Below are 144,179 nucleotides of genomic sequence, written 5' to 3'. Positions count from 1 at the left end.
CTCATACCTGCTGAGTGTCACAGTCATCCCATCCCAAACACTTCTATTATTTCCTGTATCACAGTTTAGTCTGCTTCGTGATTACAGAAGTTATTCAGACTACTATCAGAGGATGAAGAAGTTCAAGCTCAACATTTTAATCGTGTTCAAACCACGCTGTAACCAGGCTAAACTTAACAGAGCTGGTAGAGGATCAGACCGGTTATTAGCCTGAAGTCCAGTAATATTGTTTGTGTCTCTCGGAGGTTGAACATGATTCGAGGAAGGCTGAAGGGCTCTGAGAATGAATAAGAGGACAGAGCGTCCAACTATCTCTCTGCCGCAGCTGCATGACTTTTAAACCTCATGAATAAATGTTTGCACTTGAAGGACAGTGTGAAATGTTCAGTGTGACTCTGAGCTCAACCTCTGACCTCTGGGGTGACGAAAAGCTTAGCGAGGCTCTTCAAACATTTCATGACCTCCTCACTCCTCTAACACTGGACAGAACCAGGAAGACTAACCCTTTCAGTGCCCTGACCCACCTGGACATCAGGAGTGGAAGTAATGTTCAAATGCTGTTTGTGGACTACAGCTCAGTGTTTAACTCATCTTCTCCAGACTTGTCTCAAAGCTCAAGACTCAACTCCACCCAGAGCAACGGGATCTTCCTAACAGGGAAGCTAGACTCCCTGTATAAACTATAGTTGTGTTTTCACCAACGTACTGTGTTTGTTTACGCCAAGGTCAAAGGACCCATGAAGATTAGGAATATTAGTCTGTGTGAAAAAGCCACACCTGTGCTCTACCAATCAGAAGTGTTAATCCCTGTAAGACCCTCCCCAAAGTCCCTGTAGGACCCCCAAAGGCAGGGACCTTTTGTGGGGTAAATAAAGACTTCATTCTCACCCTGGTCCTCACAGTGGAAACGCAGCTCATGTGGCCACACCACCGGTCCACTACCATCAGGAAGTTTGAAGATGACACAGTCATGGAGGAACCTTACCTGGACTATGGATCTGATCCTGGACTTTGGGTAGACTCAAAAGAGAAACTACCTGCCCTCAGGATCAGGACTCTGGGGGATGTTTTTAGATATGTCTGAATCACAGAGGACTTATTATGGTCCTCTCACGTCGACAACTGAGTGAAGACCTCTGCCACCTCAGACACCTTAAGGACTTCAGGCTGCCCACACAGTGCTGAAGACTCTCTGCACCTGAAGCAAAGAGAAGGTCTTGACAGGCATCATCACCGGCTGGTTTGAGCTCCAGAAGGGACCAGCAGGCCCTGCAGACGGTCGTGAGGCCGGCTGAGGCATGATTCAGCTGACCTAATGTCAAGTTGACGTTAATGTTCAGGTCATTCTGCAGCTGAGAAACTACAGTGAGAATCTCACTGCACTGTAAGCATGTACTGCACTTAGGATGACCCTAAGAAGTGTGTTTCAGATGACATGTAGTGTTATACTGTATCAGAGGTGAATTCTCTGTGGTTTGTGTTGCTCAAACACATTAGACCTGTTCCGTTGTTCCAGCTCACCTCCATCTGCAGCAGAGCAACACAAAAGTCTTCTGTAATCAGCTCAGGATGCAGGGATGACACATGATGAGTCCACACGTTATGCTGCTCTTTATCAGTGGATTTCTCGTCTGAGTCTGAGTCACATCACTGACACTGCAGGTTTATTTTTATCATAGCAAGGACTGAGAACAGTTTCACTTACAGTTAGAAGCAAACATCTGTTAAAGTTCAGGGGGCTGGTGTTAGTGATGAAGACTGAGCTCTGAAATTCACTCAGCCGTTCATCTGATGCAGCCATCCTGGATACTTTGCCTCAACATCACTGATGAATCAAAGAAAGCACTTATTGGTCAGAGCTGTGCAGAACAACATAGAGAGATTGGTGGGAATTATTGGAATTAATGAAGGATTCTTTGTCAGTCAGCGGGAGGAGGTTCAGTCAGCAGGAGGAGGTTCAGTCAGCAGGAGGAGGTTCAGTTAGCAGGAGGAGGTACGTACCCGAATCAGTGGTCAAGGCGACGTATCCTCTGGGAGGAGACATCAGAATCAGCTCATGAATCCAGCGTGTCTCCACCCTCACATACAAACCTACATCCTGCATTCATTTTACTTCACTGTATTTTCATACACTCTTTCTATTCCTGTATTTGACACTGTTTCATGTCTTCCTTCATTTACACGCGTGATTTATTTTCACACTCCATATTTAAACACTGTTAGAAGCCTGAGAATTCAGAATTTCTTAGCCAATTCGTGTCTGTTGTGTGTGTGACATATGAAGGACACCTGATGTATTTCACCCAAAAACAGCCTCTTTGACCTCCATGAATCTAAACTAAGTCTTATTTCCCTGCTTCACTTTCTATCAAACATGATATACAAAGACAGAGTTTTAACAGGCTCATGCTGTATGGGTTAGGGTTAGATTGTTATATTTGTTGCTGAACATGTATTAGCATAATGCTATGGAGGAGCAGCTCCTACACTGAAGCACAAACCATTTGAAACTGGGAGTGAAGTAGAGATGATTCTGCTCCATCAGCATTCACAGAGAGCAGAGCTCTCCTGCTTACTGAGCTGACTGTGATATTTCCTGCAGTAATTATCAGACCTGAATGCATCATATTCCAGCTGCTGGTCTTTAAACAGGTTCCTGTTCTGCAGTTACTATCATTGATAATGAAACCTGCGGTTTAAACAAAGTCACATGACTTGGTGAGTTTGAGGACTTGATTCTGTTACTGCAGAGACTATGTTAGAAACGGGGCGTCTGTGTTATAAACTCTGATAAAGAGAGATTATTATTAGTATCAGGGTGTGAAGTGACTGTGTCGGGGTCAAGGTAACCTGTGACTGAGGAGTCCTTTACTTTTCAGTTTCTTATCTGATAATCGCACAGCAGTCCACCTTTGAACCTGTGTCACTAAACTACCTGGAAAACCCTCTGCAGGCTGTCCTTCATCACTCTGTGGGCTCTTTGTCTCAAACAGATTCCACAGCAGCCACAGACTCACGTCAGGTATTCTGTACATGTGTACACAGCAGGACGGCACTGTGCAGACATCATGTGGCTCCCAAACATACTACTTCACAGTGTGTCTGATGTTTGTTCATTAAATCCCCGTCAGCTTCAGACCATCAGAGACTATTCTACCTGAGATCCACACAGTTCACATGGAGACTTTAAAAGAATATAACGCATCGCACATCGAAGCTACAGTAAAAACAAAACAAAACAATTTAATTAGTTACCGGAGGTTTACTTTCTTCTACCCGTAGAGACCCCTGTATTTATAGTGAGGAGAAGCTTTGAGTGTGAACACAAAGAATAACCAGCTCCAATAACAACACTGTGTCTGACACATTAATATAAGTTTATTACTGTTGATCCAGTCTAACATTTACTCCTTATCTACATTCAATTTAAGGTTAAACTGATTTATTCTGCTAAATATGTCACTGTGTCATCAGCATTCAGTGAAGGTCAGTTCAGATGGAATGCAAATTACGTTTGTTGCACGATGAAATTACACAGAGTTTGTTTGTTTGTTTGTTTATTTAGATCCCCATTAGCTTCAGCATAGCAGAAGCTATTCTTCCTGGGGTCTGCAAATTTTATAGTGTGACAATACCAAATACACTTCTACACAATTCATCACAATACAAACACGTTACACTTTATACATCACATCTAACAAAATAAAGTTGATGGAAAGACACAAAGTCACAGTGGCTGACATTAATACACGGACAATGCCAAATGCACATCATTTGTATATTAGAGGATCAGAAACGAAGGACCCGCCCTCCGTTCAACAAACGTCTTTTTTTTTTTTTTTTATGTGTTTTTATTTGAAAAAAAGGAGCATTGTATATACATTTTGACAACAAGTATTTCTTTTTTTTTCCTTACCCCCCTCCCACTTCCCCCTTACAAACGGCTCGTTTTAAAGTAGTTTTCTTCTCCTCTTGAGGACAGACAGCAAACTATAAACCTGTTTATCGTGATTAAATCACATGAAAATGTGTTTATTTTGGGTTTCTAGGGCTGTAGTGGGCTAGAGTGAAGCCTTGTGTGACTCACTATTAACTGATTCTGAACTGAAACAGATGAACGGGCGCTCCTCAGCTGAAACAGAACAGTTGATTTCCATCAGAATAATCTCGTCCGGGAGAAATAATGAACCAAAATGATTGTTTGTATTTTGTTTGCTTTGCTTTTCATCGGCACACCTGAACAATCACTTGATGAAACTTGCAACGTGAATATTTTCTCCATGTTTGGTCTGAACACACCTTGACAGTTAACGGTATTTAATGTCAGTGTGTTTAATGGCAGTGCAGCAGGTTTTATTTTGTGTGCTTTGGTGGGTAATATAACTCTGGATTATTGATCTCTTACAACTCAGACACAAGAGCATTACCACAGCTTCAGTAAAGTACAAGCACTCTTTACCCAGGAGCTAGCTTTACTGCTTACAGACCCATCATACTTAATGCAGCCAGCTGTCAATAATGGCGATTATTGACTAGTATTAACCCTTTAAACATATCTTACAGCTGGATTTTAAAACGTCAGATGTTACACACGTGGTGCACAAAAAACACATTCATCAAAATAATCAGGCAGATACAATTCTACCTGCAGCTCCCAATATATTTAGAGTAATGCATATGTTTCCATTAATGCTGTAACTTCTGCCTTCAGTGTAATCACACTATACGTCCATCAGCCTCCCCCCCCCACCACCACCACTTCTGTGTGTGGAGGATGGAGGGACAGCTTTAATTAAACTACAGTCTGAGTGACCTCTGTCCAGCTTATATCAGTTTATACTACAGTAACCTGCAGCTGCTGCAGCGCCTCAGGTCACTACTGGCTAAATCACGTCTATTACGCACACACACACACAAACACACACACACACACACACACACACACACACACACACATAGACACATACATTAATCTGTCGTAACTAGCAGAGGAATGTTTTTATGATCAATCTGCTGCAGGCGTTCAGTGTGACAGGTTTCTTAAGAAGAGTTGCTGAATGAACACATCATATTAATACTCCAATGAAACATGTAAGAGCACCCTGTGATGTGATGTTTTTAATTTGACATGCCATGGGTTGAACAATAATATAACATTTACTGTTGGTCAGGTCTTTAGTTGTTTTGGCCCGTCAGTTGCCCTCGACCACCAGCCCAAACAGACTCTGTGGGTTTGTGGGTCTCTCTGGGTGTGTAACAAAGCTACAGATGGTTCGCAGTCTGAAGATGTGTGTGTCTCATGCAGACGATGAAGGTAACCTGTGTGTCTGTATGTGATGAAGAGGGCTGTCACACAGCAGCTTCAGAATAAGAACAAGCTGGAGATTTCAACCCCTGCATGAGTTTCAGTCTGGACCTCTGTGTTGGAGCCATGAGGCCTGAAACAAGACGACAGCAGCTTTAACGATGTTTGGGAGATTTAATGTGTTGGTGAAGGTTTTTGACAGACAGATCCTGAGCACAGTCCTCCAGCCTCCCTCTCCACTCTGACCTCCAATTACACTTTATTTATCCTGGTTATAAAACCTGATATGAAGTCTGGCCTGGTGACAGGTGTGACGGTGGATCTTCTGTAGGCAGGTAATCTGGATTTAACTGTGCAGGTGTAGATGAAGGCGGTGCAGACAGAGAGATAAAGAGGTCAAATAATCAGTGAAACAAACACTTCTCTGTAATCGATCTGCTCGGCCTTGAATCTGCTGATAAACTGCAGTGACTCTGGTGAAGCAGAGATCCACCCGCAGACGGCAGAAAGATGATAACATCATCATTTTATTATCACACAGGCACTTTATATCTCTTAATAGTTCCTTTATCTGTAAGGAGGAGACAAATATTACAGGAGTATCAAAAGTGCAGTGTGACATCAGAGGACACATGAACTGTGTAAGAGTTCAGCCTCAGATTCAGGATGGATAATCAAAGTTTGTGGTTTCTTTCACCAGAGAGGCATGCTGTCCTCCTGCACCGTCACGTGTTAAAATGAATGAGGAAAAATAGCTCATACGGTGCTTTACACACAGGCAGAAGAACAAGAAACAGATAAGACAATGAAACAAACACTGTAAGACTCAGAATAAAACACATTGACTAACAAATATATAGATTTAAAAATGAATTGATATTGATAGTTATCAGGAAGGTCTGTGATAAAGTTGTAATAGTTATATAATAATAATAGATAATTATATAATAATAAAAGAAATTATTTGATGAGCGTTTTCTAGTGTTACAAAGTGTGTCATAAAAGCAGCAGAAAATAAAGTTTTAAAATCTGGTTTAATAAAAAACACAAGATCAAGAAGATAAAATAAAAACTGTGTGAAAAGTTTGATAATTTAAAAGAAAGAATCACAAAATGTTGAATTAAAATCAGTGAACACTGAGAAGATAAAAGCAAGTTAAAGAAGGGTTAGAAGAAACAGCAGCTATTCTTTATTTCATATACACTGTGATATAACCATTTCATATACACTGTCATTAACCATTTCATGTACATTGTTATATTAACCATTTCATATACATTGTGATTTTAACCATTTCATATACACTGTGACATTAACCATTTCATATACACTGTGACATTAACCATTTCACATACACTGTGATATTAACCATTTCACATACACTGTGATATTAACCATTTCATATACACTGCCATTAACCATTTCATGTACACTGTGATATTAACCATTTCATTTCCACTGTAACATTAACCATTTCATATACACTGTGATATAACCATTTCATATACACTGTGATATTAACCATTTCATATAAACTGTGATATTAACCATTTCATATACACTGTGACATTAATCATTTCATATACACTGTGATATAACCATTTCATATACACTGTGACATTAACCATTTCATATACACTGTGACATTAACCATTTCATATACACTGTCATTAACCATTTCATTAACACTGTGACATTAATCATTTCATATACACCGTGATATTAACCATTTCATATATACTGTCATCAACCATTTCATATACACTGTGACATTAATCATTTCATATACACCGTGATATTAACCATTTCATATATACTGTCATCAACCATTTCATATACACTGTGACATTAACCATTTCATATACACTGTGATATTAACCATTTCATATATACTGTGATATTAACCATTTCATATACACTGTGACATTAACCATTTCATATACACTGTGATATTAACCATTTCATATATACTGTGATATTAACCATTTCATATACACTGTGACATTAACCATTTCATATACACTGTCATTAACCATTTCATATACATTGTGATTTTAACCATTTCATATACACTGTTATATTAACCATTTCATATACATTGTGATTTTAACCATTTCATATACACTGTGACATTAACCATTTCATATACACTGTGACATTAACCATTTCACATACACTGTGATATTAACCATTTCACATACAATGTGATATTAACCATTTCATGTACACTGTGACATTAACTATTTCATATACACTGTGATATTCATCATTTCATATACTGTGATATTAACCATTTCACATACAGAGTGATATTAACCATTTCATATACACTGTGACATTTACCATTTCATATACACTGTGACATTAACCATTTCACATACACTGTGACATTAACCATTTCACATACACTGTGATATTAATCATTTCACATACACTGCCATTAACCATTTCATATACACTGTGATATTAAACATTTCATATACACTGTGATATTAACCATTTCATATACACTGTGACATTAATCATTTCATACATACTGTGATATTAAACATTTCATATACACTGTCATTACCCATTTCACATACACTGTGATATTAACCATTTCATATACATTGTGATATTAACCATTTCATATACACTGTGACATTAACCATTTCATATACACTGTAACATTAACCATTTCATATACACTGCCATTAACCATTTCATTTCCACTGTAACATTAACCATTTCACATACACTGTGATATTAACCATTTCATATACACTGTGATATTAACCATTTCATATACACTGTGACATTAACCATTTCATACATACTGTGATATTAAACATTTCATATACACTGCCATTAACCATTTCATATACATTGTGATATTAACCATTTCATATACACTGTGATTTTAACTATTTCATATACACTGCCATTAACCATTTCACATACACTGTGATATTAACCATTTCATATACACTGTGACATTAACCATTTCATATACACTGTGATTTTAACCATTTCATATACACTGCCATTAACCATTTCATATACATTGTGATATTAACCATTTCATATACACTGCCATTAACCATTTCACATACACTGTGATATTAACCATTTCATATACACTGTGACATTAACCATTTCATATACACTGCCATTAACCATTTCATATACATTGTGATATTAACCATTTCATATACACTGCCATTAACCATTTCATATACACTGTGATATTAACCATTTCTGTTCCACTGTAACATTAACCATTTCACATACACTGTGATATTAACCATTTCATATACACCGTGATATTAACCATTTTATATATACTGTGATATTAAACATTTCATATACATTGTGATATTAACCATTTCACATACACAGTGATATGAACCATTTCATATATACTGTGATATTAACCATTTCATATACACTGTGACATTAACCATTTCATATACACTGCCATTAACCATTTCATGTACACTGCGACATTAACCATTTCATATACACTGTGATATTAACCATTTCATATACATTGTGATATTAACCATTTCATATACACTGTGATAATAACCATTTCATATACACTGTGATATTAACCATTTCATATACACTGTGACATTAACCATTTCATGTACACTGCGACATTAACCATTTCATATACACTGTGATAATAACCATTTCATATACACTGTGATATTAACCATTTCATATACACTGTGATATAACCATTTCATATACACTGTCATTAACCATTTCATATATACTGTGATATTAACCATTTCATGTACACTGCGACATTAACCATTTCATATACACTGTGACATTAACCATTTCATGTACACTGCGACATTAACCATTTCATATACACTGTGATAATAACCATTTCATATACACTGTGATATTAATCATTTCATATACACTGTGATATAACCATTTCATATACACTGTCATTAACCATTTCATATACACTGTGATAATAACCATTTCATATACACTGTGATATTAACCATTTCATATACACTGTGACATTAACCATTTCATGTACACTGCGACATTAACCATTTCATTTACACTGTGATATTAACCATTTCATATATACTGTGATATTAACCATTTCATATACATTGTGATATTAACCATTTCACATACACTGTGACATTAACCATTTCATATATACTGTGATATTAACCATTTCATATACATTGTGATATTAACCATTTCACATACACAGTGATATTAATCATTTCATATATACTGTGATATTAACCATTTCATATACACCATGTCATTAACCATTTCATATACACTGTGATAATAACCATTTCATATACACCGTGACATTAGCCATTTCATATGCACTGTGACTTTAACCATTTCATATACAACGTGACATTAAACCAATGCATCCAATGGGTTGCTAGCTTCGGTGTGCTAGTCGCTAGCCTTGGAAGCTAATGATCAGCCTAGCCAGTAGCCGATCAAATGGGTTGCTAGCTTTGGCATGCTAGTCGCTAGCCTTGGAAGCTAATGACCAGCCTAACCAGTAGCCGATCCAGTGGGTTGAGCACTATGTTAGACGCATGATTTGCCACCCTGGTCAAATGAATAGGCAGCTTCTCAGTTACCAGCGCTGGCTTATCATTGGCCAGATCAGTAGCTGGCTTCAGCAAGGATATAGCCTCCTTCGGCCTCTCAATAGTCTTAATTTTGTCCTTTATCCTGCGCCATATGCTGTTACTGTCAGAGATCACATTAAATCATGATTTACCATTCAGCCATTGTTTTTTGGGGGTCGGTGAAGAATAATACGCTCACTATATTGATGAATGAGACCTGTCTCTGTGTGTGTGTGTGTGTGTGTGTGTGTGCAGGTTATCAGCTGCTCCATTGACCTTGAACATTAACAGTGTTAGACTCACAATTATCTGCCTTATCTACACTGCTGTCTATACTGATTGTGCACTCTGTGTGTGTGTGTGTGTGTGTGTGTGTGTGTGTGTGTGTGTGTGTGTACCGTGAACAGTAAATGTTTTCATTCATAAAAGCACGGTCTTCTTCTTCTTCTTCTTCTTCTGGTTTATGTATTTTTAATTTAAAGTATCTTTGGGACAACTACTCTACCTTTTTTGATTCAGTACCTTTACCTACAATAATGTCATTTAAAAAATGTATTTAAAATGTTTAAGTGAGTACATTTGAATTCACTGAAAACAAAGACTGAATAAACAACACACATGTAGTAAAGACCCTGAGTGGATGTAAAGTGTGACTGTTTCAATATACAGTATATATATGTAATTTAAAGCTGCGTTAGCTTCTTTACTGAAGGCTCCAAATACAGCAGGAATCTTTCAGCACATGGTTTGAGCAGCAGCATGTCTCTTCCTGTGTGTCTGCTGCCCTCTCGTGGCTGCTTAGTGTTACTGCACACAACACAAAATAATATAGCACTCGCAGCACTTTATAACTGAAATGCTACAACACATAAGAGAACTAAACACATGTAATTGTACACTTGTACATGACAATGATGATGTAATATACTGTGACAACACCTTCAGGCTACAGCACAGACTTATTATCAACATAAATCTCAATAACAACCTATAATTACTCATTTTTGAGGTCAATTAATCATCAGTTATTTTTTTTATAAAAAGGACTCAGACAATTATCTTCAAACAAACATGGCTGACCAGGTCCAGGTCCATCTGACCTCTGTGATGAAGTCATGTGAGGGACTTTCACACTTCAGAACCATCTCACACCCTCTGACTCTGTTCACCTACGGAGACCACAGATCTGCAGACAGCACCCCCCACAGGCCAACGTTCCTGCAGCACCTGAACTCTTAAGGAAACAACACCAGGATCCTTTTTGTACATTTGTTCCCTGCTCTTCAAGATGTTTCTGATATTTCATCTTTTCTGGTCATGTATGTAGTTTGGCTTCCTGCACCACGTGTGATCTGTCACTGGGAGGCTCTCTGCACTTTCCTCCCCCATCACACATGACCTTGTTAGAGGTCTTGATCTGAAGCCAAGTCCTCCCAGCTGTAGTCTCCTCACATTCATCCTCTCTGTGTCCATCAGCTCTGCTCATTTCATCCACAGACATGTCTCCTGTATTAACAAGGATTATAAACTTTCTACTTACTATTCTTCATTTAATATTAATAATCATGAGACTGGTCTGTCACATCTCTTCATACAGTTGTGTTTGACAGACATCTAATCTGACCTGCAGCCTGTTCATACACCACAGAAAGGCTAAAGAGCTCTGTTACTCTCTGACAGACTCTGACTTGACCTTCAGAGACCAGCAGACAGGATGTTTCCTCTGTCAGCAGGTTTCTCTACAGGAAGCTGCAGGTGATGGAAGAAGACCTTCAGCTGACAGGAACACACGGACAGATCCCAGATCAGCACCTCCTCCTGCTTTAACCATCCAGCTTCTCTCTTTCTCTGACACCTTCTCCTCCTCTAACCCCCCATATCATCACCTCCTCCTCCTTCTCTAATGGTCTGGCTGCTCTCCTCCTCCACTCCTCCTCTGTGTGTGGCTCTGGTCCTCCATCCATCTCTCTCTCTGCAGGTCCATCAGAATTTCTCTTCAGACAGACACAATACTGTATAACAACATTTATGGTTGATTCCAGGTGCAGTATGTAATCAGTCAGGTTCATATAAAGGTTTAACTTGCTAGTTGTGGCTCAAGTAGAGGCCTGTATACATTAATGTTTATCATGTTGAGTGTAAGTAAAAGTAAAAAACAGATCTTCAGTGTTCAAACAAATGCCGGGCCTGAATGATCTCAGCAACAATAAGGAGAAGCAGCAGTGAGACACTTCTCTTTAGACTGAGAGAGGAGGAGAAATAAAGCTGAACTTCAGATTCTATCCACAGCATTACACACAGCAATCCAATATCATCAACGCCATCACCATCATCACCATCATCATCTTCAATCACCATCACCATCTCCACATCATCATAATCATCATCATCACCATCATCACCATCATCATCTTCAATCACCATCATCATCTCCACATCATCATAATCATCATCATCATCATCACCACCATTATCTTCATTATCATCACCATCACCACCACAATCATTATCACCATTATCATCACCATCACAATCATCACATCACCACCATCACCATCATCATCATCACCATCACCATCACCACCACAATCATTATCACCATTATCATCACCATCACCATGGTGAACAGAAATGCTTTCTGACCTTGAGCACAAACATCAGCAGAATAAGATGAGACAGTAAAAGTCAGATCTTTAACTCTCACATAAAGGTTTAACTACAATAGACTCATTTTTAAACTAATTACACCAGGACAGTCTGTGTAAACACCAGGTTTAAACACCAGGTTTACACAGATCAATACTTCATATCTAACATGTTTTGTATGAATGCATGTGTCATGTTACTGTACTAAGTAGACAACATGTTGTTCTTTTATTCTATTAAAGTGTTTATGTCTGATGCAGACACTAGAGGGCAGCACAGCTCTGATAGGATGATCAACATGAGCTGCACTGACAGACAGTTACTGTCATTTCACATCCTTCTGTTCAGACTTTTTTTAAGTGATTTAATTACATCATATTCTTTATCAAAAGCACTCCATCATATGAAACACCTTCTGATACATTATGATCAGTCTCAGTTTTACTTTCCAATCATCATAGACATTCAAACATTACACACAGATGATCAGATTCACAGAGGAGTGTTTGGACGTTACTTTATTAGATTACATTATTATAACACAACAACTTCTGTCCCTATAAGTAGGCTCAACTACACAGTAAAAGATCGAATGCATGGAAGGACAACAGTACATATTACACACAGCAAGTTTAATCTGATCCAGACTACATAGATTAATAACATACACAAACACAAGTCAAAGAAACAAATTAATGAAAGAGAAGGAGGAGACAAAGTGTGCAGCTGTGAGGAGCAAAGCTTCTCTCAGGACTCCGGCCTGACGTGCTCCTCCACAGAAACGTCAGGGTGACGCAGACCACAAGATCTTCACACAAACTCTACAAAAGACTGATGATGAAGCCTGTTTGCTTCAACATGAAGCTCATACCAGAATATTTTTACCTCAATATTGTATTATCTGTTGTGTGTGGATGTCTTTAAATGTTCTAAATGAACATGAGCTCATACAGAGGCACAGAGACTAGCAGCCTTCATTGAGGCACTGGTTGTAGGTAGGTTTCTGAATTTACAGACACCAGAGCACAACTGTATGTGTGATTCTTCAACTACTTTTTAGTGTCCTCACAGAAATAAGATAAACAAAAACACTTTCAACATTTTACATTTTTGATGTGCTTAGTTCACACTGAAGGAACATTAAAGAAAATAATGAAAGATGACTCATTATTTTCAGTATATAAAAAGTGTCCATTCACGTGTGTTTTTTTTTAATTTGAGTTATACTAAATATAAACTTAAAATACTAATGGCACATCAATCCCCATGCTAATGAAATATATATTCAGTTTTAAGATAAAATAGTATTGTATGTATTTGTCCCGTAGGGTCACTGTCATTTCCATCACACTTGACAAAATAAGGAAGGTGTTTTTTTAGGGTGCCTGTACTGAGTGACCACAGAAGTCATGTGACAGGGGGCACATGTTATATTTTGTATTTTGTGTACATTTAATGTTAGTTCTAACACTGACATAAGCAGGTGAATATGTCATGACATGACAAAATGTCATTTCCACAACAGTGATTTCCATCCCTATTTAAGTGTGATGGAAAAGACAGTGGATAACTGGACAGTAAAATCTCACTCAAGTTGAAGTCTTGCAGTAAAATCTCACTGTGAGTGGACCTGAAGAGGACAGTGGAAACTTCAGTCAGAGAAACAAAAATGTAAATGAGGCATATTTGATCAGAATATAATATGTCTCAACAAACATTTTAACTGTTCTCTCTGTAACACGTCTACACTCCTCTTCGGCCAAATACTGAAGGGATGCTTTAGGTAATGTTTTCAGATGCTCAGAATACAAATCTGAGTCTGGAAGTGGAAAAAGCAAAAACAAACAAACAAGGACTTTAAGTGGACTTAACTTAATTGCCCCAAAGGATTACATTGTAGCCATTACATCCTGTCTCTACAGCTGGCTGAAGTAAATCTACGAGTCATTGACACACCCTAACACTGGAACATTAAAATACTGAATTTCCCCTTCAGTTTATTCAAATTGTATGGCCTTTATTGGTAAAAACCTAATATTGTAAAAAGTAGTTTAAGTTAGATTAAATTAGATGTTAAACTCTCTCATTTCAAACTGATTCGTTATAGTTTCATTTTGTGATCTTCTGCTCTACGGTGGAATCAATGCGTCTTTGTTTACTTTCACTTGTGAACCTTTTGCTCGTCAGTTTCTGCACATAAAGAGCAGCAAAGGAGTATTTTTTATAACATCTTTTTTAATGAACATGGATTGTTTAGTTATAGATAACAAAGTACTATTTCAGAAGTGATGTTACTTTGTGTCAGGGATAATGAAAGACAAAACTGCTCAACACTGCTGTTTGCAAAATGTCATTTCCATCATCATCATGGGTAAAATGCATAAAAATCATAGTCACACTTATAGTATTGTGCTGTCGTTTGAAAGACTTTACACTATAAAAAGCAACATGCAGAATCTACTCAATAAAACTGAGGTAACAATTTGCACTTCATTTGATTGAGTACATTTAACCCTAACCCTGTGTTTTTAGTGAAGAGTACATCAGTTTAATACACTAAAATAAATTTGGTAAACTCAACATTTCTCATGAGATGACACAACTAATTGTTAAATAAAAATGATTAACTTGACACACAGAGACAAACATTTCACGCTCACATTCACACCTACGGTCAGAGTCACCAATGAACCTAACGAGCATGTCTTTGGACTGCGGGAGGAAGCCGGAGGACCCGGAGGGAACCCACACATGCACGGGAATTTTTGGGAATTGAAGATGCTCAAGCTCGTGTTCATTTACTTATTAATATTTAGGAGAGTCAGGCAGTGTAACCGCCAAGAGAGGGCAACTAATGTACATTTCCTCTCATATAGAGACACGGCGGCTACAGATCGTCTGGTATATCTAACTAATAAAAAAAATAAGTATAATTTACACAATTTGCATAGATTTTATTTACTACCCTACTGCCCTTTGCCTTTTATACAGTGTAGAAACAGACGTCTAAGCTGCTTTTCATCTAAAAAATGGAAAAATAAAATCGTGAAAATAAATATATTTATCGGCTAGGCACATCTGTGTGTGATACTTTGTTAAATGTTTTGTAAACACAAGATATGTTGATCATTTTGTTTTAAAACATTGTTTGTGGTGTGATGAAAATGATCATTTCCTCTGGTTGTTAAAATAAAATCTCTAAAATGACAAATTATTAAAAACAAAATCAGTGCAGCCACTATCAGGAAGTTTCAAACAGTAGTTGAAGAATCGCCCACAGAAACTTGTAGACTCTGCATATTCAGAGCATCAGTATAGCTCAGGATTCAGACCTGCTGGCAGCTGAGTGGTCGGCTTCCAGGGTGACATCATATCTGAATCATAGGGTAGCTCCTCCGGGCTTGAGCTCAGAGAAGACAATATTCTGGCCTTAGCCGAGACTCTGGCAGATGCTGAAGGATCCACCAGGAGACTGTCTTACCTGAGCTCTTCTCCTGAAGCTCCTCAGCAGCACTCTTTAGAAGAGTCAGGTCCCGTCTCACTCGGTAAGATCTCTGCTGGTGTCTCATAGAACTCCAGCAGAGTGTTGGTTTGTAGCAGACCACATGGAGCCCAAACACCGCTGAGTGAGAAGTCATGTGTGTACCATCATGAACAGACTGCACTTAACACTCTCAGGATCAAAGGTCAGTCCAAACAATTACGCTGAACCTTCCCTCGGGTCGAGCAATATGACGCACTTTGTCGTTTCCATAATATTGTATTTTCTTTAGTTTGTTGTCTCTTCTATAAACCGCTGACACAAACAGCTGATCCGACACTGTATGCTGCAGGCGTAGTAACACGGATGTGTTGCGGTCCACACAAAGTAGTACCAAATAAAGAGGCATTCTTACTTAAAAGTGAAACACAGTGAATTATTCAAATATAGCGTACAATCGATACCACTATTGATTTTTAGGATAGACATCCTTATAAGTGGATAAATTACATGTGAAAGTGACCCTATCTGCAGCGGTATATAGCCTAGCTTACATGCTGACACTGGTTTCTAAACACCCGGGCCGTGCTTACCGGCATCCACTGTATGTAGTACACTTACTATTGATAAGTATCTCACACAACCCTACTCTAAACAAACCCAACTATCCCTTTAAATGCAGCAGGTCAGGGGTCTCTGTGGGCACCCAACAGGCTGCATCAAGACAGAGGTCAATGTATTCAGCACTGTTTGGTCCTGAAGACACTGCTGAGACATCGTGAGAATTTAAGATCGTCATTCAAGGTTCCTCTGACGAGAGGAGCGGACCTGTTTTGTCAGGTAGCTTTAAACGCTATACAAAAGAGCTATGATCACCAGAGCTATGAGAACGTTCCTCTGGTCTGAAAGTGGCTCGTCTGAGACCTTTAGCCTGCACACGTTTAGCCTCTGGGGACCATGAATACCCAAAGTTAATGTCCCCATAGAAAAACACCACACAATGAGGCAGAAGTAATGTTCTAATGTTCATGTCGTTGGATTCAATTTAACCTCCCATCTGTGATCCCAGAGCCACACACACACAACAGATCACACACTTCACAACACCCTGAGTGGTGCTGCTCCGAGCAGTAAAAGAGGAAACGTCCAACAAACACTCCTGTACATTCATCTGGGTGTGTGTGTGTGTGTGTGTGTGTGTGTGTGTGTGTGTGCGTTTCTTTGTCTGCTGGTTCTGTTGGTCGTCTCATTGAAGTGTCCTTCACAAGCCTCTCAAAGCAAACACACATACACACAAACACACACACACACACACACACACACACAACAAACAGACAGAGACCTGCTGTGGCCCTCAGAGACGCCCAGAGAGGAGCAGCTGCTGTGTCCACACACACACACACACACACACAGTGTCTGTAATGGTTGGTAAACACTGACACAACCACACACACACTGGAGCTGTGTGATAGGAGCCTCCAGCTTTAAACAGGGCTGCTGTGAGTGACGGAGGAGGTGGAGGGTGATGGTGGAGGAGGTTGTTGATATGAATGAGCACATGAAAGTGCAGAGGGATGAATGAGTGATAACATTCATTCAGGGACACGTCAGTCATTCTCCTCTAACAGTACACACACATTTATATTAACATAATTTATAAACACAAACATATAAAGAGTTAAAAAGACTACACGTTTAAATGTATTTACATGTAGATTAGACTTTGTTTCCCATCATGCTTTGCTTTGCTATTTTTGCTCTAGTAACTTTCTTGCTGCACGGCTGCAAGCACACCACTGGAACATACGGAGGACTACACACGTTTCGATGGACTACATTATCATAGTTTGAGTTAGAATAAGGTGTCATCATTGTTTGTTGTTGTCCGGGGACACACAGGTCTGCTGCTGAAAGACAACACATTCACTGACGTTCACTGACAGGTGCACTGATCCTTTAAAAACCGCAGACTGTATAAAAAGATGGCTGACATGAAGCTCAAACCTCTCTATCGCCCCTTGCTGACTGGCTGCAGTATTGGTCATAAAGCCCGCCTCCTCCGTGTTAACAGATGGGACATGAGTCAAACTATAAAATCAAAATACACTTCAAATACATTTTTATCCAACATGGTTTCTGTCATTATAGTTAGTTCTTATCATGCTGATTTATGTCCAAGTGTTCATTTTCCTGACAAGTTTACTTTAATTAGTTATTTGATGCTATAAGGTGTGGCCTCATGATTGACAGCTCTGTTGACAAATGGGGCTCTTGCAGTGTTCTGTTCCCGAGTAGCGGAGTAGAGGAGGAACGGCGAGAGGAGACGTAACTAACACTAACACTACAGTCATTGAACTTTCCATAAGCGTGAATATCTGCTTCAGACCGACACAAGAAGCTGTTCTGCTGCAGACTGAGCCCACCTGAGGGCTCCAACACAGCAAGGACACCTGAGGGCTCCAACACAGCAAGGACACCTGAGGGCTCCAACACGGCAAGGACACCTGAGGGCTCCAACACATCAAGTCTGGTCTGATCTTACAGACAAAATGCTGAAGAGTTAATTTGAAATAAGTCACGTGTGTTCATATGTGGGAGAGATGCTGTTAAATGAAACATGGTGGAGGATGTTACTGTATGTGTGACTGCAGTGTTCCTGCTGCAGCTCAGAGAGGATCATGGGAAAAAAGAGAGAAGGTGATCAGAAAATAATACAGACCCTACAACCAATCAGACTGTCTCTCTGTTTACAGTATCTCACACACACACACACACACACAGACGTACAGTATGGTACAGCAGTTATCATGGGAGGATTAGCAGCAGCGTGGAGCACCTGCAGGTCTGAAAGCAAACTGATGAGCGTGACAGGATACTGTCCTCAGGCCATACACACACACACACACACACACAGAAGGTTCCGGTTGGAGATGAAGCAGTGTGTCGGATCACTCAGACAGGCGGTGAATGAAGATGTTGGGCTGTTCAGCCATGGTACAGCTTCCCCTGCTGACAGCACACACACACGCACACACGCACACACACACACACACACACACACACACACTTTGCAAACTGCAGGATAGTGTGTGTGTGCGTGTATGTGTGTGTGTGTGTTTGTGTGTGTGTTTGCAGCCAGCATGCAGAGAATGTATGGTATGTATCTTCACTGTCTGCAGCAGGGAGATTTCATCTGTTTCTAGTTTGAGTTACACTGGTAGCGAGTCACATGACCTGACCTCACACCTGACAGGAAGTGATGTCACGGATTGACTGACTTAGAGACAACACATCCTCCATTCATAGATACATAGTTAACAGCAGTTCAGGTGATAGAGGTGTGTATTAATGTGTGTGTGTTGGTTGGAGATAGACACACATGGCAGATGATTTTCTGATTTGAGTTTTTAATGTTCTGGAGCTTGGAATCAGAGATAACGCACAGAGTGCTTGACTTTTTTATTCAGGTTGTCTCTCTGAACCTCAGTGTCAGTAACCAACACTTTAGTTCTAGAATGTTATCCTCTATCCATAACTAAAGGTGCAGTTATAAAGGTCATCTATTGGTCCTGAGTCATTAGAAAACACAGCGATATAAAGCTGTCGTCAGCATACATGTGAAAATTCATCCTGATAAAGTTTCTAAGAGGCAGCATGGACAGCTTAAAAAGTGTTGTAGGACCTCAAACTGAACCCTGAGGAACACCACAATGGATTTAAGATGTTTAGAAGAATCATCACACTCACATGATTATCTATCATTCAGAGATGATCTGAGCCAATTAAAAACCAGAGAGTTACTCAAACTAACAGCACCAACAAAACCAACTAAATCCTGCAAAAACAGATGAAATCCATTATTTAAATAAATGAACCAGTAAGTGCTCTGTGCTTCGGTTGGTTTGTCTTAAAGAAAACCATCTTTCAGTTGGGATGTGGTCTTTTATCACAGTGCTGAGTGCTCTGTTAAATAATATGAGTCATTAAACCCAGTTACTGTCACACCTGCACCTGCTTTCATTCCCAACATTCAACACTAGTACGGGGCTGATGTGTAGCCTGACATTAACACCACCCTTAAACAGGAAATCATTCACTGTGTGTGTCTGTGTGCTTGTAGTGTTTGTCTGATGTCAACAGCAGTTAAACATGAAATCTCATCCAGCAGCATGTAAACACGCAGATCAGTGTGAGAAGCAGCATCCTGCATTCAGAGCTGTAATCTGTCACATTCTATTCCAGTCAGGAGAGTCACATCCATCCACACATCACTGAGACTTTAAAGGTGTCTAATGTGGATCAAAGCTGAGTCCTCTACAGAGTAATCTCAAACGCTAACAGGAGGAGGAGGAGGGGGAGAATAGGGTTAATTGGTATTGTGTAGAAAACAAACATTTCATCACTGAGGAGCCACAACAAACAGAACAACAGCTTATTAATCCATGAAACAACATCTAACAATGTGTGAACATCACTGAGATAATGGAATGGTAAATGGACTGTACTTACATAGCACTTCACCCATTCACATACTCATTCATACACTGATGGCCTATGTGCCAATCTCTAATCAGATCTATGCCCACTCATACCTGATGGCTATGGGAGCAATTTCGAACCCCCAACCTTCCGACAGAGAGACGACTGACTCTACCACTGAGCCACAGCTGCTCTTCTGCAGGGTTAGAGCACTTAGTTAACCACAGTTGACCTGGTTGAAGGATTTAACCAGAGGAACATTTATTAACATAACCCACAGGCCTCTGCTCTCCACAGAGACACAGATCTCTGATGGTCGAACTGATGATTTCACAATATATCTACCTCTTTCTAACAGTCTGTCACACAGATGAATGTGTCAGAGAAGAGGCCAGAGATAGATTGATCCCTAACATAAAGCTCTGTCATTACATGAGATAAAGGTTTAAAGAGGCTGTTTCAGATTTCCTGAAAGCAGAGCATGTAGAACACAACACCTCCAGCACTTGAATCTCTTACAGCAGACAGAAACCCTGCAGAGTTAGAAGTTGGCACAGGATCAAACCTGACAGGCAATCTTCTTTAACGCTGTGAATCCTAAATTACAGCCCTTCTCCTGAACGTCAAGGTTAATTCCCTCAGCCGCTCTAATGAAATGATTCCACGTGACGCCCCACAGCGGTGCGTTTGGAGCCCCGCCCACTGGAGGAGCTTCCTGTCACAAAGGATTCAAACACTCACGAAGGGAAATAAACCTGGCAGGAAGACGTTCAGCAGGAAAATTACTTTTGTGTTGCAGAAATCCCTGCAGCTCTGAGAGCTTATTAATTATAAAGACATGGTGGAGGATGGAGCAGAAAGACAGAGAGCTGTTCTATATCAGAATAATGTATAATATGTTATATTTATACAAAACAAGGCACAACAGCACTGTGAGCAGAGCTGGTACATAGCCATCACCAATCTGCACCCCCTCAATGCTATACCAGCCAATGCTTCACCCTGAACCATCCCCCAAAACCACCCAAACAGGCACCTCCTCCTGACCCCCCTCCCATCAGCCCTTCCCCTCAACATGCCTGTTAATGTTCAATGAAATCAGAAACGTCAACAGCTTCAATGGATCTGTACCTGCCCCACAGGGGTCATGTAATCTGACACAGAAACAGATATCTGAATGTGGATGCAGAATCCGTAGGCAGCAAGTTGATGCTGGTGGTGCAGGTTGATGCTGGTGGTGCAGGTTGATGCTGGTAGTGCAAGTTGATGCTGGTGGTGCAAGTTGATGCTGATGGTGCATATTGATGCTGGTTGTGCAAGTTGAGGCTGGAGGTGCAGGTTGATTCAAATGGTGCTGATTGATGCGGTGGGTGCAGGTTGATATTGTGGCTGCAGGTTGATGCTGGTGGTGCAGGCTGATGCTGGTGGTGCAGGTAGATGCGATGGGTGCAGGTTGACGCTGGTGGTGCAAGTTCATGCTAATGGTGCAGGTTGATGCTGGTGGTGCAAGTTGATGCTGATTGTGCAGGTTGATGCTGGTGGTGCAGGTTGATACAGGTTGATGCTGGTCGTGCAGATTGATGCTGGTAGATGGTGGTTGTGCATGATGATGCTGTGGGTGCGGGTTGATGCTGGTGATTCAGGTTGATGCTGTTGGTTCAGATTGATGCTGGTGGTGCAGGATGATGCTGGTGGTGCAGGTTAACGCTGGTTGATACTGGTGGTGCAGGATGATGCTGGTGGTGCTAATTGATGCTGGTGGTGCAGGTTAACGCTGGGGATGCAGGTTGATGCTGGTGGTGCAGGTTAACGCTGGTTGATACTGGTGGTGCAGGATGATGCTGGTGGTGCTAATTGATGCTGGTGGTGCAGGTTAACGCTGGGGATGCAGGTTGATGCAGGTGATGCAGGTTGATGCTGGTTGATGCTGTGGGTGCAGGTTAACGCTGGTGGTGCAGGTTGATGCTGGTGATTCAGGTTGATGCTGGTAGTGCAGGATGATGCTGGTGGTGAAGGTTGACGCTGGTGGTGCTGGTTGATGCAGGTGATGCAGGTTGATGCTGATAGTGCTGGTTGATGCTGGTGGTGCTAGTTGATGCTGGTGGTGCAGGTTAACGCTGGGGATGCAGGTTGATGCAGGATGATGCTGGTGGTGCAGGATGATGCTGGTGGTGCAGGTTAACGCTGGTGGTGCTGGTGATGCAGGTGATGCAGGTTGATGCTAATAGTGCTGGTTGATGCTGTGGGTACAGGTTAACGCTGGTGGTGCAGGTTGATGCAGGTTGATGCTGGTGGTGCAGGATGATGCTGGTGGTGCAGGTTGATGCTGGTGGTGCAGGCTGATGCTGGTGGTGCAGGTTGATGCGATGGGTGCAGGTTGATGCAGGTTGATGCTGGTCGTGCAGATTGATGCTGGTAGATGCTGGTTGTGCATGATGATGCTGTGGGTGCAGGTTGATGCTGGTGATTCAGGTTGATGCTGTTGGTTCAGATTGATGCTGGTGGTGCAGGATGATGCTGGTGGTGCTGGATGATGCTGGTTGATGCTGGTGGTGCGAGATGATGCTGGTGGTGCTAGTTTATGCTGGTTGTGCAGGATGATGCTGGTGGTGCAGGTTGATGCTGGTACATGCTGGTAGTGCATGATGATGCTGGTGGTGCTGGTTGATGCTGGTGGTTCAGATTGATGCTGGTGGTGCAGGATGATGCTGGTTGATGCTGGTGGTGCAGGATGATGCTGGTGGTTCAGATTGATGCTGGTGGTGCAGGATGATGCTGGTGGTGCTGGTTGATGCTGGTTGATACTGGTGGTGCAGGATGATGCTGGTGGTGCTAGTTGATGCTGGTGGTGCAGGTTGATGCTGGTAGTGCAGGATGATGCTGGAGGTGCTGGTTGATGCTGGTGGTGCAGGATGATGCTGGTGGTTCAGATTGATGCTGGTGGTGCAGGATGATGCTGGTGGTGCTGGTTGATGCTGGTTGATGCTGGTGGTGCAGGTTAATGCTGGCAGTGCAGGATGATGCTGGTGGTGCTGGTTGATACTGGTGGTGCAGGTTGATGCTGGTAGTGCAGGATGATGCTGGTGGTGCAGGTTAACGCTGGTTGATACTGGTGGTGCAGGATGATGCTGGTGGTGCTAGTTGATGCTGGTGGTGCAGGTTAACGCTGGGGATGCAGGTTGATGCAGGTGATGCAGGTTGATGCTGGTTGATGCTGTGGGTGCAGGTTAACGCTGGTGGTGCAGGTTGATGCAGGTTGATGCAGGTTGATGCTGGTAGTGCAGGATGATGATGGTGCAGCTTAACGCTGGTGGTGAAGGTTGATGCTGATAGTGCTGGTTGATGCTGTGGATGCAGCTTAACGCTGGTGGTGCAGGTTGATGCTGGTGGTGCAGGATGATGCTGGTGGTGCAGGTTAACGCTGGTGGTGCTGGTGATGCAGGTGATGCAGGTTGATGCTAATAGTGCTGGTTGATGCTGTGGGTACAGGTTAACGCTGGTGGTGCAGGTTGATGCAGGTTGATGCTGGTGTTGCAGGATGATGCTGGTGGTGCAGGTAAATGCTGGTGGTGCAGGTTAATGCTGGTGGTGCAGGTTAATGCTGGTGGTGCATGGTCATGCAGGATGATGCAGGTTGATGCTGGTAGTGCAGGATGATGATGGTGCAGGTTAACGCTGGTGGTGAAGGTTGATGCTGATAGTGCTGGTTGATGCTGTGGGTGAAGGTTAACGCTGGTGGTGCAGGATGATGCTGGTGGTGCAGGTTAACGCTGGTGGTGCTGGTGATACAGGTGATGCAGGTGATGCAGGTTGATGCTGGTAGTGCAGGATGATGATGGTGCAGGTTAATGCTGGTGGTGAAGGTTGATGCAGGTTGATGCTGATAGTGCTGGTTGATGCTGTGGGTGAAGGTTAACGCTGGTGGTGCAGGATGATGCTGGTGGTGCAGGTTAACGCTGGTGGTGCTGGTGGTGCAGGTTGATGCTGTGATTCAGGTTCATGCTGGTAGTGCAGGATGATGCTGGTGGTGCAGGTTAGCGCTGGTGGTGCTGGTTGATGCAGGTGATGCAGGTTGATGCTGGTAGTGCAGGATGATGATGGTGCAGGTTAACGCTGGTGGTGAAGGTTGATGCTGATAGTGCTGGTTGATGCTGTGGGTGCAGGTTAACGCTGGTGGTGCAGGTTGATGCTGGTGGTGCAGGATGATGCTGGTGGTGCAGGTTAATGCTAATAGTGCTGGTTGATGCTGTGGGTGCAGGTTAACGCTGGTGGTGCAGGTTGATGCAGGTTGATGCTGGTGGTGCAGGATGATGCTGGTGGTGCAGGTTAATGCTGGTGGTGCATGTTCATGCAGGTGATGCAGGTTGATGCTGGTAGTGCAGGATGATGATGGTGCAGGTTAACGCTGGTGGTGAAGGTTGATGCAGGTTGATGCTGATAGTGCTGGTTGATGCTGTGGGTGCAGGTTAACGCTGGTGGTGCAGGTTGATGCAGTTTGATGCTGGTGGTGCACGATGATGCTGGTGGTGCAGGTTAATGCTGGTGGTGCATGTTCATGCAGGTTAACGCTGGTGGTGCTGGTGATGCAGGTGATGCTGGTAGTGCAGGATGATGATGGTGCAGGTTAACGCTGGTGGTGAAGGTTGATGCTGATAGTGCTGGTTGATGCTGTGGGTGCAGGTTATCGCTGGTGGTGCAGGTTGATGCTGGTGGTGCAGGTTGATGCAGGTTGATGCTGGTGGTGCAGGATGATGCTGGTGGTGCAGGTTAATGCTGGTGGTGCAGGGTAATGCTGATGGTGCATGTTCACGCAGGTGATGCAGGTTGATGCTGGTAGTGCAGGATGATGCTGTTGATGCAGGTTAATGCTGGTGGTGCAGGTTGATGCTGGTGGTGCAGGTTGATGCAGGTTGATGCTGGTAGTGCAGGATGATGATGGTGCAGGTTAACGCTGGTGGTGAAGGTTGATGCTGATAGTGCTGGTTGATGCTGTGGGTGCAGGTTAACGCTGGTGGTACAGGTTAATGCTGGTGGTGCAGGTTGATGCAGGTTAATGATGGTGGTGCAGGATGATGCTGGTGGTGCAGTTTAATGCTGGTGGTGCAGGTTAATGCTGGTGGTGCATGTTCATGCAGGTGATGCAGGTTGATGCTGGTAGTGCAGGATGATGCTGGTGATGCAGGTTAACGCTGGTGGTGCTGGTTGATGCAGGTGATGTAGGTTGATGCAGCTAATGTAGGTTGATACTGGTAGTGCAGGTTAACGCTGGTTTTGCAGGTTGATGCTGGTGGTGCAGGTTGATGCTGGTGGTGCAAGTTGATGCTATGGGTGCAGGTTGATGCTGGTGTGTTTCATGGGTTAGACACCACATTTCTGTTACGTTTGTAGCCTTAATGATTCTCTCTATAAACTTCCATTTTTCTGTCACTCTCACTCACTCTGTGTTGTCTCAGAGCTATAACAGTGCTCATTGACTGACCTCCTATTTTGATCTGTGAGCACCGTGTAACTCTAACTGACCTGGATATGATGCCTAAGTGTGATGTCGCTGTAATCACAGATCAGGAGTCATGAAACGCCTCACAGTGTCCTTTATTTAACCACATACACCTGAGGTCAGGAACAAAGGTGCTGTCAGTCAGACAGACAGACCATTCACTCCTCTGAGCAGATCAATAATCTCACTTTATCTTTAGACTGCTGTGAATCAGCTGTCACACACTGAGCGCGTTCAGTAGTCAAGGTCACACTGTTAACAGAGCTGCTGGTCACATGATCATGAGGATGGAGACATAAAATAAAGATATCTATGTTTTTATATGTGTGTTTGAACACGCTGCTACACAACAGGAAGCAGAATCACAACATTTATTGAAAAACTTCCTGTTCGAACACAGCTGAGCTGTGAGTGACAGCTGACCTGAATAACAACATTTGTGTCATAGTGACAATAACAAAGTTATGTAAAGATAGTGTTCATGCTACATAAAAACAATGTAGACAGTGTGTATAAGAAAGAAGCCAACATCTGTCTCTGTTTAAAGTCAGTGTTTAAATGAGCCCTGAATCGACCTGACCTGATGCTTAATGAAATCTGTTTAATAGCTGTATTTATTTATAAAATATCTATGTCAGTGTTACTGATGACCGTCTCTGTGTGCTCAGAGTGGGTAACACATCTCTGCAGAACATATGTGTGTGTGTGTGAGATACAGACCCTGCAGCAGGTAATTACCCCCTCCTCCTCAGTGTGTGTGTGTGTGTGTGTGTGTGTGTGTGGGGACCGATCCCTGAGATAGACGCAGACTCACTCTAAATTCATTGACACTCATTGATTTATGTGTCACACATTCAGATACCTCTGCGTCTGAGTCTGTGTGTGTTCACATGTACAGTATCTCTTGTGTCAGTGAGCAGAAGGTGGGTAGCAGCTGATACTTTTAAATGGCTTCTCAAACATGTTTTATTATAAAACTTAAAATATAATATAATATATTCTCAAAAGTGCAAACTCGCACGAAGAATAAACAAAACGTATAGATACAATAAAATAATAACTATTGTAACAAAAACAGAGTGTGGTCCAACATAAGAATCATAAAGATTTCATGGCCTTTCTGTCACGCATTGATCTTAGTTTGTGAACAGCTTTAATTAGGAGGCGTCCCCTTTAAATATATGCATCTATAATAAAGTGTTAACCAGACCGTATGATGACGTCATTAGAAAACAAGGAAAGAGTCTATTCACACCACACAGGTCTGACTTCCTGATTTAACAGAAGCTTCGTCTGATTGGTCAGAGGTTTTTTTTAGCTTATGTCTGATTGGCTGAGCAGGTTGATGACAGACTGAACGTGGCTCTACCACAGGCGTGCAAGTGAAGGTACTCGGCTCCCCACTTCACTGCCAGTACGTCACAAAGCCGGAAATAGAGGGAAGATTGACTGATCCTTCAAAATAAAAGCAGAACTCGTCCTATGTGCATAACAAAATAAAGTAGTGAATAATACAAATTATATTAAGACTATGATAAATGACTGTAGAATCGATCATATATGTAAACTGTGATTATATCCCCGTCTAACACCGCAAACTGTTGGTGAATAAAGGTTTTACTCTGAAGGTGCGGGCCGGAAGTGTAACAGCGGTGCTGTACTTGAGTGTTAATGACAGGAGAGGAAGTTGAGGTAACAGGTAACAGCATGTTAATGACAGCTCACCTCTGAGGTCTCTGTAGTCTCCCACAGTCCAGATCAGACCTCCTCCTCCTGCTCCTTCACCTGCTCCTTTCGCTGCTGCCCGAAGCCACTGCTCCTCCGCAGGTAAGAACACCTGTCAGCCAGCCGGTCAGACCGAGAACCAAACCCCGCTGAGAAAGTCACTAATTCAAACTGTTCTCGCGTTTTGACCAACGACTGTCGCGATAACAACGTGATCTTTTATGTTTACCTGTTGGGCCGGAGTCAGAGTTCAGTTCGGCTCAGCTCAGCCTGCTGTCAGCGGCTTCCTCACCTGTCACTCAAACGAAAGACTTAGGAACTGCCTTTGCTAAGGGTTCATTCACCTGTCCGTGTGTGTGGAAACTCTACTGTCAGAATAATCACGATGAATTCTGACCATTACCAGCGTGTAATCACACAGTTATGTATCAGTCTCACTTTACAGCAACACTTCAGGTGTAAAGAAACTGTTTACAGTAGTGTTCCCACCTGTTATGCTGTTCTATTTAAAGTACCCCCCCCTACACACACACACACACTGACTAGCTTTAGGTTTTTATCTCTCTGTGTAAACGCTGAAGTCCGATTTGACTCCAACAGTCTGATTACAGTCAAACTTCACTCACACACGGACACGCACATGGACACCTGTAACCTGCTGCAGCACAGGTTCAGGTACTGAGAGACGAATGATTTCAGGAGGACTAAAATAAAGTTACCTGAGGTATCTCCTCACAAGACCATTAAACCTGCACTCACCTGCAGGTGGAGGTGTTGGGGTCTGTAATGATCTCGATACAAATCTCCACCTGTCTGATTCGACATCGTACAGACAGGAAGTGTTTAAGTCCTTTCACACCTGTACCTCTGTGACACCTGATCACACTGAACAGACTAGCGCCTGACCAGGACAGCTCTTTAAGGATAAACATGGTGGCGGTGCACAGAGTGAGGAGCTGCTCTTTGTCGGTTTGTTTGTTTGTGTGTGTGTGTGTGTGTGTGTGTGTGTCTGTGTGTGTGTCTGTGTGTCTGTGTGTGTGTGTCTGTCAGTAAACCATGTGTGCTCTTTCAGGTCCTCAGTATGGTGTCCTGGATGGGTCAGGTGATGATGATGATGTCTGTCTTCATCAGTAGCAGTCAGGGAAAGAGGGACAAGGTGCTGTACTGCTCAGGTGAGTCACCTGTCCTCTGTCTGAGGAGCAGAGGTGAGGATGTGCAGCAGGGTGTAAAAGTTCAGAGATCAGACTGTGAGCAGCTGAGAGTCTGTGTGAAGACAGGTGTGATGTTCACTGTTTGTAACATCTGTTATGAGCTCATGTATAATCACACAGAGCCGCTGTCTGCTGCACATGTGCATCTGTGTTCAGTCAATTCTCCATGAGAGAGAGCTGACATGATGATCTTTATGATACCTTAAACAATCAAACAATCAACCGAAATGTAATCACATTTTAGTAATCGATCAATTACTTTGAATTTTTTACAAGAAGACAAAAACCTCACATTTATTATTTCCGGTAATTACATGTCAAGATTTACTGAATATCATCTTATTGTGAAAGAAAAAACTTTGGGATTTAAGAGCTCACTGCTGACCTGTGACCTCTTAAATACCTGTACTGTACCTGCTGCTGTTACCTGAGCTCCTGACTGGTCCTCATGTGTTCCTCTGTTTTTCCCAGCATGCAAAGCGATAGTGGATGAGATGAACTACTCCATCAGTCAGGTGGACCCCAAGAAAATCATTAACGTGGGCGGCTTCAGGATCAACCCTGACGGGACCATGAAGGACAAGAAGGTAGAGACGCTGTCACCTCACCTGTCACCTGCCTGCTACAGATCTGACCTGTCTGTTTACTTATTCCTTAATGTTGTTAAATGTGTTTGAATTTGTTTAAATATATGTTGATGATCTGTGTGGGTACTGGGTCCTCTGTCACACAGCTTCTGTTCCACATGTAGGCCCATTAAAGGTTCTTTAACAGGACGTCTACAGGAGCCTGTGAGGACAAAGGAGATCCACTGATGCTGTGAATACCAAAACACCACTAACAGAAGGGTCACTATTCACAGACTACAACTAGCTTCTTGTTGAGATTATTTCCCATCATGCACCTGGTGGAACTACAGGAAGAAGAACGAACAATGGAGCAGAAACCGAAGCAGCTGTTGGTCACAGCTGTGTGTGCAGGGGTTTGTGTTATCTAAGGCTGTAACTTTAGCTATGTTAGCATAACAGGCTAGCAGGCCCTATGTGAGCCACTTTATTCAGAGCCTTTTACCAGTGCAGTAAAACTATTTTCTAACATCTGTGGTCACTCACCCTGTATGTCTGTCATGTGATGCATTGTTGTTTGGCCTAGCTCATGCTAACACAGAAACACATACATAGAACTTTATTGTATTATCTAGTCTTAAAGGCAGACTTTTCGCTGGCATACATTATTCATAGTCAGTGGTCGGTCAGTTGTTTCTCTGCTGCACACAAACACAGTAAATCTCTACAAAGCTGCTGTATTGATGAGGAGGTCTCACTGCAGCCCATTTCTCTTCAGAGGATTCCGTCATCCAGTCATCTCTGGTGTGTGTGTGTGTGTTTGTGTGTGTGTGTGTGTGTGTGTGTGTGTGTGTGTGTGTGTGTGTGTGTGTGTTACTGTGGGAACACAGAGACTATAGATCCAGGTTATTGTTGCTGGTCTAATGAGGTCAGGTCTCTGTGGATCCTGGACTTTCTCCTTCCCCCCGAGACCAACATGAGGAGCTCTGATATTGATCTGTGTGCTTAAATCCCTGATCACTGCACTTGACGTCGTCTGCTAAAAACAATGGGACTGTAGTGTGACATATTGCAGTAATATAATTTATATAAATGAGAAATAATAAGGGTCCTAATATGGATCCTTGAAGTACACCATACTGGATAATGTTTCTTTTTGACTCATGACCATTAAAAGTAAAATTTAGAATCTGTAAAAGCTGAAGGGAACCGTGAGGAGCCTCTTTTCTTTGAGGCAGCTGCTTCGTAGTTTTCAATGTAGCTTTAATATTCTTTACAGATTTTGTAAACTGCTCATAAGATGTGTGAGACAGCAGGTTTAAATGTGTGGAGCTGAAATATTTTTGCCCTAGTATTAACAGAACAGGTGATTACTAGAAAACATTAAAAACATTGAAATAGTTCCATGAGTTATGATTTCAGTGAAAACCACTGTTCCGTCAGAAAAAGACAAAAGTCCTGACGATTAACAAACTGAAGTTTTGATTGACAAAGACTGAAACTCCTCCTCCAACCCTGCAATGTCTGATGAAGCGAGTGCAGTTATATCATGAAGGTCTGATCCTCGAGATTCATCTGAAAGACATGTTTCAGTAACAGAAAACTAATGATCTAAGCAGGATAAATAATGTACAGGTCATCCTTTTTAGAGCGATTGTGAATGTTTAGAAGCAAAACCAAATATGATATGAATCCACTGGTAATGACTTAATGCATGAACTGAATTTGAACTGATTAAGTCATACTGTCACTGAGTTTAGATTATGAGACAGAAGAACATTTTGCATGATGAAGAACAAAGAAAGGAAACACTGACAGACCCATGAAGTCTAACTAACATGTTAAATGAAACCCATTTTTACAAATAGTAAACACGCAAACACATATTTTTGACAGTATTTTCAGATAACTGTTAAAATCTGAATCTATTTACAATAACAGTCAGATGAGTATTTCCTGTTGAAGCCAGTGTTTAGTTGTCATCACGCTGTAGTGATCATAGGGAGCTCGTCGTCCTCCTCTGCCGTCTGCTCACACTAACCTTTAAAACATCCTCTCACACACCCTGATCCATGTCTTTAACTGTGAAAGGGCTTTCTAAAACACATCAGTACCACTTTCAGCAGTGTTTCCTGTTGAGGCCAGTGTTTAGTTGTTATCAGGCTGTGGTCAGCAGTCCATGATAGCCTCCCCCTCCTCCCCTGCCCTGATCTGACACCTCCTCCACCTGTTGCTTTGTTTCTCCATCAAATGTTCCTGAGCCGCAGAAGAAGAAACCTTGATCCCTGCCCTCCCGCTCCGTCCTTTCAGCAGCGTTTGACCCACTCTGAATCGCAGAGGGAGGGATGTCACAGCTTAGCGGCCATCAGGGAGGAGGATTTGCAGGTTTTAAGTCTCTGCTCTTTGGCCCCCTCACAGTAGGACTTCCTGGGATCATGGAGCTGCTCGGAGCACAAAAGTTAAACCTGCCTGCAGAAACAAAGACACATCTCAGGCCTCCAAAGACATTGAACTTAGATGGAGCGCGGAGCTGGTCTCATAGTGACGGAGGGAAGTCATGCATTGAGAATGAGAGGATGCACAAAGGAGGCTGACACACTGACACATGATATCATGAGGACGAGGCTGAGGCGCTCACATCACTTTAATACAGACAGGCTTCTGTCTGCTTAAAGGAAAACACTCTTCCTCTCTGACAGGGAGGCAACAGGGGGACTGTGTGCAGAGCTGGAACAGGATGTGGTTAGCCTAGCTTAGCATCAAAATTCTAAACAATGATAATTTGGTAATTTGGCTTTTAGACCTTATCAGACAGTTTATGGTAGAGACACTCAGAGAGAGCCTCAAACATCTGACCTTCTCACCCTCCAGCATGCTGTTTGTTTAATAAATGTCCCTCAGTGGGACGCCTGTGAGGGATCAGGTCCTTGTTCCCGTAGTAACAGTTTGAAACCCTTGAACATCCTCCTGCAGCACTCGCAGATCACAGATCATGTTGGTTTCATCTATCTTCAGGGGCAGCTACAAACTGGGACTATTTCCTGACAGGCAGCAGTGTATCCCTGTGTGATGGTTTACTGATACAGGTGTGAGTGTACAAGTGTGATGGCACCAAAACAGCAGCATAACTCTGGGCTGGTCCCAGCCTGAGCCACTGGTAGACTGACTGGTAGATTGTTCCAGAGGAGGGGGGGCTGATAATTGAAGGCTCTACCTCCCACACTACTCTTATCTCTCTTCATATTTCTTGTCAGGACACGTGTGGCAGCATTTTGTACCTCATCGTGTTGAAGCAGGATGTGTCTGATGTTTGTTGTGAAGGTGAAAGAAGGCTGTCCTTGATATTTGTTTTATGTGGGAGATGAAGGACATATCCTGATCAAATAGAACTCCCAGATTCCTAACAGTAGTGCTGGATGCCAGGCTGATGCCATCTAGGGCAGCTATATCATTAGAGAAAGAATCTCTAAGGTGTTTTGGGCCGAGCACAATAACTTCAGTTTTGTCTGAATTAAGTAGCAGAAAGTTTCTAGTCATCCAGATCTTTATGTCCTTAAGGCATGCTTCTAGTTTAGATAGCTGATTGGTTTCGTCTGGCTTCATAGATAAGTATAATTGAGTATCATCTGCATAACAATGAAAATTAATAGAGTGTTTCATCATGATATTACCCAGAGGAAGCATATATAAGGTAAAAAGAATCGGTCCGAGCACAGAACCTTGTGGAACTCCATGACTAACTTTGGTGTGCATAGAGGACACATCATGAACATTAACAAACTGAGATCGATCTGATAAATAAGATTTAAACCAACTTAATGCAGATCCTGTAATGCCAATTAAATGTTCTAATCTCTGTAACAGGATGTGATGGTCTATCGTGTCGAAAGCAGCACTAAGATCTAACAGGACGAGTACAGAGAGAAGTCCTCTGTCTGAAGCAGGAAGTGGATCATTTGAAACTCGCACAAGTGCTGTCTCAGTGCTATGGTGGACTCTAAATCCTGACTGAAAGTCCTCAAATAAACTGTTGTTATGAAGAAAGTCACATAATTGATTAGCGACTGCTTTCTCGAGGATCTTTGAGATAAAAGGAAGTTTAGATATAGGTCTATAGTTAGCTAAGGTGCCTGAATCAAGGGTAGGCTTTTTAAGAAGTGGCTTGATTACAGCTAGTTTAAAAGACTGGGGTACATAGCCCGTCGATAAAGACATATTGATCATATCTAGTTAAAGAAGTGCTTATTGAGGGAAAGACTTCCTTAAGCAGCTTGGTTGGAATCGGGTCTAAAAGACAGGTTGATGGTTTGGACGAAGAGATCAAAGAATTTAGCTCTGGAAAGTCAATTGGAGAAAAACAGTGAAAACATCAGGTTTTTGAGCAGTTTCCAAAGATACATCTGCACCAGTTAACGGCAGGAGGTTACAAATATTGTCTCTAATCTTTAGGATTTTGTCATTAAAGAAGCTCATGATATCATCACTGCTGAGGGCTATAGGAATACATGGCTTAATGGAGCTCTGACTCTCTGTCAGCCTGGCTACAGTGCTGAAAAGGTACCTGGGATTGTTTCCTTCTTTGTTAGGGGGGCCGTCGAATCTCGAGTACTTCTCAGTGAACGTGCTAACCAGTTTGTTAGCTGGAGAGTAGTGGTTAGGAATGTGGAAAGACTCGGATCTTTATTTTAGAGACCACATCTCAGAACAAGTCTGAGGAAGAGGTCAAACAGTGAGGAGCTTAGCTCCAGTGATGAAGTGATGGTTTTATTATCAGACGTTGTTAATGATCCATGTGTTAAATGTTCAAAAGGACGACCGAGCTGCCTCCTCCGCTCTGCACATCATGACATCATCTTCATCATTATTATTATTATTATACGTGAATGTATGTGTGCTCATCGGCCCCCAGCAGCAGGACAATAGACTGAAGGCTCTGTCCTCAGCAGTTCAATAATGGCCGCCTGTCCAATGGGAGTTGAATAGAGGAGCATCCTGAGAAGCCCACCCCCCCCCCTCCATTCTTCAAACAGCACTGTGACTGACAGCTCCTTTCACAGCACTGAGACTGGCAGGCTTTAACTCCATTCTGTATCCTGGCATGATAATGACTCGGAGCTGGGCCGAGCTGGCCCAACCAGGGGTGAGGGGTGTCGTGGGGGGGTCTTTAATGGTCAGGATTAGACTGAGGATTCAGTTAAAGTTTAAATGTCAGCAGACCTTAAAGATGATTCTGAGACCACTGAGCAGCAGACAGATTGTTTTAAACACGTTACAGACATGATCGTCTGCTCCTCTCTGACGTTACAGTTCGCGCTGAGCTGCAGGAAGCTCGTCGTGTCTGCCTCATGTTCGTCCTGATGTTCGTCCTCAGGTCTGTCCTCATCTCCGTCCTCATGTCCGTCCTCATCTCTGTCCTCATGTCCGTCCTCATCTCTGTCCTCATGTCCGTCCTCCTGTCCATCCTCATGTCCATCCTCATGTTTGTCCTCATGTCCGTCCTCCTGTCCATCCTCATGTCCATCCTCATGTTTGTCCTCATGTCCGTCCTCATGTCCATCATTAGAGCTGCAGGAATGACACAGTGTTTACACCAAACCAGAGCTGAAGTGATTCATGAGTTAACAGTTAACATCAGTAGATGATAAAAACCGGCCTCACAGATCTGTGAGGAGGACATTTAGACGTGTGTGTGTGTGTGTGTGTGTGTGTGTGTGTGTGTGTGTGTGTGTATGTGTGTGGTATCAAAGTCATCAAGAGGTTTTGATTGACAGGTGAAGCTCATCGTCATTGGCCTGGTCGACCTACGCCCGTCAGAGCCCGCCCTCTGACCTTTGACCCTGTGCTGTAACACTTCCTGTCCAGGTCAACCAACTTCCTTCCTGCAGAGGAGTGTGTTTGTGTCTGTGTCTGTGTGAGTGCGTGTGCGTGCGTGTGCGTGCGTGTATGTGTGTGTGTGGAAGCGATCAGATCCTGAAAAGAGAGGGGGTGTCAGAGAATAAAATCTCTACATTATAGAAGTGGAGCAGATCAGCTCTTTGATCGGGGGGGGCTGCACTTGGCCCCCCCTCTTCAGGAAACAAACCCCCCCTCCTTTGTGCACTCTTCACTGCCCCTCCTCACCCCCTCACCTCCGGGTGTCACCCCTGTCACCCATCTCTTCCGGGGCAGGAGGGACAGGGGGAGCTGCACTCTGCACCTGTGCTGACCCGTCTAGACGAGAGGACGGCTGTGTGTCTTCACAGGGAGGAGGAGGAGAGAGGAGAGAGAGGAGGAGGAGGAGGAGGAGGAGGAGGAGGAGGAGGGAGGAAGAGAGAGAGAAGGAGGAGGAGGAGGAGAGAGAGAGGGAGGAGGAGGAGAAGGAGGAGAGAGAGAGAGAGAGAAGGAGGAGGAGGAGGAGAGAGAGAGGAGGAGGAGGAGGAGAGAGGAGGAGGAGGAGGTGAAGAGAGAGGAGGAGAGAGAGAGGGAGGAGGAGAGAGAGGGAGGAGGAGAGAGGAGGAGAGAGAGAGGGAGGAGGAGAAAGGAGCAGAGAGAGAGGAGGAGGAGGAGGAGCTGCAGGTTAAAAGTCAGAGTTTGTTAGTGACAGAGCAGAGGAAACAGGAGGTCCCCCTCTGACCCCCTGACCTCTCATCACTCTGTTCATGAGGGGGTGGGGGGGTTTGCTGTGCAGGAGTCTGAGTTGTGTCTCCTCCTCTCTCTCTCTGTGGTGCATTCAGGTGCCCCTGGCCCGCTCTCAGACTCACCTGAGCGAGCTCCTGGAGGGTGTGTGTGACAGTATGAATGACTACGCCCTGCACGCCGACCCTGACACCGGCCTCACACAGTACAGGAGGTTCGCCCCTCGGAGCGGGGGGGCCGCCGCAGACTTCCCCGACTTTAAAAACTTCCAGTTCGACGGGCCCGAGGCGTCCAGCGCCCTCAAGTTCGCAGTGAGTCAAACATTTTACCTTTATGTGATATAGAAGTGTGATCTAACATCAGGCCCGTGAACCCGTTCAGGGTCGTGTGGGAGTGTGTGTCTCCTCACTCACATTAAATAAAGATGCTATTACATCTTAAAACCTGTACAATAAAATAGAAATAAATTATATTAAACTGAGGAAGTGCGTCCTGGTAACGACACAGTGATCTGTTGCTAGGAAACATTTAATCCCTGTCCAATAAAATTCAATGAGTGTTACAGGGTTGTTGTTGTCTAAGATACATAAAATATAACAGAATTATTAGAGCAAAACAATATACAGAAAAAACATCAAATAAATACATTAAAATAGTACATTGTTCAATAATAATTATTAATATTGTCAAGTAATAAATGTAGATAAATAAACTCTTCTAATTGAATAAATTAATTCATGTAATAAATCAGTTGATTCATATTAAATAATAAGTCTGAATGAGTGTGACGTGTTTTTATACTGTTTTCATTTTCTGTGCAGCGAGAGCACGTATACTTTTACATTTATGTCAATAACTTGATTAAATGTCAGATTTAATTCATGAATCTGATATTTATTTACTAAAAAAATGTTTTTAAAGAAATATTACAGCAACAGATTTGTCACAAATTAGAACAAAATACTTTAATGTATCTTTTATTTCAGCTCCTCACTGTTCAATTTTAGTTTTCTTCATTTCCCTCTCTTACACACACACACGCACACACTCGTTTCAGGTCAGCTGTGTTAACATACATCCTCTTTAATCCATATTTAAATGTTAGCATGTTCAGGCACTGTGTTCAGTCCTGCTGCAGTTAGATAAGTTAAGTTAATCTTCAGTCTGTGAGCTGCTTTAACTGAGTTACAGGTTAAAATAATAACTCAGACTCTGTAAATAAAAGAGTCACGTGAATAAAACAGAGTGCAGACAATCTGAAGGTTAAAACAAGAACCAGGTAATCGTTCACAGCTCGGCTTTTAGAATCATCCTAAGCACAGATTCACCTCGTTTATTATGAAACATGTTCCTTCACACGGCCGTGAAAATGTAATTTTATTATATTTATTATATTATATAATCTTGTAATGGAGCTCCACGTTGTTCAAAAGTCAGTGTGAGCCTGGTCATTTAACACACACACACACACACACACACACACACACACACACACACACACACACAGTCATGGTGCTTAAAATCAAAATCAAAAATATAATAAATAAATAAAATACATCAGAAGCAGAATCACAGTTTGATGTGAGGAGCTTAAGGAAACACGGCCAACGCCCTGCAGACGCCGTGCCCACAATTGTGTCAGAGTGCATGTGTGTGTCCCTCAGGCTAACTCTCTTTGTGTGTGTGTGTGTGTGTGTGTGTGTCAGTGTGAGAGCATCGTGGAGGACCTGGAGGACGACATCATGTCTCTGTTCAGTCAGGACGTTCAGGACGTACAGGAGGAGTTATGCAACAGAGTCTCAGGTAGAATCACACACCTTCAGACACCTTCACACATCTACACACCATCACACACCATCACACACCTTCACACACCACCACACACCTACAGGATCAGTCTCACCAACAGAGGAGTCAGTCAGAACAAAGCTCTTTAATGATTCACGTTTTGTTGTAGAAAAATCTAGTTCACTTTTTCTGCTTCTTAATATTTCTTCACTCTGACACACGAACGTCTTTAATGTACGCATGTTGTGTTGGGGGTTTGGCTCCACAGCGTTATGTAACAGCAGCCCAGAGAGCGGCCATCTTGTTTGAGTCCACCCATACGTTGGGTTTAATTCTGACACATGAATCATCAGAGACAAGTCTGCTCACAGATGTCTTTGCTTCTGTCATAAACTATCCAAACATCACAACACACATGAACTCGACTGCATTCATCAAGAGATCAGTGAAAATGTGACTAACACTGACGTGTGTGTGTGTGTGTGTGTGTGTGTGTGTGTGTGTGTGTGTGTGTGTTTCAGATTACTGCAGAGGCAGCACACACACTAACAAGGAGTTATAGTTTTGTACGTGTGATGATGGAGGAGGACCAGCTGTACAAAGAGGCCTTAAAAAGAGACGACCAATCACTGACAATCTTTTGGAATAAATAAAGTAAATGTTGATAAACCGTGTTGTTAATCTGAGTGTTGTCCTGCTGTGGTGAAGCTGCTGCAGGTGACAGGTGTAGTGGTTCCTCCGCATCTAATTAACAGTCACATATTGCTGAAGTGTTTAAACAGTGTGAATGTTTCACTTTGAGCTGCAGAAATATTAGACAGCATCAGGTCAGCAGCTGATTCTATCAAACAGAAGTCTCATCATAAACAATCTTAATATTGAAATGACCTGCTGGTTCCTGCTGCTCTCTGCTTTCTGTCTCAGTGAACTGAAGTTCTGCTGTCAGACATGTTTCAATCATAGAATCAGTGATTAAAGTATGAAACCAGCTGCAGCTGTGGGGAACGCACAATGTATTTCTTACACAGGCCTGCATGTTTTCATTCAGAGCAGCAGGTGAACAGACTGGAGGACATCTCCCTTCTGATTGGACCAATCTGCAGCAGCTGGCTGCTGATTGGTCAGAACGCTGTGCATTGATATGTAAAGTCTGCACAGAGGAAACACAGAATCACACTGAAGCTGCTCTCCATGTGTGACATGTTCCTGAACAGTTTCTCTACTTTATTTAATATTCTGGTGCGGCAATGAAATCATAATCGGTCAGCTTTATTAAAGAGCAGAATCAGCATTCTGCATAGTCCAAATAGACTTTACAATTAGAAGAGACACAGAACAAACATACTGCAGGAACACATAGGTGGATAAATAAATAAAAATGATTCAGTTTAAAGTGAAAGCACCACCTGAAGATGAATCAGTAATAATTAAAGTAAAGAACCACTTAAAAACATCTGTGTGAAAGGGATGTTCTGGCCAGACCGTGGTCTTAGTTCTGGAGGTTGTAATAAAGTGAATAAATGGATGTTTTCAACTTTGCTCTAATGAAGCTGCTGCTTCACGTCTTCAGTCTGTAAAAATTCTGTTCAAGCGTTTCTGAATCAGTTTGAGCAGTGGTCCTCACCTCTTTACAGGGATTCTCTTAAAGACACTGTTCCACCCCGATGGGCGTGTTTTTTGAAGACGGAGCAGAGCGCACATCAGCGAGCTCTGTGATCATCAAAGCAACGCTGTTTCTCTTTAACCAGCAGCCCCTCTGTCCCTGTAACAACAAAATACAACACTGAGTGATTATTATTCTTTTGGCCAAACCACGACATTTTTTTAAACCAGACTGTTTCATAAACCGTCACAGTTTGTTTAGGTTCAGGCTAATTAATAATCTATAGACCTACTACACTACAGGAAGTCTCGTGGCGGTTGCAGCCGTGCAGCAGTAAAGTTACAAAAGTGACTTCATGAATGGATGATGACAAACAGATCATCTCTGTGTGAAGTTACAGTCAGGCTGAGCTTTGCTGGAACTTTAATCTGCAGGTTCAAACAAAGATAAGCTTCAGGAAACCCTTTACCAGTTAACCCCCTGAACCATTCCAGTTAACCACCTGAACTAAACCAGTTAACCACCTGAACCAAACCAGTTAACCCCCAGAACCATTCCAGTTAACCACCTGACCCAAGCCAGTTAACCCCCTGAACCATTCCAGTTAACCACCTGACCCAAACCAGTTTACCCCCAGAACCATTCCAGTTAACCACCTGAACCAAACCAGTTAACCCCCTGAACCATTCCAGGTAACCATATGACCCAAGCCAGTTAACCACCTGAACCATACTAGTTAGCCACCTGAACCAAACCAATTAACCACCTAAACCAAACCAGTTAATCACTTCAACCAAACCACTTAACCACTTGAACCATACCAGTTAACCACCTAAACCATACCAGTTAACCACCTAAACCATACTAGTTAGCCACCGAACAATACCAGTTAACCACTTGAACCATACCAGTTAACCATCTGAACCAAACCAGTTAAGCACCTAAACCACACCAGTTAACCACCTAAACAACACCAGTTAACCACCCGAACAATACCAGTTAACCACCTGAACCATTCCAGGTAACCACCTGAACCAAGCAAGTTAGCCACCTGAACCATACCAGTTAACCACCTGAATCAAACCAGTCAACCCCCTGAACCAAACCAGTTAATCACCTGAACCAAACAAATTAACCACAATAACCAAACCAGTTAACCATCTGAACCATACCAGTTAACCACCTGAACCATACCAGTTAGCCACCCGAACAATACCAGTTAAACAAACTGAACTATCCCAGTATAAGTGGATAAATTATGTGTGGAAATGACCCTATCTGCAGAGGCTTATAGCCTAGCATCCGTGCCGACACTTCGGCTGGTTTCTAAACACCAGGGCCGTGCTGACCGGCATCCACTGTATGTCGTACACTTACTATTGATAAGTATCTCACACAACCCCACTTCAAACAAACCCAACTATCCCTTTAATGAGTGTACCACACCAGTGGGTGATTTCGAACACGTCTGTGTTTCTGAGAAGCCGCTGCATAATGAACTGATGTGAATATTGATGATTGATCAAAGCATGTTGATCATTACAACAGGATGTGTTCAGCACATGCGCTCAGTGTCTGCAGAGGATTAACCAGAGGCAGGACTTCCTGATTGTTTCTATGAGACTGATAGTCCTCTCGTTGAGAAACAGAAACAAACTTTGTGTCCTGGTATCTTCCAGCAGAAAGTTTCTCTGAGCTACAGCATTAACTTGTATTCTAACAAGATTAAAATATATTTGTCCTGCAGATTAGCATAGTTAAGTGTTTCTGTCTCTGGCAGGCTTTGATCAGCAGAGCGCGGCGAGGCCCAGGCTTGGCCTGGCCATCCTAGTCCGGGTGTGAAATCGCTCTGATGTCATCCCCCATTCTCCACCTCCTCCAGCTTTCAGCAGCCGTAATTATATTTCCGCCACAAAGCCCCCGTCCCCTTCATCCATATTCCAAGTTTGACTGGGAAGCATTTAGAGACTGTGGACAGACCTCTCAGTGGGGGGAAGGGGGACCGGAGGGGCCGCTCTTTGTCTGCAGGAGACACAGGGGACATCAGGACGCAGTCATATGTACTTTTCTTTTCTGCACTCGTCTGCCCTTTGCTCTGCCTGCAGGAGAGGTTACCTTCATGACACCAGGACGCAGGAACTCTGGGTAAATAACCAGATTTTTATGTTTCCACCGCCATGCTACAGAAACAGAAAACAACCTGTCGCTGAAACGTCACCAGACACACAGGCTTTTCTCTCTTTGACTGTTCAGAGCTCCAGGATGATGATGTAGACTGATCTTCAGACTGTAAGCCTGCTGTAATCTGTGCAGGAGGACCGTGTGTGTGTGTGTGTGTGTGTGTGTGTGTGTGTGTGTGTGTGTGTGTGTGTGTGTGTGTGTGTGTGTGTGTGTGTTGGTTTGAACATACAGAACATACTTGTAAGAGAATCAATGTGCTGCAGCGAGCACTCAGACACGGTGACTGTAGATTGTAGCAGCACCAGGACTGTTTTCATACAGAAACTGTGTGAGAGGATAAAATAACTTGATAAAACTGATGATCAGACAACTACAGCCTGTGAGGTTAACCCTTTACACACCTTTCTTTTTAAAAAGATTAAATAATGAGGCCTTCAGATGTGGTCAGGCAACCTCGAGAACACCTTTAGGTCTGCATTCAGTCTGATCTGCTCAGCAGGAAACTCTTCATGTCATTGCTGAACCTTTTTCACCTGCTGCTCTCCACATGATCACACAGAGCATCTGACCTTCATCCAGGTGTGCTGCATTCACTGACTCCAGGTCTGTGCTGCCTTCAGTGACACCAGGTCTGTGCTGCGTTCACTGACACCAGGCCAGTGCTGCGTTCACTAAGGCCAGGCCAGTGCTGCCTTCACTGACACCAGGTCTGTGCTGCATTCACTGACTCCAGGTCTGTGCTGCGTCCACTGATACCAGGCCAGTGCTGCGTTCACTGATACCAGGCCAGTGCTGCGTTCACTGAGCCCAGGTCTGTGCCGTGTACACTGACACCAGGCCAGTGCCGCCTTCACTGACCCCAGGCCGGTGCTGCCTTCACTGACACCAGGCCGGTGCAGCGTACACTAACACCAGGCCCGTGCAGCGTTCACTGACCCCAGGTCTGTGCTGCCTTCACTGACACCAGATCTGTGCTGCCTTCAGTGACACCAGATGTGTGCTGCGTTCACTAACACCAGGTCTGTGCTGCCTTCACTGACACCAGATCTGTGCTGCCTTCAGTGACACCAGGGTCTGTGCTGCGTTCACTGACACCAGGTCTGTGCTGGTGTTTTCCAGAAGTAACACTGTCACTGAAGCTTTTAATGATGTTGATGGTTTTATACATGTGGTTTATAATGTGCAGTAGTGGTGCATTTAAGGACTCACACAGTAATAACGTAATAATGTTCACAGGATGGACGTTTGAAAGAGTTCAGATGTCACAGTTAAAACGTTTTCAGGACTGATAGAAACTCACTGCTGTAATGGAGCCTCATATACCTGTATGACACGTTTCTGACATCAGAGTGATGTAGCTCCACATGCAGCACATAGACAGGAGTATATTCAGTCCTGGAAAGTCCTTGAAATGTAAAAGTGTCCGGCTGTGGAGTGGTCACATGATTTCATGTTGAAGAGTGGATCCCGTAACATGCAGCTATTTATCTCTTGACACTCATCAGTGACTCTGATGTCACTCTGATGTCACTCTAATGTCACCCTGATGATATGAAGGTGAGTTTAGAAGAACACTTTGGACACAGTTTTTATGACTTTTAAGAATCTGAAACAGTTTTTATCTCATAGAAAAAATAAAAATGATCAGAACAAGTTAATTTTGATAAAACATCCAAAACCTCAGAGGTCTGAGGACCTGAAGCAGAACTCCTGAGATCAGCTCAGCTTTAATGTTTCAGAGTGAAATCCGTTTCAGTGCAGCAGCGTCATTAGTGGTAATGTTCCTCCGTGCTGTGTTTACTGTCTCTGATATCAGAGCAGGCTATTTAAAATGAAACAACCTGCAGACTCAATAAACCAACATCAGTAACAAACTGAATATTTCACAAGTTTCCTGAGTTTAATACAAAATAATGATGAACAGTCAGGTTTGTTTTCTTTTATTGATCATTTTCCTGATATAAATTATTTACACATCATACAAAACAGACGTTCAGCTGCACGTGCTCATTATCAAACATTAGAAACGATATAAAACAGCTGCTCAGTAACACTGTGTGTGTGTGTGTGTGTGTGTGTGTGTGTGTGTATGTGTGTATGTGTGTGTGTGTGTGTGTGTGTGTGTGTGTGTGTGTGTGTGTGTGTGTGTGTGTGTTTTGTGTGTTGTGTTTAAGGCAGGTCTGCAGCTCTGATGAAGAAGAAAACTTAAAAACATTCATACCCGCGCAGGCCATCACGTGCTGCGTTCAAATACACCAGATACTGCAGGAAAAATAAGTTATAGTGTAAACAGTGTTTTATAAATAAGAATAAAATGCTCTTCAATAACGACACACAACAGCAGGAACGTTTTGTGGAACATTCAGGACAACATGACAGGTCCGGGCCGGGCAGTGCGGTGCCGGGCGGCGCGGCGCTCAGTCCGCGGACTCTCGGACAGAGAGATGTGTCTGTTTCTGAGACACTGTGTGAGGAGTCTGAACTGGTTCGCTTCATAAAGTTTCGTTTTGTAAAAATCCGAATGTCTGGTTAATGAACTGGACTCTGGATCCGAGCTGTCCTCAGACTTCATCTTAAATACTGACAAAACAATGTTTGATAGAACTTCGTCTGTCTTTCAGCACAAACACCAGGCACATTGAAATAAAATCACTTGACCGTGTTTTTAATTACAAATTCTCTTTTTGTTTTCAACTCTGTTCAGATCTATACATCGCACGTGACGGTACATCATTAGAATCAGCTTTAAGAGCAGAACCGGCGGACCTGCAGGTCCACATTCACACAGAACATCATCAGAGCACACGAAGAAGAAAACAGACAGTGTAGAAGTCAGAACACGCGCGCGCGCGCGCACACACACACACACACACACACACACACACACTGAAGGCTGTGTATGCAGCAGGTAAATCTTTGGGTTTCAGCTTTTCACCATCAGTAAAGTTATCAGACACATCCGGGTTTCCAAGCGCGTGACGCTGCAGGTCTGTGCACGCGCTTCTTGAAAAACATCACAGTGTGTTTTGGGTCAGTCAGACAGTGTGTGTGTGTGTGTGTGTGTTTGTGGATGTTCTCACACATCCTCTGAATCGCTCTCATGTTTCATATTCACGCTTTCATCAGCGGACAGGCCTCTGTGTGTAAACATCCGGTCACGTGTTGACTGTTCAGGTTCTTCCCTGGTTATGACCCCACACTGGACCCGATCCTGTGTACCGGTCAGGGGGTCAGGAACCTGTGGTTTCTTTTTTTCTACATTAAAAGTCTACAAAGATGCCAAACATTCATTTCATGTATCTTTTTAAGTTTAACAACAAACTGAATTTATTGCTTTAATTTAAGGCGGATTTCATTCATTATCATTATTATGAATATTCATATTTTAAAAAATAATGAAAAATGTTTGAAGCAGCGAAATCTTAGTCAGTGACCTCTGCTGACCTTTAAACTGCAGCTAACATGTGCTAGTTAGCATGTGGCTCCATGTAGCATGCTACATATAACAGTTATAGATGTGATGATGTAGACCTGAGAGCTCAGATTATAACAGGTTAACTCTGTGGACACATGACCTTCTGTGAGTGACGTCATCATATTTAACTACAGCCGTGAGGACACGCACACACACACACACACACACGCACGCACGAGCACGAGTCTTAAATATGAACTGGTTCTGAGGAGGTTTGTTGCTGCTCCGGGTCTGGCCGGTCCGGATCACGTAGCCTGTAGTCCGGGTGGGTCCGGATCACGTAACCTGTAGTCCAGGTGGGTCCGGATCACGTAGCCTGTAGTCTGGGTGGGTCCAGATCGGGTCTAGTCGGAGTCGCTGTCGCGCGCGGTGGAGTGGTTGTAGAGGCCCTGCGCCATGAGGGACAGCGCCAGAGAGTTCTTGTTCCCGGCGGTCTTCTTGATCTTTGCCCGCTTGTTTTGGAACCAGATCTTGATCTGGGACTCGTTGAGGCCGAGTTCCTGCGCCAGAACCTGCCGGCGCTGCTCCGTCAGGTACCGGTTCTTCTGGAACTCCGTCTTCAGCCGCAGCAGCTGCTCCGCCGTGAAGGCCGTGCGGGGCCGCTTGTCCTCCCTGCTGGGGGCCGGGGCCCTCTTTGGTTTGCGGGATCTGGGTCCTGAAGGGGGACAGAACCAGAACCTCTGAGCACTGAAACGGATCTGAGACAGACTGATCGAACTTTACAGAACCAAAAGATCAAAAAAAAATGGAGTTTGGCCTATTTTTTACAGGATGGAACAACCAGCGCGCGACAGCGTGCTGCTGTCCATCTCTATGACATCAAAACATATAAATAAAGAAATATAATCAAAATGTCTCATAAAAAACAATGTAAATATAACTTCGATTCAAATACAAGAGAGACGAATTATAAGAAGCATTTTTCAGAATAAAGGTCTGCAGTCAAAGAGCAACAATAACAAAATCAATAAATATAAACAGGAAGTAAAATCTGATCTTTCTGACAGATGCGGAAACACTAAAGCTCTGTAAAACTTTAATTTACTAATGTAGTATTTACACATAGAGCACAGCTGCGCTTCAGTCATTGAATTAATAAAAAAATAAATGTTTCTGTCGATACAAAGAGAAGTTTATTTAAAAGCTAAAGGATGAAGTTTGCGTGATTATTAAGAAGAAGCTAAAGACCCAGCTCTTTATGAACACCTCTGACCTTAATGATAATGATGCTATTGATGACGATGACATCGAGGATGTAGTTTATGCTGACTAGGATTTTCATGATGATGATGATGACTATACTGATCTTGTTGATGTTGTTGATTATGATTATTATTATAAAAAATAAAATAAAAAAACGCCCTGTGTTCCGTCTGTCAGCACCTGTGTCCGCTCGCACTTGAAGCTGTTTGTTGGCTTTTGCTGACTTCGTTCCCTCCTGTCTCGATCGTTACTTGTGTTGTATTAACTCTCAGATCGTTGCTTTGGACTAAAGCGTCTGATACATGAAACTGTAACATTGTAACATTGTATTAAATGAAATCATATTTTTTTCTGAATAATTGGGACTTCATTCTTCTGTTCGTTTACGATACTTTATTATTTATTGTATAATCATAATCAGCTTTATTTAATCGGCTTTGAAAAGAGACGTTTTGTCTCAAATGATCATTGAATATGAAATATTCTGAGTCAATCCATAAACGCAGCATCTTGTGCAGGACTTTGCAGCAGCATGTATGTGTGCGTGCATGTGTGTATGCATTATGTCTGAGGAGGAGGAGGAAGAAGAGAGGAGGAGGAGGTGCAGATGGGGGTGGGGTTATAGAAAGATGAGGATGGGGGAGTTCGGCGCCTCTTTCCCTCCCTGTTTCCATGGAAACTCTTAAAAAAAGAAGTTTATAAAAAGCAGAAAAATTAAAGTTTTTATCTTTAAATTAAAACGTTTTTATCCGGATAAAAAAAACAGGAGAAGAAACAAAGAGTTCGTTTCAGTGTGTAAGGAGTTATAACCACCAAACTGAACAGAACTAAACATCTGCATGGTTTATAAAGTGCGTAATAACGTGCGTAATAACGTGTAATCAGTCTGTGCATTAATATAACTCTGTGTTGTGTTTAATAGTCATAATAAAGCAATAATAATGTGTTCTAATATCCGCCTGTGTGAGTCTCTTTGTGTTCCTCAAACTTTCCTCTCAACAATAAAAACTACATTCACCATAAACTACACGCTCTTCATAAACAGGAAACTACAGAGAACTACAGATTATAAATCTGCTGGTGCGTCTTTAACATTAATTATTTATTGTGTTATATTTAAAGAGTATTTAGCGGTGAGCGCGTGAGTTCCTCTTGACAAAGAAAAGTGCAGGTGCAGGAGTTGAGCTCTGAAACAAACAGAGATTTAATGCATTAATATTTCATCTTTTTATATAAACGTTATTTATGTGTTTATTTAAGAGCAGAGACTAACTTTAGATCAGAACGAGGCACAAATAAAGATTATATAAAGGCACAGATTTAATCTAAAAACTTTAAATCAAACGAACTCATCCAGAGAGAAAAAACGTTTAATAAATTAAACGTATTTATTTCTCCGCTGATAAAAAAACAGTTTAAGTAATTTTATTTGTTATTAAACATATAATTCTCTCTGTGGGACCCTCGGCCTCACTTTTTGGACTCCCCCCCATTGTCAAAAAAAATATGCAAATGAAACATCAACAAAGAAGACAGACGAACAATGGCTTTAAACTTGGTTTTACTTGATTTCTTCTTGTTTAAACTTTCACACGTTTCATTTAAACTTTGTTTTCCTCGTTAACGCGGTCGGATCAGCTGACGAACTTTATCCTCGCTATTATAACATGTTAACCTCTGTGAGTTTAAAGTGTTTGTGTTGAAGATGTTTCTGTTCAAAGGAAGCTTCGATTGTTCTTTAATTATGAAAGTATAAAATAATGAAGATATTCGATATTTAATGATAATAAACATTATTATTGATGGTTTAATCATCTCTTTGTCAGTTATAAGTGATGTAGCTATTAGAGGGTGGGGGGGGGCTCATGCTGAGCACATTCAAAGATTGAACATAAAAAAGAAAAAAAAAAGAAGCTGACTTAATGAAATTGATATAATTTAAATAAAATCAGGTGTGTGAGTTTCTGACCTGCGGACGGCCGGTCGGAGTACCGGGTACAATACACCCAGGCCGGCCACAGCATCGGTTTGTCCGCGGGGCCCGCGCGGCCCCCCCGGCCCTTAACGGCCTCCTCCCCGGCTCTCAGCTCCGGCCTCCGGGCCTCACAGTCCGGCTGCTGGTCCTCGGAGGCCCCCGTGTCCTCCTCTCGGTCCTGGTCTCCCACTCCGCCCTGGTTTCCGGTCTTGGAGGACTTTGTCTCCGCGCGCTCGTGTCTCCTTATGAACCGTCCCGGGCTGTCCCCCTCCCGGACCAGCGCCCCATCCTTCCTCTGCCTGCCGAAGTCCGGCCTGAGGATGTTGTCTATGTAGAAGTTGGTGACCCGGTGGGCCTGCGGGAGGAGCGGCCCGGCCCGGTTCGACTCCTCCGCGGAGTCCTGAGGGCGAACAGGGTCAGCACGAGCGTTTCCCTCCATCCTGACGGATCCGGATCAGCCGCGGCCCCCCCTCTGTGATATTTCCACTGTGTCACTGTGTAATAAAATCTCTTTATAATCTATACAAATAAAAATGGCGATGAGCAGAATAATCCTGAGCGGAACACTTTGATTTTTCTCTGAAGATGGAGACAATTAAAATCATTGTTCGGTTAAAACTTTGAAGTTTGTCCTCGTGACCCTCTCATGTTTTATTTTATATTTAAAGATTAAAATCCGTTTTAATAAAATAAACCTGAGTGAGAGCTCTGTTATTGAAGCTCCTCACATCCAAACTGACCCACAATCTGACGCTCTCACACTTTCACTACACATTTTGGTTCTCTTTTCTGATTGGCTGACAGGCGCTGTGATGACGTAGTACTACGGCTCTCTCAGACACGTGCCTTTGACCAACAGAGCTGCAGACTTGAAGTCACGTGAGGCTCCCGGAATTCCCTGGAGCCCAGAATCAATCCAATCATCAGTCAGTGTGTGATGCGTTCAGGGACAGCGGAAATTATTTATCACTGAAACACTGACATATGCTCCAGTTCTGCCCAACTTAAAACATGTCCTGCTCCAGCTTGATGTTACTATTATGCCAGTGAACGCATCACAGACTCATCACCCTGAGCAGCAAACAGCAGACAGACATTGAGCACATCTGAACATGATGTGTTCAATGACATTATGTTTCTGTGCAGGTCTGATCTCCTTCTCTCTCATGTTTCCACAAGCTGCAGAACTCACATCATCTGTGCATTTTAACTAAAACTGTTTTATTTTAAACTTCGATACTTTTTATTGAATTAATCATGTTTGAGACTGCACGTGCTTTAACACAGGTGAACTGTGTTTTCAGACCCTAAATCCGGTCAGACGGCCGCAGCATGCTGTCCTCAGTTCTCCGGTCTGTGATAGGTCACCTGTCTCAGGTGTGTGCAGGTCAGTCTGGAGCTGATCAGGGCAGAGAGTGAAAAGGACCATAACATATAAGACTACAACACGCAGACTGCACCAGGGGGTACACTACGAAGCAGGATTCGTGTTTATCGAGTTAACTTCAGGGTTACCTCCGAGTTTTCAGGGGGTTCACTTCTTACGGGGTAGATCACCATGGTAACTTATGCTGAACATCTGACCTGCTCTGGAGCAGGTTATGTCCGCGATAAGAGATTAACCTGAACTCCTCACCACCCACTGACCAATCGGGTCTCTTGATTCAGGAGCTCTGTGAGCAGATGGTGAGAGGGAGGAGGGAGAGAGAGACCGGCAACACACTTCCTCTTTAACGTAGGAGTTTTAAAAATATATTTTATTAAGAATAAAATATTCATTGTGCTTTACTGATGTACATCTACAACAGAGACTGATAAACACACTGAAGCCTGAAGTACTTTTGTACTCTTTAAATTGTGCTTTTATAGGTTTATTTTATATTTGCTCCATGGGTCTGTTTGATAAATCTGCCACTAACAGAAATACATCTGTGCAGCGTATTAATGTCATGTAACACACGAGTGTTATAATAAATATCATGCTCTAATGATGGAGCAGTGATATTATTATATCTGCACAGTTACACAGTCTGTGTTTTGTTGCTGTTTGTCCTTGCTGCATCCAGCAGCTGCAGCTGAGTGATTTCAGTCTGGATTATGTGAAACTTCTTCATCTCTTTCTGAAATCAGAGTTTGCTCTGAGTTTGTAAAATATGCCGATCAACTGACGGCAGACTCGCCCGTGTTTAGATTGGTCATTTGCTCTAAACAACGTCCCTTTAATGTGAGCGCGCTCAGAGAAACCCTGGGTTGACTTAACGAGTTGATAACCAGCGTCGTGTGACCGCTCAGCGCGATCTCCTGTGTCCGGTTAAGTGAAGTAGGTCAGGAGAAGAGACCCTGGGTCTGTTGAACTCACTTCGTAGCATACCCCCCTCCCGTTTATTTATTTATTCATGTTTTTATTTTTTTATTTACACACATTTCAAACTCATGCAATGAGCTTTACAGGCAGAGAGTCGGCAGAGTAAATCATCAGACCTTTAGAACAATAAGAAATAAAATCAATAGAGACCAAATTAAGATGAAATGTGTAAAAAGGAAAACATGAATAAAACACGTTTAAAGACTCATTCAGATTCAGATTCATTCATCAGCTGATCATGGTGCCTTTAAAGCCCGTGTTTTTGTTGTTAATGTGACAGTTTGAATATTAGTATTACAACAAATATAGCCTATTAGATTGTTATAATAGAATTATTATAAGAGTGGTTTTTGAAGTGAAAGTGATCAATAAAGGGTCAGATTGATGCCGCGCTGCTCTCTGACACTCAGTGAAAGTAACAGTTTATGACGTCACTTTAAATGTAATAAACAACTGGACAGCGGGCTCAGGTGGATCAGGTTAAATAAATCACACACATGATGTGAGCGTTTGAGTTCGTCAGAACAATAAAATAAACACTTTAAATCGATCAAAACAAGAGTAATGAATTATGCACCCCGCGGACACAGAGGATGGTTGTATAAATGACTCTCACAGGATCAGTTAAATATACTTATTTTAGTTTATCATACATTAAACCTGACAGCTGTGCACATCACCGCATCTGCGTCAGAGAGCGGTGCGGGACTCTCCCCGCAGTCTGACCGCGCGCGAGTCCTGAGAGCCGGACTGATTCGTCCTCTGAAGACTGGTCGTCTTTATCAGGTCTCTGTTTCATCATATGTGAGTGAAAATCAGTAATAACACGATGGAAGCTGCGCTGTGAAGTCACGTGATGTTTATTTTAATTACCTTCAGTAAAATGTCCGTATATAAGAGTGTGGCTCTGCATGCTGTTACAGCCATCATGTCACATCGTTTCATTAATCATTGATTTATTATCATCTGTTTATTGATCATTGTTCTGTTTGAGACACGGTGGGCTGAAAGGTTTCAGTTAAACGTTTAAAACATATCCAGGCGGTGAAACTGATCACAGACTGAAACACTGAAATAAAGACATATTTACACACTGACAGAATCACCTGAGTCTGACATGTGTGCAGGTCATATTCACCTGTAAAGAACAGTCCGCCTGTGTCCTGACAGGCATGTTAGCTTTGTTCGCATGCTGTGATTCAACCTGTTCTATCAGCCAGTCAGGAGCGTTGAATCACGTACCTGTACAGGTTCAGTGTAAAAGAGTGATTAGTTCAGGACAGACAGGAAGCTGCAGTCTGTACAGTATTTTTATGTGTTGCTGTCTGTGTGCAGGTGGACCCTACCTTACAGTCTGACAGTTTGATCTCGTATTATCTGCACTTTTAGTCAGTCACGAGACAAGCGTGATTTTAAATCAAATATTGTATAGTTTGTAGTTCCTGTTGGAGCTGACATGCAGCAGATTTAAACCCTCTGAGATAAACTAATACATAGTGTGTGTGTGTGTGTGTGTGTGTGTTTAATCTCAATATATCTGTCAGACTCTGATGTTCCGACTCTGAAACAGAAAATCTCTTATAGAATAAATATAAGTGAGACACTCAGAGATGAAGAGCAGAGATCTAACTCTATATAAAAACAGAAATTAATGTAGATTATATATTAATTATGTTTATATATTAATATTCGTCATTCTTTTGTATTATACCATAAGCAGTACACTGTTACAGCAGGTAAACCCACATGAAACTGATCAAACACTCACAGTTTAACACAGATTTAACACCTTAATGTTTCTCTATAAAAGGTGATTTTCAGACTCTTAAATATAAATATATTAATATAATAAACTTGACTGAACCGTGGATCCTTGTTAAACACTTTTCTTCAATAAACACAACTTATATAATTTATTAACTCAAACACCACCAAACCTCTGTGTATTTATGAACCATTTTCTCCTTTTACCTCTGTTTAAAAAACTGTAACATTTACATTTATAACATAGAATTAAAATGTGTCTGAAAGCAGACAGACTGACCAACATGTTGAACTTTGTGTGCGTGTAAGAGGTGAGACGAGTACCTGTTGTGTGCAGATCTGTTCCTGTCAAAGATATTAATCCGATGGAGGACCACAGCAGACCAGGTCCCACCGCTGACTTCAGTCTCAGACCCTGTCCCTCCAGCTTCTCGGGCTCCAGTGAACCTCCGTCCTGCTTGAGTTCACCTCTGAGCTGCCTCACAAAGAGGATCTGCTCCATCGATTTTTAATCTAAAGTCCTCTGTGGGATAAAGGACACAGCACACACACACACACACACACACACATACACACAACTCTGCAGGGGGGTGTTTGTGATGGACACAAAATGTTGGACAGGCTGAAACAGCAGATGTTTGTCTTGAAGTTACCTGAAGGAAGAGGGACACGTCCTGTAAACAGCAGAGGGTCAGGTGTAATCAGAGTCCTGTAATGAACCGTCGATTAAACTTCATTTATTATTTGAGGAGCTGCAGAGTTCACCTGAAACACACATTTATTTATCACACTGAACACATGTTAGTGAATGATGTAAAACTCTGATTCTGATGTCTGATTTGTGTTTAATGTATTTGTGTGTTTATTGAGTGCATTGTGTTTAATGAGCCCTAATGAAGCTGACTGTGTGAAAGTTTGATTTAAGCGCAACGCAGTTTTAAGAGTTTTATGTCTGCAGTTAAATGACCTTCATCTGACGAAGACCATCCTCCTCATTCGTCTCTCTCCTCGCCACACATCCATCAGACAGACTATTATAATTATAATAAATTATATAATATGACAGTAAATGGCCTAATTAAAGCTGTGTGAGTCTTTAATGTGCTGCTGATTGAAAGTGGAGTCAGTAAGTACCTCTGCTGCAAAACCCCAGGGAAGATATCTATTAGAGTCACTGTCTGTATGAGTCTGTAACACAGGGGGGTCACTGTCTGTATGAAACTGTAACACACAGGGGTCACTGTCCGTATGAGGCTGTAACACACAGGGGTCACTGTCCGTATGAGGCTGTAACACACAGGGGTCACTGTCTGTATGAGTCTGTAACACGCAGAGGTCACTATCTATAACACACAGGGGTCACTGTCTGTATGAGTCTGTAATACACATGGATCACTGTCTGTATGAGTCTGTAACACACAGGGGTCACTGTCTGTAACAAGCAGGGGTTACTGTCTGTATGAGTCTGTAAAACGCAGGGGTCACTGTCTGTATGAGTCTGTAACACGCAGGGGTCACTGTCTGTAACACACAGGGGTCACTGTCTGTATGAGTCTGTAACACGCAGAGGTCACTATCTATAACACACAGGGGTCACTGTCTGTATGAGTCTGTAATACACATGGATCACTGTCTGTATGAGTCTGTAACACACAGGGGTCACTGTCTGTAACAAGCAGGGGTCACTGTCTGTATGAGTCTGTAAAACGCAGGGGTCACTGTCTGTATGAGTCTGTAACACGCAGGGGTCACTGTCTGTAACACACAGGGGTGACTGTCTGTAACACACAGGCAACACTGTCTGTAACACAAAGGAATCACTGTCTGTAACATGCAGAGGTCACTGTCTGTAACACGCAGAGGTCACTGTCTGTATGAGTCTGTAACACGCAGGGGTCACTGTCTGTAACACAGGGGGACACTGTCTGTAACACGCAGGGGTCAGTGTCTGTAACACACAGAGGTCAATGTCTGTATGAGTCTGTAACACGCAGGGGTCACTGTCTGTAACATGCAGAGGTCACTGTCTGTTCCACACAGGGGACACTGTAACACGCAGAGGTCACTGTCTGTAACACACAGGGGTCACTGTCTGTATGAGTCTGTAACACGCAGGGGTCGCTGTCTGTAACATGCAGTGGTCACTGTCTATAACACACAAGGGACACTGTCACTGTCTGTAACAGGCAGAGGTCACTGTCTGTAACACACAGGGGACACTGTAACACACAGGGGTCACTGTCTGTAACATGCAGAGGTGACTATCTGTAGCACGCAGGGGTCACTGTCTGTATCACACAGAGGTCACTGTCTGTAACACGCAGGGGTCACTGTCTGTAACATGCAGAGGTCACTGTCTGTATGAGTCTGTAACACGCAGGGGTCACTGTCTGTAACATGCAGAGGTCACTGTCTGTATGAGTCTGTAACACGCAGAGGTATCTGTCTGTAACAAACAGTTTCTGTCTGTAACATGCAGAGGTCACTGTCTGTAACACACAGGGGTCACTGTCTGTATGAGTCTGTAACACACAGGGGACACTGTAACAGGCATGGGACACTTTCTGTAACATGCAGAGGTCACTGTCTGTTTCACACAGGGGACAATGTGACACACAGAGGTCACTGTCGTTAAAATGCAGAGGTCACTGTCTGTTCCACACAGGGGACACTGTAACACGCAGAGGTCATTGTCTGTAACACACAGGGGTCACTGTCTGTATGAGTCTGTAACACAGAGGGGTCACTGTCTGTATGAGTCTGTAACACGCAGGGGTCACTGTCTGTAACACACAGGGGACATTGTAACATGCAGGGGTCACTGTCTGTAACACACAGAGGTGACTATCTGTAACACGCAGGGGTCACTGTCTGTAACATGCAGAGGTCACTGTCTGTAAAACACAGGGGTCACTGTCTGTATGAGTCTGTAACACACAGGGGACACTCTAACAGGCAGGGGACACTGACTGTAACATGCAGAGGTCACTGTAAGTTCCACACAGGGGACACGGTGACACGCAGGGGTGACTGTCTGTAACATGCAGAGGTCACTGTCTGTTCCACACAGGGGACACTGTAACACGCAGAGGTCACTGTCTGTAACACACAGGGGTTACTGTATGTATGGGTCTGTAACACACAGGGGTCACTGTCTGTATGATTCTGTAACACGCAGGGGTCACTGTCTGTAACACCGGGGGGTCGCTGTCTGTAACATGCAGAGGTCACTGTTTGTAACACACAAGGGACACTGTAACACGCAGAGGTCACTGTCTGTAACATGCAAGGGTCACTGTCTGTAACACACAGGGGTCACTGTCTGTATGAGTCTGTAACACACAGGGGTCACTGTCTGTATGAGTCTGTAACACGCAGGGGTCACTGTCTGTAACATGCAGAGGTCACTGTCTGTTCCACACAGGAGAGACTGTAATACACAGAGGTCATTGTCTGTAACACACAGGGGCCACAGTCTGTAACACGCAGAGGTGACTGTCTGTAACACGCAGGGGTCACTGTCTGTAACACACAGAGGTCACTGTCTGTAACACGCAGAGGTCACTGTCGGTAACATGCAGAGGTCACTGTCTGTAACACACAAGGGACACTTTCTGTATGAGTCTGTAACACACAGGGGACACTCTAACAGGCAGGGGACACTGACTGTAACATGCAGAGGTCACTGTAAGTTCCACACAGGGGACACGGTGACACGCAGGGGTGACTGTCTGTAACATGCAGAGGTCACTGTCTGTTCCACACAGGGGACACTGTAACACGCAGAGGTCACTGTCTGTAACACACAGGGGTTACTGTATGTATGGGTCTGTAACACACAGGGGTCACTGTCTGTATGATTCTGTAACACGCAGGGGTCACTGTCTGTAACACCGGGGGGTCGCTGTCTGTAACATGCAGAGGTCACTGTTTGTAACACACAAGGGACACTGTAACACGCAGAGGTCACTGTCTGTAACATGCAAGGGTCACTGTCTGTAACACACAGGGGTCACTGTCTGTATGAGTCTGTAACACACAGGGGTCACTGTCTGTATGAGTCTGTAACACGCAGGGGTCACTGTCTGTAACATGCAGAGGTCACTGTCTGTTCCACACAGGAGAGACTGTAATACACAGAGGTCATTGTCTGTAACACACAGGGGCCACAGTCTGTAACACGCAGAGGTGACTGTCTGTAACACGCAGGGGTCACTGTCTGTAACACACAGAGGTCACTGTCTGTAACACGCAGAGGTCACTGTCGGTAACATGCAGAGGTCACTGTCTGTAACACACAAGGGACACTTTCTGTAACACGCAGGGGTCACTGTCTGTAACATGCAGAGGTGACAGTCTGTAACACGCAGGGGTCACTGTCTGTAACTTGCAGAGGTCATTGTCTGTAACACGCAGAGGTAACTGTCTGTTCCACACAGAGATCACTGTCTGTAACACGCAGGGGTCACTGTCTGTAACACACGGGGGTCACTGTCTGTAACACGCAGAGGTAACTGTCTGTTATACGCAGAGGTCACTGTCTGTTCCACACAGGGGTCACTGTCTGTTACATACAGAGGTCACTGTCATGACATGGACATGAGTAAAGTTAATACTGGGCCTCAGAAAGGGGAACATTTCACAATAAAAGACCAATATACTATATAGTTAGATATGGTAAAAAATATAATACTTTAAATATCAGCCTTAATGAAGACACACCTGTGTACCTGAGAGTGAGTGTTACATCCGGTCTGTGCTGATAGAGACGTCACGGTGTCATCAGCTGATCACTAATGTAGCTGTCACATCATCGATCACTTGACTAACAAAACAGACACGGTTCTGAGGATGTGTGTGGCGGTGGTGTTGATGGTGGGGGGGGATCAGGCATGAGGACTATTACCTGGTGTCTAATGACAGGTGGAGTGACTAAAGTAACATCTACATTTCACAGAGACAAGGTCAGGAGGGTGACATCATCATCATCTTCATCATCATCATCTTCGTTAATGTCCCTGTCAGACAGAACACCCAATTACTGCTCTGAACTGCTCACTCTGTCAAGGTGTGTTAGTATGACGATTAACCATGCACTGTGCGCGTCTGTGTGCACGCACATACAGAGCTACTTGTGCACATGCTCAACACTACCTAATGAATGAAGTAATTAACTGATGCGGAACAAACTGTAGAAGAGATGACATGTTACAAAATCCTAATTACACATCCATCAGCTACATAGACTCTATATAAGAAATATAATAACCATAGACTGTATAGAAGATATATAACACTTACTTAATAACTTTATTTGTATAGCACCTTTTAAAACTGCTTTATGTACAGGAGAGGGTGCACAGGTGAAATCCCGAACAGGCGGATACATACATACATACATACATACATACATACAGTATATACATAAAACACGCATACCAGCATACATTCATGACACATACTAGCATGATGCACAGACAGAAAGAATTTATGAAAACGCTGACCTAAAGAAATTAATTTTTAGCAGCTGTTTAAAACCAACCACAGAATCGGAAGACTGGATGTTCTGGGGTAGACTGCTCCAGAGTTCAGGAGCTGCCACGACAAATGCATGATCGCCTCTGGGTGTGAAATGCAATTGAGGAACTGATTAAAGGCTGAATATACTGTAAGATACACAGTCTTCTATAAGCCTATTATATTTAACCATAGATTGTATTTAAGATATATTATAAAAACCAGACTATATGCAAGATAAATTATAACTATAGACTGTATATAAAATAAAGACTATAGATTGTATTTAAGTTTTATAATAACTATAGATTGTATTTAAGATATATAATAACTATAGACTGTATATAAGATATATAATAACTATAGACTGTATATAAGATATAACCATAGACTGTATATAAGATATAACCATAGACTGTATAAAAGATATATCATAGCTATAGACTGTATAAAAGATATATAATAACCGTAGACTGTATTTAAGATATATAATAACTACAGACTGTATTTAAGATATATAATAACTATAGACTGTATTTAAGATACATAATAACTATAGACTGTATATAAGATATATAATAACTGTAGACTGTATACAAGATATATAATAGCTATAGACTGCATTTAAGATAGACAATAACTATAGACCTCATAGAAGATATATAATAACAATAGACTTTATTTAAGATGTATAATAACCATCAGGAAGATATTTTTCAGGTCGCCACGGTAGTGATTTGTCAATTATAGGTAGCCCCACCTCAAACCTGGACCCAACAGGAAACATCCAAGTAACACAGAGAAGGATGTGCACACTCATTTTGTTGAACTAAAATTAAAAATCTCAACAATGCAAACCTACAGCAGCCATTTACACACAATTTCAATATATTTCTCTTATTACTTCTAATTTTAATCACTTTCCCATGTTTGAAAGGAAAAGTTTTATAAACGTGTTACTTTATAGTTCTTTGCTCAATTAATACATAAACACATCTGTTAAAACAACACAGAACGCGCCCAAACAAGCTGGAGCTGATGTTTTAATGTATATCACTCTCAGGTTTAACCATAAAAAACAAAACAAAACAAACAAATATTGAAATATCCTCAGCTCACTGACTCAGATAATCTAGGTTAGGCGTTTAGATGACAACATCAACTTCCATTTTACAGGGGGGTTACATGTTCGGTAGAAACATTATTTATGGATTCACGCCCCTGTAGATTAGTCCCATGAGTACTTTTAAACACATCGTTTCTACTCGAAGCATCTTTATGTGATGCATTAGAGAATGAAAAACGATGCAATAAACCAGTAACATTATCTTCGTCTCCTCCCTCAGTGACTGAGAGTGGTACAGTCCGAGGCGCGCTCAGTGATTTGGCGCTCGTGTCCCCGGCTGGTTTACTGTAAGCAGCTGCTGTAACACTCTATCTCTCTGCTAGCTTTGTTAGCTTTTTAAACATTAAACCGATGACTTTAACGGACAGTCATGTCTGAAGAGGAGAACAAGGTGTCCGACGAACTCTTTAAAGATGTCAAATTCTACCTGGTGGGGGACATCGACCAAAAGGTGAGACTCTGGACCTTAGCTTCTTCTAGCTAAGTTAGTAGCATGCTATCCTCCTAGCACCATTCAATCTAAATGAGAAGCTGCAGGACAAGCTAACAAGCTAGCTCACAGACTGACATGCTACATGCAATCGGTGAGCCTTGGCTGACATTAAAGTGTCGACCCAATTGTTATATTTTGAAGTTAACTATTTGTGAATGTGTTTATGATTTGTGAATACTCACTGCACTGTACTTCTCTGATTTAGCATTAGCTGTGAGTTTCGTAGTTGCACAGATGGTTAGCTGCTAGCTGTAACCTCCGGTTTATCTGTAACGGGGCTTGTTAGGATTGCATAAAAGCTGTTGTTGTTAGCTTGTTTTATCTATACAACAGCCTTGGTGCTGTTCTGACGTGTAGTGAGATACTAATGTGAACTGTTATTATTGTTACTCTGCATCAACCTGTGACCATCAACACCTTCTGACCCTAGCAGGGCGCATGCGTCATCACCGCTGTGTGAGACCTGTAGCTCCCAGCTGTACTTCCTGACAGTCAGTGGCTTCTTTCACACCTGTCAGAGAGTTTATACAGAGCAGATTATATGTTCTGATACATGACATTAAGTCACGTGATTTAACAGTAACATCGTGAACAGGTGTTGTAGGACCATGAAAACATACAGAAGAGTGAAATTATTGATCTGTCTGATCTAAACCTTTTTGTGGATTGAGGATACAGTGTTTCAGATATTAATCCATCAAATGAAATGTCTAACTTCCACAGAGAACCCACTCTGTCACTGTGTGTTGTCTGTATGTTAGCATGATCTGCTCTTCATCACTCTCTGCTAACTCTAACACATGGATGAAATGTTCAGATGATACCTGTCATATCAAACTCAGGTTTTCAGTCCCATACTCTGTGTCAGAAGTTAGTCTGAAAGTTGTGTCTGCGTGTCTGTGACAGAGTTCAGAAGCAGCACAGGTTTAAACTGGATCTGACCTATTGTTGAAACCCTGCAGCCCCATCACTGTTCTCCCCTGTTTGCCTGACATTTTGGTTTCAACTACACATAGTCAGTAGGAACTAGTTGACACATAGATGAACTTCTGCTTGTGTTGCAGGTGGTGCAGCTGTTGAAAGCAGGTAAGGGGAAGGAGGTGTCCTATAATGCTTTGGCCACTCACATCATCGCAGAGGACGGAGACAACCCTGAGGTAGGCGAGTCCAGAGAGGTGTTCGACCTGCCTGTGGTGAAGGTAAGAACTGTACCATGCTGAACCAGGCTAGGCTCACATCATGTGACTGCATGTGTCCTCCTCTAACTGAGAAGCTTTTTATTTTGGGTTAAATGGATAAAGAATTCAGAACTACAGTATGCTATTGTTTGGTGGGGGGCTTTATGGGGCTTTTTCTTTCATCACTGCATGTCTGTACTGTAGATACGAAGCTACAGCTGATTAGCTAAGCAAAAAAAGTAGGATCAGAGGACCTTCAAATTTATTTGTCTAAATGTGTTAGTTATTAGCATTATGTGGGAGTTGATCATTACATGTGGATGTGAAATCAGAGTCAGTAAATCAGCATTAAACATGTATTCAAATATCCTGCATGCAACTCTTCTGTCTCTCATCCTGCAGCCATCCTGGGTCATCCTCTCCGTCAGGTGTGGAGACCTGCTCCCGTATCCTTCTGTCATCACACACAAAATACACACAAACAAATGGTTATATCATGATATAGATTAATTATAGATTGATTATAGTTGTTATAGGATGAGGAGAATTGATCACAAAAAGGTAGCTGTATTCATCCATAACCAGAAATACCTCAGAGTCACTGGATTCTCTCCAGAATCAGGACAGATATTCTTTGGTGTGACAGCGTGTCTTCCCAGGGTAAGTCTGTGTGTGTGTGTGTGTGTGTGTGTGTGTGTTTGTGTGTGTGTGTCCATTGTGTTATTTTCAGGGTGTCTACATATATCATTAAATAGTTGTATGTGGACAGGAGGGGTCATAAATAGTTTGCCAACGTAACAAGTAAGTTACTGTTACTTCACTTGTTTATCATAGTGAAGACCCACCTCCAGGTGATGAAGGCTCTCTGCTCACCTGTGGGACGTAGCTCATTATTGTTTATGGGTTTGTTTGTTGTGTGTGTGTGTGTGTGTGTGTGTGTGTGTGTGTGTGTGTGTGTGTGTGTGTGTGTGTGTGTGTGTGTGTGTGTGTGTGTGTGTGTGTGTGTGTGTGTGTGTGTGTGTGTGTGGACAGCTTCCAGATGACCTGAACACTTTGTGGGCGTACGTGACCTTTTATGGAGGAGAATGTCAGCTGAACCTCAACAAGAAGGTCACACACTTAGTGGTGAAGGAGCCGAAGGGGGTGAGTGTATCCTCTGTGTGTAACCTTCAGCATTCACTGCTTTTTTATGAGCTCCTCTTATGAAACTGTTTATCATTGATAATGTTGTTTTTCTCTCCAGGCGAAGTTTGAGTGTGCCCTGAAACATTCCAACATCAAGGTCGTGACCCCGGACTGGATCACAGATTCTGTTAAAGGTAATACATCTACCCTAGGTTGAATTGTTTAATTGATCTTTGGCAGGGGAAATAATGAAGCAAATGTTCACATTGAAGAGAAACTGCAATAATAAGATTTGGACACTTTTTCTGAAAAAGACTGAAGAAAGTAATTTTAATGGTTGAGGTTTAATTGACTAATTGTAGCTTTTCTCTGAGCTGAAACTTGTCCACCTGTCATTCACTGACAGGAAAATGATCATAATTAATTTTAATTATCAGTGAATACATTGAGTTAAAATATGATGACTTCATGTTTTGTGTCTTATGGAGGTGTTAGCCATACATTCTGGAACATTAACACAGTGCTAGGCATAAAACATTGTTCAAATCAGCATTAATAATAATAATAATAATAATAATAATAAGACTTTATTAAGGACACAGCGTGAGGTCCATAGCACTAAAAAAATATATATATAAAACATAACAGCAATACATAAACTAGTACATCAAGTGAGGTATCAACTAGATTATGACACAAAGGTACATACATTAGGTAGCTGTGTGTACGTACAGACTTGAGCGCCAGTGGCTCCACAATCTCGACGAGAACCGCACTGAGCTCCTCTCACAGTTACTCAAATACGTTAAAATACCATTACCTGAAACTGACAACCTGCACATGAACCTAAGATTACGTATCACAGCAGAGCAGTTCGGCACCCCAACATTTACAAACATTTCACTAGCACTGCACCATCTTGGAAGTTTTAAAAGCATTCTCATGCCATCATTATAGGCCACGTTCAGTCTCTGCATGTTGCTTTTGCTATAAACACGCCACAAGTGGTCAGTATACATAGGGGTACAAAACGCTTTAAATAAAGCTGTCTTAAGTGCACATGTTAAACTTCTGTGCGAGCATATTGGCTTGCGCGTATAACTTGCGACACTGTCTGTTTATGTCTCTGTTGTCCGACAGATCATTTACAATATGATGGCCGAGATATATGATCTCATTACATTCATTCATTCATTGATTGAACAGTGATTTCCCTTGTTTACATCTTAAACCTCACAAGAAGTTTCTTTTATGTAATGTCATCAGGTGTTTCTGTCATGTTGTCGTCATCCATACACTTGTGTGTATTAGCAAAAAAAAGGTAGTCTACAGCTAGCATATACAGCTGGATGGATCGATGCAAAGGTAAAAGTAAAGGCAAATATTCTTTATCTTTAGAACGAACTGACAAGTGAAGGTAAAATAAGTTAATTAAAGTGGCACAGCTGATGATCTCTCGAATCAGACACAGACCAAACAGTCACTCAACTTCCCTCTTTGACAGACAAAAGCAGGAAGGACGAGGCGCTCTATCACCCCAGACTCACCTACGTGGAGCCTGAGGAGGAGGAGGACAGTGAGGCAGAGTCATACGAACACTCTGATGGAAGCTACAGTCCCCGGCGCTCCCGGCTCTCCAGTGGGGGCTCTTCTGGTGAGGAGTCCAGCCCCCGCAGGAGACCAGGACCTAAGAAACTGAACTCTGTCTCCCCCACCTCCCCCCGTAAACCTGAGCGCCGCAGCGAGCGCATGTTTGATGACTCTGATGACGACTCATCCACGGAGAAGGAGGGCACCAACCTCAACTGGACCCCAGCTGAAGTCACCACACCAAACCCCCCTGTTCCTACAGGCACAGCCAGACGAAGGGGCGGCCCTCCTGGCACCAAGGACCCAGTGACGTCTACAGGAAGTGGCCTGATCAACCTGTGTGCCACTGTGCCTCCTGTACCAGGCAGCGCAGGACCCATTCCTGCAGAGGCTCGTTCTGCCATCAGCCACAACTCACAGCAAGGTCAGTTTGTCAGGAACACAACACAGTGTAACACAACAAAGCAATGCAAAGTCTGTTAGTAACACAGTGTAACACTACATGGTGTAACACAACATAGCATGGTCAGTACGTAAAGAAAAGAAACCTTACACTAAAAGAAACTGATCACCGTGCAGTGTAACATGTCAGGCAGTGTAACACGTCAGGCAGTGTAACACGTCAGGCAGTGTAACACGTCAGGCAGTGTAACACGTCACGCAGTGTAACATGTCATGCTGTCTACCAGCACGCAGTGTAACACCACACAGTGTAACACGTCACGTAGTGTAACACTATGCAATGTAGCAGCACACATTCACCTAAATAAGACTTTAAAAACATCATATAATACAACAAACTGTGATGCAGACTCTCAGCACAGAGAGGGGGAGAGCTGCTGTGCAGGCGCTCAGGGGGAGGGAGCAGGTGAGTAGGACTAAAGTGATGACGTTAACTTTGATCATGAAGCCTGATGCTCCTCCACAGCTCTGTGTATCAGTGAAATATACACAGCATATGGACATATGACAGCAAGTGGAGATGGAGTTTATACTTTATATATTACTGCCCAGAAATACGGACAGATCGCGACCCTATTGAGTCAGGGGCAGAGCATGAGAAACAGTGTCCTCACACCGCTGCATTATTAAACTCAAGTGGATCACTTGATTTTTAAACTGTGATAAAATGCTCGTGTATCATATTTCTGACCCGCACCGTCTTTCCCTCTCGTCGCTTCCGGTTTGTCCCATAATAAAAACTTAAATGCAGTCTGCCTACAGAATAAATACAGACACAATCTGTCTGTGTTTCCATGCACACTCCTAGGAATACACAGCTGGAGTGACATGAGAAATAACTAAAAATAAGATTTTCACGTTACACAGCAGAGAAATGTTAAATCAGACAGGAGAGAGAGGTGAGTGATCTCCCATATCCACGTGATCATAACCGTGGATACGGAGAGAGTGGGCGGTGCTTAATGTGGCCCAGGACAGGTGCGTTCACACTACCAGACATATGTGGATAAATGCGTCCCAGACCACCTCCATGCTTCCTCAATCCGTTCTGTGAGTGTTCACACCTGTACTTAAGGCTGCCCACTTGAAAGCCATATGTTAATACCAGGTGTGTTAAGGGCCATTGTCGATTGTCTAGAAGTTTTTGATCCTTTTTGTGGAGATGTGTCCGTTGAAATGAACCAAACTGATGCTCTTTAACAGCACAGAAGATACTTAGACAGATCACACATGTGCACACACTTCCTATAAAATTCAATAAAAATGTTTTCTTTTAACAGATTCTTCATAAGAAGCCAAAAAAATGAGGTTTTCTCCTCCTTTCTGCTGTTTAGGTGTGTCAGGTCCAGAGGGCCTCCCTGGGTGGAGTCCTGCTGCTAGAACCCTCCGGAACATCACCAACAACTCTGACATTCAGCCAGCCAGCCGACCTGCCAACGCAGCACATGTAAGACATCATTTTGTTATATCTGCTGTAAGCACATGTAAGAGATCACAGTAGGGATCCTGATCAGTTTATTATCTGTTGTAAGCATGAACGAGCAGAGTCACCTGTCCGCACTCAGCAGGCTTATGTGAGTGAACATGAGAACAACATGGACACACCGATAACATTTATATCTTTATCTTTATATTTATATCTTTGTCCTCCTCCTGCAGATCATCCAGAATCTCACAGCCAATCAGACAAAGCCTCTGGAGCAGCAGACCAATCAGAGCCATGCACAGACCCCCAACAGCACCAACCCCCTCCTCTTCAATCAGTCCAAACCAGGCAGCCAGCCCCTTACAGTCGAGCAGCAGCAACAGTTACTGCAACAGCAACAGGCCGGCCAGCAACAACACCAACAGTTACCACAGCAACCGCAACATCCCATGATGCACCTGCAACAGCAGCATCAGATGATGCAGCTACATCACCAACAGCAGCAACAGCCACAAGTTGCACAACAACAAGGGTTCTCACAGTTGCCCCAACAGCAGCAACAGTTTCTGCAGCAGCAGCAACAACAAATGCACCAACAGCAAATGTTCTCGCAGCAGCAACAGCAACAGCAGCAGCAACAGCAGCAGCAGCAGCAGCAGCAGCAGCAGCAGCATGCCTTCTCACAGCAGCAGCTGCGGCCCCAGCAGCTCCTGCGGCCTGGTTTACAGCAACTGCAGCAGCAACAGGCCCTGCAACAGCAGCTCCAGCAGTTTCAACAGCAGCAACGCATGCAGTTGTTACAGCAACAACAGAACCAACAACAGTTACACCAACAGCATCTACAGCAGCAGCAGCAGCAGCAGCAGCAGCAACAACAACAACATTTTCTGCAACAGCAACACATGCAGCAAATGCAGCAGCAACAGCAGCAGCTGCAGAATCAGCAGCAGCTGCAACAGAACCAGCAGACCCTGCAGCAGCAGCAGCAGACAACGCTGCAGCCTCAGATCCAGCAGACTCCTCACATCTCACAGCTGTTTGGACACGAGCCGGGACAGGACAGTGAGTACACCCGGGGTCAGTGTGGAGGGAGGTTGGGGTCACAAAAGAATGTTTGGTATTGTTCTAACACACTGGTCCAAAGTGATTTATTCTAATGTTTCTGGACTGCAGCAGTCTCAATCATTAGAAATTGTGTCTCTAAGGTGTTTGGGGCCGAGCACAATAACTTAACAGTTTGTCTGAATTAAGTAGCAGAAAGTTTCTAGTCATCCAGATCTTTATGTCCTTAAGGCATGCTTCTAGTTTAGATAGCTGATTGGTTTCGTCTGGCTTCATTGATATGGATAATCAAGTATCATCTGCATAACAATGGACATTAATGGAGTGTTTCCTCATGATATTACCCAGAGGACGCATATATAAAGTGAAAAGAATCGGTCCGAGCACAGAACCTTGTGGAACTCCATGATTAACTTTGGTGACCGACTGATACATCAGCTGAGCCTCCTCTGATCAGTGATAAACGTGTGTCAGATGCTGCTCTGTGTTGTATCCTGAATTGATAAGAAATGTAATGACTCAGATGTTGAAAGTTTATTTCATTAAGTCTTAATCTACCAGTATCGTATTTATCTGAGTATAGTTATAGAATTTCCTCTAATTGTAAGTATATAGCACAGGCCTTTGTCACATGTTGATGATAATATGCTCTTTCACTTTAATTTTAAATTCAGGTCACTCTATCTATTTCCAGCATGAGTGTTGTTGCTTCTGTGAAGATTGATTTTAGAAGCTCTGATTCTACTTAAAACTTGGTTTAAATCTTTCAGGTGCAGATTCATTAGAAAGTCCTGATGTGTTTCTGTTGGACATGCAGACTTACTCTTTTAACGTGTCTCTGTTGTAACGTTCAGTTCCTCAGGACGGCTTTCTGCTCGGCTGTGTGTTTGCTATCGCTGACTATCCCGAACAGATGGCTGACAAACAGCTGCTGGCCACGTGGAAAAGGGTAAGACTTTCACTCAGGAGTAGGAGGGAGGAGAAAACATCTTCTGATCATTGAGCACATGTTAAACATTTTAGATAAAAACAGAGCTGAGCATCAAATATAAACAAACTGATAACAGGTGTTCATGAACTTGTCCTTCAGGTGATCCAGGCGTGTGGAGGAGCTGTAGACCCCACCCTGACCAGCCGCTGCACACACCTGCTGTGTGAGAGCCAGGTCAGCAACATGTATGTACAGGTAAGAACACAAGTCAGATTTCCTATGACACAGGGAGCAGATGAAGCGGAGACATGCTGACAGCAGCGCAGTCTGTCTGTGTTCTTTTCCTGCTTCAGTATAACCAGGTGTGATTGAGTGTGTGGTGTGACCTGCGCTTCTTGATGAACTGTTACCAGGTGTGCACCTCTCCGTGTTGTTACCTGTGCTGCTGTATTACCTGTAACCAGGTGTGGCTTTCTGTGTTTCTGTGCTGTGTCAGGCTCTCAGAGAGGGACGGCGCTGTGTAACCGCTCACTGGCTTAACACTGTGCTGAAGAGGAAGAGGATGGTCCCTCCTCATCGCACCTTACACCTGCCCTTCGCCTTCCCTCCTGGAGCCAAACCCTGCTCTCAGCACGTATGTCCTGTGACTCTGATCACACACAGATCGCACACAGGTCTCACACACAGATCACATGCAGATCACACACACAGATCACACTCTGATCACTCACACAGATCACACACAGATCACACACACAGATCACACACACAGATCACACACAGATCACACACACAGATCACACTCTGATCACACGCACAGATCACACGCACAGATCACACACAGATCACACACAGATCACACACACAGATCACACACAGATCACACACAGACAGATCACACACAGATCACACACAGATCACACACACAGATCACACACAGATCACACACAGACAGATCACACACACAGATCACACACAGATCACACACACAGATCACACACAGATCACACACAGATCACACACACAGATCACACACAGATCACACTCTGATCACACGCACAGATCACACGCACAGATCACACACAGATCACACACAGACAGATCACACACACAGATCACACTCTGATCACACACACAGATCAAACACAGATCACACTCTGATCACACGCACAGATCACACACACAGATCACACTCTGATCACACACACAGATCACACACACAGATCACACACACAGATCACACTCTGATCACACACACAGATCACACACACAGATCACACTCTGATCACACACACAGATCACACTCTGATCACACACACAGATCACACACAGATCACACACACAGATCACTCACACAGATCACACACAGATCACACTCTGATCACACACACAGATCACACTCTGATCACACACACAGATCACACACAGATCACACTCTGATCACACACAGATCACACACACAGATCACACGCACAGATCACACTCTGATCACACACACAGATCACACACACAGATCACACACACAGATCACACACAGATCACACACAGATCACACACAGATCACACACAAAGATCACACACAGATCACACACAGATCACACTCTGATCACACGCACAGATCACACTCTGATCACACGCACATATCACACTCTGATCACACGCACAGATCACACACAGATCACACTCTGATCACACGCACAGATCACACACAGATCACACTCTGATCACACGCACAGATCACACACACAGATCACACTCTGATCACACACAGATCACACACACAGATCACACTCTGATCACACACAGATCACACACACAGATCACACTCTGATCACACACACAGATCAAACACAGATCACACTCTGATCACACGCACAGATCACACTCTGATCACACTCAGATCACACACACAGATCACACACACAGATCACACTCAGATCACTAACACAGATCACACACACAGATCACACTCAGGTCACACACAGATCACACACACAGATCACACACACAGATCACACACAGATCACACACAGATCACACACAGATCACACACACAGATCACACACAGATCACACACACAGATCACACTCAGATCACACCCACAGATCACACACACAGATCACACTCAGGTCACACACAGATCACACACACAGATCACACACACAGATCACACACAGATCACACTCAGATCACTAACACAGATCACACACAGATCACACTCAGATCACACACAGATCACACTCAGATCACACACACAGATCACACTCAGATCACACACGCAGATCACACTCAGATCACACACACAGATCACACTCAGATCACACACACAGATCACACACACAGATCACACACACAGATCACACTCAGATCACACACAGATCACACACAGATCACACACAGATCACACACACAGATCACACACACAGATCACACACACAGATCACACTCCGATCACACACTCCGATCACACACTCCGATCACACACACAGATCACACTCCGATCACACACTCCGATCACACACTCCGATCACACACACAGATCACACACACAGATCACACGAACAGATCACACACAGATCACACTCAGATCACACTCCGATCACACACACAGATCACACTCCGATCACACTCCGATCACACACAGATCACACACAGATCACACACAGATCACACACACAGATCACACACACTGATCACACACACAGATCACACTCCGATCACACACTCCGATCACACACTCCGATCACACACACAGATCACACACACAGATCACACGAACAGATCACACTCCGATCACACTCCGATCACACACACAGATCACACTCAGATCACACACAGATCACACACACAGATCACACTCAGATCACACACACAGATCACACACACAGATCACACACACAGATCACACACAGATCACACACAGATCACACACAGATCACACTCTGATCACACACACGGATCACACACACAGATCACACACACAGATCACTCACAGATCACACTCAGATCACACTCAGATCACACTCAGATCACACACACAGATCACACACACAGATCACACACACAGATCACACACACAGATCACACACACAGATCACACACAGATCACACTCTGATCACACACACGGATCACACACACGGATCACACACACAGATCACACTCGGATCACACTCGGATCACACACACAGATCACACACACAGATCACACACACAGATCACACACACAGATCACACACACAGATCACACACACAGATCACACTCGGATCACACTCGGATCACACACACAGATCACACACACAGATCACACTCAGATCACACACAGATCACACACACAGATCACACACAGATCACACACACAGATCACACACACAGATCACACACAGATCACACTCCGATCACACACTCCGATCACACACTCCGATAACACACTCCGATCACACACACAGATCACACACACAGATCACACGAACAGATCACACTCCGATCACACTCCGATCACACACACAGATCACACTCAGATCACACACAGATCACACACACAGATCACACTCAGATCACACACACAGATCACACACACAGATCACACACACAGATCACACACACAGATCACACACAGATCACACACAGATCACACACAGATCACACACACAGATCACACACAGATCACACTCTGATCACACACACGGATCACACACACAGATCACACACACAGATCACTCACAGATCACACTCAGATCACACTCAGATCACACTCAGATCACACACACAGATCACACACACAGATCACACACACAGATCACACTCAGATCACACACACAGATCACACACACAGATCACACACACGGATCACACACACAGATCACACACACGGATCACACACACGGATCACACACACGGATCACACACACGGATCACACACAGATCACACTCGGATCACACACACAGATCACACACACAGATCACACTCAGATCACACACACAGATCACACACACAGATCACACACACAGATCACACACACGGATCACACACACGGATCACACACAGATCACACACACGGATCACACACACAGATCACACACACAGATCACACACAGATCACACTCGGATCACACTCGGATCACACACAGATCACACACACAGATCACACACACAGATCACACTCAGATCACACTCAGATCACACACAGATCACACACACAGATCACACACAGATCACACACACAGATCACACACACAGATCACACACAGATCACACACAGATCACACACAGATCACACACAGATCACACACAGATCACACTCAGATCACACTCAGATCACACACACAGATCTCACACACACAGATCACACTCTGATCACACATACTGATCACACACACGCACACAGGTTCCAAAATGTACTGTTTGGTCTATCTGCCATTGCCGGGTAAGCCAAAACAATTTACCGGCCAGAATATTTTTTAACCGGCCATAAAAACCTTTATTAGATAAAATAATAGATATACATTAGATATGTCAATAATAAACAGTGCTAAAAAGAGACACTTAGTACTGAACTATAGCAGCAGTGTAATATTGAGGTCATGTACTTTGCTTGTGTTTTTATCTTTACTTTTATTCCACTGAATTTAAAGAAAAATATAAAGTTATCAGCTCCACATTTAGAAAATAATCCACTGATATTAAACATATTATTCTGAAATAGGCCGTCCTGCACAATGAGCAGCTACCTTAAGTTATTGTACTGTAAGAATATTTTGATCCTAGTCATTTTGGCTCTTGTTTAAGTTTTTATTGAAGGACTTTTGCTTGTATTGGAGTATTACTACACTCTGACATTACTCTTTTTCTTGAGTACTAACCCTTCATCACTGCAACAAAATAAACTTTTTATTAGTGCAGCTCATTAATCCACTGATAAAATAACAGTAGCTCTGATCAAGCACTCATTGCTCTCTGATCAGACAGTCATTTACAAGCTCCACAGTTCTGCTAGTGACCGTACTGTAGCTCAGCTGTTAGCGATAGCCTCAGCTGCTTCCTGCTAGGTGTGTTAGGTGTTTAGCTTCTCCTCTGCCTCCCGTAGTGACAGTGGTACACGTCAATACTGTAGTTTAGATGCAGTGATGGCAAGGCTAAGTGAAGTGGAAACTCAATAATAAGCTGCTGTAGCAAGTCCCCATTAGCCGGTGTGGGCAGCTAATGTAGCGTCAGCTGCCCGTTTGGCAGCCCCCGTAGAGCCGCGGCACAACACCGGGTGGCTGTGTGACTGTCCAAAGGAGGAATAGCAGTAAACAGAGGAAGCCCACGGTCCGCCAACGACTAGTTCACGTTTCTAACAGCTGCTCTGTTACCTGCTACATGCAGCATCGGTGTGACCAGTTAGAGTGTATACTCGTACTTTACAGGTTGTTGATGCACTAGAGCCCTGCTATGCGAGCTCAATAACAGAAGCATGAGGGCGCGTATGGTGGTTAGGGAGGGCCAATTGGTTTAATAACACCTGTTCTTCCTGTCTCTCAGATCATCTCAGTCACAGGTTTTGTGGACGCTGACAGAGACGACCTGAAGCTGATGGCTTACCTGGCTGGAGCCAGATACACCGGATACCTGTGTCGCAGCAACACTGTACTCATCTGTAAAGAGTGAGATACTACTTTAAATCAAATACTAATACATCTATATACTGCTACCATCGTCACTCTGACTGCAACAGTACAGACCAGCAGACATGTGTGTGAAGGACAGTGTGATGATGTCACAGTCACTTGTTTCATAAAGGCCTCTGTATACAGCCTTACACACAGTGACACAGTAGTATAACACAGCTAACGCAGTTTCTGGTTCTGGTTGTACTGACCTGTGGTTCTGGTTGTGCTGACCTGTGGTTCTGGTTGTACTGACCTGTGGTTGTGGTTGTGCTGACCTGTGGTTGTGGTTGTACTGACCTGTGGTTGTGGTTGTGCAGACCTGGAGGGCTGAAGTACGAGAAGGCGAAGGAGTGGAAGATTCCATGTGTGAACGCTCAGTGGCTGTGTGACATCCTGCTGGGAAACTTTGAGGCTCTGAGACAGATCCAGCACAGCAGATACTCTGTCTACACCCTTCCAGAACCGCTGGTACCAAACCCTCAGCTGGTCCAGAACCTGCTCGGTAAGTATGCAGCCCAGTGTGCTGTAGTTTAAACATGGCACAGTGTTACACTATGTTTGATAGGGGTTTATGACAACTGGAGCAGTCATAGAGTAACAATCACAGCTATAACACACACTCAGTGTGGATTATCTAAACACACTGTACTGTGTGTTTGTACTACATAAAATACTCAGCACAGAGTATTTTATGTGCTGTAAACTAAAGGTGTATTTAATGTTGAATGTGTTGGTCTGCAGCTGCGTGGAGAGCTCCTATCAAAGTGTCTCCTGAATCGCTGGCGGTGAGTCTGATGAAGCTTCTCTCTCGTCTGGTGTTTGTTGTGTCAGACACTGATCAGTTGTTGATCAGATCGTTGTGTTTAATTGTCTTAATGTGAGTTAAGTGTGTAGTAATGTAAAGAACAACTGTGTTTGGAGCTTCTTGTATTCAGTGTGTGAAATATTTCTGTTTTGGAGCTGGCTGTTGATTTCACAGAACTTTAGAATATATTATCGACGAATGTTATCAGGTGAAGGCTGACCAGGCTTTATCTAATGATGTTTATGATTTTTCTCTTCATTAACTTTCTGTTAAAATAATGTGACAACCAAAAACTTAAACGACAGACAAACGTCTGTGGGACAGACTCTGAATTTAAATATGAGATATGTTAGAATAATGTGTTTCAAACGGAGCTCATTTTTGAACCCTGATCTATCAGTGCAGAGAGAGTGTGTGTGTGTGTGCGTGTGTGTGTAATGTGTTGGTTTTTCGATCATCTGACTGTCTCCTTTGTGTGTCTGTGTCTGTGTCTGTGTCTGTGTCTGTGTGTGTGTGTGTGTGTGTGTGTGTGTGTGTGTGTGTGTGTGTGTGTGTGTGTGTGTGTGTGTGTTTGTGTGTTCAGACCTTGCAGCTGCTGCACAAACAGAGGATGGGTGACTCCACCAACCAGCCTGCTAAGAAGAAGGCCAGGTCAGTCTGAAACACTGATCAGACCTCACAATCCTGATCAACATGTTTTTATTGTACTTATGGTGCCGTGTGTGTGTGTGTGTGTGTGTGTGTGCAGACTTGAGGAGATCCAGTCTCCCAGTAAGAAGCTGCCTCCAGAGTCCACCCCTCGAGTCATGTTCACGGGCTTCGAGCCCACACAGGTTCAGCAGTACACAAAGGTAAACACACCTCACACACCATCAGGAAGTGAGACGGGATGATAACAGAGAGTTTATTGTTCTGGAAACGTGAGAAATAAAAAGTATTGTACAGGATTGTAAACCTCTAAATCAGCTGATATTAATAAGTCTTATCGGTCCTGATGTATTGTTTTTGTCAAAGACTACCACAGGTGTGACTCTTTCACACCTGAATACATGATGGTGAGACAGTGATCAGACATGGAGGCTGAACACAGACTGAATATCAGCCTGCTGACAAGCAGCATGGAGAGTTCATCATGTCTCTACATGTCCCTCATCATTTATTTAAAGCACTCACACTCACTCACAGTGAGTGAATGTGTTTAACTTCAGGTCAGATTGTCTTTAAGGTAACAGCAGGTAACAGGTGTGTGCAGGTACTGAGAAGTGTAGGTGCTGCTTTGCAGGCCCTGTGAACATATGTATAAAATGATTGTGTGTGTGTCTCCCTGCAGAGGTTACACTCGTTGGGAGGGGAGGTGGCAGATAGTGGGCAGAAGGTGACTCACCTGGTGGCCTGTAAGGTGACTCGCACCGTCAAGTTCCTCACCGCCATGTCAGTAGTCAAACACATCGTCAGCCCCGAGTGGCTGGAGGAGAGCTGGAGGAGCCACAAGTTCCTGGGTACGTGTGTGTGTGTGTGTGTGTGTGTGTGTGTGTGTGTGTGTGTGTGTGTGTGTGTGTGTGTGTGTGTGTGTGTGTGCGTGCGTGCGTGCGTGCGTGCGTGCGTGCGTGCGTGCGTGCGTGCGTGCGTGCGTGCGTGCGTGCGTGCGTGCGTGCGTGCGTGCGTGCGTGCGTGCGTGCGTGCGTGCGTGCGTGCGTGCGTGCGTGCGTGCGTGCGTGCGTGCGTGCGTGCGTGCGTGCGTGCGTGCGTGCGTGCGTGCGTGCGTGCGTGCGTGCGTGCGTGCGTGCGTGCGTGCGTGCGTGCGTGCGTTCAAACTTCAGTAAAAATGTTCCTGGAAACAAAAAAACAGTTTAGTTTATTTTTAGTTTATTAGTTAATTTGACAGGGGCCGTGCACAACACAACTGTTAGCTTTATAGCTAATTTACATCTGTGGTTGCTGGACAGGAAGATCTTAAGTAGAGCATGTATCATTAATTCTTGTGCACTGTTTTCCTTAAGTTTAGGCTCCATCCATGTCAATGCATTAGTAGATAAAGTGAACTTTGACAGACTGGATAAAAGAACATAATGATTAACTGTATCAAAGGCCTTTTTAAACAATGCCCCCACTATCAAGAGTAATTCCTTCCCCTGGTGGTTATTCACATTAGTCTAAAAAAGAATGAGAATAATATCAAAATGTGTCAAACGTGTGCGTTATTTTATAATCTAAATTAATTTGTGTGTGTGTCTCTTTGTAGATGAGCAGAGCTTCACTCTGAGGGATGCAGAGGCTGAGGTGTTATTCAGCTTCAGTCTGGAGGAGTCGTTGAAGAGAGCTCACAGTGCTCCTCTGTTCAAGGTGAGAGCAGCAGCTGCACAACTGAGACACCGCAGAGACAAATTAGACCTGATCAATAGCCTGAAAGATGTTCTCACTGCCTGTCTCTCTCTCTCTCTTTCTCTCTGTTGCTCCCTCTCTCTCTAATTCTCTCTCACTGCCTGCCTGTCTTTCTCCTCTGTGCTGTAGGGAAAGTTCTTCTACCTGACCCCAGGTGTGTGTCCCAGCCTGGGCACCATGAAGTCCATCCTGGAGAGTGCTGGAGGGAAGCTGCTGGTCAAACAGCCGTCGTACAGGAAGATCATGGAGCACAAACAGAACAAGGTCCTGGAAACTCCTGGAATCATTCCATGACTCTACCTAGAGACTTTAATATCACCTGGTCCTTATGACCACTGTTAATATGTCCTCACAGCTGGTAGATGGTGGACAGGATGATCAAAATAAAACAACCTCAGTGATAAGCATCAGTATTAATAACGGTACATGTAACTAAAGTGTTCATATTTTATTTCTGAAAACGTGTTTCTTGTGTTTCAGAACCTCCCAGAGATCATTTTAATCTCCTGTGACAACGACCTGCACCTGTGCAGAGAGTACTTCCTGAAGAACATCGGTAACACACACACACACACACACACACACACACACACACACACACACACACACACACACACACACACACACACTGTAGAGACGACCTTATCTCAGCTGATCAGTGCAGATGTTAAAAAGTGTTATAAAGTTTGTTGACTGAACTCTGCTGTTCGCTCACAGCGTTAACACACTCAGGATGAACCCTGATAGTGTTATCAATAGTTATCATATCATGGATAGATATAATGACCATCAGGAAATGTATAATATCTGCTGCGTTTTATTAAGCAGACCTCAAAGATACAGAGCTCTGTACCACCTTATTCTAACAAACATGTTAATTTATTTCCAGCATTAAAAAACAGTTGTTAGTTAGTTCTTACACAGTGAACTTCCATGTTTACAGTCTGTTCTTCTGTCTGTGTTTTTGTTCAGACGTCCACAACGCAGAGTTCATCCTGACCGGAGTTCTCACCCAGAAACTAAACTACGACTCATATCCTTTACAGCCAAGCACAGCGCAGCCCAGACAGGAGCTGCTTCCTGCATCACTTTTCACATTGTTATAATAACAGTGGAATAATAGTAATAGTGTAGTAACAGTGAAATCACAGTGAAATAAGTGTAAATATAGTGTAATAATAGTGTAATAACAGTGTAATAATAGTACAGCATATCATCACTGTGGCCCAAACAGGAGATGTGTCTCTTGTATTACATGACGTCCTCTTACAGACCTGCTCTGCCCTCAGTGACATCATGGTTTTATTTTGAAGGAGTACTGCCGTGCAGTAAGCAGTGAGTTATAGATGAGTGATCGTTCATGGAGTTAGGTTACCTGCAGCCTGAGCAGGTGAGCTGTAACCACAAAAACACTGAGCTAAAAATGTATTTCATAGATATAAAACAGCTGTTCAATGTACAGGTGCTATGTGGGGCCTCCTCTGTGTCTGGTTTCATATAGAGAGACTTTCTTTAACAGTCACACGTATAAGTTCACCTGATGGTGAAGCAGCGACATGAAGAGGATGAAGAGGAGGAGGAGACCTGTGTACAGCTGTCTGACTTTTCTATCTTCTGATTTCAGTGTTTTTGTAGCTTTTTGTATCCTGTTTGAATAAATAAATGGATGATGTTATTTTTGTGAAATGAATGTTTAAATTATGGAGGATTTTAACTTTTTCCTGTCGTTCACATAGAATGTGTCAAAGCTTCAGCTGCTTTTTGGAATAAAAACTACATTTGTTTGTGACCAGATTTGCTCTCTGATTCTTCTGTAAGTCTTTTATTTTGTAGGGCTGGTTGTGTTTTTCACAGGTCAGGTGATCACTTGTTATTAGACTTTTATTTTGTAGGGCTGGTTGTGCGTGCACAGTTCAGGTGATCACTTGTTATTAGACTTATTTGTAGGGCTGGTTGTGCGTGCACAGTTCAGGTGATCACTTGTTATTAGACTTATTTGTAGGGCTGGTTGTGCGTGCACAGTTCAGGTGATCACTTGTTATTAGACTTATTTGTAGGGCTGGTTGTGCGTGCACAGTTCAGGTGATCACTTGTTATTAGACTTATTGGTAGGGCTGGTTGTGCGTGCACAGTTCAGGTGATCACTTGTTATTTGACTTTTATTTTGTAGGGCTGGTTGTGTGTGCATAGGTCAGGTGATCAGGTGTGTGGTTTATAGACTGGTTAAAGAACAAAGCCTGGTGTTTCTCTTGAGTTCTTCCTCCCGGTGAGAGCGGATAATTCCTGGTAGATTTGATTTAATTAGCTGCTAATGAGGGTCTGGGGTAGTTACTGGTGAAGTTCTGATTGCAGGCTGTCAGACAGATAGCCGTGGGTCATGTGTGGGTGGGGAGGAAGGGGGGAGGCGTCGCCTGAGGTGCTGCCCTCAAAACTCCATCAGACTGAATTAGACTGAGCCAAGGTCATGTGCTACATATCATCAACACGAGCGCTAACGTTGTCTTTTCAGGAACAGGAAGCTGAAACTGAAAGAGCCTGATGAACGAGAACAGACTCTTTGATTCACAGTTTGATTAGTTTAAAATAAACTTACTCTGATCTTCAGCTCTTTTATTCTTGAGCTGATCTGTACAAACGTGACTTTGAAGTTGAGCTGTCTTCACATTAAGCAGAAACCTCCAGGGCTGAAAAAAAGCTGTGCCAAACCCTGCAGTTCCTTTCGTGTCCACTTGAGGCTGTCTCCAGCAGTGAGTTAAAATGTCCATCTTTACAGCAGAAATAAACATGTTTACAGCCTGGAACAAAAAACAGTTTGGGTCTCTATAGCTCATTTCTCTCTTCATGACAACTGTACGGGGAGAATCTTTATACAACTCACCTGTTTACATTATATTCGTCCCACAAGCTCTCTGAGCTTCTTTAGTCTGATAAACTCTGGTCAGCCAACACTACAAATACTGTAGAATCTCATGCTGTTTTCAAAATTCCATACTATCCTAGCAGTCCATCCTGATGTGGCCTAAATGTAGTATGCAATATGCAAACAAAAGCAAAATTTGCAGCATGCCAAAAATACCCGGATGTCGTACTGATTCGGAAAATCTCCAGTATGCATCGGACCAGTCTACCTCTCCTACTGTATCCCACAATGCAAAGCGCTGGAACTTCACAGCGGCAGTTGAAATGATGGACAGCAGAGGGGGGCGTTATAGCTAAAGAAGTGGCGGTATTGTTTACTTCCGCCTGGCATAGCATACTGCAAAATGAATTTGATAAGCTCCTCCACACTACATACTACCGTCGAATGCAGTATGTAGTATATAGTACGTTGTATATAGTATGTAGTAATATATAGTATGTAGTACAGCATTTCAAACACAGCCTCACTGTGAGAAACATGATGGTTAGCTTGCTCAGTAGCAGCTAATGAATAAGCCAAGGGAGCAGACTGTGGCGGGGCGGCTGTGGCTCAGTGGTAGAGTCGGTCGTCTTTCAATCGGAAGGTTGGAGGTTCGATCCCCAGCTCCCTCAGGCTACATGTCGAAGTGTCCTTGAGCAAGACACTGAACCCCAAATTGCTCCCGGTGGCATAGCCAACTGGTATTAATGTGATATCTGATTGACAGTTGGGCACTTTACGTAGCAGCCTCTGCCATCAGTGTGTGTGAATGGGTGAATGTGATATGTAGTGTAAAAGCAGCTTTGAGTGGTCGCAAAGACTAGAAAAGCGCTATATAAGTACAGTCCATTTACTGTTAGCTTGAACTTTGTGTTGAACTTAGTGATAACTTAGTGTTTGCTAACCCCTGGCTCCAGCTCCACCCTCTCGTCCAAATATGATCACTTCCAGACAACCAACATCATGACGACCAAACTGCCAAGCTCCAGGATTCAAATATGTGGACAGAAGAATGGATGACGTTACCATGGCTACGTTCGGTATTTATACAGTCACTAAATGTGCTTGTGTCTTTAACTGCGTAGTGTTGTGTGTGTGTGTGTGTGTGTGTGTGTGTGTGTGTCCAGGTTTTAAACAACTGATATTAAAACTTGCTCCAGTCAATCAAAACTCATTGATCTGTCCCATAACGCACCTGTACAGGGCAGTTTATCTCAGAAAGGAAGTGTGATTGATCCCACATGTCCTGCTGATTATGACATCATGACACACACACACACACACACACACACACACACACACACACACACACACAGAATGATAATTAATTCCAATTAAAAATGCAGATGAGCAGCAGATCTGTGATTACAGCGTCGGCTCCTTGTTGGTTTGTTCTGACGCTGAAGAAACAGGAAATGTTGTAATTAAAGAGAAACAGTTTTTATTTCTAATTACCCCCCATCTGTATCGTCACTCACACACACACACACACACACACACACACACACTGTCCTGAGACACTGAGGCTCAGGGATTCATCACAATTTACATGTGAGCTAATTAGCATGTGATGAGCTAATGACTAATAAGGGAGCTAATTACAGAGCAGCTTTATTACTCTGATGAAGAGGAGGAGAAACTGTTTCACTCAGAGGTGGAGGAGACAATACCTGAACATTGTGTGATGCTAACATGATTAAATCTGAAGTCACATGATCAAAACTGTTCAACCAGAGGATCAAAACTCAGAACAAACTGTCATTTTTTATTCTCATCCACTCTGCTCTCATTCTGACCTCAGTCTGTTCAAACACATTCTCTGTAAACATTGTGTTTCTGCAGTATCACACTGTAAAACATTTAAACTGAAATTTACTATACGGTATATGGTAACAGTTTTCCAGCAGTTTTATTTGTCAGTGTGCCTCATTTTGGAGTTCAGTTCCACTAAAAGACTGTTGACTACCTCTAACATGTTGGTACGTGACCTCTAATATGTTGTTCATTACCGCTAACATGTTGTACATTACCCCTAACATGTTAGTACATTACCTCTAACATGTTTGTACATTACCTCTTACATGTTGTACATTACCGCTAACATGTTAGTACATTACCTCTAACATGTTGGTACATTACCTGTAACATGTTGGTACATTACCTCTAACATGTTGTACATTACCTCTAACATGTTGGTACATTACCTCTAACATGTTGTACATTACCGCTAACATGTTAGTACATTACCTCTAACATGTTGGTACATTGCCTCTAACGTGTTGGTACATTACCTCTAACATGTTGTAAGTAACCTCTAACATGTTGGTACATTACCTCTAACATGTTGTACATTACCTCTAACATGTTGTTCATTACCGCTAACATGTTAGTACATTACCTCTAACATGTTTGTACATTACCGCTAACATGTTGTAATTAACCTCTAACATGTTGGTACATTGCCTCTAACGTGTTGGTACATTACCTCTAACATGTTGTAAGTAACCTCTAACATGTTGGTACATTACCTCTAACATGTTGTAAGTAACCTCTAACATGTTGGTACATTACCTCTGACATGTTGTACATTACCTCTAACATGTTGTTCATTACCGCTAACATGTTAGTACATTACCTCTAACATGTTGGTACATTACCGCTAACATGTTGTAATTAACCTCTAACATGTTGGTACATTACCTCTAACATGTTGGTACATTACTGCTAACATGTTGTAATTAACCTCTAACATGTTGGTACATTACCTCTAACATGTTGGTACATTACCGCTAACATGTTGTAATTAACCTCTAACATGTTGGTACATTACCTCTAACATGTTGTAATTAACCTCTAACATGTTGGTACATTGCCTCTAACGTGTTGGTACATTACCTCTAACATGTTGTAATTATCCTCTAACATGTTGGTACATTACCGCTAACATGTTGTAATTAACCTCTAACATGTTGGTACATTGCCTCTAACGTGTTGGTACATTACCTCTAACATGTTGTAATTATCCTCTAACATGTTGGTACATTACCTCTAACATGTTGTAATTAACCTCTAACATGTTGGTACATTACCGCTAACATTTTGGTACATTACCTCTAACATGTTTGTACATACATTGAACACCAGCTACACAGCAAGAAAACACATACATTAATTATAATACTAGCAAAAATTAAACAATTAAAAAACTCCTTCAGCCTCATGTTTAATATGATAACTAAAACTGACTGTGAGCGACTCTGTATCTCCTTCTGTCTGTTTGATAAACAACCATAATGGAATTAATTATTACTTGGTTTTTGTAAAAATTCTGCTCAGATGTTTTTTATATTATATGTTACTGCAGGAAATGAACAGGAATTGTCATTATTCTGAACATGTTTTAAATATATTAGAAATTATTTTTCTGAATGAGACAAGAGTTTGTGGATGTTATGATAATTTTATTTGTGTGAAAGTGATGAAACGATTCAAATGTTGCATGCTGCGTGTGTGTGTGTGTGTGTGTGTTAACATGAATGAGAGCAGATGTGTGTTTCTGTGTCTCTGTTGCCCTCTGTTGGCCACACACAGAACTGCACTGAGAAACAAAGCAGGACAACTTGATGGTTCAACACTCTGGAGCCCTTTATTAATATTATTAATTATTTTATTATATATTTTTAGTCCAACCTGACAGGAGTTCTGTTCATCAGTGTGAAGACATGCATCGGTGTAACAGGTATACATCAGATATTACCAGTCTGCATACAGAGGGTCTCTTATTGAACTTTATGAATTATAAACACACAGAGAACACAGTGAGAGGTCACAAAGGGTTCAAAACATCAGCACAGGAAATATCTGAGAGAGCAGGCTGACAAAATATACCTGAAATCAATCAATCAGTTCATCTTGATGTGTAGCTGTCCAGGACTAACACAGATTATTTTTAATACATTTATCTTTACAGTTTTTTTAAAAGAGAATCTCTGGATGTTTCCCTGATTATCTTTTATTGCATAGCTGAATATATCCTGAACATGTTCCTCTGTACTGATGTTCATCTTGTCGTGCCTTTATTGTGAAAGGATTTAGCCGTACAGATTGTGATCTTGAACTCACTCTGAATATTAAGACACCTTTATTCCATCAAGTTTCGGCACAAACAGATCTGTTGAGTAGGAAACATGTTCTGTATTAGAATGATCTACGTAAAGACTCTACAGGACAGTTTGTGCAGGAGCGTCTTTGGGTAAACTCTGTTTACAACATAGAAATATTTTTTTTACAACATTAAAGACACAAACAGTTTCTCAAACACAAGAATCAAAACAAGCTGCACTGCTTCTTCCAGACTGAAAGTATTTCTACTATGTGAGGAAAAATAAACTCTGTTCACACTCACTGATCATATTTTATTTTATTTTTATTAATTTTATTAAAACATTTTGACCGGTGACAGAGTGAAGAAATCTGACCGTCCCAAGCAGTCCATCTCCACATCTACAGAAAATATCAAATCCAATACACCAAAACACAGAGCTGAAGGAGGTCTGAGGAGGTCTGAGGTAATATACACTGCCCTCTGGTGGACAATCTATGTCACTGCAACATTAGTGAAACTTATATCAGACATGTACCTTTGGTATCTTAATGCAGTTTGTCACGTCAAGACTGACATGTAGATAAACTTCAGAGTGTTTCTGTCGGCTACAGGTCTCTGTCCTGGAGTGGACTTTACAAGCTTTATTTTAACATCATCACAAAAGGTGAAAAAGGTAAACATCATATTTTGCATATGCATAATATTGCTGTAGGAACACAGTGCAAGTCATCTTTTCTCTCAAGCTCATAAGTTATGTAATTCTGAATGTCTTTAAAGCCTCCACAGCCGATGACACCTCACGCTGCATCTCTCGAGGCTGCCGCCGGGCGCCGTCCTCGGCTGGTCTGGCCTCCAGTGCGTTTCCTGACTCGAGGAGAGGCGGGGCTACATCCTGACGTTTGGACACTCCTTTCCCCGTGACTCACCATGGTGGGGTGGAGTGAGGGAGAGGGAGGTGATGAGGAGGAGGAGGTGGGGGAAAGGGAGGTGGAGGAGGAGGAGGGTGAGGATGAGGATGAAGAGTAGGAGGATGAAGAGTAGAAGCTGTGTTGAGAGGTGGAGGCGAGGACGAGGCGATGCTGGCCCATCTTGCTGTTGCGAGGCCCGTGGTGGGCGGGGCTGATGTTAGCGTGGGATGGCGACAACACGTGGCTGGATGAAGGGAGGAGACGACCCAGAGTCAGAGAGGGGATCAAAGACTTGTGAGGAGGAGGGGGAGACAATGAAGGGGAGGACGGAGAGGGGGAGGTTGATGGAGCAACTGAGGAGGAGTTTTTCACCAAGGAGGAACAGGAAACAGGAAACAGGAAGGCCTGCTGCCCAGAGCCCAGGGCAGAGGAGGGAGGACACGAGCTGGAGTTTGAAGCAGCAGACGGAAGAGAGATTTTCCCAGAGTAGGAGATGGAAGAAGCGGAAGGAGAAGAAGCTGAGGAGGAGGAGGAGGAGGAGAGGTTTTGGAGGATATCTGTGGTGGCTGAGCAGTAAGGAGTGGAAGGAGAGGGAGGCAGGTGTTTCCCAGAGCTATGGCACAACGCAGGGATCTTAGAGGCACGCAAAGCAACAACTGTACGGCTACTATCCCCGACTGCTGCACTGCTGCTGCTGTCAGCCTGCAAACACATACCAGCAACACAAGTCAAAGCCAGCAACACGCCAAGACAACACCGGTAACATTCCAAAAGAACACCAGAAACACGTCAAGAAAAAAAAAGCAACACGCTAAGACGACAACAGAAACACGTCAAGAAAGCACCAGCAACACGCCAAGACGACACCAACAACACGCCAGGACAACACCAGCTACACGGCAAGAAAACACCAGCAACACGCCAAGACAACACCAACAACATGCCAAGACAACACCAGCAACACGCCAAGTTAACACAAGCAACACGCCAAGTCAAAACCAGCAACACGCCAAGACAACACCAACAACACACCAAGACAACACTAGCAACACGCCAAGTCAACACCAGCAACATGCTAAGACAACACCAGCAACACGCCAAGTCAACACCAGCAACACGCCAAGACGACACCAACCACTCTAAGACAACACCAGCAACACGCCAAGACGACACCAACAACACGCCAAGACATCACCAGCAACATGCCAAAAGAACACCGGCTACACGGCAAGAAAACACTAGCAACACGCCAAGACGAAACCAGCAACACGCCAAGTCAACACCAGCAACAAGCCAAGTCAACACTGGCAACATGCCAAGACAACATCAGCGATGCATTCAGACAACACCAACAACGCAAGTCAACGCCAGTAGGAGAACACTCAGTCTGACACTCACAGCTGTTGTTTCTGTGGCTTGAGCCAGACAATCCTTTTCTAGACAATATCAAGATTGATACAGTTTGATCATCTGAAGTGAGAGCCCGTCTAAGCACAGTATGAATAGATGGTGCTTAGTGACACACTGACCACAGTGCCTCATACAAGTTAAAGTCGTTTAACATAAACGTGTAGTAGGAGGAGGTTCACTTGGAATGGAAGCCCCTCTCTGCGAGGTCTTCAACTCCGACCTCCAGAAGAATGCAATGAAAGGAAAGGTACATGGAATCCGAGTGGGCGTTCAAGCCTCCATGGAATCGGCTGCAAGGAGATGTGGTCAGAAGGTTGTTGGTGCCTGTGCGGCAACCAATCAAGTCAGCTGTGGCACAGTGGTAAACTCGATTATCCTTCAAGTGACAGGTTGGCGGTTCGATCCCCAGCTCCCTCAGTCTACATGTCGAAGTGTACTTGGGCAAGACACTGAACCCCAAATTGCTTCCGGTGGCATAGCCATCAGTGTGAATGATTACTGATTGACAGTAATCATTGATGTTGACTTTGAAAAGCGTTAGTACAGTCCATTTACCTAAGAACTTGCTGATGGACAGCGGCAGTGATGAAAACTGCTGACTACGGAACCTTTAAGGCTTTGTTAGCCCAGGTGTTTCTGGAAGATCAGACAGGTATGAGGTGGCCAGGACGGATCTGGCTTCGGTTGTTACAGAAGGACAAATTCGGTTGTGGGAGGAATTCAGGGAGACAATTGAGTGCGTTCTGTCAATCTATTAGATGACTCTGAAAGTGAAAGCAGGGCTAAGCCAACTCTAACCCCCTCTAGCATTGGCGAAAAGCTCCTGGCCTGGACTAGGGATAAACTGAGACCTCCAGGCCTCCCCTAGCAGTGTAAAGCGGATGAGATGGAGTCAGCACCTCCAAGCCTGAGATCATGGCTCTCTGTGAAAAAACGGAGCATTGAGAGTTACTGCACCCAGTGTCAGTTCAAAAGTAAGGTAAAATGCATTGTCAGATTGACAGGTTGGTGCAGTGTCACCAGTAACCTGTTATAGTACTGAACCATCATGGTGAAGGGAGAGCTGAGCAGAATGAAAAAGGTTTTGATTTACGTCCCAAACCTCACCTGTACTGTGGGTAGTGACAGAAAAAAATAGATAAAAGCGGTTAGTTGTCTCCGCAGGGTATCCTGGTTCAGCCTTAGAGATAGAGAAATGAGCTCAGACATCCAGAAGTAGCTCGCAGAAAAGTGCTGCTCCTTGGCATCAAAGGAGCCAGTTGAGGTGGTTTGGGAATCTGCTCAGGATACCCACTTTAGGACCAGAACACGCTGGAGGGATTATATATCTCATCTGGTCTGAGCACGCTTCAGGATTCTTTAAGAGGAGCTGGGAAACATTGCATTGCCATTGTGAACCCCTGGCACCTGCTCTACTGACTGAGCTGAACCAGCGCCCCCATTAAACTCTTTTAAAGGTCAGAGTTCAGAGCTGTTGGCCATTCAAAGCAGTACTTTTAGTACTTTTCAATAGTACTTTTTCTTTCACTCACACATAACACGGAGGCACCTCTCTTTGTCTGGCTGAACAGAATTCTAATTGAATGATAATGTTTACTAACTACACCGGCTGAAGACAGAAGTAATCTCATGACTGACAGAATTCATTGCTTTTCCTCTTAAATGACTCGGGATCAGTTAAGAAAAAGAAATTGTGACAGAAAATACTTAAATGCATCTTTCAGAATAACCCTGAATTGTTTGCCATCGACCACGACATACTTGCAGTACTTAAACGATGACGTGATGTGATCAGTGATACTTAATCAGTTATTATTAATATTTGTAAATGATAGCTTCCATGACTTTCTGATGACTTGTTGAACACAGTGAAGACACTGGTCACATGCAGGCCACATCCAGGTCACATGCAGGTCACATGCAGGTCACATTCAGGTCACTCGCAGGTCAAGACCCACTCTCTGATCTTGACCATTGTTGTATCAAGACCTGGACACAGCATCGACGCTCAGCCTTGCTTCCAATGCAAAAAAAATCCCTTGTTGCCCAAAACACATAGACCTCAATTGTAAAAGAGAGATCTCTCAAGCTGTCGTCAGGACTCCTCCAACTGCAAACAAAGTCAACTGCAGTTGTTTTTGTTATAAATTATGAATCCACAGAGGTTTTATGTTTGTAACACTTTCCTTGAGTCGAGAAAAGCCATTTAACAACCTGTGACAGCATCACAATGTAAAGTCTAAGGGCACTGAGCATGCTCAGTGGGCTGCATACCCAGGAAGTAAATTTGGAACCTAGAAACGTTTTGCCATATGCTCCAGCTTGGAAATACTTAATGAACTGAAAAGGTGCCATCTTGGTATCCAGCTCTTAATAATCTATGCACGATTGTGACAGTGTGTCGAGTTTTGAAAGATAAACAGATAATGTTGAATCTGCAGCATGGTTATTACAACATAATCAGGTAGTGAGTCTTGACAGGAGTCTGCCGAGGTGAAGAGGAACAGAACACAGAAATACACGGACAGACTGAACTTCACAGAATAAGACAGATAAACTAAATTTAAACTCACTGCAAACAATGTGAAAAAAGTACACAGTTATTTAGCTCTTTTTCCATACTACTGACGTTACAATTACTGCATGTGTCAACACATTGCGTTATTACAATAAGAAATTTAAGAGTACCAAACATTCAAAGGAATCAGGTCTTTCTCAAATGTAACATAATAATTTCAATATATATCAATTATACAACTTGATGGTAAGCAGTATTTATCTAAAGACTCAACTGATCCATCTAACCTCTGTTCTAACAGAGTTAATTTACCTGGCTGGGCTGCTTCTGATTGGCCTGCTGGTTTTTAGGTGTCTTCTCTGAGCCTGCGGAGGACGAGTGACGAGACTTTGTGTGGGAACGCTGAGCAGAAGAGCTGCTGCTGGAGGTCTAGCAAGGAGATACATAAAAGTTAGAAAAGACTGGAGTCATTGAAAAACATGTAAGAGGTACAGTATTTGTAAGGAATCAGCTCCAACAAGAAGCAGGAAAAAGATTGAGGTCAGGGATGAATTCCAGGTTGTTTAAGGACAGTAGCACAGGGAACCCAGAGGCAAAGAGGAAAGAGACAGATCTGGAGAAAAAATATTGAAGTAAAGTGAATAAGGCCTTGCTATGAAAGATTTACAGAACAGAAATGAGTGTGCAGATTCAGACAGTCCACCACCAGCCCACCACCACTGCTGCGAGCAAGTTCACAGGTAGAAGTAGATCAGACCTGTTTCTTGGTGGAGGTTTTCCCTGTGTCTGGTGGAGTCTGAGGTTTGGCCCTCTTACTCTCAGGTGGATTTGGGCCCTTGAGAATCTGAGAAGCTGGCCTCTTAGAGGGGCTTCTCTCCCTTTCTCGTTTGACCTTGTCTTTGGGATGAGTTCCATCAGAGGAGTTAAAGGACGCATCAGGGGACTGAGGAGGTGAGGACACAGTGGAGGAGGGGGAAGAAGGAGCACTGATACCGTCCACACTGATTTCCAACAGTTTAATCGACTCTTCCAGACTGTCAATGGATTCAAACGCACTCCTGCAGAGCTCCTTTACCCGGATCTGTGACTTTAGGTCTCTGGTTTGGATGGGGTAGGAGTCATTGATGTCTCTGTCACATTCAATAACGTCACTCTGGCGGGATTGTTTGGTACTGTTGATCTCAAACCTCTTGGACTCCTTCGTGTGCTTCGTGGTCTCTATCACTGGACTGCTGTCTGATGCCATCTCTTCCTCTTCTTCATAGACAACAACCTCAAGAGTCTTCTTCCCTGCTTTGGTCGCACCTGTTCGAAGGGCCTGGCTGATTGCAGCCAGTTTGTTTTTGGGGAACTTGAATTTGAATTTCCTTTTGGTCTCTGTCTTCCTAAGTGGTTCAGGTTTCCCTTGGTCCTGGTTTTCAGGATTTAAAGACTCTCTAAGTCCTAAGCCTGACCTTATATCAGTGATATTTATTATGTTCATGCCCTGTTTTTGTTCTTCCTGCTGCAGCTCCTCTTCATCCATTAGGTTTTCTGGAGACAGTATCCTGTCAAGATCTTCCTCACTTTCAAAGATGGTTGACAATCGTTTATAGGCTGTTTGAAAGTCCATTGGCTCATTCAAGATGACAATGATAGGTTTCCTGTCAAAGTCATCACTGTACTCGAAGCCTTGGTTCTCATGTCCCAAATTGGTGGGTTCACTGGTGCCGTCTATAGCTACAGTCTGTGTGTCAGATCCAATGGTTTTGGTCAGGTCTTCCTCCTTGGACAGGGTCCTGACACTGGTCTTGGAGATTCTGAGGCCGATTTTACTGGTGGGAGGAGGAGGAGGCGGAGGTCCCTCATCGTCACAAATATCAGGACTCAGACTACCTCCATCTTCGGCATTCTGTAATTTGTCTTTCAATTCCTGAACAGATTCCTCCTGGTTCTGCTGCGCTCTGCTTGCTCTGTAACTCAGGTCGGGTGAAATAGGGTAACGTTTGAGGGCCGGAGCAAATGCTGCACAGTCCTGATCTGAGCTCAGGGACTCATCCTGCTGGGACTGAGCAGACATCTCTACCAAGCAGTCCTCTGCCGTGTTTTCTTTTTGTAAAGTTACGACTACCATCAGATTGGACTTCTTCTCAGCTTGTGCTTCTCTGACAGCCTTCTCCTGGGTCTGCTCAGGACCTGTTTGATTGTTGTCTTTTTGTAGAGTGACAATAGTTGTTAACTTGAACTTCTTCTCTGCTGTGGTCGGGGAGCACACCTGTCCAACAACATGCTTAGGAACATAATTTTCTTTTTGTGGAGCTGTCAGTGTTACCTCCTCTGTCTTTTCTGCTTTCTTCTGGGTTGGTGTTTTCACCTCCTCTTTCTTCTGGACAGTCTGAACGTCTGGTAGAGCTACAGGTGGGGGTATCTTCATCTTCTCTGCTATGGTCGGTGTTTTCACCTCCTCTTTCTTCTGGACAGACTGAACGTCTCGTAGAGCTACAGGTGGGGGTATCTTCATCTTCTCTGCTTTGGTTAGCATTTTCACCTCCTCTTTCTTCTGGACAGTCTGAACATCTCGTAGAGCTACAGGTGGGGGTATCTTCATCTTCTCTGCTTTGGTCGGTGTTTTCACCTCCTCTTTCTTCTGGACAGTCTGAATGTCTCGTAGAGCTACAGGTGGGGGTATCTTCTTCTTCTCTGCTTTGTGTGGTGTTTTCACCTCCTTTTTCTTCTGGACGGTCTGACCGTCTCGTAGAGCTACAGGTGGGGGCATCTTCATCTTCTCGGCTTTGGTTGGTGTTTTCACCTCCTCTTTCTTTTGAGCAGTCTTAACATCTTGCGAAGCCACAGGTAGTGGTTCCTCCATTTTCTTGACTGTTGCACAGTTAAAGGGTAACACTTGTTGAACCACTTCTGCGTTTCTATTCTTCTCAGGATTCACACTGTCTCTCACAACTTCCCTGTGTTGTTCATTGAGTTTCTGAGGGCAGGGATATGTATCATCCGGCTGAGGAGGTACCTGGGGTTCAGAAGGTTTCTGATTGGTCACTTGTGGTGCTTTAGTTGTCTTTAACACCCCTTTCAATTTCTTATTTCTGCAGGACAAGCTATTCTCATTGGACAGTTCTGTCGTCACCTATAATTAGAAAATGCAACAATAAACACTTTTTTAGCAAATTGTATTTTTATTTTTATTTGATTTGATTATTTCGACAATATTTACACACACACAAACCTAAAAAAGAACTTTAAAAAACAAAATCTATTGATCTTCTCTACATAAAAAGAATGAAGACTTTAAATAAAATTAGGATAAATACACTAAATACATTAATCATTAGTGTTGACTTTGTTATGCAGATGATACTCAATTATAGTTATACAACTCTAAGTTCAGACTGAAAGATTGAACAAAGGCTGAAAGACTGAACTGTGTGTGTGTGTGTGTGTGTGTGTGTGTGTGTGTGTGTGTGTGAGAGAGAGAGAGAGAGAGGTCATAAGCAGACATGTTGGATGTTTAACACAGTTAGACATGAATATGTGTGAAGAATCAATAAGCTTAGTTTAATCAGAGCTTGTTGACATTTTAGCACACACTCATTGTAGATACACAATTTCTTTTAGTATGTCAGAAAAATGTCCACAGCTGTATCTCCATCTCAAACACACCTCTGCTGGCTTCATCCCCCATAATGCATTTCTCAAACACCTGAATGAGAGGGCTGATGGTCCATGGTGAAGGGTATAGCTTTAGACATATGATGGATGAACACTTTTTTTCATTCATCAATCAGATTCATCAATCATGAACATACCTGAAGCTCCTTCATGAACAGACTGCTTTCTTCCCTGTCCTCCTCTTTGACCACCTGGTTTGCTGAGGCTGCAACAGGGGGGACAGCAGCAGGAGGAGCAGACAGGAGGGGTTTGGGTTTGACCTCTGGGGGCTGTCGGGGGGGTTTGGGCTGAGGGAGCATGGGAGGCTCTTGGTCTTTCTTAGCTTCATCCTGAAACAGAGTCATGAAAGACAAACTGATATAGAGTGTAACTGGGGTTTTACAGTCAACAGTTGTTTGCTTGTTAGTATAACCTGTTTAGCTTGTTTCTGGTTCACACCTGTAACAGACACAGTCACATGATGTTTGTTACTCTATGACTCAGAACTTGTTTACCACAAACTGACAGAGTGACATGTAATAATTTGGGAAACTCTAGACAGACAGATGGAATGTTTGGTTAGTGCTAGCTGGAGTTACATCGGCTAACTGCAAAAGAGTCAAAGATACAAAACGACTAAATACTTTCAAACAATCAATTCATTGTAGCTTTATCAAATTCACTGTTTTGATTTTAAAACAACTTTATTTAAAAAGACATTCTTAAAACAAAATTTACACTCACACACACACACACACACACACACACACACACAAAAAAACGTCATTCTAGAAATTCAACACCAGTGTGTAATGTCACACACATACCTGAGCTCCCAGCGGCTCTCTCCTGGTTAGCTCCTCCTCTCCTGACCTCGCTGTGCTCACACCTGAGCCGACTGCATGGAACCTGGAACGGAGTCATGTAATACTTCATATAATATAGTTATTAATAGTTTATTCAGTTATGTTATGTCACAAAAACAGTCAGTCAGGATTTAGAGACCACCATGGCACTGAGACAGCAGACAGAGGACTTCTCTCTGTACTCGTCCTGTTAGATCTTAGTGCTGCTTTCAACATGTTAGACCATCACATCCTGTTACAGAGACTAGAACAGTTAATGTTCATTACAGGATCTGCATTAAGTTGGTTTAAATCTTATTTATCAGATCGATCTCAGTTTGTTAATGTTCATGATGTGTCACCAAAGTTAGTCATGGAGTTCCACAAGGTTCTGTGCTCGGACCTCTTTTCACTTTATATATGCTTCCTCTGGGTAACATCATGAGGAAACACTCCATTAATGTTCATTGGTATGCAGATGATACTCACTTACACTGATAAAACAGTAAGTTCAAACCAAGTTATTTAAGTGGACAAGGAGCATTGTCATAGAGAACACGCTCGGCCAGGTGTTCTGAATACAGTTTATTAAAGTTAAATCTCTCATCCGCTATCTCTCTCTTTCTCTCTCTCCTGCTCCCTCTCTCTCTCTCTGTCGCTCTCTCTCTCTATCCCTCTTTCTCTCTCTCTTTTTCTCTCTCTCGCTCTATCCCTCTCTCTCTTTCTCTCTCTCTCTCTCTCGCTCTCTCCCTCGCTCTCTATCCCTCTCTCTCTCCCATCAAGTGTCTTTAGATGTGTATTCTCCATGAGTCTTGGTTCTATTCGAGGTTTCTGCCTGTTAAAGGAAGTGGTCTAGACCTGCTCTTTTTGTAAAGTGTCCTTAGATAACAGAATTGATCGATTGATTGATTGATTGATTGATTGATTGATTGATTGATTGATTGATTGATTGACTGATTGATTGACTTCAGTCTGTCAGAGAATTGTCTCTGCTGGTGATAATCTGACCTTCGAGGAGGAGGAGGAGGAGGCGATCTGCCCGCTCTGTCTGGACTCTGCTTCAGCTCCTTCTCCACACTGGAGCGACGAGGTTTCTCCACCTGAGGCCGACTGCTGCGCTCTGAGCTGAGAGGAGCTGATGGAGGAGCAGAGGGAGGTGCTGTTTGGCCAGCTGTGGGAGGCTGTGAGGCTGCAGTTGCTGAAAACACGTGTATGGTCACATAAAGAGTAAACTCATCAGGGCTGCCGTCTTTCTGCCTGTTTATCATCTAAAACGTCTGATCCACTTCCGTCCTCCTACTGTGTGATCCGTGTGGACCTGTCCTACATCTAACACACTTGTTCTTTGTGTCACATGTATCAGCTGAACAGAGCTGAAAACTACATCACATATTAGGTCCTACTGTCAGAAACTGTTAGTTCCTGCTGTCAAACAGGATAAACAAATATCGGAACTGACTAAAACAATTAAACCAGCCTGTTTGGAGCATGCTCAGCGCACGTGTTTATTTACCTGTGTCTGCAGGTGTTATGTGGGAGGAGTCAACGCCATCACTCAGCCTAGCTGGGACTTCCTGCTGCTCTGAGGCTGCAATGCACACACACACACACACACACACACACACACACACACACAGGCACATTCACATAAGGTGATAACAGTGTAACCTAATAAATTATATATTAATATCAGATATAAATCATGTTTCAGTGCTCATGACGTGAATCTCCACACGTGATAACCGTGAAGGAGGACACGATCGAACCTCTCAGGATCAGAACGTTTGAAATGCGTCACATATATAGACATAAATATATATATATATATATTTAAAGATTTTTATACATTTTGTTTACTTTACGTTGCTGTGTTTCAAGCTCTGATGAAGGACGTGCTGATGCTGTTTACCTTCATACTGAGGTTCATACAGTTATTATTCAAGTTAGAGACGTTAGAGAGGATCGTAGATACCAGCCTGTTCCATGAGGTCTGATGTTTTCTCATCAGTGGACTCAGCAGGTCTACCTGAAAGTGTCAGGCCCTCACTTTTTGTCTCCGGTGTGTCCTGAGGTGTGGCCTGCTCTGACTCTGGAGCAGGTTTCAGGCCGAAGCTCCTGTCCTCAGAGCGCCCCCCTGTGGAGATGGACCTCTGAGGGTCAGGGTGTGTGCTGGTTCTGGGAGGCTGAATAGCTCCAGGTCTGGTTCTGGACGGGTTCACCGTGCTGGTTTCTGTACTCTGACTGCCCTCTGGAGGCTGTCTGTGTGCAGTCTAAGGAGGACACACACACACACACACATACGACACACAAACGAGTTAGACTTCTGAGTTTATAGTGGACTCTAAAACTTATCTGAGTGACTTGATTGACTGAACAGCATCACGTGTGATGATTTACAACAAATGCATTGGTCTGAGTTTCCTGGGCCGCTAAAATCACTGCAGCAAAGACAAAAAAAGCTGGCTGCAGGTTAAAACAGATGCGTCACTGATCGGGTCTGGATACGACAGCATCTGCATACATAGACATAGAATATTGGATATTATACCTTTTAAATAAAGCTTTTTGAACCCGTGATAAGTGACGGTCTAGATAAGTTTGTAAAACCTTACATGAAAGGGCTAAAATTATTTTGAATAATAATAACAATCATTGTTATTGTTATCATTATTTCAGGGATGCTGAGATGAAGTTTCCAATACATGTAACCAAAGTGCTTCTGGTCTGGTCAGAGGACTCTGCTTGTCTGACTGATCATCAAGTGTTTAAAGTGTGTTGGATGTTCTGATCTAGTGTCCTCACAATGCCACAAAAACAAGCATGTGTGTGTTACAGACTGACCTCAGTGTGAGTGTGTGTGAATGTTAAGGTCGACTGATCAGTGCAGCTCTCCGGTCCAGGTCCAGGTCCAGGTCTCCTCTGCAGGGCAGGGCTTCCCTCTCTGCTGCAGGGGCTCACCTGTCAATCACACCTTTGTATCACTGATCACTTCCTGTCATGTTAAATCCTCCCGCTGATGGACCAATCACAAAGCTCATACCTTGGCCACAGTGGGGGAGTCTCGTCCATGGGTGGGGGTCAGTGGGGGGCTGGGGTGGTGCTGGTGGGAGGGCTGGACCCCTGTGCTCTTTATCCTGCGGACCAGGACAGGGGAGGCGGAGCCATCAATGCTGACCTCAGAGGGGGGAGGGGCCTGCAGGGGGGGTCTGACAGAGGAGCGGGGCTGAGGTTTGGGGGAGCTCTGGGAGGTCTTCAGGGGACCCTGATCCGCCTCCTTCAGAGGGACCTCCACCTGCGTCAGTCTGCCCGGGGGGGTCGACTCTGACACACACCTGTACGGGGGGGGGCAGGGTCAGTTTCCTGTTTAACTCACCTGTTATAAGGGGGAGGAGCTATCTCAGTGAGGGAGTGTACCTGCGTAGAGAGCTGAGGGCCTCAGTCAGACCTCGGACCCTCTTTAACATGGCGTCCATCTTGTGAGGCTCCTCCTTCAGGAAGCGCACCGCGTCCACCTCCAGCCTCAGCACGGAGCGGAGCTTCACCTGCAACTCTGGAAATTCACCTGGAGGACAGGTGAACAGACACAGTGACCTGAAACATGATCTTTACTGTTTGTCATTGGGTAGAATCACACAGGTCTGTAAACACTGATCAGCTGACCAGGACGATCAGGCGATCAGGAAACAGATAAAGGTAAAGCCCGGATACAGGTGGATGTAATCTGATAAATATTCAAAATCATAATTCATAATAATAATTCATAATCACAACGCAACTTCAGCCACACGCACTGAAACAGATCAATTATATGTGACGATCATTAAACTCTCCTCGTACCTTTGAGGACAGCCAGAGCCTCTCCGACCCTTCGTAGGTTCACCGCTGCTTCCTCCACATCTCTCAGAGTGATTGACAGCTGGCCTGGACTGGAGAAGGAGCTCCTCTGCAGATGGTCCACATAGTCCTCCAGCTCACTGACACACACACACACACGCACACACACACACACACACACACACACACAGGGTTTAAACACATGTCTCATAAACTGAAATATTACATTACCTGGACTCACAGGTCTGTGTGTGAGTGTGTGTGTGTGTGCTGAACACACACAGCTGAAGTGACTCTGACGTTTATGATGGTGTTTGGCAGCTAATCAATCCTCAGACCGGTTCAGATATCAACATGTGTCCTGGGTGATCGGATCACAAGTGGACAGGTACAGGTGTAAACACTCCCAGGACTAGGTCCGATCAGAGCAACCTGCTCTCTGCGGGTGGCTTTAACATGTAGCATTAAACAGTCTGTAAATACTAAATCACTGCAATATTCTTGTACATTGATCAATCTTCACCATCAGCTGTTTGCATAAAACATGTTTGTTCTGAGTTAGTGTGGAATTCATCCAATTTTAAAAAGTTCTATTTTATTTCTCTGGAGACACAAACGTTTCCTTTACCTTCCAAGCTTTTGTTCGGCCTGCTGTTTGTTTGCCCGGTGAATAAATGTCTGCATACATAATACATGTTATATTAATGCAGCTCATTAACTCTGTATCTTCTGGTCGCATTAACATTACTAACCATATATCTTCCCGGGAGTTCTTGTGCTCCCTTGTCTTGAAGGTTCCTGGGGATTGTTGCTGCGGACCACCTGCTGCTGTGGACCTGCTCGACTGTAACAACTACTAACATCAGCCTTCCCCATAGTATCATTATTGTTGCTGCTAATGCTAATAGTAGACCTGTTGACTTCAACTGTTACAATTACGATTACCTCAGCCTTTATCATTACTCTGCTGTTCTTGCTGATCTTTACACTTGTGTACCACTATTATTGGCATCAAAACCATAAGTATATTATGGTATAGTGTATTATCTGTTGTTGTTGTTGTTGTTGTTGTTGTTGTTGTTGTTGTTGAAACAAGAACATATGTTGTTGTTTTCTGCCAATGTGCTCATGGTGATTCATGTTGGGTCTCTCTATAACAAAGAGTACGCTCTACACCTGCTCTGTCTGGAAAGTGTCTGAGATGATTAGGCGCTATACAAATACAAGTTGATTGATTGATTGATTCAATAAAAGTGAATAAAAGTCGTCTGAATCTGACCTGAAGTTTTCTTTCTTCTACGCGTCAGTGACAGTTGAGCTGAAACACACTGAGAGACTGAATAAAACTGCTCTAACGAATGTGATGCTGCTCTGCTGTGTGTGTGTGTGTGTCGGTGTGTGTGCAGAGATAATTGTCTATCCTCTGTGTGATAAATGTCAGGGTTGTGTTAGCATCATGCAGTCAGAGTGTAGCATGCTAACATGAGGATGAGCTCTGATGTCTCTGCAGACACTCGTCACATTAAATCTCGTCACCTCCTCCCCCGGCTCTATTTATAACAATATGTTTCTGCACACACACACACTGCTCACACACATGGCACACACATGGCACACACACTCCGCACACACACACGCTGCTCACACACATGGCACACACACTCTGCACACATGCTCTGTGCACAAATGCTCTGTGCACACACACTCTGCACACATGCTCTGCACACACATACACACACTGCCGCCTCACACGGCAACCATCATCTGACTTCAGCTGCTGTGACATCATTAGGGCATGATGTCACAGCGAGCGTGTCGATGTTGAAAAGGCTAAATCACCACTTCTCAGATCATCGACGCTAACAGAAAGTTTAACTTTAAAACTCAGCTGACACCTCACGTCTCTACAGATCTGCTGCTTTCCACGAGTTTATCCAGAAGTTTCTCTGACAGTTTTCTCCAGTGTAGGAGGAGCGACTCGGTCTGCTCAGCTTTTAATCCCTCTGATGTTTGGACGCATTACGATCAGACCGCTGTATTAAAGCCATCTGACACATTAAATGATCTCACAGAGGCGAGCTACTATCAGAAACATAACAAGACTAACTGTGAGGTCACGTAAGGTCACCAGACCTCTGTCATCCTAATCTACAGCCTCTACATCTCTGTATGTAGAGGCCATCTCTGTGTATGTACACGTTTATATTTACAACATCAAACTCTGAAGCGTCTCAGCTTTTATGATCATTATCTTTTATTTTCATCCTCTGAACTGGAAATATTTCACACACTGAGCATGTGAGAGGAGCAGAAATCTCTTCATTATGAATATAAATGCGAACATCAAATAAATAACGACATGAACACGGCTGCTGTTAGCTGGTTCTGAACCACCAGTTTAAATATGATGTGACAGCTTCCTCAGCCCATTTTTATTGTCGTCAAATACCAACACTGTGTTTCGGCCCTCTGAGACTCACACACATTTTACCCTTCAGTGTGTGTATGAGACACACAGAGCTTTGAACTGAGCGTAAACCGTTTGATGTTACACACTGAGAGGAGCTGCTGCTCGTGATGAAGTACAAACAGAGATCTGCCCACGGCGGGGGTCATGGTGATGGATCGGTTTAACAACACAGGACCTTCACCCAGGAGACCGCGGGCCAATCCAAAGTGATCCAAACCGACTGTCTGAACTTAACTCCACGTTACAGAGGAAAATAACAGCCACTACCTCTGTGCGGTATGAGAGGGGTAAGCAATGTGCTTGCTAGCCAAACGGTGAGTAGCTAACTCAGATACTTACCCACAGCCAGAAGAAAAAGTTCCAGTCTTTGTTCAAAATAAAGACTCTGAAGGTGACTACTGTCTCACCTGAGCTGTGTGAGGACCGTCTCCTCCGTCGTCAGGTAGAGGATCCTCTCCTCCTCCAGCTCTTCTCTCCGTCTGAACACCTCCTCAGACTGATTCACACGATCACACATAAGCAGCAGCAGCTCCTGACCGGCCGTCCGCAGCATGGAGCTCACACTCTGCTGGTTCAACAGCTGCAACACAACCACAACCAGGACAGCACAGCATCAGTGATGTCTCTGAGCAGGCGCTGAGACCTGAGGGCTCTTTTGTCCCTTTAACACCTTCGTCCAACTTATTCCTGAAGAATTAATCCAATCATAGAGTAAGGGCTTCATTTAAACCCTCATACCTTCACCTTACACACATATTGTGTTTCATTCTGACACGGCTAAATCTACAGACTCTAACTGCACCTTCACAGCCTGATTCTCACAGTATGAGCTGATTCTAAAGATGCTTCTTCATCGAATCCAGAACCATGACCAGAATCCCTCTGACTGAAGTACACAGATAACTGTACACAGGTGAGTACCTGTAGGTGTCTGAGCTGGTTGAGTTGCACTCTCAGCTCACACACGTTTCTCTTCGCTAACATCAAACTCTGCTGCAGGTCACTGTCAGGGGGCGGGGCCTGGAGAGCCAGGGGCGGGGTTTTGAAGCTGTCAATCAAAGCAGCTGGGTTCAGAGGCTCAGGTGACGCACCTGAAGGTCAAAGACAGGTGATGTTAATGTTCTTATCATCATCACAAAATGAATGTATAGATATTGTGTAAGAACAGAGAATTTCCCACCAGGTCTGTTGTTGAGGAGTCTACGTCCAGCAGACTCACTGAGGACACACACACACACACACACACACACACACACACACACACACACACAGTTACACAAACCTCAGTTTACACCTCTAACTTCATCCTATTACCTAAAGCATCCAGTGGAGGTCTAATCTATGGTGCAGACTGATGTGTCATGGATAATGCTGATGACACAGTTTGTGTTCACCTGTATAAGTGGCTGAGAAATACATGCAGATGTTACAGACCTGAGCACCTCCTTCACACCTGGAATGTCTGCTCCCATAGAGAGAGCATGATGCACCAGGCCTGCCAGACTGGCGATCTGCTCCTCCATGGCCTTCATCCTCTCACTGAAACACATCACAGGACATAAGCATACACGATTATACAGATCATCAGACAGACTCCTCTCAGCTAACAGAGAGCACACGCAGCTCTGAAGTATCTATATGATGTGTGATGTGTTGACGGTTCTCCTCACTGTATGCTGTTCATAAAGAGATCACATTTAATCTGAGAATGACCACAATCGCTCTTAAGTCCAATCAGCATTCCTTTTGTCACTAGATTCTATATTGATTGGACGGGGAATAAACAGCACCCCACCAGTGGTTGATATTGATTGATTGATATTTGGTCCATTTTCTTCCTGTCGCTTCATCTCAGCCCTCATCACGTAGAAATGATCATGATGATTTTACTTCCTCCAGAACACAGTGACATCTGACGTCTGGTCTCAGCTTGTGGGTAGTATCCTCTGGAAACATATTGAAGTGCACAGTTTCCCTGCACAGAAACCAGATTTCGTCCTCTACAACAGAGGACGGAGATGAAGCTGTCTCGATGAAGCGTATAGCTCGATAAATGTAAAACTTGGGACAACTGTGGGATTAGATTTCCTTGTTGATCTCCTGGATGACTGCGCTGAGAGCCATAAAAACCTTCATTACCACCCTTCTGAATCTATCTGTGAGCGCATCCCTCTCTGAGCAAGGTCCAAACGGATCTGTGAGGAGCTTCATTCACTGGTTTTCAAGAGTTTTTCAGACTACAGGCTATTGAGGGAATTTTACAGTTCAGGTTTGTTTTGTGGCTCAGGCTAGTTTTGTAATTAAAGTTTGATAGCTTAAAGCTAAGTGAATGACGGAGCTCTCCTGTGTATATCACAGAATACTTAAGGACTAAAGAGGAACAAGAGGGCTTTGAGTAAACGTCTTGTAAATAAGGAGAGGATCACTCTAGTTGTCAGCTCACCTCTGGGCGGTGCTGGCAGTCACATGACCCTGAAACGGCCTATCAGGTGTTCCCAGAGGGCTGTCGACAAAGACAGACGAGGTGGAGGAGCCGCTTCCTCTGCTTCTGTTTACTATCTCTGCGGTCCCGTTACTGTCCCGCCGCAGGGACCGGCGGATTGGTGACATCCTCTCTGCAGAGACCAGCCCCACCCCTCCGATGATCTGCCCGTCAGTTAGCCTGACATCACTGACCCTCTGAGGGGAAGGGGGAGGGGTCTTTGTGCCCAGAGGTGGAAGCTGGTTCTCTCCGTACTTTCTGCTCTTCTGCCTGGATGGTAGAGAAAGACATAGAACAATGATTAATACACAACTAAAGACCATGACCACAGTGTGGAGGGTCCCCCAGTAGTCTTAGTTCCAAACAGCTTATCTTATGTAATTGTGTTTTTACTCAAGGAACATGTTGAATGTAAGATGACATCGCAGCATTTATAGCTGAATCTAATTTACCCTGCCAGTACATTGGTGGTTTCTGTGGATCTGGACTGTGTTTGTGGGAATCTACACTGGGTTCACCTGTGTAGGGAGCGGGTCTGTTGGTCCAGGGTCTCTCCGTAGCCCATTAGGGGTTTGATGGTGGCCCGGTACTGCTGCAGTCCCCCTGGGATCCCAGGTGCCCCAGAGTCCAGCAGGTCTGAAGCGAGGGAGGGGGGAGCGCTGCACTGGGAGGAAGAGATGCTGAGACGACCTCCTCCTCCGTCCTGCAGGGAGGAGCAGTACGAGTCCGAGTAATGTGGACCTCCTTCACCATGCAGAACCAGAGCCATGGACTTACTGCTGGCAGAATCCTCATCTGACACACAGAAACAGATCTGCATCAGTCCTGGATCGGAGCCCAGTATAGTTCTAGAATGTTCTGCAGTTCTCTGAGAACCGTAACTTAAATGAGGTTGACATGAGAACTTTGAATATTGGGAAACTTGACTTGTGTAAATCTGCCTGTTCCATTGATAAAGTAAGATGTCAATCAATAATTAATCAATAGTTCATCACTCATCAGCTGAGGACCCTGCAGGTGTCTCACCTGGTTTGACGTCCCTCCTCTCCAGGATGGAGCTGCTGCTGTTGGTGCACAGAGACCGGGATAGCCCCGCCCCTGACAGGCGTTCCCGTGGTAACGTGGAGCTTCCTGGATCCCCCGCTCCCCCTCCTGTGCTCCCCCCACCATATGCCCTCCTGGATGGTGAGGAGGGCATGGAGCGCACCATGGGGGGTGACATGGAGCCCTGCAAGCTGTGCAGGGTACTGCGGCCTGACGAGGAACGGCTGTGGACCGGACTGAGACTCCCGTACAGAACCTCCTTAGAGATCTGAAGCACACAAGTGCTGATTATAAATACATCATCATCATAGTGCTCCTACTCCTCTTCATCATCACGCTCACCCCTCCTCCTCATCATCATCACACTGGCTTCTCCTCTTCATCATCACGCTCACCCCTCCTCCCCAGTAAACTTGTCTGAACGTGTTGATCCCACAGATCAGGTTTAACACCAGGTTCAGGTTAAATCTGCAGGTGTGGTCTCTACATGCTCGGGTTGTTTTCAGGTAACACACCTTCATTTGAAGTGGAAATGTGAAAACATGTCATGGATGAATTCACGATGTTTGAAGGATTTCTCTGCTCTGATTGGAGGATCTGAGGAAACAAACTGCTGCTCACACTGAGACTCAGAGATTTGGATAAAAAGATTCTTTACATGTCTTCTTTTGTCGAACAAAGTTTTAATTTACTGTCAAAGAAAAGCAGAAAATCTGAAAATTTAAACTCTAAAACCAAAAGATGATTTTCATTTCTGCAGGAAAAATGACTGAAGTAATTAATAATCAATAATTTTACACCTGTTTATGTGAGAGATTTATTCAGCTGATCACATCATCAGTTATGATGAAGCTGATGAAGATAATGTTGAAGATGTTTCCACGATCAACATGTCCATCAGAGTTTATCAGACTCACAGAAACAGTTTATCGTCTGCAGCAGCACTACAGACAAACTTCTAACTAACTGTTTCTGTTACCATGGTTACTCATCTGTTACTGTGGAACACACATGAAACACTCCAGACACATGTGCCAAATGAAACACATGAGACACATGTGCCAAATGAACACACGAAACACATGTGCCATGTAGTGTGTTTGTGTGTTTGACTCAGACACACTCCCTGTAAATGTCAATGAATCAATTAATCAAGCAATAAAACAATAACTACATATACACATTTTTCAGAGTTTGTGAAGGAGGAGAACACAGAGCGTTCAGTCTGACAGCTCAGGTGATCTGTGTCACCTGTTGCATCTCCTCACAGCTCGTTAATAAATAAATAAATAAATAAATAAACAAACAAACAAACAAACACATATATACATATAAAGTGATTTGGGTCATACCTGAGCATGCAGTCAGTGAGTGATGATCAGGTAAGTGTCTGTGTGAAAGCATTCATTCTCTGTATTTAAAGAGGGCGTAGATCTGTGAACATGTCACAACACATGAAGCTCAGCAGACTGAGAGCATGACAGGAAGCAGCCTGCAGAGCAACCGACACAACAACAACTACACAAAAACTACAAAACAACAACTACACAACAACAACAACAACTACACAACAACAACAACAACAACTACACAACAACAACACAACAACAACTACACAATAACAACTACACAACAACAACTACACAAAAACTACAAAACAACAACTACACAACAACAACTACACAACAACAACAACTACACAATAGCAACTACACAACAACAACTACACAACAACTACAAAACAACAACTACAAAACAACAAAAACAACAACTACACAACAACAACTACACAACAACTACAAAACAACAACTACAAAACAACAAAAACAACAACTACACAACAACAACTACACAACAGCAACTACACAACAGCAACTACACGACAACAACAACTACACAACAACAACTACACAACAGCAACTACACAACAGCAACTACACGACAACAACAACTACACAACAACAACTACACAACAGCAACTACACAACATCTACTACACAACAATAACTACACAACAGCAACTACACAACAACACAAAAACTACAAAACAGCAACTACACAACAACAACAACTACACAACAACCCAAAAACTACAAAACAGCAACTACACAATGAAGTCTTGAAGCCTGAATTGCGCCGCCGCTGGGGGTCGCCATATTGGAAATGCCAGAGCCGGCTAATCCAGAGGCAGGCAAAGAGGCGGAGCGCGATTGAGCTACAGCCTATGGCTGAGGACTATGGGCGGGCCGCATGAATCAGCCAGCTACGGCTATGAAGCTAGGCTATATGCTCCTCAGCGTAGCTATCGGTTATTAGCCATAGACTGTATAAATAATGAATGAGCTAGTTTGACTTTGCCAGGAGGAGATTCTGTACGTAACTGACTGCAGGTGTTTAGTTATCAGACTAAAGAAGTCGCGGACTCGCTGCTCGCTCGCCTGGTGAGAGAGCGGTGAGCCGACATGTAACGGGAAACTTAATATAACCGATCTTCTCATCACTGCAGCCCGCTGTAATCTCTTTAACTCCTGACTCCTATTTACTGGCCGATGATTAAATAAATGTTTGATAAACACTGCACAGGCTAACAAGCAGCTAAAGCGAGCACAGTATGCCTGCTACTTAGTGCTAAAAATATTTCAGTACATAACACTAACACTTAACTCACCGTAAAGCTGGAGCTCACACTTCTTGCACAGCCATAAAGTTCCAGGAATCCCACAGAGAGATTATTTGTCTAAACTTTGAATGAAAAAATCCCCAAAAGTCTCCAACAACACAAACAGGTGAAGTTAAACTCAGTGTCTGTGTCTGTGTTGACGTCTAGCAGACAGCCAGCAGGATCCACCTGTCAATCAAGTGATCCGGCCCTTATGATTTAAGGCTTAATATAATTAAAACGGGTGTGTTATAAAAAAATTCAACCCCCGTACAGTTATCTTGAACAATAAAATTAGCTATTTATAACAAAACCGTTTTTTGTACCAGGCTGTAAACGTGTTTATTTCAGCTGTAAAAATGGGCATTTTCCGGCCTGCTGTAATGTTATTTCTTGTTTTCTGGAGCCAGCCTCAAGTGGTCACTCGAGGAACTGCAGTTTTTTGCACTTCCGCATTGGCTTCATTTTTCAACACCGGAGGTTGCCGCCAGCAACTTCACAACAGCAACTACACAACAGCCACTACACAACAACAACTACACAACAACATCAACACAACAACAACTACACAACAGCAACTACACGACAACAACTACACAACAACAACTACACAACAGCATCTACACAACAACAACTACACGACAGCAACTACACAACAATAACTACACAACGACACAACAACTACACAACAATAACTACACAACAACTACACAACAACTACACAACAGCAACTACAAAACTACTACACAACAACAACTACACAACAACTACACAACAGCAACTACAAAACTACTACACAACAACAACTAGAAGACAAGACCAGCTGTCAATCAAACTGCTGCAGAAATCATCCACATGACACACATTCAACACAACAACTTAATCTGCACACACACACACACACACACGGACTCAAAGTGAGCCTCATGTTCTGTATGTCCAGCGTCTGTATGTGTGTGTGTGTGTGTGTGTGTGTGTGTGTGTGTGTGTGTGTGTGTGTGTGTCTGTGTGTGTGTGTGTGTCAGTGTGTCTGTGTTTGTCTGTGTGTGTGAACGTGTGCGTGTGCGTGTGCGTGTGTGTGTGTCACTGTGTCTGTGAGTGTGTGTGTGTGTGTGTCAGTGTTGCACAGATGGAGCTACAGATAACAGTGTTATTAGTTGAAGTACACTTTAAAGGAGCGCAGTGTTAGCGTCGCTGCTCTGAATCAAACAGCTCTTCAGTAGCTCAGCTCTTTTTGAAATCAGTGCCGTAGCGTCCATAAAAGCTACGTTTCTCAAGTATTACAGAAGGTGCAGCTCAGCGGAGCGTTCAGCTGCGGTCTGAAATGAAACTGCTATGGATCAGTAAATGACAGTCACACTTCCGCATGTCAGTTACATCACTGTCTAATCCTTCAACTAGCCCGCGACGTCTCTGCTCGCTGCAGGGGAAAAAGCAGACACGCAAGCTGAAGCTTGCTTTACTCACAGACACATTGAAGTGATTCTCAAATAAACTTACACATCCAATACAAGGAATACATGGTGAACCAACATCAAAGTGATCTAAAGCAACCTATAAACCGCTTACTTCAGTAGGAGGGGAAAAGTGTCAAAGTTTGGATTAGGGGAGAGTGGGGCAAGATGAGCCCGAGGGTAAATTGACCCACCTCCTGTTTTAGAGCAACTGTGCACCGTTTTTGAGCAAAGGGGCGGCAAGTTCTGGGTATTCTTCCCAAACTTTGGGAATCTGTTCTGCTCATTGACATGCATGCGCATAAATCACGCAGACAGATCATGTCTGTGTTTATTCAGGGAGGAGACTGCATCTAGGTTTTTTAAACGGGACCATGCGACGAGAGGGACGGTGCGGGTCACAGACAGATGATCCAGAGTGATCTATGAGCAGTTTATCAAAATGTCTAATAATGTGATCCAGCAGTGAGCAGTTTATAATCATTGCGCAGGGAGGACACCGATCTGTGTGTGTTTCAGGCTCTGCCCCTGACTCAATAGGATCGCGATCCGTATTTCCATGAAAACCCTTCATAAAGCATAAACTACGTCTCCACACGCTGTGGTTGAGATGAGCCGGAGTTTATCAGAGTTATCACGTCGCGTGGGGAGAAGACAGACGTTAGGAGAGGAGCAGATATGACGCAGACCTGTGTGTGTTTTGATGCTCATACCTGAATCAATAACGTCGCAATCCGTCTGTATTTCTGCGCACAGTTAAAGCATAAACTTCGTCTCCACAGCCTGTCATATGCCCATATGCTGTGTAGTTCATATATTTCACTGATAAAAACAAAGCTTTAGAGGGGCATCAGGCTTCATGATCAAACAAAGCTTCCTATCATGTCATGGGATGTGAAGCCAGGGTTGCCAGGTCAGCGCTTTTTCCAGCAGAATCATAGAATCTTCAGAGGTGAAAGCCCTGTGCAGTTGCACACTTCACACAGACCATGTGACGGTTCTGACTCCGAGTATGTCTCAGACACCTATTGGGTCTTGCAGGCCAGTACTAAACAACCCAAGGCCCAGTACCGGTCCGCGACCCAGTGGTTGGAAACCCCTGACAATATGGTTAATCATATCCACATTATAACCCAGCACATATGATGGAAGGGTGATAACAAATGGATGGACATTTTGATTGAACAGTAAATGAGCGATGAATTCAGGCTTTGTTTTGTTTCCCTTCAGTGTCTTTTTTCATTATTGCCACTTATAATTTTGTCATTTGTATTGAAAAACTGTAAATTCACTTCTTTGAATGTAGTTTGAGCACTAGTTTTGGGGACAAAGGCCACACCTTGAACACTTCCAACTTCCCAACTAAATGCATTTAACAAGCCTTAATCGTTCCTTGGTCTTTGCTGTCACATGAACTATGTCAGATTCTCTTCAACAGGTTTCCTTTGAGGCTGGACCAGGAGCTCCTTCCCAACGCTTCAGACAGCAACCTTTTCAAAGATCAGCAAACTACTGAAGTTTCAAAGTCCTCTACATCCTCTACATCGTCAAACTCCCAACCTTTACACCAACCGTGATAATGCTCTGCCTCCAATAACTCCAACATCGTCGTGTCTTCTCCTTCCAGCCCAGGGGAAGAACACGACTGCAATGTTTGAGGGACATTGGCCATTCCAGGCGCCTCTCGCCATCTCACTCAGATCCAGTGGACAGAAGCTCGCCTGAGCAGTCGAGGAAGAAGGGTATGCTTTAGGGTGTGGCTACTTGTGATTGACATGTCACTACCATGGTGACCTTTCAACCAGGATATAGACTTAACAATGTGTGTCCACCCTCTCACCAAAATATGGTCACTTCTGGTTTCAAAAAACCAAGATGATGACGACTAAAAGGCTTCAGAAGTGGGGGCTCATAGCCAATGGGTGAGGTCATGATATCTACGCCCACTTCTTTCTGTCTTTGGTAATACACTTCCATTGATCACAGCATCTCCTCACACCCCCTGCAGGCCAGGGAGCCTGGTTATCCAAGGCAGAAATCCCCACCCTCTCAGGAATACTGTCTTCCTCTGCGAGATGTGAGAGCACACTTCAGGCCCTTACAAAGGGCAGGTTCACGTTCTGGACATGTTTAATTCTGTCTGATTAATTCACCACACGTAGAAAGTCTTCCTGCAGGTTTGGTCTTTAAACATGGCTGCACTTAGATTGGGTGAGGTTCTCCTCCTGACTGCCCCTCCTCCTCCCCTTCTTCAGCCTCTGCCTAAAACACATCTTTGTGAGCTGCGATTTAGCTCAACACGTCTCATGAAGGCGTCACTAACAGAATAATCATATCTGTTAAGGTGGTGATACACGTATCAACCTTTACATCAACATCAGCAGAAAACGTCAATGTTTAATATTGACTGTACACTTTAAGATTGAAAAAGGTCAACCACCTCTGATCTGATGTCAGATCTGCAGTGACCTCTTGTGGTCAACTTACAGACTTACAGCACAAATGCTCCAATCACAGCCCAGATTTGGGGTCATGTGATCTCTCTGGCTTGAAACATTTTCTGAACAATGCCGGGGAGACACGACTCTGGTGAGTGACTGTGTGGAGAACACCTGTCAGGTAAAAACAATTGATTATAAACTAAAAACACATTTGAATTAATTTAAATTTAGATTGCGGTCGTACTTGGAGTTGCTATGGTAACAGAGGAGTACAGAGAGCCTCGTTGCCCTGTGTCTCATCATGTTGCTTGTTGATGTTGACGTTGTCTGTTGATGTTGATGTAAAAGTTGATATGTGTATCACCACCTTTCTCCCCGATGCATTTAACATTCATTGGCCCACAGTGTGTCTGTGACAGACAGAGTGGATGTTGAGTAGATGTTGGTTAATGTTTTTTTTTTAAGATCACTTTTGGCCATTTTGCTTTTATTGACAGGAAAGCTGGTGATTGACAAGAAAGTTTGGGATGACAAAGGGCCGAGGGCTGTAGCCTCTATACATGGTGCACCTGCTCTACCCACTGAGCTGAACCAGCGACCCATGCTGCTAATGCTGAGTGGATGTTGAGTGGATGTCCCTGTGCTGCCACGTTAACGTGACTGTGGTTATCTCAGAAGACGCTGTAATCACGGTCAAAACAAGGTGACATGCTTGTCTCTGAGCAGCCCAGAGGCGACTGCATCATTAAAGGGCAACAACTTGTTTACTGTGGTCTTGTTGAGCCTGTCTGTGCTCATGTCAGTCTCACACTATAGTGTATAGAGACAGCCTGTTAGCTGTCTGTTTAGAGCCTGTTCACATGAATGAATGAAGGACAGAAGCAGTGTTTGACTCACCCTCCCCTCTGTGATTACAGGTCTGGCGTTGCGGTTGAACACGTGTGCCGGGTCTTTATGATAAACCTTGAGACAGGAGTGTGACGAGATGTTTCTGGAAGAAAACAGAACACACACATGTTTGAAGTGTGTTGAGGTCCTGCAAAGAGACACAAAGGCTGGGCCAGCATTCACAAGTGTTTAACACATAGAGAGTCAACTGAGCTGTACTGTCACAGTGCTCAGCAGAGGCTGGACCACATTATTCTTAAGTATTGATTGAGTATTATGCTGTGGTACTATTGCTCTGACCTTTGACCCCTTCGACAGTGTCCTTCCACTGTATCAGTTTCTCAGTGTTTGCGGAGTGCTGAAAAGGACAAACTAATGTTTAAAATATAATGTGGGCCACACTGTGTGTTGTTTCCTATTTCATTCTGTATCTCCTCCCTGATTGGGACGTGCTGTTTATCTGACCGCAAATGAGCCAAGAATTAGCTAGCCAGCATGTGATTCCAAATAGGGCTGCAACGATTAGTCAACGTCGTCGACAAAAATCGATGACAACATTAGTTTTCTAACGAATTGAATTCAATAATTAGTTGGTTACGTCAACATGCGTGTTCTTCAACTGTGCACGGGCATAACATTGTTTTGTGGAGCAGAGTTTGCTCAGGGGTGAGCCATCTGTCATCCTTACTATTTCTGCTGAGACGGCGGCCGATTCAAAACCATCACGTGCAATTAATTATCAGACTCCAGAAGTTCCTCTGCGAACAATGTTTTCCAGCTTCTCCTGAAGGATCCAGTAGGATCCTGATCAGATCCTCAGCAGCAACCTCAGCTGGCGCTTTCTCTCGTGCTCCCTCCGGATGTCTGAGCTCATCACTCTAAGGCTGAGCCCAGACACCCTGCGGTGGAAACTGACTTCAGCTGCTTGTATCTGTGATTCTTTAAGTCACTACCTAAAGCTCATGACCACAGATGAGGGTTGGAACGTTAATCGACCGGATATGTTAAACGTTTCTAACACTCATCGACATGCCCAGTCCGATTTAGGTGAAGGCTGCCCCCCCGAGTCATCTAACAGTTTGCCAGAACTTTCTTCAGGTCAACCAAAAGTCCAACTCCGCCCACACCCGTTTTTCTGCCTTCTTGAACACGAAGCCACAGACCTCCTGGTCACCCATCTGATGCTCCAGGAGACCCCTGGGCTTTCCTTCACCCTGCGATCTGCAATCACGTCCTGCGACCATGTCTTTCCCCGGGGAGAACTCCAACACAGTAACCCTAGACCAGGTGCTTGTCAGCGATTCAAGGTCCCTATCTTTGCCTGCTGCCAGGCTTGCATTAAACCACACCTCCACGCCTCTCCCTGCGGGTGATGGGCTGACAGGGAGTCAGATTTCTTTTCTTAGATTTTTGCCTTTGTAATCTCAGAAAGTTTCTCTTGTAAATGTATGACTTTAATCTTAAATTGAGAGTCGTACCTTCACCTGGCATTACTTTTACTATCTACAATGGTCCTATCACATCATCATACTCACCTGATGTCCTCGAGCTCGTAGTAGAAGTTGCGGCTTGTGTCTTTGATGTAGATTGCCACGTTGGGAGACTGCAGCATCTTCATGGTGAGCTGATGGGGGAAGGCGGTGACAAACAAAGCACGAAGAGTGTCCCGACTGCTGATCTCAGCCGGCATCCTCACCTGCTTAGTCTCCTCCCCATGCTGCAGGTACAGCATACCTGAGACAGCCAGCGACAGAGGATGTTAGTCTCTGACACGAGTTATTCTGTCTGGATTCTTTAGTTTGAAATTCAACATTTTAGATAGATAGATAGATAGATAGATAGGATAAGATAAGATAGATATCTTTGAGTGTGCATATGTGTGTGTATGTGTGTGTGAACCCACCATGCTGCCTCTCTCCTGTGTGACCTCCTGACCTGCCCACAGGTAGACTTGCTCTGGTCTTGCAGCCCCGTGTGAAGGGGTCTGAGGGGGGTGGCAGCTCTCCATCAGACATGGTCTCCTGAGGGTCCTGCTGCTCCTCCAGACCTCCTGCAGAGGGGGGGCCGTCAGAGCACCAGGGACTGCCTGGCTGGAAGAGAGAGAGGAGAGAGTCTGTCTGTACGCCTGCAGCTCAATCTCTGCAGCTTCAGCAAAGTTTTAATTTTCTACAAACCGGTAACACCTAAACGTTGAAGTCATTGTTGTAATTAGCTGTTAGCTTGTAAACGAGGGGCTTTGTTCCCATGCTTACTCAGTTACCAGGTTACTCAGCCAATTATTGTGTTATTGTATAAGTATTAGACTCAGTGTTTATAGACTATTAATAACTTCTACAGTTTGAGCTGCTTTCATTTCCGAAGACATCCTCTATGAGTTCACTTCTATTTATTGTACATCTGTGAGGGTCTGTTCACTCAGTCCCCTTCTCCACTTGCTGATGACCTCATCACTAAACATCTATAAGAGCTGGCATCAGTTATGTTGAGCCTCACACACGAGTTTTCACAGATATGGTTTCATGGTGGTCTTTGGGACAAACTACAACATTTCTGCAGTTCACTGACATTCATGTCTCTCTGTCTTGAACCATAGACAGCTCACTAAAAGTGAAGACAAACCCTCTCTATCGCCTCCTGCTGACTGGCTGCAGTATATGTCATAAAGCCCGCCTCCTCCATGTTAACAGATGGGACATGAGTCAAACTATAAAATCAAAATACACGTCAAATACATTTTTCTCAAACATGGTTTCTGTCATTATAGTTAGTTCTTATCATGCTGATTTATGTCCAAGTGTTCATGTTTCTGACACGTTCTTATACATGCTTGTACCTCTCGCTTGTGAAAGTTCAACATTACCTCATGCTGCACTAAGGTCAATGTGCCCTAATGATGAAATCAGGTCAACGTGACCTCCCACTTTACAAAGGTCAACAAGACCTCATGCTACACTGGGCTCAACATGCCCTCTCGGCACTTGGGTCAATGTGAGTCGCAGTCATGCTGCATTGTGTGAACTCACGCTGCACTCAGGCTGATATGACCTCATCCTGCACGCCAGTAAACATGACCTCACCCTTCACACAGGTCATCATGCAACTTGCTGCACGTACAGAAAACAACCCCATGAAGGAAGAACATCTTCATCCATCTCCTCAGCGACTCCTCCGCCACCTTCAGGTCTGCATTAATTAACTGGTTTAATGTTCCTGAGGTCAGCATGAGGTCACAGCAGATCGATGGCTGGATCAGCCTGGATCTGTCTGTCACATGACTGCAGACAGAACGCATGACGAGGATAACTGTGGACTGCCTGAGGCACACACACAACATGAAACACTGCTGTACATTCCTGTTACACACACACGCGCATGCACGCACGCACGCACACACACACACGCACACACACACACACACACACACATACACACACAGTCTGGATGACTTCCCCTCCTGCTGTCGTATTAAAAACTATGATGTTTTTAGTGATGTCACATTACCTGCACACTCTCAGACACAGAACAGGGATGTTTGAATGAGCCTCACCTGTGAGAGCAGACCTGCCTGAAAAATCACTTTTTCAACTTCAACACTGATTTACATCATTTCTTTTTGATGTCATAAATATAGAATATTAAACTTCTGAATCTTACAGATTTGAGATGTTTTCCTCTTGTTACCACAGAACTAAAAAGAGCATATTTTTACATTTGTCAAGTATGAGTGATCAATATATCCAAATAAACCACAGACATCTCTGAGTCTTCTAGATACAGTCATGCAATCAGAATGTTTTCTTGATAAGTAAATATTTAAATGTGCGTCCACGTACGCGGTCATCTGTTAGTATAACCCTGGTAATTCTTTGTGTGAATCCACCTCCTCTACATGATCACTGAGTCTCTTTGGTGTTACTGTTTGCGAGTGATAGAAGATGAACATCAGTTCCTCTGGCGTTGTGCTGCATTTATCAGAGTAATTAACTAAAAACTTCAGCTTCAACGGCCCACTCAGTTTAATGAGGAAAGAATATAAACAGATGAATTAATAAACCACTGCTTGTTGATTTATGACCAAATGTTTCTCTTAAAACTTTAAATATCCGGTCGACATGACTTTCAGTTACTTTTACATCATTCATCTTTATGTCACCTGTTTCATTTAACATGTACATGGTTTTATTTCAGTATTTTTATTAAAAGTTTCCAGTAAATAAAAAATGCAGTTAATTTAAAATCCTTAAATTGTCGTAGATGATTAAAAAATGTTCATCCAGAATCAGCAGAACGTAACAAAGAGACTTTAAATGGTCACCTGATCTCTGAACAGCAACAGCAACAGCAACAGCAACAGCAACAGCAACAGCAACAGCAACAACAACAACAACAACAACAACAACAGGTAATCTGAGTCCATTCTTCCGTCCATATCTCCATATATAAGTAAAACAATGTAAATAATATTTCTGTATATTGTTCTTCTTCTTGTTACTTTTGTATCAGCTTTGTTTGTATTATTTATCACTGTTTTCTGAGCTGTTAAGTTAATTGGATCAATGAAGATGATTTTATCTTTCAGTACACACACTTCACACTGAACACAGTAGACACTGAGTAAGGTGCACAGTGAGCCATGACTGAACACAGACTGAGTACAGTATATGGACTACAGTATACACTGAATGCAGACTGAGTTCAGTACAGGAGCCTGGAGGGAACAAAAGTCAATGTAAACACAGAGGAGCTGTTCAGGGTGGAGACCAAACACACCTTTATGTGTCTGCAGCTGTTTGTTAATAAAGCTCTAAGTGTTCACTCAGACTGCCCACACAGTTCCTGGTTAACTGTAAATTATAGTATAAGAGGTATCAGACACTGTTCCTCCTCCATCCATCCTCTACAGAGGAAATATTCCTTCCGTGATTCTGAACCAAACTCTCAGTTTGCACCCGCTCTGACTTTATATCATCAAACTGACCTCTTTTTGTTTTTATCCAAACTCTGTCATGTGACAAAGAGCCAAAAACATGTCCCTCAGCCCTCAGGTGGTATTTAAAACTTTTTCAGGGCTTGAAACAGGACTGGCCGATATAAAACATAACCAATGTCAGTGGTGGACTTTGGCTGTTTGAGGGGTGGGGGCAATAAAAATAAAAAGGCACCAGCTGTATGCCATGGTGAACCAGCGTGCAGAATGTTGCAATGTAAACAGTGCATGGTGAAACCATATTATGTGAGGACAACTAAGTTATATGATTAAGGTATATTTTAAGTCTACGTTACAACATGCTAACACGCTAACAAACTAACAAAATAGAGTTTTACTGGCTCCAACCCAGATGAGGTAGAATCACGCTGCCATGCCACTATTTTTAAAAGACAACAATAGAGGCATCCCCTGGGCACGTTGTCTCACACGTAGGAGTGTGAGGAGGCCAACGCAACAACATGTTTTTATAACATGAACATTTATCCAATAGAAAGGCACCCAGAGGGCACTTTATCATTTTTAATCTATTCCAGGGGCATCTATGAGGGCACTTTTGTAGCGTTTTTTCAAATATAGGGGTACTGGGGGGGCGCTAACGTTAACTTCAGCCGTCTAATGTTAGCTTCTAAGGTTTAACTGCAGCTGGCTTTGGTGGTTAGCGCTGTCGTCTCACAGCTCGACGGCCCCTGGTTGAATCCTGGTTCCACCATGTGGCCTTTCTGTGTGGACTTTGCATGTTCTCCCTGTGTCTGTGTGTATATACAGTAAATATAAATAAATATATATCTATATACATACATATTGTATTTTTTACAATATTCCTACAAACTCCGTGACAGTGTTTTAAAGGTTCTTGATAAGTGATAAACAAAGTTTATTACCCTGGCCATGCGCTTTGGCTAACAGGTGCCCAACCTCCACAGGTGTGAGACTGTACTGTAGTCTTCACTTAACGTAGATGTAGGAAACTGTTTTTTCCTTCATACATTTAATCAAAGGTATTCTAGCCATATATTTTATAATATCGCATTCTACAGTCAGCTTACAGTTTGCCACCACTCACCAAAATGCTGCTATAGTTCAAATGCACTGCAGGGAAATAAAGTCATTGTACAAGAACATAGGTCTTGTTTGATTAAACTTAGGCCGAACGGAGGAACGTTCTTAATTTAACTCTTTGTTTTAAAATAGTCAGAAATTAAATGGAGTTTGGTAAACTCAAGTCTCACACAGCAGAGCAGCAGGTGAATGCATGAACAACAACCTGCTGCTACATACTCAAACTTACAGTGAGGGGGTTAGTTAGATGTGGGTAACGTTATATTAACTACCAGTTTAAACAGTGCTGGTTACTGAGGACGCTTTATAAACTGAAGCAGTAAAAACAGCCAGAATTCAGAGGAAATGTTGCTCAATTAAAGTTGAAATGAAACAGGTTGAACGAGCTTACCTGGAGGGAGAGGCTGCAGGTGGACTGTCGCTGTTAAGTTAATCTGAGCTAATCTAAGCTAAACTAAACTAAGGGGCTAACTGAGGTTAAAATCTGTAAACTGTAAATATAAACTTATTTTCTTCTGTCGCCTCTGTCAGACTCTTTCTGTTTAGGGTGTCAAAGTGTCAGAATCAGGTCCATTAAAGACTCCTCCTCTCTGTTCACCTGTCTGTCTGTACACCTGTATGTGTGTGTGTGTCTGCTGTTACAACACTGCTCCACCTCTACAAATAATGCTGGCTCTACCAGTCTGACAACAACAGTCTGACACCAGTCAAATACTACAGTTAGTCTGCAATACACACACATACACACGCACGCGCACACAAGCACACACACACACACACACACACACACACACACACACACACACACACACACACACACACACACACACGCACACAAACAGATAGTAATAATATGACAGGGCAATTATTCTGTGGAGTAAAGATATCATCCTTAAAGGATATAAAAGGTTTATTTGTAATCAGGCGTATTGTAGATGATGCATTCAGGATCAGCTCACTTTATATGATGGAAAAGACACATCAGGAAAATGAACGGGACAGTTCTTGTCCTTTTCTGCTGAGGGGCACAGATCACAAACTGTGTCTTTAGGAATAAACAGTACCAAGCTGTGAGTTGAAGTATTGTTCTGATCTTTAATTAACAAACTGTTCTTTAACCTGTTCCTCTCCTGTTCTCTCACATGTTACCTAACCCCCACCCCTCACCTGGTGTCCCATGATGATGGCGGCATGGTGAGGATACTTCTGCCTCAGGACATCCAGGAACACCTCCTTCTTCCTCTCCACATCAGCGTGCTTCATCATCATCGGGCCATCTAATTGGCTATCCCTGTCTCCTGCAGCCGAGGAGGCGGAGCTTCGAGGTAACGTGCTGGCAGAGCGAGGAGCTGAACTGAAGGCAGGGTTACAGAAAAGACTACTGGAGGTGTGGTTCTTCTTCTGCAGTAGGCGCTCAGTGCTGCTGTCCACCACAGAAGAAGAAGAAGATGAAGAAGAAGAGAGTCTGGACGAAGAGTTTCCTGGATCTGAGAGGAAAAGAGAACAGAGGAGAGAGGGATGAAAGAGAGGACAGAAGTAAGAAGGGGTAAGAAGGAGACAAACAGAGGTAAGGATGTAGGAGAGGATGCAGGAGAGAAGGCAACCAAAGGAGAGAGAGAGAACAATGTGAAGGATAAAAGAGAGAATAGAAGGGGGTCAGGAAAAGGAAAAGAGGAAAATTGTGTCAGAGAGGATGTAGAAGAGGAAAAAAGGATGGAGGATACAAAGTGCAGGATGAAAGGGGACATAAATTAGTTAGGATGAGACAAAAAGAAAAGATAAGGAGTAGAGGATGTAGAAGAGGAAACACACAAAGGATGAAAAATAGGACAGAAGTGGATTAGGAGCAGTAAAACAAAGAAGAGAATAAGAGAAGGATGTGGGAGAGGAAAGTCTTTCACTGTTGATTTCTGTGTAACATCATGTGATCGTGTTTTATATGATTATTTTTCCATTATTTGCTGATTTGATATCCAGGCCTTGTATAATAATACAAGTTAAAATCTCTCACTTTATTTCCTCCTGACAAAGTTAAGAATAAACTCTTAATTTCTTCATTTTACTTTGGCTGCATGAAACAACAACCTCTGAGCACAAAGTTTCTCTCTGAAAATGGAGGTTTCAAGGGTTTGGATCGTGAAAAAAAGCAGCCTGGTGTCTTCTGTAAAGTAAACTTTAATGTTTTATTATAGAAACATGAACGAAACAGAGCGTTCTTCACTCAGTGCAGCATTAAGATGTTCAGCACTGATTCTGTTCTGTAGAACTATAGTCTAATAAAGAATAATAATTGTTTTTTAAATGACATTGTTTTACATCTTGTGTTTTTATGAATCATCCTAATGTAAAGACAAACTGAAAACAGTGAAAGTAATACAACTCGTCCTCAACACTGTTCTTTCTGTGTTCTGATAGATGACAGCTGTGTGCAGACTTAATGGGGACACATTCATTTATAGTTAAATGTGGCTTGTTGCTCTTCTGCTTTTTGCTGTGTCTCATGCACACATAACTGCAGATATATGTATTTATATGGGTTTGGGTATGTGTGTATATGTATATACTTAAATAGATGCTGTGGTATTATTATTGAGATTTACAACCTTAGATTTTCAGTGTTTTCTGTCAAAATAAAAAAATTTGGTTTTATTTATTGTTTTGAGGTCCATTAGTAGTTTCTTTAAAATGAATCTGTTGATTGATAGTGTTTCTCACTGCGGGAGAGGTACTCGAAGTATCTGGTCTTTAAGAAATTGAATTCATTTTGAAAATACCAAAATCCAAATATATTTATAAAGCACATTTAAAAACAACAAACGTTGCTGTACAATCAAACATAAAAGTCAAGATTGTAACATATTGCACATATGTCTATGTGTGTGTAGGTGTGTGTGTGTGTGTGTGTGTGTGTGTGTATGAGTGTGTGATCAGGTTCATTGCAGAATATTTTTACTTTATCAGTTGATCCATGATAATTCTTCAAATCAGGTTTTATTAAAAAAATGATGTTTTTCAAAAGAAACACACACACACAAACTGACATTTCCTGCAGCTCTGCAGTGTAATCAGGACACTGTGTGGACAGCTGCAAGGAAAATGACTTTTAACAAAGCCGGAAGCTTTCGTGTAAATATGTGTTTAAATAAGTTTTTCTTTCATGGAGAGTCTGCCAGAGTCTGCGCAGTAGGGTGATCATTTGGAGCCAGAGTCTGCACAGCAGGGTGATCATTTGGAGCCAGAGTCTGCGCAGTAGGTGATCATTTGGAGCCAGAGCCTGAGTAGTGTGATAATTTGGAACCACAGTCTGCGCAGTAGGTCAGATTAGGATGATCAGGGAAGGCAAACACAAGGCAACCCGGCCATGGGTGAGCCAGGCGTCTTGTCCTAATGGACATAACATATATATATATAAGGCAGTGTGTTCAGGACTCTTAGACTTAGGTTAAACTCTAACCTTCAGTATTTTCATCACTCACCACAGAGTTTGGAGAGGCCAACATCTGGAGGGAATCCAAGCTTAAGCCAATAAACACTGCTACTGTGAGAACACTTTTGGTATGATTGACAGCGAGGCCCAGTCTAGTCATGTAGAGCACATCTTCTGTACTAAGCGTTTGAAAGGGTAAAACTTTCAGATTTATTCAGCCCTTGTAAGTCCAGTGAAGGATGAAATTCATCCTTTTTTGGGGGTTAAAAAATATACTGAGTAGAACCCACACTTCAGTGTCTAAGGATCTACTACTTGAATGGCACCCTTCTCCAGGAGGTTAGTTATATCCTGTCTTTGTGGGTCTTTGTGGGTTCCTCGACTGTGGTCAGTCTGATCATGCTGAAAACTGGGGGCCGGCATTGGAATTAAAGATTGTACAATTAATACAATCTTTGTGGCCACTACCTGTAGTGCAGCTTTCCCAAGGGCTGATATGCTGCTGGGAGAGGCATCTGACAGCTGGCCTTGAGCCATAAGGGTTTGGTATCAATAAAGTAAATATATCTAGCAAGATTGTAGGGGATCTGAGCACGATGGCAGCCCACTGAGCTTGCTGGCTGAAAGTTACTCTGTAAATCAATCTGTAAATCTCTGTAAATTTTTGGGCTAGCTTGTCGATTTTAGCTGCCCAACAATCTACATTCTTAGCCTTCTTCCTAGACAGAGCACCCTGAGGAGGGGAGCATCTACACCCAATCTATGCATTTGCAAGCGACACCAGATGGGGGCAGCTGGCCTTTATGTGGCTGCAGTTCTTACACAGCCAGTAGGGCTAGCTTTAGGTCCTGTGTCACACTGCTGTAATTCTTTCAATGATGTTTTAAGACAGCCTCTCCCTCAGGTGTATAATACCTGGCACATGGGCCATTAATCATGGCTATCGGTGGCTAGCAGTGAGGCCGTGCAGGTACGGCACACGTGACGGTTTAGTATGACTTAGGTTATTTAATTTCAGTTTTAATTTATGGGGTGCCAGCCAGGGAAAACCCTGACAAAAGTCTTTTTAAGTCACATACACCTAATAAAAACCAACACAAAGCATATAGAAGTAGTTGAATTGCTCATACAACCCAATCAATATAGTAGATATAATAATGAAAATAGAACGCACCTTTTTTAAAAAAAAGGATTTTATATTTAATCAGGGAAAGCACAAAAAACACCAAATTATAAAACAATGTAATAAAGAATGTGAAGAATGAAAAATGAAAAATATCCTGAACAGGCTTTAAATCAGTTCAATGTCCTGGATGTGAAGAGAATCTGTTCAAATATTCAGTTCAGTTAATCAAACAAAAAAAAAAATATTTCCAAGGAAGAGGAAGGAAAAAATTGTTACGGTGCTGAAACTGTCAACTTAGTCAAAGTCAGCTGTCAGTCAGTCACGTCAGGGAACAGCCAGCGGCCTGGAGACTGACTTGCCGTGGTAAATGTACCAGCCTTGATGCTAAGTGGAGCTGAGCTGAGCTGAGCTGGGATGAACGCAGAAACTGAGGGCCTAACTACCCCGACTTTTGGCAGTTTCACCGGTACTATTCGTCTTCCATCTCTGACACAGAGTGGCGCGCGAGCATTTGAAGCAGTATGACGTCATACTTGGGCATCGCGGCAGTCACAGCAGCAGACTCCGGGCCAATAAAAATGAGAGGAAGGAAGAGCTGGGCGAGTCAGTGCATTACAATGTGAACCCGAGCTAGACAGACACGGACAGAGAGCAGAAACTCCCTCAGTACCAACAAAAACACTGAATCATTCATGGAGATAATCATTTAATGTGCGGGAGCACTCACCAGAGAGCCAAAGAAAACAGAAAGTAAGACACAGCATCAAATCAAATGACACTGCATCAAAGCCACTTGCCAGGCCACTCTTTTATGAAACTAGCGAGCTCCTGTGCCCTCTTTAATCCACACACTCTCCAGGGAGCAGTAAAGGAACTGAGGAAATATTCACCACTGTGAAGCGGGTATTCTCGTCGCAAGAAGCAAAACAGGAAACCCGGAAATATGCCCCCTTTCCTCACCTCTTCCTTTCTTTCTCCGTTATGTGAGGTATTGATAGGCCACTCGCAGCAAGCAAAAAGGCTTAGCACTGCGTCCATCAGGAGCTGAGGGTACCAGCAAAACAGTGAGTGTAGCTGTGAGTGTCTTGGGAGCCTTGGAAGATGAACACATAGCCCTCACCATGCAGCTGCACAGCTCCTAGCGAAAAAGCCACCAGCTATCATTTACCACTACTCAACCTTCAGCCGCAGATTACATGTGAGAAGATTCAAAGGGACATCTTTTGGGATAACCTATCTTGTGTTCAGCCTGCATTGCTCTGCAGCTCCACCATCTCATCCAAATATGGTCACCTCTGGCAGCAGACAACCAACATGGGAGAACCCAAAAAGGCGATATAGTGACTACGTCCATTATTGATGCAGTCTGTGGGACAAACACGCTCTGCAGCCTGCGTGAGTCTGACCAGCTGATGTCTCCAGGTCCTGTCACTCATCATCCCGTCGTGTTAAGTCATTTCACTCCTCGTCTTGTAGAAGCCCCCAGTTAATGTTCTCTACAGCTCCACAGAGCTGAGAACAACTACAGGAAGACCACAAGTAGAACATCTGTAGCTAATGAAGAAGTCTGTCCCAAGGAAACTGGAAACATTTATATTTCACATGTTTTATTAGCGTATGTTAGCATGTGAGATATGTTAGCGTTAACATGGAACTATAAATGTACATTATTACTGTGAGACCCTGACTGCAGAGAATCAGAACTGAAGAGGTGATGAAGGAACAGAAGAAGAGACAAATGCAACAAAATAAATGACTTTCTTATCTTAAGAAAATAACTTCAACTCCGTCCAGTTAGCTTTTAGATTTAACCTTTGAGTCACTTTGGTGAACCTTCACTGACGTGTCTGTCGAATCACTTTTTCTCCTGTAACACCTTGTTTTACCTCCTCTAACCCCCCTCCACTCTCTCTCTCTCTCTCTTTAGTTGATAAATCAGGTCTGATTGATCTGGTTCACTTAAAGCCTGGAGGTATGTTTCAGCTGTTCTCTCTTTCTCTGTGTGGATATTTGGTCACAGTGTGGACCTCAATGAGACAGACAGTCAGTCCATTAGCACGTTAGCCAGCCGCAGGCTACGTCCCCACGGATACGTTTCATTTGAAAACGTTTAACTTTTGCAGAGATAACACCTGTCGTCCACAGTTTAGATAGTTTATACAAAAAGTGACGAGACGGCCCAATGTTCCCACGGTAGAATTCCAACATGTGAAGTGTAATTAAATAACTTGAGTTGTGATTTGGTTCTATATGAGTGAAACGACTTGATCAGCTTCTCTGCGAGTAGCTGGTCACAGCCTGATTAAGGCTGGTGGCTGTCTGCCTTCCCCAGGCTTGTCATGGTTATCGTATTATACACAGACAGCTGGACGTTCTCTCTTTCTAAAACCTCGATCGCTCCTGTGCAGCAGTCAGACATTTCATGCTTGCACTTACAGAAAGTGTTCAAGAGTGTCCAAACATCATTTTCTCTTCTGCTTGTTGGTAAAATCTGCAGCCTTATATGACCCCAAATCTGCTTTTTCAAATTAAACCTCCCCTCTTCTTGTTTGCTGTAGCATGATTTGTTCTTGGAATGAACACAAATAGTCCCACTGTGGGCATGATTTAAAATAAGCAACAGAAACTGCAGCATGAGTTTTATTCGCAGAGACAAGTGGCTCCACGTGTAGCCTGAAAGATCAAAAATATACACTGGGGATGTTCCCAGGGCTCTCTGTGCTCAATGAGGCACACTGCAGCAGACTCTGACTGAGATAAAAGAATGGAAAAAGAATATAGACACATGATGAGAGCAGAAGAGACTTCAGGGGTTGGGAACAGGAGCAGATAGACGATGGGAAGATGTCTGAGAATGCTTTATATGTTAGTGATGCATCTGAGCAGCTCAGAAGCTTTCCAGCTAACACAGTGTTGTTAGCAGCCGTACTAATATTGTTTAATGATTGTTGCATGATAACACAGACTCATCAGATTTTTACAAACATGTTTGAGATTTAGGATTTGAAATGTAATTGATTTCATCAGTACTTTCTGACCTGGACCCCCTCAGCCAATGAGAGAGAAGCAACGGTAAACATTCCAGCCCAGAGGTTAATGTTAGCTAGCATGTACAGGTGCAATCTCACCTCCAGTTTTCTCTGATCAGTAAACAACTCCTGTTTATGGTGCCACCCTAAACATCTGTTCATACCAGCTGCTGCTTTTGATATGCCTCAATGCAGCATGAACTGAGCAGGTGGTTATTACAGCAGGCGGTTACTACGGCAGGCAGTTGTTAAAGCAGGTTGTGATCATAGCAGGTGAATACAGCAGTTATTAGTGTTTTGTACTTCAGCAGGCTTTTGCATCAATACCCATGAGATCTTGAATTGTATGAGTTCACCTGAGATCCTGTGAGGTGTCGTGTTGGTCCTTCTGGCACATTTGATAATCTTTATTACATCCTGGAGAGTTTGTGTGTTTGAGATGAGAGAGAAGAGGTCTCAGCAGTTTATCCTTCTGTGTGTGATGTAGCTTGGTTTTTAGACTCCTGCAGTCGGAGCTCGGCCTCGGGGAGCTGTGGCTTCATGTTTTCTATGTTTAGTTGAAGTGAGTTCTGCTAATCGCTTCAAAACGTCACATCCACGGATGTTCTCCTGACGCCAGTGATGAGGGAAACCTCTTCTCTGCTTTAATCTCAAGTTACACACACTATATACAGTCATGATATAAACCCACCATGGTTGTATCATCAACATGTCTTTAGTGGGATAAGAATAATCCATCAGGTGAACATCTTTACACACTGAATGATGACTGTCGGTGATTTATGAATGTTCATAAATGTGTGCTCACCAGGAGCCTGATGTGAGTGCTGCCTCTTATTCTGTGTGCTGCATGAATTTCCTACTATTAAAAAATATCTGTACATGATCCTATAAACAATTTAAGTGAGTTTATAGTGAACATCAAGTCTGTATGAGCTGCAGCTCTGAAAGTGTGTGTGTGTGTGTGTGTGCGTGCGTGCGTGCGTGCGTGCGTGCGTGCGTGCGTGTGTGTGTGTGTGTGGTGTGTGTGTGTGTGTGTGTGTGTGTGTGTGGGTTGGGTTGATGTTACACTAGCCAAGCCACTTGGCAAGCCCAGGACGCAGAGCACCTGAGCCTGCACCTGTAGCCCTCTGCTGTTGTTTTCGAGGAGCTGCTTTGGTCAGAGCCTACGCCACCAGGATTCCTGCACCCAGCTTTTCTCCAACCATCAACCCCCTTTTCATCACCTTCACATTTAACTCTTTGTTCTTCTCCAGTTCCAACTAATCAGCAAAAAGCACAACAAGGACCATAACTACATAAATCTAGTACTCCCTATTCTGCCTTCTCTTGAACACCTGATGACAAATTACTTGGAATACTTTGGAAAGAAACAGATGATCATTGATCATTCAGGACCCCACAGCAGAGCCATCCCTGGCATCCATCACTTGGTTACATTACATTCATGAAACTGTCCAGAGAAACTGTCCAGTCTTGTCTTTGGAGAACAGAGAGCGATTTGATCTCACTACCTGACTCTGACTTCTGACAATACATCTATGACCTTTCTAGAGGTGCATACTTTCTGTAAGGCTCACCTTTGCTTTCAGAGAAGCACACAAGTCCTTCAAATCCTATTAAAGTTCCTTAGCCAGATTCTAACAACCATTAGATTCCATTCCTAGTCCATCTCTTCAACGATTCCTCATTATCCACCCCCCTTCGCCTTATGCTGCACCGTATGCCAACTCCTCACCCTCCAAGGCAACCTCAGCTTTGTCCTTTGCATTATTCCACAAATGGCAAGCTTACGTCTCTCACTTGCTATCAGTCACTTCCATCATAGAATCCTATCTTCCTAGATCGCTTCAGTCATGCTAAAGTCCCTTTGGTACAGTCTCAACTCAAAAACCCTAAAAAACCAATGGTTGCCAACCCAAAGATAACACTATAAGCATAAAAACAATAGCGTTCGCAATAAAGTTTAAACACTGATGAAAGGACACGTTTATTTCCTTCAACTGCTGTTTAGTTTTCTCAATAAAAAGTGAAAGGGCCCTATCGTCCACCCAGCGACAATGCGACAAAGTGCGCAGCGCAAGTGTCATTGCTATCTTCCACCCAGTCGTCATTTTTCCGCCCAGCGCCCACATTGTGTAAATAGCAAATGATCTTGCGCCACGGTTAGCGCCCGTGGGCGTGTTGGTTTTGAAATGAGGTGTGGTCAGGCAAATGGGTGGCACGTTGCTATCTTGAGGACGCAGAAAGCGACTGCTCCATAGACCAACAAAAACCTGGTCTAACCTCTACTATTTAGAGAGCGTATTATGGAGACACATCGGAGTCACAACACAAGTCTGTTTGTCACTCACACGGGGACGCACAGCAGCGCTTTTATTCATAAGGAAAAAGCAGTGTTTTTGCAGATGCAGTGAAAACACGTTGTTTAAGGGACAGACTGCAAGCTTTGGTTTCCCTCGTCTCCTTAGATCATGATACTGCTTTCGGTTTATTACCGATCTGCTGAGAAGTGCAGGAAGATGTGGACAAGATTACTGCTGCCTCCACACACACCTGCTTCACCTCAGCGAGAATCCTGCTCGAGCCGCGCAAGGGCAAAAAAATACTGAGACTGACACAAAGCTGTCCATACTGTGCGTTCATTCTGATGCACACTTTCTCTAATACATGCAGAAACAGACGACATGTATCGTACAGTGACCTGTGTTTTTTCTGCGTGTACAGGGGCACAGTGGAAAGAAACAAGACAAATATGCCGGTCTGAGTCTGGTTTATATAAGAAGAAAGAATCAGCCTTGTAAATATTAACACTTTTGATTCATGTTATGCTGAATATATGAATAATCCAGGGAATTAAGACAACCTCTTTGCACCTTGTGCCTAGGTTTGCGCCCAGATTGTGCACTGTGTAACGAGCAAAAGAGCGTCAGACATGCCATAAATCACTTAGCGCCATGCCCTTTAGACCACGCGCCTTCCACCGTGTAAATAGGGCACATAAACTTTATTGTGAGTGCTGCCGTTTTATGCTTAGACCTTTGGTATACTATTGACAGATCCTCTCTTAATCTCGGCAACGGGACAAAAAGCTGCTCAATTCTGATTCCTGCATTCATGAGCTGTTTGACCTTCAAAGCAAACAGTAGCTACATTAGTTCAAACCTCCAAGATCTCCCATCTGCTCAACATAGCCTAAAGTAACTATAGGTTTTCCGAGTCCGTCATGTAAGATGCTACAGTGGAGTCCATGATGAAGTTTCCCACAACGCAGAGGAAAAACTTAAGAACACTTGACAAGACCAATCCTCAAACAGCAACCTTTCTCATTAATACATTGTTCAAACCCATTTGATAGTGGTGTGATCTTTGCTAGTGAAAAGAGGGGGATGTGATGATACGAGGGGGGTATGTGTGATGATATGAGGGGGGGCAGCAGCTGTTATTCTTCGGGGGGCGGGGGGCAGGGGGGGCAGACAGAAAAATACTGCTGAGTCCAGCTCTGCTCAGGAATGTTTGACTGGACAGAAAATCTGCAGGCAGTGACCAGCACAAATCTGACCCCATACAGTACCCACACACACATACACACACACACACACACACATATACACACACACACACGTCTGCATGCATGCTGTCTGTTGTATGTCCTGAAACCGCTTCTGCAGAGCACACTATATGTCAATTATCAGGTCCTCGTGTAAAGTCCAGGTTAACAAACCATATAGCTGAGAAGGTGGACTTTGTCTTTGTGGGCTTGATGTGTTTTTTCAAACTCTCATTGCTGAACTGTTCAGGCTACACTGTGATAAAAGGTTACACCGTGATAAAAGGCTACAATGTGATAAAAGGCTACACTGTGATAAAAGGTTACACCATGATAAAAGACTACAACATGATAAAAGGCTACACTGTGATAAAAGGTTACACCGTGATAAAAGGCTACAATGTGATAAAAGGCTACACCATGATAAAAGGTTACACCATGATAAAAGACTACACCATGATAAAAGGCTACACTGTGATTAAAGGCTACACTGTGATAAAATGTTACACTGTGATAAAAGGTTACAATGTGATAAAAGACTACTCTGTGATAAAAGGTTACACTGTGATAAAATGTTACACTGTGATAAAAGGTTACAATGTGATAAAAGACTACTCTGTGATAAAAGGTTACAATGTGATAAAAGACTACTCTGTGATAAAAGGTTACACTGTGATAAAAGACTACTCTGTGATAAAAGGTTACACTGTGATAAAAGGTTACAATGTTATAAAAGACTACTCTGTGATAAAAAACCTTCACCATGACAAAACACTACATCGTGATAAAAGGCTACAGTGTAGAACAAGGCTACACCGTGAGGAAAGGTGCAACCGTGTCTTCATTTTAACTGCCATATGTCTATCTACTATCTCATTTATGTATTTATCATGAATTTATTTCTTTAAGTACAAAGTCGTTTGTCACTAAAGTTTGTCTGTCTGTTTTTTTAAAAGGTCAATACATTTACAATTTGGAACCCAGATAATGAGATGGTTTATTAAAATATTTTATATTTATGTTTATATAAAGTTTTGTAAATTGACGGTGGTGCCCTTTCTTAATGAATGTGAATATTAATTTAAAAAGCATTATGCACCACTTTATTATTATCAGTATTCAGTAATCGTTAACATTGACCTTTATCAGCAGAAAAGAAAGTACAACCGCATTGACCCCCCCCCCATCCCCCCCCCCAACCCCTCCCATTGCATGAGCTGGATGAAAATAATGAGCTCTCTTTTTCCTAGAACAGAGGAGCTGACGGGAGCTCAGATACTTTCTGACTTGGTCAGAGCCCTTTTTATCCTTCATCACAGAGATGGGCTGTGATGACGATGTCTCACTGAAGCACTGATCTTCATCCTCGGGCAGTGGGCGGGTTGACCCAAAAGAGAGAATATGACACAAAGTTTCTATGTCACTGGAAACACAGCTCTCCACAACCTCAACTATCCCTTTGATTTATTATAATTTTGTTAATATTAGTTAATTTATTGCACTCTGAATATACTTGAGGGACAATTCAAATTTCAATTTGGGTGACTTTGGACTGTTAAACAACATCCTTACTTAATAACCAACATCATGGTGAGATCTAAGGATGCAGGGGTGTAGCTGTCAACACACACAAACATTTTTACAGTGCCTTTATTTTCTGAACCACTTGTTTGATAGAGAAAATTAAAGTAAAGACACTCAAAATCTCCGTCACAGTTGTCCTAGTTTACTAAATAAAGATCTGTTAAATAAAACCCAGAAAAAGAAAGACCCTGAAATTAAGCCAACCCTGAAGTGCCAAAAACTGCAGTTCCTCTGGTATCCACTTGAGGCTGTCTCCAGCAGTGAGTCAGTCCCGATAGAGCCCCATGTTAAACTTTACAGCAGAAATAAACATGTTTACAGCCTGGTACAAAAACAGTTTGGGTCTCTATAGCTCATTTCTCTCTTCATGACAACTTTACGGGGAGAATCTTTATACAAGTCACCTGTTTACATTATATTAAGGCTTAAAGTGATGCAGCATTAGGGGCGTGGCCTCTTTGAGTGACAGGTGGGAGCTGCTAGCTGTCTGCTAGGTGTCCCCTTAGCTAATTCAGTCACTGAACGTAACCTCTGGGCCGTGTTTGTGCTGTTGCGCTGTAATGAAGCATTAAGACACCCCAGTGTGTATTTGCGGAAGCAAAACGTGCGTGAGGTGTAAACAAGTGGCGCGTGCATCACATACACACACGGAGCTGTTCCACCCTGCCAGCTCCACTGTTTTCACAGACGCCGTTTCCCCTCTGTTACATAGAAGACAGAACGTAACAGAGGCGTAAAAATCCCGCTTGCAACTGGCAGTGTAAAAGGGACTGTCTGTGCTCACCATACCTGGCTTGTTAGCTCATTCAGTGTTTGTCATACAGTGATTTATTCATGGCCATCCGTGCATGGGAGTCAGGATCGTTATGCAGTCAAGAAAACCAATGGGAGACATCACAGTGGTGTCCATTATTTATAGTGTATGCAGGGAACAGGTGTGTAGATAGGGCAAAAGTCTGAGGAGGCGGAGAGGTGGTGAATGACAGAATGTGACTGTTGAGGAGGAACAGTTAGACAGACTGTGACAACGTCAGAATGTATCAGCTAAAAAGACGCTTCTTCATAATCAGTGGTCAGTTCAATATCGTCAATATTGTATTTATAACACACGATGACCTCACACCAGCGTGCACAATTATAACATGTATGTACAAACTCTGAACTGCTCAGCATGAGGTCATCTTCGTAATAAAATAAAGTCTTGAATAGTTTATAAACACTGAGCTTGTGGACATGAATTCATTCATTCATTCATTCAGACCTTCATGTACATTACAGTCTGAAATGTAATGCATGAACATGTTAACATGTGACTCAGATATGCAGCCTCATTATAAAGTGTTTGCAGAAATGTCCTCTGAAAGAGATTAATATGTAGAACACACACACACACACACACTGCTGTAGGCTGTATGACTCAGAGGAGTCTGTGTGTGTTAAAGCTACATTAGCTGAACTGGATTATTTCTGTGAATAAAAATGAGGACAGGAAGCTCCGTGTTTCTGTGGTTAGAGACCACATGACCATCAGAAGAAACTGTTCTCATGTTGTAAATACAGAGACCGAACAAACATCTATGAGTCATACTCAGGTCTTCAGGAGTGATGATGAAACGTACAGCAGCTCACCTGCATTTGACCCGATGTTCACATACAGTCCATGTTTTCTGTTACATAACATCTGCTCATGTGAAATCTGATCTAATTAAAATAAAATGATTACAATGATCAGTTAATAAAGCAGCAGATGATCATCAGTCCACAGGTGATTTCAATACTTCATCACCTGTTCTGTTGTCACCTGCATCACCCTGTCAGTGCTCCATTCTGCCATAACAACACGCTTCCATCCATATCATCCATTACTTTATAGACCTGAAGGCCAGAACTGTCAGACTCACAGCTGTAACTCTGTTTCCCTGGTAACACCTGCGGTCCTGACTATCATGACCGTCCCATAATGTTGTAATGCAACAGAAACATTGTTCACTGCTCCAGTAAATGGACAGATTTTAGATACAACGGCAATGGGAGATATTTCTAGTCCTCTCAGCTCATAGAATGCTTCTGCTCAGGTAATAACCAGAAAGCTAACGATATGCTAGCATGAAGATTTCTGGGGGCCTTGTTTCCTCTTGGCCTTGTTTCCTGTCAGCCTTGCTTCCTGTCGGCCACGTTACCTGTCAGCCATGTTACCTGTCAGCCATGTTACCTGTCAGCCTTCTTTCCTGTCCGCCACGTTACCTGTCAGCCTTCTTTCCTGTCCGCCACGTTACCTGTCAGCCTTCTTTCCTGTCTGCCATGTTACCTGTCAGCCATGTTACCTGTCAGCCTTGTTTCCTGTCCGCCACGTTACCGGTCAGCCTTCTTTCCTGTCTGCCATGTTACCTGTCAGCCATGTTACCTGTCAGCCTTGTTTCCTGTCAGCCATGTTACCTGTCAGCCTTGTTTCCTGTCAGCCATGTTACCTGTCAGCCATGTTACCTGTCAGCCTTCTTTCCTGTCCGCCATGTTACCTGTCAGCCTTGTTTCCTGTCAGCCATGTTACCTGTCGGCCATGTTCACTGTCAACTACGTCTACCGACGGCCGTGTTTCCTGTCAGCCATGTTACCTGTCAGCCTTGTTTCCTGTCAGCCATGTTATCTGTCAGCCTTGTTTCCTGTCAGCCATGTTACCTGTCAGCCTTGTTTCCTGTCAGCCATGTTACCTGTCAGCCATGTTACCTGTCAGCCATGTTATCTGTCAGCCTTGTTTCCTGTCCGCCTTGTTTCCTGTCAGCCATGTTACCTGTCAGCCATGTTACCTGTCAGCCATGTTACCTGTCAGCCTTCTTTCCTGTCCGCCATGTTTCCTGTCAGCCATGTTATCTGTCAGCCTTGTTTCCTGTCAGCCATGTTACCTGTCGGCCATGTTCACTGTCAACTACGTGTACCGACGGCCGTGCTTCCTGTCGGCCATGTTAACTGTCGGCTATGTTTCCTTTCTATGGTTACACATTTTAGATACAGGCTGATATATAGCACAGGAACTACGTAGAAGGTATCTATTGTCAGGAATAATTGACTCCCTGCAGCAAATCAGAGTCCAGTATTCATGCAGAGCAGGGGAATAAATATAATAACTCGTATCAGAGGTTGTGAGTTGAGCAGGTCACAGAGTGTCAGTAAATGTCAGTGAAGTGGAGAATTCCTGCTGCTGACTAACACAGTGACTCTGAGATGATCACAGTTCATGCATGAACAGAAACTAATGCAGCAGTGAGGCTCAGATTAAATCCTTTCCTGCCTCTCTGACTGCGTTTTTAACACACGTGAATCAAATTGGTCAGATGTCACATCATATAACGGGGGGGGGATTAGTACATTAAATATATGCCTGAAACAAAACGCAATGAGAAAGCACGTATACAATGTAAATGCCACCAAGCCCCATTATTTAAATGTCACATTAAGCTTTCCTCTGGTCTTTATGTGGTGATCACATCAGATTGAACTGACATTAACTTTGAGCAGAGAAAGTCAGAGCATATATTTTTACAGCAACACCATAATCCACGGGTCTATTTAAAAAAGCTTCTAACTATTTATTTGTACGTGATTTTTCTGAGCATCGTCTAATTCTCTCCTTTCTCCCATTCTGCTCACAGTGCAGGACTCCAGCGTTCGCAGTTCAATCAACTGTAAATATCCAAACACCAGAGGCCCGAAACACGGAAACATGCTGCCGCTTCATTGAGCTGTAAAAGTAGTGTTATTCTGCAGCTTAGATTTGTTTTACCACTCATGTCATTTTCACGTTTTATATAACTTCATCCATGTTTTTACTTTAGTGATCACTGAAGTTAATTATCTATATCAACACTAAGCAGAGCGGATTTGTCTATTTCTGTTAAAAACTGACTCCACCTTCAGGCCATTGTTTCTGCTGGGTAATAAGAGTTGTGACTGTTCAACTGTTCCTGACACACAGATGCTCACTAACACCACAACATCTTTTTCTTTATATGACACGAAACACCAGAGGCAAAAGTTGTCGTCTGGGAAATGGGAGTTACTAATTTACTGAAGAAGCCCTCTGAGTTTTACTGAAGACAATAAAACACAGTTTATAAACTGAATCTCCGTGAGAACAGGCTGCTCACTCGTTTTCTGAGCTGTCGAAAAGGCTCAAGGTTAAACCTCGATAAAATCATTCTGCTTTGGAGGATCTGACACTGAATCATAAAAGCATTATGTTGGTTAGCTCTGTTTCTTTAAAGAACTGCAGAGAGACCTTGTACCTTTGCTGGAGTTATTTCCTGTGTACTCAGCACTGTGTTTGTCCTGCAGGGCTGGAGGTTGTGTCCGCCCGTTGGGTCCTTGATATAATCCAGCTGAGGAGGTCTGGCTCTGGGCTGGTATGACTCTCTGGACCAGGTTCCCCTCGCTGCCTGCCCTCATCAGCCTCTCTCCGATACGTAGCATGCATGAGCGGTTTCCCTGCAGCTCCTTTCTCATGCTGGGGCTCTTAGACCCAGCTGATCCGGGACGAACCAGACGGGGAGAGGACTTGGACATCTTCCCTGCTGGGCTTAGCAAAGTGCTGGTGAGATACTCCAGGGTTAGTCTGAGCCCCTCGATATTGTCCTCTACACCTTCTTCCTATCGTGTCTCTTTCTCCTCCGGCTGCTCTTCTTTATGTATATTCTTTCTTTCTCTCTATTTATTTTCCTTCTTCCTTCTTCACCCCTGTCGTCTTCTCTGTCGGTGTGTGAACAGCAGTGATCACTGTTCATGGAGTGTAAAGCAGTTCTTTCTATAATATTCCTTTCCGTCTTTTTGCTGCTGTCGCTCCCTCTGTGAGCCTGAACTCCTCTGGGAGAGCTCTGTCTCCCTGCACGCACTCCTCTTTCTCCCTGTCACCTCCTCCTCCTCTCTCTCTCTCTCTCTTCTTCTCACTTTAACTCTTTTTTTAATCCTACCATCTCTCTTCTCTCAGCTGTGTTTGCTGTTCACATGTTGTCAGTTTACACCCTGCTAATCCGTCTTGATGTCTCAATCCTCACGTTAAACTAGAAACTGATATCTTCTTTGCTCTCATCCCTTCACATTTGTCTGCTTCTGCTTTTCTGCTGGAGGAGAAGCAGAAGAGAAGATGGAGACCTCAGGCGGACGATTAGGGAGTGTTATGGAGATAGAGACCTGATGGCTGACTGGTGTTTAAGATTAAGATGTGAGCTTGCAGTTCTCCGAGGTTTGGAGGGCATAAAATATGAGCAACATACAGGAGGTGGCAAAGAGATCGGTGGTCTGGTGACTGAAGAGGTGGAGATCAAGACCTCAGGTGGATGGGCTGGGGTCAGGTCAGAGGACAAGTAGGAGACCTCAGGTGGACGGTCTGTGGTCAGGTCAGAGGAGAAGCAGGAGACCTCAGGTGGATGGTCTGTGGTCAGGTCAGAGGAGAAGCAGGAGACCTCAGGTGGATGGTCTGGGGTCAGGTCACAGGAGAAGCAGGAGACGTGAGGTGGACGGTCTGGGGTCAGGTCAGAGGAGAAGCAGGAGACCTCAGGTGGACGGGCTGGGGTCAGGTCAGAGGAGAAGCAGGAGACCTCAGGTGGACAGTCTGGGGTCAGGTCAGAGGAGAAGCAGGAGACGTGAGGTGGATGGTCTGGGGTCAGGTCAGAGGAGAAGCAGGAGACGTGAGGTGGTCTGTGTAAGTTATAATAAATACCTGATGCCATGTTTCATAGACGTGATATTTATCTTCAAAGCTGCATTATTAAGAAGCTTACATGGTAATTAGCAGGCTATAAACTTTCTGCTCAGGTGAATTCGTGAGCAGATCTGTAACCCAGGCTTCAAGCTACAAGCTGTTTCAGCGCCTGCCTGTTGACTTTGATTTACAGTGTTTCACCTGTATCTTTCAAGTTGCTAAGAAAAGTGCAAATAATTATTCAAACATTAGTCAGTATCCCTGACAGTCTAGGCTGGTCAAGCCTTCCACTGATGAACCACGCTCCATATCAGTGTTTCATTTTTGTGCAAGCCCTGACCCCTTGTGGTTATTTGGCTTTATGACATGTTTTTCATGTAACGCATACATTTGAAATGACCAAATTGATGCCAGTGTTTTGATATAATTCTAACTCTTTGTTGCAGGAGTCCCAAAAAACAAATCTGGACTGTACTGTTTGGATGTTTTCAGTCCACAGAGGCTGTGAGGTCGTCTGTGAACGCCTCAGTATTCTGCAGCTAACAGTTTTTTTTATCTAAAGAGGGACTAATGCAGAGATTTATTTCTTAGAGGGACCCCTTAATAATCAATACATATGTATGTGTCTCCTTTGTTCCTGTAGGTGGATGGCTACAGAGGGGAACACAGTTACCGGTACACATTGTCATTTTAATACTGACACAGAGGGCTTCATGACTGTGCTCACTGCACCGATAAATGACAGGTTTTTAGATCAACATTCTCTCTGTTGTGGTCATGATGTTAATGTTAACCACTGACTTCCTTCTGCTCGGCCTGTCAGGTACTTTCCATCAGCTCCTAAGTTCCCCTTTTGGTCTCAGAACACAGTGAACATTTACTTTCTCTTTCAGTACCTGGATTATACGTGATCAAGTTTTTAATGCAAGACCAACACACTCTTTATTTGCATTCTTCTATTCACATATTAAATCACTGCGTTGTTGTGAAACAGACAGTTAATGATCCTCTGCTCTGATAGTCTTGCAGCAGGAAAACAAGTTCAACAAGGCATCATTAAAACATGAAACCACAGTATTTATTTATACACTGAACCTGAGATCATAATCTCATCTCTTTATGGGGGAGATTTACATATATATAGTCTATGTAACAGGTTGCTTTATATACATGGCATTGCTAGACATGACAGTGTATTATTAAAACAGGGTGTAACTTAACAATGACAATAGATTTTATAGCTGATACTGTGTGAAGGATTCAACTCTTCATCAAAGTGAAACTGAAAGTTTAAAAAATAACCTTGTGGTAACTGAAACATTTAAACCTCCTTGTATGAAACATCATCTACAGCATGCATTGTTTATTTAGCTGACTCTTACACAGTACCTCAGTCTATACAGACTTTAATCATATCTGAAGTCTATAGAGACTTTTACAGTGTGAAGCTCCGACCCATCAGAACACAACACAGAACAGAACAGAACAGGTCCTTTGCATGACACAGTTTACTGGAAAGAGGAGGTGGAGACGCAGCAGAGAGAGGAGGTGTGATTCTAAAAACACTTCCTTGTTTGTGACTCAAAGTTTGTCAGAGAAGAGCTGAGCTGCAGCCGGAGACAGTCTGAGGACTAATACACTAAACCAGGATCTTTTCTCCTCCAACATCTCTCATCTTAAACAGGTACAGCCATTTATATTTACAGGTACAGTCGGTTATATTTACAGGTACAGTCATTTATATTTACAAGTACAGTCTGTTATATTTATAGGTACAGTCATTTATATTTACAGGTACAGTCGGTTATATTTACAGGTACAGTCATTTATATTTACAGGTACAGTCATTTATATTTACAGGTACAGTCATTTATATTTACAAGTACAGTCTGTTATATTTATAGGTACAGTCATTTATATTTACAGGTACAGTCATTTATATTTACAAGTATAGTCTGTTATATTTACAGGTACAGTCATTTACAGGTACAGTCATTTATATTTACAGGTACAGTCATTTATATTTACAGGTACAGTCATTTATATTTACAAGTACAGTCTGTTATATTTATAGGTACAGTCATTTATATTTACAGGTACAGTCATTTATATTTACAAGTATAGTCTGTTATATTTACAGGTACAGTCATTTACAGGTACAGTCATTTATATTTACAGGTACAGTCATTTATATTTACAGGTACAGTCGGTTATATTTACAGGTACAGTCATTTATATTTACAGGTACAGTCGGTTATATTTACAGGTACAGTAGGTTATTTTTACAGGTACAGTCATTTATATTGACAGGTACAGTCGGTTATATTTACATGTACAGTTGGTTATATTTACAGGTACAGTCATTTATATTGACAGGTGCAGTCGTTTATATTTACAGGTACAGTCAGTTAACAGTCAGAGCATTAACAGTGCAGTTATTATTAAGTTGCTCCAAATGCAACAATGAGAATAAACGTGTGTTAGAGAAACTGTGATTGAAATGAACAGAGTTTGTTGTATAGACTTGAAGGGGGCGATGGTTCATCAGGAGGTTGTATTTTAAAAGAATAATTTGTATGGGTGTCATCTTCTCATTGACAGATTATATATAACAATATATAATCTGTAGGGCTGGGACAGGATGTTAGAACAGGAAGTGTTCTGGTTTCTGTTTGTAGCTCGATCTTTAGTCTGGGTAATATCAACCAATCACGTATCAGCAGACTTGGATGTACACTACCAGTCAAAAATTTGGACACACTTTCCCATTCACTTGTATGAGAAAATGTGTCCAAACGTTTGACTGGTAGTGTATGAATGAAAAACAGTCTGTGTGGAGACAATACCATCTGAGAAAGAGAGAGAATGAGAGAGAGAGACAGAGACAGAGACAGAGAGACAGAGAGAATGAGAGAGAGAAACAGAGACAGAGAGAATGAGAGAGAGAGAGACAGAGAGAATGAGAGAGAGAGACAGAGACAGAGACAGAGAGAATGAGAGAGAGAGAGACAGAGAGAGAAAGAGAGAATGAGAGAGAGAAACAGAGACAGAGAGAATGAGAGACAGAGACAGAGACAGAGACAGAGACAGAGAGAATGAGAGAGAGAAACAGAGACAGAGAGACAGAGAGAATGAGAGAGAGAGAGACAGAGAGAGAGAGAAAGAGATAGAGATAGAGAGAATGAGAGAAAGAGAGAGAGAGAATAATGAATTAATGACTAACCGCTGGCACCACCACATGCCCTGCATCATTCATGCATTGTTACTGATTAAAGCCATATGTCAGTCTTTAAGAGCAGGAGGGAGGAGGAATGTCCTCAGTTCTCTGGGTTCTCGATAGCTTTCTCTCAGCAGCGTTCTGAATGAGCTGAAACTGCTCTGAGATCTTCTTGTCAGATTTACTGTATTTATATGAACTTCATCAAATGTGCCAATAATGCAACCTAAATATTTGGAGGTGTTTGTGAGAATTGTGCTGCATGTGAAGTAATTACACTTTCACTTTTGTTCCCAGTGTATCGTCATGTTGGCGACCAGCTGTGTGCTGTCTGAGGAGCAGTTTCTCTGTTGCATCTGTCTGGACGTTTTCACTGATCCTGTCACCATCCCATGTGGACACAACTTCTGCAAACTGTGCATCACACAGCACTGGAATGTTAATGCTCAGTGCCACTGTCCCATGTGTAAAAAACAGTTCAAAACCCGCCCGGAGCTTCCTGTCAACACTTTCATATCTGAGATGGCTGCTGGGTTCAAACAGTCTGCTGGACAGAAAAAACACAGTGACTCAGAGATTAAAGTGGCCAAACCAGGGGAAATCTCCTGTGACGTCTGCACTGGAACCAAACTGAAGGCTGTGAGGTCGTGCCTGACTTGTTTCGCCTCCTACTGTGGAATCCATATAGACCCTCACATGACAGCTGACTCCCTGAAAAGACATGTGCTGACTGACCCTGTGGAGAACATGGAGGCCAGGGTGTGTTCGGAGCACAAAAAACCACTGGAGCTGTTCTGTAAGACCGACCAGGTCATTGTGTGCTCTCACTGCACGGTTACCGATCACTTGGGTCACAACATTTCCTCTCTCAAAGATGAATTTGAAGCTAAGAAGGCTGAGCTGCAGCACGCAGACACTGAAATCCAGCAGATGATCCAGGAGAGACGACTTAAGATCGAGCATATCAAACGGTTAAAAACACACAGTAAGGATGATGCAGAGAGAGAGATATCAGACGGAGTCCGGATCTTCACCGCTCTGATGCAGACTGCGGAGAGAAGCCTGAACGAGCTCATTGAGATGATTGAAGACAGACAGAAGACGATGGAGCAAGAGGCCGACGGCTTCATCAAAAACCTGGAACAAGAGATCTCCGAGCTGATGAAGAAAACTGCTGAGGTGGAGCAGCTGTCCCGCACTCAGGACCATCTCCTCCTCCTGCAGACCTTCAGGTGTATGAACTCTGCACTAAGCACCAAGAACTGGATTGAGGCCAGGGTCTGTCCTCCCTCATATGAGGGGACTGTGCTGAAAGCTGTGGCTGGGCTGGAGGAGACTTTTAGCAGAGAGAAACAGCAGCTGCTTCATGAGGCGAGGCTGAGGAGAGTCCAGCAGTACGCAGTGGATGTGATTCTGGACCCTCAGACGGCGAATCCCTGGTTAGTCCTGTCTGATGATAATAAACAGGTCAGGTGTGGTGAGGTGAGGAGGGAGCTGCCAGACAATGCAAACAGGTTCTCTCTTTATTCCACTGTCGCAGCGCTGCAGACTTTCTCCTCAGGGAGGTTTTACTATGAGGTTCAGGTTACAGGGAAGACAGACTGGACTCTGGGAGTGGTCAAAGAGTCAGTAAACAGGAAGGGAATAATCCCTCTAAGCCCTGCGAATGGATACTGGTCTGTGGGTTTAAGGAATGGAAATGAGTACCTGACTCTGTCCAGCCCTGTTGTCAGCCTCAGTCTGGACTCCAGGCCTCAGAGGGTGGGAGTGTTTGTGAGCTACGAGGAGGGTCTGGTCTCCTTCTACGACGTTGATGTTGCCGCTCATCTCTACTCGTTCACTGACTGCAGCTTCACTGAGACGCTGTGTCCTTTCTTCAGTCCCGGCCTCCATCATGGTGGAGTGAACTCTGACCCTCTGATCATTTCACCTGTCAGCATCACCGAGTAGAACTTATCATTCATTTATTCAAAGACATATTTTTGTTCCTTTTTATTAAAGTAAATCAAAGAATAAAAGTGGCCTTATTTATGGGAGTTCTTATGAACATGTCATAAAATGATAACATACAGCATCATTGTGCATCAGTAAATGCACCAGGAGGTACAAAGCTCTGGACTGTCCAGTGTTCATGTGTGGACTCTCTGTGGTTCAGTTTAGGCAACAAAAGCACTGAAAGCACTTTGGTTGAGGTCAGTGAAAGATGATGCACTGTAAAATATTACGAGGTGTTTCAACATAAATATGAGTGAAAGTTAAATCAAGAAATATGTTCTTGGAACAAAAGCCAAAAGTTATCTGAATGATGCAGGTTGAGTTGATGTTTTTTTATTCATTTAATCACGTTGGTTCTTTGAACTTGGACATGATGTCCGCTGAGTTCAAGTTAAACTCTCATTTTTAGATGACTTGATTTTCACTGAGCTGAACTTATAAATCTGTTTCAAGATAATTACAGATGTTTATTTACTTGATTAAAAGTTGTTACTGTATTTAACTTCATGAGTCATTTCTTTCTATTATTTGTTTCAACAAACTGAGCTCACATTAGTTTGTATTAGAGCTCAAATTTCAAACATTGTACTTATAATCCATTTACAGCGTGTACACTTCTAAACTATTTAACATGTGACATGCTTTACTGAGCTAAACCTGATGAACAATAACTAAAAGGACAATTACCAGTTATAATTCATTAAAGGTGGCTGACCTGTGTCTCTGGGACATGTGACAGCTGATAACACCCTTTAATGATCTACAGCCTGCTGTTGCTCACTGAGTGATGTCCAAAACAATGAAAGGCCTAAAAGACTGTCCCTGTATCAGTCAGGCAGTTTCATGAGATGAGCTTTCTGTCTGTTTGTCAGACCGTGCACGAGTGAGGAACACTGCCCTCTGTCCCTGAACCAGTGTTCACGAGGACTTTGACCTCAGACGTTTTACCTCACGTCCTTTTGGCTGTTGGAAAGTATTTCAGGTCAGATCGGTTTACTGTCTCCTCAAAGACAATGGACACATCAGTGATGTCTTCTCCTTCTTTCACCATCACAATGCCAACTGCCATCCCCTCTGTGCACACGTCCTCCTAACTAACCAAACCTAACGTATTTGCAGCGTATTTCAGGGAGAAACATAATTCCTCAATACTATAACAGTGGGAAAGTTCTATACAGCCACATATGACAGGATGTACAAGCATGATGTTTGACCGACCGAGTGTCAAACTGTAACAAATGACCGATAAACTTATGAAAAGCATTTTGCACACACACAACAAAACGTAATGTGTGTTCTGAAGCATATGTACACAGGACACGAAGGAAACCCATCAGCTATAGTCTGACGATGATACAGCCTCTGTCAGCATGTCAGCATGTCCCGTTCAGCCAGTGGTCAGCAATAAAGTGCTTCCAGCCCAGACATCCTTCTCCATGCGCTGCATTGTTTACAGTCCAGTGAGCAGCCTGAGAAGCGACCGTGTGTTCAGATCAAAGTGAAGTGAAATTCTCCCTCCAGATGTGTCTGGGCCCGTTCTTGCTGAGTCTCAGTCTCACTGTAAACAGTAAGTTACACAGAGGCTGCACTCTGGCTTACTTCAGCGGGATGAAGCCCAAACAGAAACAGATTTTCTTGTGAGTGACTTTAATTAACGGCTCTTCAGTTTGCTGAAATAACAACATCATGATGCAGATTAGTAACAAGTCAACATGAAGCTTTGTCAGGTCTGTCCTCAAGAGGAGAAGAAAACTACTTTAACATGAGACGGAGGGCGGAGCCATCATTTATGATGCATTCAAGGAGGTCAGGAAATCTAAACACTGAATGGCTTTCGTGACAGTGTCAAGCAGATTTGTCTCAAGTTAAAATTTTAGATCTAGAACAGACTGTTAGCTGTTAGCTGTTAGCATGCAGACGTGTTTAGTTTCTAGTCAGTCGCGGTGGTTTAGTTTCCTCTTATCTAAGCGTTTGTGAGCTCGTGTGTTTTTTAGCTGGACAGTCTGTGTGTTCTCTTTGTTTCACTTTGCTGCAATCACATCCTGGACAGTGTATGAAACACTTTGTTGATTTGACGGACGTGTTCAAGCTCAGAACTCGTAAAGGCCCAGTCAGTCCTGGATGATCCAAACCCCCTGCCGTGTAAGGAGCTCTTGTTGCTGCCGGCATGCAAACAGTCTGATTCCTTTGTCACCTCATGAGCCTTTGTAAAGATCAGGGTGATATTACATTATTTATTGACATTTCCATTAGTCGTTGTGTGCTGTGCTGCTGGCTGTGAAACAAATCGCCCTTTGAGGATAATAAAGATCTCCCTGATATTGTATTTATTGTTACTGTAACTTACAGCTTACGGTAACAGTACCCATTCCATTCAGTGTATTTAACCTACAATGAGTTTTATATGTGACATTTCTTTAAACTTCTTTCGACTATTTGAGTAGTTTTAGTGAGATGAACTTTAGTAGTTTGTGTCAAAGCTCTCGTGTGTCGACTTATTTCACCTGAGGAAACGATGACCTCAAACCTTTGAAGTTACAGTAACACAACAAACTATTCATTCCATGCTGAACACTCACAACACTTAACCACACAAGGAAACATGTCAATGTAACTAAAATACTTTATAGAATACATCTATTTAAATACATTTTCTTTATTATTAAAATGCAGCATTCACTCCACATAAAGCTTCTAATACTGCCAAGAGACTCTGAGCAGGCCTCCAAGCGTACTCTGCTATCCGGTGCATTAGCACAGACAGCACTTACAGCCTTCCTCTCTGCAACTTGCATGTTGCAGGGAGGCGACCCTCTTGTTCCCCAGGGACAACTCCAATGCCGCGGTGCTCTGCTAAGGGTTTGTGAGGATCCCCACGATCGCCAGGCGCCTCTCACCCTGGGCAACTCCAGAAGAGAGTAGAGTCCAGCCCCTCTCCAGGAGATTGGTTCCAGACCCAGTGCTGTGTGTGCACGTGAGCCCAACTATATCTAGTTGATAACGCTCCACCTCCCGCACAAGTTCTGGTTCCTTCCCCGCCAGAGAGGTGACGCTTCATGTCCATGGCCGTTTATGGTGCCGGGAATCAGCAGGCCTAGGTCCCCAGCTCTGCCTGCCACCCGGCTTTCTCTAATCTGTCTGAATAATTAATTAGAGGCACCTGGTCTGAGAGGAGGGCCGAGATGCAGATGATTTATTTTACTAAACTCAAAACAAGGCAAAATACAAGGCTTACTTTGCAAGAGTCCAGGTTAATCATAATATAGCAAGGTCCACTAAAAGTCCAACTAACACAGAAGGAGCCTTGAGAGAAAATCCACACTGGGAACAAGGTTTCAAGAAGGATCGACGAGGGTTTCACGAGTTTCAGGGGGAAAGACGATAACGAACTTGCACAGGAGGGTAAGAACGCAAACTAAAAACACACGGGGAAGCAGGTATCAGACAGGTGAGACTAATCGGCACAGGTGAAAACGTTGAGGGCAGGGCACACAATCTCAGAGGTTGGAAGTAAAACAACACGTGACACACATGGGGCCAGAACAAGATAACACAGGAAACACTCAAACCAGACTCAGGACTGTGACATCCGGATCTTAGCTGTCATGGAGATGCTGAAGCTGCTCCTCACTGCTGGAGCTGCTCCTCTCTGGTGGTAGGTAGAAGGCGTTTAAGGCAGTTGTTTAGTCCTTCAGATAAGATGACCTCCCTCACCTCTGTTGCTGGTTTGATTTCGTTCACTATCTCACACATGTGGTAGATCTGGGCTCCTGGGAAGCTGTCCACCTGCTCTTCTGGGTTCTCAAAAGGGGGTGTACGCGATGAATTAGAATCACTGATGATGACGATGGGTTAATAACCTCTCAGCTCCAGTCTCTTACTCTCCTGTCTGTGGACGGTGGCTGGGGGCCTCCTCTCCTCCAAGGTCCCTCCCTCTTCTACTGCCTCCTGGGATGTCATGCTCGGAGTAGCTGGTCAGGAAGCATCTGACCACTACATTACTAGAAGGGACTGGGTTTATGTTGCTGTCGGCTGTTTTCATGTCTTCTCCTGGTTTTCCCTCAGAGTCTGGGGCTCTCCCTCTGCTTCCTCGGGACAGGACAGGTCTTCCACATCCTCAGGGGGTGGGGGACTAGCTGTAACAGTCCCCTCCACCCCCTCATCTATAGACCTGAAGCTTTTGGGTAAGCTCAACCTGCTGTCATTGGAAGTTGATGTGATCTGATCATTTTTGTTGGCTTGTGTTCTAGAAATTCTCTGCTGGGTTCTAACTGTTTTAAAAGTTAATTATTCTCTAGATTTATCCTGCTGTCAAGTTTAAGATCAAATGTATGCAAAGAAAAGTCCAAATTAAAAACTAGAGGGGGAATCCAAACTGGACTTAATTGGTACTAAAACTCTGATAAACAAGGTGATTATTAATCGTTAAAATCGTGTAATTCTAAACAGACCGTAAGTTAAAAAAAACACCAAATTAATTAAGCTGATTTGATTTAAATAGAATATTTCAAATGATCTAAAAAGGTTTTTTTTTTAAAGTAAAGAAATCAGTAAAACTAAAGTCTCAAAGACGGAGCCTCTTCAGTCTGAAGGTGTTTGAGGCTGCAGCGCTGAACATCAACGTGTTCTGTGTTGGAGTGGGTTCACCTCAGTTGAGGGTTTTATCCATC

At 43.3% G+C, this 144,179-nt stretch overlaps 5 protein-coding genes across 5 annotated transcripts; 3 read left to right on the top strand and 2 right to left on the bottom strand.

Annotated features, from left to right (window-relative positions):
* Positions 1–27,713: 27,713 nt before the first annotated feature.
* cnpy1 (canopy FGF signaling regulator 1) lies at positions 27,714–38,564 on the top strand. Its single transcript, XM_069685138.1, has 6 exons — positions 27,714–27,852; positions 28,823–28,922; positions 29,433–29,548; positions 36,241–36,453; positions 37,849–37,945; positions 38,452–38,564. The coding sequence occupies exons 2-6, from the start codon at positions 28,832–28,834 to the stop codon at positions 38,490–38,492; spliced, it is 558 nt and encodes a 185-aa protein (XP_069541239.1). The 5' UTR covers positions 27,714–27,852; positions 28,823–28,831; the 3' UTR covers positions 38,493–38,564.
* Positions 38,565–45,280: 6,716 nt separating this feature from the next.
* Positions 45,281–48,806, bottom strand: LOC138611162 (homeobox protein engrailed-1-B-like). Its single transcript, XM_069684136.1, has 2 exons — positions 48,362–48,806; positions 45,281–45,844 (listed from the first exon to the last, which is right to left on the bottom strand). Exons 1-2 carry the CDS (start codon positions 48,804–48,806, stop codon positions 45,534–45,536), a joined length of 756 nt encoding a protein of 251 aa, XP_069540237.1. The 3' UTR covers positions 45,281–45,533.
* A 10,619-nt stretch (positions 48,807–59,425) lies between these two features.
* Positions 59,426–78,013, top strand: paxip1 (PAX interacting (with transcription-activation domain) protein 1). The gene is made up of 23 exons (XM_069684530.1): positions 59,426–59,590; positions 60,697–60,831; positions 61,213–61,256; positions 61,407–61,470; positions 61,843–61,953; positions 62,054–62,129; positions 63,440–63,949; positions 65,322–65,434; positions 65,647–66,475; positions 67,330–67,424; positions 67,566–67,661; positions 67,903–68,040; positions 72,930–73,051; positions 73,375–73,559; positions 73,799–73,842; positions 74,446–74,513; positions 74,611–74,713; positions 75,193–75,361; positions 76,105–76,205; positions 76,374–76,508; positions 76,725–76,800; positions 77,217–77,277; positions 77,770–78,013. The coding sequence occupies exons 1-23, from the start codon at positions 59,510–59,512 to the stop codon at positions 77,783–77,785; spliced, it is 3,372 nt and encodes a 1,123-aa protein (XP_069540631.1). The 5' UTR covers positions 59,426–59,509; the 3' UTR covers positions 77,786–78,013.
* A 5,535-nt stretch (positions 78,014–83,548) lies between these two features.
* Positions 83,549–134,325, bottom strand: LOC138611161 (sickle tail protein-like). The gene is made up of 24 exons (XM_069684134.1): positions 133,870–134,325; positions 132,886–132,978; positions 111,744–111,930; positions 111,376–111,574; positions 109,850–109,943; positions 102,381–102,666; positions 101,873–102,149; positions 101,316–101,624; positions 100,307–100,411; positions 100,053–100,090; positions 99,794–99,963; positions 99,280–99,452; positions 96,406–96,542; positions 95,983–96,130; positions 95,609–95,900; positions 95,410–95,526; positions 94,616–94,838; positions 94,082–94,156; positions 93,577–93,766; positions 92,551–92,632; positions 91,882–92,073; positions 88,842–91,202; positions 88,397–88,513; positions 83,549–84,400 (listed from the first exon to the last, which is right to left on the bottom strand). Exons 1-24 carry the CDS (start codon positions 134,323–134,325, stop codon positions 84,374–84,376), a joined length of 6,348 nt encoding a protein of 2,115 aa, XP_069540235.1. The 3' UTR covers positions 83,549–84,373.
* A 1,596-nt stretch (positions 134,326–135,921) lies between these two features.
* LOC138611039 (E3 ubiquitin-protein ligase TRIM39-like) lies at positions 135,922–140,011 on the top strand. The gene is made up of 2 exons (XM_069683919.1): positions 135,922–135,981; positions 137,812–140,011. Exon 2 carries the CDS (start codon positions 137,821–137,823, stop codon positions 139,462–139,464), a length of 1,644 nt encoding a protein of 547 aa, XP_069540020.1. The 5' UTR covers positions 135,922–135,981; positions 137,812–137,820; the 3' UTR covers positions 139,465–140,011.
* Positions 140,012–144,179: the final 4,168 nt, after the last annotated feature.

This window comes from Semicossyphus pulcher, unplaced genomic scaffold (genome assembly GCF_022749685.1).
Source record: "Semicossyphus pulcher isolate SPU_LCO1_2020_fin unplaced genomic scaffold, fSemPul1.0.p SCAF_7, whole genome shotgun sequence".
Taxonomy (NCBI): domain Eukaryota; kingdom Metazoa; phylum Chordata; class Actinopteri; order Labriformes; family Labridae; genus Semicossyphus; species Semicossyphus pulcher.
This window is presented reverse-complemented; position numbering and strand designations above follow the sequence as displayed.

Coding starts and splice junctions, on each gene's coding strand:
- cnpy1 (XM_069685138.1), top strand. CDS start 28,832: ATGGTGTCCTGGATGGGTCAGGTGATGATGATGATGTCTGTCTTCATC. Junction 36,454..37,848: donor CCAGCGCCCTCAAGTTCGCA/GTGAGTCAAACA, acceptor TGTGTGTGTCAG/TGTGAGAGCATCGTGGAGGA. Junction 37,946..38,451: donor GTTATGCAACAGAGTCTCAG/GTAGAATCACAC, acceptor TGTGTGTTTCAG/ATTACTGCAGAGGCAGCACA.
- LOC138611162 (XM_069684136.1), bottom strand. CDS start 48,806: ATGGAGGGAAACGCTCGTGCTGACCCTGTTCGCCCTCAGGACTCCGCG. Junction 45,845..48,361: donor CTCCGACCGGCCGTCCGCAG/GTCAGAAACTCA, acceptor GTCCCCCTTCAG/GACCCAGATCCCGCAAACCA.
- paxip1 (XM_069684530.1), top strand. CDS start 59,510: ATGTCTGAAGAGGAGAACAAGGTGTCCGACGAACTCTTTAAAGATGTC. Junction 63,950..65,321: donor CAGCCACAACTCACAGCAAG/GTCAGTTTGTCA, acceptor TCTGCTGTTTAG/GTGTGTCAGGTCCAGAGGGC. Junction 74,514..74,610: donor CCTGCTAAGAAGAAGGCCAG/GTCAGTCTGAAA, acceptor GTGTGTGTGCAG/ACTTGAGGAGATCCAGTCTC.
- LOC138611161 (XM_069684134.1), bottom strand. CDS start 134,325: ATGGCATCAGGTATTTATTATAACTTACACAGACCACCTCACGTCTCC. Junction 94,157..94,615: donor GGACACACCGGAGACAAAAA/GTGAGGGCCTGA, acceptor TGTGCATTGCAG/CCTCAGAGCAGCAGGAAGTC. Junction 92,074..92,550: donor GAGAGCCGCTGGGAGCTCAG/GTATGTGTGTGA, acceptor ACTCTGTTTCAG/GATGAAGCTAAGAAAGACCA.
- LOC138611039 (XM_069683919.1), top strand. CDS start 137,821: ATGTTGGCGACCAGCTGTGTGCTGTCTGAGGAGCAGTTTCTCTGTTGC.